We start from the raw sequence: 144,179 nt of genomic DNA on the forward strand, positions 1-144,179 counted from the left end.
TAGCAATATACATTTCTGCAGTCTATTAGCCTCTTGAAGGGACCCACTGCTAAAGGAAATGGTAAATGTAATGATTTAGCCCCATACCACATAACACTAATAAGGCAAACCAAGATGGCTCACTCTAAATGTTTTTAGGAGCACTACCTTTTTTGCTAGAACCTTTGCATTCATATTTTTTTTCTGTTTTTACATTTTTGGTGGCACCTTTTGGTATAGTTAGAAATGATATTTAATAAAACATGCATTATGGGCCTTCAACATAGTCTTACTTTATTTTTGTACAGGACATCAGAACATGAATTTCTAACCTATCAATGTCATTAAAATGAGATTGATCCCCTTTTCACAATATGAACAGTTTAGAAATCTATGGCAATCATGGCAAAAACTGTCTTGCAGAAATCTGCCATTATGTGTCCCAGTATTAAAAAAATAAAACATATTTCAGTTTATAATTTTCTCTTCCTATACATTTGGATTGCAAAACTTTATTCAAGTTGCTTTCTGCTAAAAATTGCAACAGGCTGCCATTGCCAGTTTCTCATTCTATAAATACATGATAATTATATGGGATTGCAGACAGGGACGTTAGAAGGCGGCATTGCCCATTTGATTTCTTTAAAATAGGATTAAAAAGAATACAGAAGTACAAAGCGGTGCAAATGTAGATACTTTGGATACAATCTACACGTGGTACAGAACTAGATTAACAATGATTTAACCTACAGGATAAGTGTTGCAACTATCAGATAGTAAAGTAACTTGTTTTCCTTCTTATATTAAAAACTGTGAAAGTTATTTTGGTGCATGACCATGTTGTTCTCTGAACATACAGTAACACAATATTGACTAAATAACTGTATGCGCTTAGGATGCCTGCCATAAGCAAAAGTGCAGTGTGAGAGCAACTGGGTTATACAAGAAGCCTCAGTTCCTTGGCACCATTTCCTTGCAAGTGCACATAAAAAGCTGTGTGGTTTCATGCACTTAGATACATTTGTGTTGTTATTTTACAGAAGCAGAATGGTAAGTGAAATTAGGGTCATTGTCTCTATTAACCAGATAGCAATGTAAATTAAAAAAAGGAACAGAAGAAGCCACAGCCATTCCACAAATATGCTAGATATGATTCTGGGGCACCTGGGCAATTGTGATAATTGCCTTTCTTGATAAACAGGTCAATTAAAAACACTAATTTGTCAAACAATATTATTACCAAACTCAGGAGCCCAGGAGCAGTGTCACAATTTCTCTCTAAAATGTCACCCTTAATTCTCATTTATCTTATACAGCCCATGTTCAATCCTTTTTTTATTGCTGTGATGCCCTGACCCTGGCCTGTTTTCTGACACTTTTGTTTACCAATTTAGCTTTCCAATAGTCACCACAGAAAACCTGGAACCCCCAAAGCTCTATATTTTTACCTTGGAGCCAGACAATCGGACTCATTTACACTATGCTTTATAACATAGGGTAACACTGTGTAACATGCACACATAACAATTTGCATCCGAAATTTCATTCTTCCACATGTAAATGAGCCCTAATAGGTTGTCTGTCATAACCAGACTGGAACATGAAAAAAAAAATTATGTTTTTGTACCTGCTAGGGCCTAAACAGACAAGCTCATTGGGTATTATACTTTATAGCTCTAGTCAGAGTATTCCTATGAGCACTGGTGCACAATTGTTCTTCCCACTGCTATTTGAGTTAAAACATTGCTTACAAGCCTTTAGAACTTGCCATCACACATCATACTGATCTTTTTTTAGAATAATAACCTTTCAATATTTTTCCCCTCATATTTGCTGTTGCTACCCATAATGTAATTTGTCTCTCAAATAACAATTCAGTCTTAGTATATCAACATTAGTTTTAATCATCAGCTAAACTGCAGGATTAGGGGCTACTCTATCTTCAGAAAGGGACGATGTTCCTTAAGTACCTTAAGACCCTTGAGATATTGCACAACTTCCATGTTAATATGTTAGAACATTCTGAGTGCAGTGCAATGTTACAAGGATGCAAGGTAAGAAAAAGGCTCTAACAATGTGATATGGTTTACTTTGATTTTATAATTTATACAGCATATTATGTCTAAGGATACCACATAGTGTTTTTCCCTGTTGCTACTATGAGTGGTGCTATTTTCAAATGATGTGGAATATTCCAGGATGCCTAGCAATTAGCCTATAAATATTTCTCACAGAGTCAGCCACTTCCCATGCACAGTGACCATCTGTCTAATATATTACTAGTCTGTTATCAAACAGGGTATAATAAAAATCAGCAGCACGCTTAATAAACATTTTATGGAAGTGCATTTACTTTTTGCTATACATGGTTTTCCTGTGTACGTTGTAATCTGATCTGTCCAGTCTAGCAACTAGCCTAGTTATAGCCACTGAACTCAGTACTCTATTAAATAGATTTTCAAGTTAACCTTTATTAAACAACAGGTCTCATATCTGCACACATATTTTTTTCTTATTATTCAGGCTTTGTCTTGCTTCTCCTTTCTTACTCGCCCACTCACCACACATGGTAACCACAGCACAAACCCAACTATGATCATAACTGTATGTGTTTATAATCTACCTAATGTTTCAGTCCTGAACAATGGTTTATAAATGTCATTCCTTGCAATTGTGTTTCTGATGGCCATATACACCTTACTCTGATGTGTTGTGGGAGGTTAGTCAAACCTTGGTAGCGGTGAATTCTTAGAAAATTTTTATATGTTCAAGAAAATGAAATTGCTGAACTTCTTGAAAATTCTGTTTCATTCAGACTGTTTTTTTGTGTATTTAAATGCTATATAATTATGTGATGACATTAAAAAGTTTAAAAAAAAAAATGCCTATGAAAATAGGTTGCATTCCAGCATGCTGCAGAATTGCTTTCAGATGGAATTAGGGCACAGATTCAGTTTACTCAAGTTACTTGAAGTTACTTACATCAGTATTGCAAATGCTTTGTTAGGCTTCTCTGTAAGGCCATTTTCCTACAATATGCCAGACTTTTTCCCTTTAGAGATAATCCCCTGCATAATGGACTCCTGCTAACAGAAAAATTATAACAAAGAGGAAAGGGAGGGGTTGTACACTGGACCAAACTTGAAGTTGCTTCAGTTTCCTTGTTCGCCATGTTGAAATAGCAAAAAACATAGATTTTCCATTATTAAAATAGGCACAAAGTATGGTCAGCACACAAGCCCTGTTCATTGCACTCATGTTGAACAAGGAGTCATACTGTCCCTTTAAGACTGATTGGGATCAGGAACCTTGCTGAGCCAGTGATGTATGGACAGCAATGTAGTAAAGGAGTTAAGTTGGTTGGTTTGGCATAAAGAGAAGCATGGCCTACTGTTAATTAAGTTATGTTGCATAAACAGAATAATATAAGCTTTAGTCACTGAAAACTGAACATTTAAAGGGAATTCCCATCTCGGAAAAAAACTTATAAACTTTCCCTCTGCACTAAATATTCCCTAGCTTTAGCATTTTTATGTTTAAAAAGACATGGTATATTTTATTCACTTCATTCACTATCCATTCCTACAGGTTATGGTCTGGTTGTTTACTGGAGGGTCATTTAAGGAGTCAGGTTTCCAGGGGAGTGCAATAGTATTTCTGAAGCCATTTCATTACAATGATATTGCCAGTGTAATATATAGGTATATGTGCTGGGTCATCAAGGGGTTAATGCAGTTGGCAGGAATGAGACTGCATGCCCCCTCAGAACTGACTAACTCTGAAATTGTCTCTAGGGAGTTCAGCTGCAGTCTGATGCTGTGGTTTCCTTCCTTATTCACAGGTCCTCTGTCATCAAGTTCTGCTGCAACAACGAGCCAGAACTGCATTTTGGGCAGGTCATGTGACCTGGCTTCCTGTAAGTTCTCTCCTTTTGAACTGAAAGACAAGTTTTAGTGAAAATTGCCAGTCTGAATGTGTAGTCTGTATACTGAAGCCCAGAGATAAGAGAGATGTTGCGACGGAAGCCATCTAATGCATCAGAAAAGGACCCTAACCATAAAAAGAAGGTAGGACTTATTGTGCAAATAATATCTCTGAAATCAATTGCTGAGTACATGATGAGACTGACTGAATGAGATTTTGCTGTTACAGCAGCTCACATGTATATATACTCATATTAACTTGGGACAGTTTGGTTGGCTATAGCCTCTCTTTAATATAAGGCATTGAAAACCCATGGAAATTCTATTTCAACCTTTCCTATTTCATACCTACCCTGTACTGAAGAGTATAGTATAGCTCCCATTTCCTGCACCCTTATATCCATAATATCATAAAGACTGGCTGACTGACTGAATTCATTTTTAAACCATATATTACTGAGGGGATAGTTTAGCTCTTACTGTAATTCAAACAACTAGCAGAAGTCTGCAAGGAGTTCCATGACCATATAAAACCATAACCAAGTCTGTTAGCAAACTGGGCAAAGTTTAGATCATTTGGCCATCTTGCCAAGTAAACATACATTAGTGTGCGTGCCTATATTTTCAACTGCTGAAGGTACAGATACAGACTATCATTGTGCATCTAAAATATGTAACCGGGCATTTAAATGTACTGCAATTTGTGATGTGTGCACAGAGTGTTCCTTCCTGTTATACAGATCGATGAAGCATTTGCTTTAGATAGCTACAAAACATCATCCCTATTTAATAACATTTAATACAGTTGATCATTCTACTGAAGCAATTATATTGGATTATCTGTGGAAATGGTCAACAATGTTTTCTGGTTCAGACGGTCAGTATAAATATTATATTGTCAGTGGTGTATATCTATGGTTACATAGTCTTTTCACCCTTAACTTATGAAACCTTTCATACAAGGAATGCAACAAATCCATAATTTGAGTCCTCAACAAAAGATTCAGTGAAATACCAAACTGAATCCTAATTTACATATTTAAATTGAAGAAAAGTAAAAAAAAAAAGGCCATCATCTTGAAAAGAACATTGTTGCATTCAGTTGATAAGAGCTTTAATATCAAATAGAGGTTTGATTCAATTCAGCTGAACACTTAGGATTCAGTCAAATCCAAATCCTGCAAAGTGCTACAATTCAGCTGTATCCCAAACATAATTTTATACCATAAATAATAGCAGAATGACATTAGCTCTACATGGTGCCAAAGTTTTAAACCAATTAGGAATAAACAAGTTATTGATGTGGGGAAGAACATGCATTACTCAGATACTTATTTGGTATTCATTATCTTACTCTGTGGTTTAGTCAGTTCCACCAAATTGGTCTGATATTTTGATACCAAGTGATACAACCCTTACTAGTTGATAGTGATGAATCAGAAGAGTTTGTAACAAGACACATATTAATCTCTGTGAACATTCACTTTGCTCCCAGTTATAGAGATAATCTTATATAGTCAGAAGCCCTCAAGCGTTAGAAAAGTGACATTTGCTAATATAAGCAATGCCAAAAACATCTCCTGACAGCCTGGACACAGCATGGCACCAAAAAAGATTTCTGCAAAAATAGAAGCATGTACTGTATGTATGAACAGGAGTTTACATGTTATATAAAAGCACTACTAAATACAAGACTACTGCGTATGCAAAATATGTAATATACTCAGTGGTTTCATGTAGAACATACAATTCATTCATACAATACATTCACTGTATGCTGTTCCTTTTTACCGTATATCTATTGCATGCAGAATATCTAGACCAGCTTACTGACATGTCAAATTATGTGTGATGTGTCCTTTCAAGGAATTAGCATGGTGGAAATAAAGTATAATATTTGAACAGGAAGTATTACCACAAAAGGTGGCCCACAAACTGGACATGTAGAATAACCAGGTCAGAGAAACAGAGCTGTTGTTTTGTTTGGCTGTCTTGAAGAAAAAAAATAATCTTTTTGGGCAAAAAGAATATTCTAGAAAAAAAGTTATTTTATGGCAGAAGTCCAGTTATGGCTCCCTTTTGGCAGGCTAGAGGTTATTGAACTACAAAACTGTATTTTGCAATGCACCAGACAATATGCTGCTCAACTGGATGATATCTCCCATTTACCTTGTACATAAAGTTTATTACAATTCAGGGCAGAACTCCATGGCTCTGTATACTTGTACTTAAATTTTAGGGTAAAGACACGCGGAGCTACTTAGTAGCAGCTACTTGTCACGGCTACTAAACCCCCGAAAATACCCTGCCATAGACAATACTGAGAATTGCCTCTGCTAAAACACACATAGAGGCAGTTATCAGTAAATGATCTGCATTGTCTAATTTTGTAGCCATGACAAGTAGCTGCTACTAGTAGCTCTGTGTGTCTTAGAGTTCTCCTCTGGTGTACTGTCTGTTCACTATTTCATAAATGTGCCCCTTTGTATGACACTTTTTCTAGGACACAATACCAGGAAATAAATGTAGGAACTAGGGAAGTCATGATGTGGTACAACAAAGGATGTTGCAACCATTGAAACCAGATGCAAAATAGAGAGCTGTTTTACATATTTAGTGGATAGGCACTACACTGTCATTTAAGAAGCAGTGGTGAGCACTTTGCACGTAAGCTTGTATCATTCTGAATGTGCCCTTTAACATCATCACAGGGGAAGATGCCTTGTTTTAATGAGATATGAATTGTTTATTAAGCTGCAGAATTGATTGGAGGGAGGGTTACTTGTTGTTATTGGCTGAGTGTTCCAGCAGCTGTGATAATTCTCAGTGGTATCCAACCCAGTAGGGGCAAGAGCAATTATTGCAGGAATGCCCACCTCGCATGAGATAATGGGGATACAATATTTTCTGAAAAAAGGGGTAGTTGTGAATATTTTTGTCTTTCCCAGTTCTCATTTACTTGTCTTTTTTTACAGTCAAATGGTAACTTCCTGTCAGCTAGTCAGGTGTGAATTCATTTCCTGTCAGATTTTCCTCTTGCAGACATTTACGCATTCTCCCGACAAGAACAAATGGGTTAATGTGCATATCTCAACACTGTATCTACTTTCAGAGAATGTGAGGTTTTTGCATCCTGCCCAAAGTGAGATCTTTTCTGCACGAAAAACACAAAGAAACCACATGTAAAACAATGCTGCAAACAGAACAATGTTTCCATCATGTTGTAAGAATGTGCTTCAGATAAAGGTGTTCAGCATTGATCCACTTCTTCGTTTATTGTTTATGTTTCTATTTTGGAATTGAATACAAATAAATGGAGAAATGTGCCATCAGACTCATTAATGGAACTAAAGTTATGGCATTTTTGTGGCACTCCTGTTTTCCTGGGTTGCAGGGAAGAAGTGGGGGTATTAGTTTAGAGAAACGGACTATTATGCTGGGCCTTCTGTGCATCACTGCTACACTGATGGGTATCAGCCACTGGATGCATTAATTGGGCAGATTAGCCTGTACATCTAGCCACCTCCTTAAGGTGTCAAGCCAGACTTAAGGTGGGCATGGAGAGAATGATATAACTACCATATTTGATTGGGCAAAGGGGTGCTGCAGCCCCATAAGCACAAAATACAGTGGTTAAAATAAAATTAACTTTTGTTTTGAGAGTAAAGTGCATTTATATATCCAAATCTCTATGAATTATTTATTGTGCTTTCTCTTACCACAGTCTGGCATCAGTAACTGCTTGGTTTTGTTGCCTGATGCTGCACTTCTAGTTAATACTTGCAAAGATCACCAATAAATAGCATTCTATTTCATTGATGGCATGCCAATAGCAATCTAGCACAGAAGGCAGAAAAACACTCTACCCACTACTGAATGGCATGATACAGTTACCTCATTGTTCTATGTCTTGTGTAAAGGCAAGAGGTTTGTATCCTCACACAGATTCCCTATCATGAATCTGTTTCCCTGGCCAGCGTTACTAATTATTTTTTCAGGCGTGAGCAAAAGCCGACTCTGTAATAGCACACTCTGAATTAGCAATGTGGACCCTCCTTGACCCACTCCGACAGGTGGGGTCAAGTAACAGGGTACTATGCTCAGGTCTAATGTACAGAAAATATAATGACAATAATATAATATGTAGCAATGCTATACATGGAAGAGGAATTTATCATTTTAAAATAATTACGAGAAGAGGATTTTGTCATCATAGTATAAAATAGTATTATACTGCACTTTCAGGAACTTCAAACTCATTTACTGGTGACACAAATCTATATGTTGCAAGCCTGTGTGCTATGAAATGTTCGTATGTAAATCCTAGATGAGGAAGTGATAACCATGTGGGGGCAGATTTGGTGGTGTGTAAAAACATATACTCAAACTGATATTGTTTGGTTTACTGATTACCTACGTAAACTTTTAATATAGTGACTACACAATTTCTAATCATTGTGAAGCTCTGTACTGAAATACTGCATTTGGTAGACTTTTCACTATGCTATTCAAATACAATGGATATATTTCATAGCCTGAATCCAATTGTCAATTGCATATGAAACAAAAGTTAGATTTTTAAGGTATACACAGTCATATTTACAGCACTATATATATAATACAGGTCCTAGTACTAGTGCAACCACTTGTTCATTTATTGACCCAAGGAAGTATAGTGTATACACTGGGGTGCATATTTATTATGTGGTGTAAAACAAATTCGCAGAAAAAAAACGGCAAAAAAACTGTGTAAAATAAACAAAGATTATCGCTGTCTGAACGCCAGATTTTACGCCATTATTTTACGTAAAAAAATTACGCAGATTTTATGCCGGTTTTTACACGGCAAAGCCTGGTTATGTGTGGCGAATTTTCTCGCCGTTTTTTACACAGTATAAGAAATATGCCCCTACATACATATCTGTGTGCTAGGAACAAACTTAGGGACCTGTTTGTTCTTCAAATTAAAACAAAAGACTTCATCCATAGCACCTCAGAAGACATATTATCTTTATTAATTTGTATGCAGAGGATGATAAAAAACGAAAAACAGGTGTGTAGAACACATCTCTTGAAAACTGGTAGTGCAGGTAAGGGCTCCATGATGCCTGCTCTCTTATGCATCATTGCATTTAGAATTTGGATTTGGGGGATAGTAGTTTAATGTCAATCTTTATTGCTTTTCCTGTTTGTATAGTAAAAGTTAAATATGGTTGACACACTCCCTTTTACTCTGAATTGAAACAATCAGACAGAATGAGCAATCATAAAGCAAAGTAAACTGTAAGTCAATTCTTCAGAAGTTACAAAAAATACAATTACTGCATTGTATTATAATATTATTAAACATATCTTTTTTGAGTTAAGCAGTACTGTACTGACATTTTTCAAAAGTTGTGAAAGGAATGTGATTCCTGAATTGCTTGAATTATTACTTTTTAATGAGTGTTATTAATATATAATAATCTGGTAACAGACAATGCAAAACTTTTGACAATTGCTACCCTGTGAACCCTTACTTACCTTGTGTGTTCCTCCAGCATAGCCTCCCTATGACACATTTAAGCCATAGTATACAGTATATGCAGTGCCCTGCATAGGGGTAGTTAATGTGCATGCAAACCAGTACCTGGCACTTAGAGAGGGCACAGAACATGGGCTGCATGGAGAAAGAACGCAGGGTTCACGAAGATTAAAAAAGGAAATTGGGGACAGTTGAATAAATCCATTATAAATTGTAACGTATACACAGTCTTCTTACTTACAGGTAGTAGGAAGGATAATTGATTTTTATATTAGCTAGCCCTTACTTTGTTACTCCATCCTAATCCTACATAGAGCTGTATGTGTTCTTTTGTGCTTTTTCTTAGAAACCCTGCTTTATATAGACATTGTTATATTCTATATTTGAATAAAGATGCCATCTTTTATAAAACAGTATCATTTGTGAAGAGTTGACACATTTTGTTAACTTTATATAGAATCATTTCCCTCTGCCCTTTAAAACTGCTTACTGGAGCAATCTATATATAGTTTTTTTCCAGCAGATAAGAAACGTGCTTTGCCTATTCAATGCCATATGAAATATGCTCTGCCAATTAACTCATATTTACATACTATCATTGTGGCAAGAGAGAGAGAGGGTCAGGCTTATGGCCATTCTCATAATAAAAATATTATATTTTTTGAAAAAAAATTATACTTACATATATAACAATTTCTGTATCATGCTCTGCTTTTAAAAATACACATATACTATAAATGTGTCTGCTTATTAGAATACTTTCCTGACAGTCATGAAAGTGTAGTGCAGCTACTAGGATTCCCTTTGGATTCTTCATTTTTAAATTCTACAAAGTTGCCCCTTATTGTGTAGTTCTAGTCTTCATGTGCAAGTAGGGATAACAGGCTCAAGTAACCTTTTCAACAAATTAACTGTATTTAGCCTCCTGGCGTAGAAGACATAAATCAAATATCTGATTGGTTGCTCTGGGTTATTGCACTGTTGCATCATAGCCAGGTTTAACTAAATGAGCCAATTATTGCTACAGAAATGGTGACTATAAGCATACAGGTATTTATGAGTATAGACATAGATTCTATAGACCTAATATGACAGATAGTTGATTTTCACAGTCATGATAAATGCAATTGTCTGTAGTAAACAGGTCAAGTGAATGGTCTGTTGTGCAGTATGTGAAAAAATGAACTGGGTCTGCATTCTTGTATAATCTATGCAGATTAAGGGTTAGTCTGGGTATAGTTGACTAGACTAGAAAGTAACTTGGGTAGATAGGTAATATAGCAAAACTCAAAGCATCTTAGTAGGTACATTACAAACAAACATATTAATATCAAATATAGAAACAGAATAACAGGAACTGTTTCTTTCAGTGCTTATCACAAATGAATATTTGTATATACCTGGAGCTGTGACCATTAGCCCTTCCAAAACATTAAATACATTCACCTGTGACAATGGAACAATTGTCTTTAATCATGAACACTGCACACATTGACTGGTCTTATTAATGATATTGTTACTCGCTTCCAGCTGCAGCGTTCCAGTAGCTTCAAGGATTTTGGAAAGTCGAAGCCAAGTTCACCTGTCGTGAGTGAAAAGGAATTTAATCTGGAAAATGATGTGAGTTCCTTAATTCTGCAACATTCTTGTGTATCTGCTGCATATGCCTGCACCTGGGCTGGCACAATGGTTCCGGGTGCAGACAAGGTAGGAGGCTGATGCCAGCATAGGGGCTGATCCTTGTCTTGTGTTTTTCCACAGGCCGAGTTTCAGTGCCATGTGGCATCAGCCTTACAAATGCAGGGTAACAGTACATAATATTCTAATTACTTTGGTGCTACTATTCCTATAACTCTGCAAGTGCCAGTGACCCTGGGAATGGTCAATAGAATACGGGATTAATGTTCATTTCAATGAGAGCTCACTCATGCAGCCTGCCTGTTTTTGGAACTTTTCATGTACATCCAGGTGTCATGGGGTCACCCATATTCTAGGACATATTCCAGTTCAACCAAGCAGCAGGGTGAAAGTCAGAATGAAAGATAACTAGTAGAGTAAAAAAAAATAATGATAGCAATAAAACCAAAGGCTCAAAGTCAATCTGTTCTGTTGCCATCAACAGAAACCCTGACAACCAGGTAACCTTTTAAGTTGCAAGCTAGGAATAGGCAGTACAGGGATGCTAAATAGTAAATGCCAATTAAAACGTTGATTTGAACAGGCCCCTCTATTCCATTGTACAGCATTCTGGAGTGCTCAGGGCCGAAAAACAAAACAAAACATATCACAATTATTACAAGCAAGCAAAAGTGAAACACTCACACGCCAAGTTCCGTGTCAGTCTGATTTTTCAATGTGTTGCTCAATGATTGGCACATACTGATGGACAAACTAGACAAGGTTACAAAAACAAGTGTCTGCTTGAGCTCCTCCTCTAATTAAGAAATAAAAAACTGCTATTACATTAAGGTGTGTGATGAAATGATGTATAAGATCAGGAAAGCAGCTTTATAAGTGAAAAAAACTATTCCTAAAGATGTTCTGTTTTTTAAATTTATATACCTCTCTCTTATATTTTCTATAACTGAACTGAACATTGCTCATTGCCACTGTTCTTTCTGCAGATTCCTGAAGATGAAGCTGGAGTAACGGCAGATGAGAATAAACAAAGCTCAGGCAAGCTCAGTAAGAAATGGAGAGCTGTCATTTCCCGCACAATGAACAGGAAAATGGGAAAGGAGGTTATGAAAGCAATGGCTCATGAAATAGTAAGAACAGATTAGGGCACCACTTCCTGTAATTCTTTCTTTGTTCTCTTAAAGGGAAACTGCACCTTTTATATTGGCCTCCCACTCATGAATATGATAGATATTTCTGTAATGATGAATTCCTATATAAAAAAAATTACAGTACAACTAGAGTTCATACAAAGCGGGGGGGGGGGGATACCAAGCATGAAAATGCTTCTAGGAGGTGCCAAATAAGGGCTGTGATTGGCTATTTGGAAGCCCCTATATGGCAGCCTATAGGAGATTCAGCTTGGCAGTACTCTGGGTTTATATTTAACCAAAACTTGCCTTCAAGCCAAGAATTAAAAAATAAGCACCTGCTTTGAGGTCACTGGGAGCAACATCCAAGGGGTTGGGGAGCAACACAATTCTCACAAGCAACTGGTTGGGGATCACTGTTATAAAGCCTCTTTAGAGTCCTGTTTAAAACAATGTGTTTGCTATTTGGCAGAACCCTGGAACAATCACTATGTCAGCTAAAGCTATGTGGAACTACATAAAGAAGTGCAATATTGCAGCAAAAATTTTGGATTCCCTTTAAGAGTTTTCACCTTCTTTACAAAAGACAACAGTTTATTCAGATTTTATTACAAAGATATCCCCTGAGCTGTCTAGATGAGCTAATTGGTCAAATAGGAACAATTGACCCTTTGGTGGATCCCACATGAGATTTGCTTGGACAGTGATTACTACACATACTGATGAGGTCACTAGCTGGATGGATATATGTACGTCAGAATCTGCTTGAATCCATATTTCCATCTATTTCCAAATATTGGATCAGAAATCTGCTTGCCCAGAAACACATGGACAGGTTCCAGACAGTGGTTAATTTTTCTAACCAATTAACATTTGTCTATGATAATCAGAATTTGTGCTGATTTGGGGCATGTGGGCAGATAAGTCACTTTTGGTGACTTCCTATTGACTTTCCTATTATCTGACATACATGCTCCACTAAGAATCGAGGCACATGGAACAGATTAAGTGTAGTGTTGAAGTGGTTAAGGGGGAGGCAAATCACAATGATGACACAGTTCTGTCTATCCAGGTTAGTAGCTTAACCTACCCCTGGTGTCAAGTGAGTACTGCTGGAGGAATGCTGTGTATACAGTGCACTAGTGGCACCTATGTGGTTGCACATGCCCAGAAGGTTGCAGCCATAGCTGGCCATCATGCTATACAGATAACTGTATCTCTTTTCTGGCATTTGTGCAGGGAGAACCAACAGGTCCAAGCTCTCCAATATCAACTGATGGAAGCATTGATGGAATGCATAGGAAATCATCCGATCCTGAGGAAAATCTACACTCACCCGTTAGCCGACAAACCTCTAGTGGTGAGTTCAAAGAGTGAAATATGCATCTTTTATTGTGCTGTGTTATTACAAAAAGAAACAGCACCAGCAATTATCACTATAGTGATTTCTATTCCTTGTGAACAGAACATTTTTCCATTTGGTCTGAGCAGATAGTTGGTGAAGAATCTTAAATAATATTTATATATACAACATTTTTTAACTTACATACTGTATATGTGTGTATATATATATATATATATTTATTTGAGGGTTTAGGTTTGCACTGAGAGCTTGTACAAGAGAAGCTGTGTGGAAAGAATATGGAGAAATACCTATTTAGCAAAGAAATCCACATGTTTTTTACCCAAAATGTAGAATTCCAGTGTTGTTGCAGTTGCTAGGATTGAGTTGGACTGCGGTACCTGGGGGCTCACTGGTACTTGACTCAAGGGCCCACCACTCAGCAACTGCTGCTCACCACTCCATCCCAGCCACCACAGCTCCCACTGCGCCATGCTACTTACTTAGCTGTTAAAAATTACAGATGACCATGTGTTCCACAGTGGAATGTGCTGAAGTAGAGAGGGGAGTGGTGGTGGTTGGGGGCTTCTGGCTTGCGGGCAGGTTGCAGGGCCCAACAGGGAAAGGGACCACTGGGATTTTCCCAGTATCCTGGTGGGCCAGCCCAAACCAGACTAAAGGAGTTGGGGTTTCTAAGTCTGGTAAACGTGATTTCTGGCAATTGTCATGAAAGTGCAGTCTGCAATGTGCCTATAGGTGCATGGCACTGTGGGAACCCTAGAGCTACCGCCTGGTACAGAGGTGGTGGTAGCTCCAGGGATCCCCTGTGTTAGTCGGCACAGTAAAGCTCAATCTGGAATAGGAGGCAGAAGGAAGGCAGTGGCACTAAGGGCAATTATAAGGAATTGCAAGGAATATGTTAATACAAGTGCCTTTAATGAACAGGATTTTTCCATGCATCTGACTAGGAGGAAATGTCTGGCTCACAATTTCAGTGTGCTAAGTTAAGGACTCTTTAACTGTATACCCTGGGTATTACCAAAATAAAGCAGTGAAGAAAAAAGATGAAGGATTTATTGGTTTGGTAAGATTGGTGAGGAGAGACAGAAAACTTGTTGGTTTTATTTTTTTAAGACAGCCTCTATATATAGAATACATAGCAATATTCAGCTTCTCTGGAAACCTATTATCCAAAAAGTTCAAAACTACAGGAAGGCCATCTCCAATAGAGTCTATTTTAAGCAAATGATTCTAACTTTTTAAAATGATTACTATATTCTCTGTAATAAAAGAACAGTACCTTGCACTAAATGATAACTAATCTGTATGAATCCATAATGGTGGTAAAGCGATCCTATTGGATGTATTTAACGCTATAATGTTAGTAGACATAAGATATAAAGATGAAAATTACACATAGACCCCTTAAAGGAAAAACTCCAGGTCTCAAGCATTCTGGATAATAGATCGTACACCTGTATCACTAATGCCTGTTTATAAAAATCAAATATTTTTAATTGCATTGCTTATACAAGCTCAATAATGCAGGTTTGCCTGCTCAGACTGCTTTGATACCCAAAATGCATAATTTTGTAGATGTTCCTATGGAATAAATCTGGCAGAAGTAGACCATATTACATTCTTAACAAATGTGCCTAAAAATAAATACTGTTGTGCCCTTTTAAACATTGTTAGCATTCTCCTTACAGGCAGTGAGGTGTTCAGTCCTTCATTTATGATCAACAACCGAGACAGCATTAACCTGGAAAACCTCCCTCCTCCATATAATGGGCCATTCTGTGGAAAAGCTAAAGTTCATACAGACTTCATACCAAGTCCATATGATGGGGATTCTCTCAAACTCAAAGTAAGACTATGCCAATTTTCATTAGTTGGAATGCAATGTTTGTAATTCGCCTCTCTAAACACACTGTAGTCTAAAGCCCTATGAAGTATTCATGAGCCAGGGCCATAGAACAGGACCCTTCTGTGCCATTTGGTAGGGAACAACTAAAGAAATTAAATACTGCTATCTCATGCAGAAATCAGTTTTTCTTCTATTTCATATATTTTGTTCCCTAACTTGAACCAACAGTCTGTGAAAAATTGCATTTTGTTGCAAATCCAAAGAAACTGTGGCCAGCACCCTTGGTTCCAGAAATCTCCTCAGGTGTTACTGGTGAAGGGTTTTCTGTGGACAATTAGGATTCAGTGGACAATTGCTTTTCTATATCTGTACTGCATCCTCCACTGCCAGGTTTAATTTGATGAGTGATTACCCACTGGGTGTGCAATAAATCCAAACAGCTGTGCTATAACTAGTATTTATTTACAGAAAGGAGACATCATTGATATCATTGAAAAGCCACCTGTTGGTACCTGGACAGGCATGCTAAGAAACAAGATAGGAAGTTTTAAATTCATCTATGTTGACCTTGTGCCGGAAGAAACTGAAACCCCCAAAAAGACAAAGACTAGGACTAAAGTAAGGAGCAAACGACAGAAGCCTAAGACTGTACAGGAGCTGCTGGAACGCATTAACATGCAGGTTAGATCTTACCCCAACTTTTTGCTGAGTTAATTTCCAGAGGTGTAACTTGAGGCCCAAGGGATTTAGTGTTAATTTTGGACCTGGGCATTCTAGTATACCCCAGCATAAAATGGCAGTGCAACCTGTGACCCACAGCATGTTTTTTTTTATTATGCTGGTGGTGGTGTGGGATTCACAATGCAGTTCTATGTTGAAGGCCACAGTGTTATTTTATGTTAGGTGTTGCTAGGAGTCACATTGTCATTTTATACTGGGATTTTGTGGAGTCAAAATATCATTTTTTGATGGAAGAGAAATGCTGCAATGAGGGTAAACACATTATGATTTGTATCTGAATTTTTTCCACATTGCGCTACATTCATAAATTTTCGTAATGATCGGTATTTTTGCAATTTTTCCGTCGTCATCGCGACTTTTTCGTATATTTTCCACGACTTTTTCATTGCCGTGGGGAAAAAATGGATTGGTTTTTCTGGCGTTTAATATCACGCAATACGAAAAAATCACGACACTGAAAAAGTCGCCACAAATACGAAAAATTATGAGGGCGCCGAAAAAGTCGCAAAATTTTCATTTCCAATACGATTTTTCGGATTCGTGGATTAGTAAATCTGCCCCTAACTGTTCTTGGTAAATTAGAAAACTGCTACTAGTACTACTACTTATAATAAAATATTTGAGCATTTATAAAAGACCTGCCCATTCTACAAAATCCTAACAAAATGCAGCAAAAATCAGTAATGGCTGAAGGTTAAAGATTTACATAATTTGTTAAAATTATTAGAGGCCCTAATTTCCCTGCACTTCAGGTTGCTTTCCACATTCTGTAACCCAAGCTCCCAAACCGACCTTACAGTGCTCTGGGTGTTGGTGCTTTGTATGATGAAAAACTAGAGCTACAAGTATATATTTTTTAATGTGATTAACATAACCAACAGCAGGTATTTTTTCACAAATTAAAAAAAAATCTCCTTTTAGTCCACTGTGCTTTTGTTTCTTTGCAGGAACATATTCCAACCCTCCTATTGAATGGATATGAGACAATAGAGGATTTCAAGGACCTGAGTGAAAATCACCTGATTGAGTTAAATATCACAGATCCTCAGCACAGGGTCAAGCTTCTCACAGCTGCTGAATTCCTGCTGGATTATGACAGTACGATTGTTAAAACTTTTAAGATTTCTGTTTATGTATATAATGCAATTCATTTATAACTGCAATATAATTTCGAAGGCACAGATATTTATGCCCATTAAGGACAGTAAACCTAATGGAAGTCTCTCAATTTTTCAGAAAATATTGCTAGGATAACTTATATAACAGACTTTGTTTTGTACCATTTTCAAGAGTTTATGTTCTAAGATGGTAAACCAACTGGCTTTCGTATGGGAAATAACTGAGACAGTCCATTTCCCCCCTGAATTATTCATTTCGAGGAATACTTAATGGGCTTTTGTCATTTAAACAAGAGTAAACTGGGAGGCAGTCATTAGGGCAATCACATATTTTGCCTTTGGATCCCACAGCAGAGGGCTGCTCTCTATTTCCATTCTACCCCTACCTGATGGGCATTGTGTTGGCTGAACATCCACCTGTGCTTTCAACTATGCACTTTAATACTGGGATGGTGGGATAGTAATTATAGTAATTTAGTACTGTGTATAGTACCTGTATATTACATGTGGGTGTTCACAGGGCTATGACTTTAGTTGCTTAGGGTGTGTCTATAGTTTCTGTTTCCCAACTCTCAAGATGGGGTAAGAAATAAATCTGTTACAGTATGTATTTTTCAAGAAAACCATCATGCTATACAGTATTTATGCGAAGTAGAAAATAAAGACCAGGCAATCTTGACTAATTACTAATAAGAGGGTCACTTAAAAAAAAAAAAAAAAAAAAGCAGAATACTTGAATTTGTATCTAAAAATGTATAATGTTTAGTAAAGCAGAAAGAGAACCGCTCTAATGGATAATAAATCAGGGCCTTCTACATTAAGGGTGATGGTACAAAGTATGCTTTGTTCAAGATTTAAAGTCCAGGACAACTGAATGCAACCCCCATTTCTTCGCAATTGATGCAAGTTTTTATTTTTCACAAATCTAAACATGCGAATTAGAGTTTGTATTTAGTTCAGCATTCTGTCCAAATCCAAAAAATGATGGATTCAGTGCATCCCTAATGTATCTTAATGCTGGGCGCATAGGCACTGAGGTAGTTCACATTTGGCTCAATGTCCCAAGTGATCAATGCATGTGGATAGCAAATTACAGACTACTTTGTGGAAGAATAGCCATGCAAGCACTTGCAGCTTTTGTTTGGCCACTCAGTCAATCCTTTGGGCGGAATCAGTACACGCATATGACATTTCTGTGCATACATGGAGAGCTTAACACCTTTTTCTAAAGAAGTAATATCACTCTAAACTCTACTGCTGCTTAGACAAACACACTCATAACTTGTATGATTTGTATTGACCGTGTGTTGTGCAAATGCATATTACACATTTTACTGCCTGGCATTGTAACTTATAACCTTTAGATGTTTTATGACCATATGATAATGAATGCATAAAGCATTTACATTGTCTAAAAAGAGCTATATTTAGTTCACTGTAAAAAAGCATTTTTTTTTTTTTGCTGTGTCCAAACAACTACTTATTCATTTTTTTTTTTATTGTAGCTGGCAGTGAAACTGAAGGCATGACAGACACAAGTTCTATGGAGCACAGTATTCACATTCCCCGTGACTCTGGCTGCTATGAAGGCTCAGAGAATCTAGAGAACAGCCGGGATGATAATGAGATAATCAGCATAGATGAAGACATTAAAAACCTTTGCTTGGTTGAATCCACTGAGGTGAAACATGCAGTGACTGAACAGTCTATAGCTGGAGATACAACCTGTACGGAAGGCTGACGATCTGTAGATCCTGCTCTGTTGGTACTATCATCTCTTTGGATCAAGCCAAATTGCTTGGGATGCTGTTATTCATTAACTAATAAGCGAAGAACATAAGGCTGGTGCTTTTCTGGTGATAAAACTTTCACTTTGTGTCTTGGAGAAATGCACCATTACCACCATTTACAAAGAAAGTCTAAGTTTTATAGGGCTTTCCATTATATGCCCTAGTTATCAAGGCACAACAATTTTCTGGAGCTATTGCCTTATCTGTATTACATCTGGGTTGATAAGTGGAATACTTTCATTGGATTAACAACCAATTCTCTGCCATGCTCCTGCTCTATTTTTATAAATTTATCTTGTTATTGTGCAGACTTTGGTCGCTTAGTTTTCACATACTTTTTTTGTTTAATATTTATATAACCTTAACTGCACCCACAACTGTGCAGTTTTCTTCAGGTAAAATGGGTGTCTGGTCTGTAAAGCTTACACTGGTGTGAGAAGCTGAAATATTAAGTAACTTGTTTCTATTGAGCAGCCAAAGGGAGCATCAATAGGAACTGGAGGACTCATCATTTAACCTGCAGCTAATTACAGACACTATTTAAAATAAATAAATAAAAAGATTGCATTGGGTATCAATGACAAATCTTTTCAGTGCTGCCAAACAGGAAAGCATGCACAATACACATATTTATATACACAGTTGTTCTCGAAAGTTTGTGAAACCTTTAAAATTTTCTATATGAATGTGACCTAAAACAACATCTGGTTTTCTAAAGTCCTAAAAGTATATTAAGAAAACCTAGTTAAACAAAACTTCCTTAGGATTAATTTGAAGGTGAACTCAGAGTCTGGTATTTTCAATCAATGGGATGACAATCCTAAACACACAAGTCGTTCTACCAAAGAACGGTTAAAAAAAAAAAAAGAATAAAGTGAATGTTCTGGAATGCCCAACTCAATGTCCTGACCTTAAAGAACATTTTCCTACAATGTATATCAGTTGGGCACATCTCCCCCACCCAAATGGCATTATTTGTACTTCATATATCCCATCTGTTCGCCAGCACCATCACATTTTCCTATAACAAATAGCAGCTTTCACCCAGTGGCCAAAGGCTTTTATTCAGCATAAATGTAATCAAGAATGCAGGCTCACATAGGAAGAACGGTCTTTGATACAACTTTCTGCTTTGTTTAAGCACTATAATGATTAAGCTGAACTCAAGAGAGGAGGTTAGGAGAAAAAATATGAGCAGACAGCTAGAGCTGAGTTTCTATGCAACCAGCAATGCCATCTCTGCTGGTATCAGCCTTTTCCTGCAACCAACCCCCGGCCCTAGGTGCAGTCATTGTAGAAGGCGGATGCCAGGGGTGGGGCCGATTCTGCCGGTGCAGTAGTTGTATTATTTGTTGGAAATATGGCAGCGAGCTGCAATACCATAAAAGCAGCAAGATGCTGAGAACCTTCCAGTGTACAATACCCTTAAACCTGGAGGCCCAAAGAGGCGACACAGTCAGCTTCTCTCTGCCTACATTTTGTAGGCAGGTGGAGAGAAGTGGATCCACTCTTATATGCTTCTGTGTGTTGCTGAACTGACAGGCACAGCGCTGGCCTGAGTGATGCTACACTGAGTGGAGATCAGCCCAAAAATGCATGCCTGTCAGTTTAGCAAGACAGGAGCCAATCTGCTTCTCTACGTCTGCATACAAAAGGCAGGCAGAGAGAAGTGGGCTGCACGACTAGTGTGGCCTCACTCTAAAGGAGTCCTGACATGTAAGAGATAAAGAGGTCTGTACATAGATAAATATGTGCTTTCAGAAGTTATTCCACTTGAGGTATCACTAATTTGCTATGTTTTAGTGCCACTCAAAGAATAAGCATGCACTGGCAAGGCTAATTAAGTTAAAATATGTTTCTAAATAGCAAAATTGCAGGTTGCAGTAATAGTGATTCCTGCCTTGCACACTTTTCTTCCATACTTTCAGTTCCAGTATAGAGGTCTCAACTATCATTAGCATATTAACTTTATTATTTTTAAATAAACTAGCCAAACACAGCAAGACCAGCACAACAGCAGATACTGTTTGGATAGTCCATTGTTTTGGGCCAATACAAAGCCAAAGAAGCTGCTGCCTCAGGCAGTTAAAATTGTGCTGTGTATGTCAGGCTTAACCCTACAATATGGACAGGAGTAAAAACATAATTTGTACATAAGTAATCGACTAATAAAAAACTATTTTTTGTAAAAAGTAACACCAGGTGATATTGGCACTGTATAAAGGCTAATAATTTTAGAGAACATCATTTCATATTAGCCTTTAGTAGATAGACCCCCCACATCTATTCTTTCATTCTTTGAAATAACATATTATCCTGAAAGGCCTACTGCAAATGTACATATTCGTATCATGCTGTATTGATATTCTGTAATAATAAAGCTTGAAGTTCATTTGATACACCAGATGGAAAGCTCTTTTCATTTCCCATTTTTACAAGTAAGCAACAATGCAGGGAACTGAATAAAATGACCACAGGCAAATAAATAGTTTAATTCCTTCATTATGGAAAAAAAATACCAGGTAAAGAAGTTCAAACGAAAGTGCATGTTTATACACAATACCATTAAATAAAAATACACATTTTTTGCAAGGTACAATAATTTGGTCAGTAGCATATAGGGGAAGTGTTAGACTAAACTGTATAGGATAACAGATTAAGACAAAAAAACTGACTTTTATGCAGGAAAAAAATGCTGTTCTAGCTGAATGTTTTCCAAGGGAACCAGACCCTTATTGTGTCCAGGAATGGGGTGGGCTGCAAATGAAAGCTTATGGCAGAAGAGAAAAAAACAAGAAAATAAATCCACACTTTGTGTGTTTTCCCATCTCATGAAAAGTAAAGTATCAGTGCCAAGAAAGGGTTCCTAAATAAACATAATACCAATGAAAAAGAGGGGCATTACATGGAAGGAAGTGAGCAAGGGGTGGAATATAAAAAAGCCAAGTTAGTGTTCCTAATCCAGTAAGACATTATAGATGTAGAATGTACACAAATACTAGCTACTAGTTGATTTAGTACTTAAATTCTACCCCATTACAATGGTTTTATAGTAATATAAATGAATTAATCGGACTTGCTTTTGAATGTTTGAGGGCAGAGTCTTGAACTGTGGAAACAAATCTATCTGAATGGCTGCAGCACTTGTTTGTGGTGAGAGGGGGGCACCTTAGCCACTTCCTTCCAGCACAGGATGCCTAGCTTGGCATTTGGCTTATGGCTTAAGCAGGGGACACCCTTCTGCAGAACACTGCACTTAGTGCCAACTAAACAAATACCAGGAACTTTAGTGTTGCTACAACTGACATTTTTGTTCAATGCTGCTCCAGCAAGGGTGAACAGTGTTCCCCCTCCCCCATTTAAATGTAGTTTTCATGTGATACTTTCCTTTTCATTTGGGATACACAAGCCACCATTTATTTTGCTACATTTAATGCTGTTAGAAGAAGACAGACAAGGTCACTCCTACAGTCCCTTGAACACACAGGTAGGCTTACTGGGGATAAAGCAACATTCAGCATAGCTTTGACTTTCTGTTGAGAAAAGATGAAGTCATATTCCAAACTGTATAATGACCCAAAAGGCTGATACACTGTTTTTTCTAGATTTCTTTCAACACTATACTTGTCCCTCACACATCTCCATAAGATTCCTGTACCAAACCAAAATAGGCAGGACAAATGCTGAAATAAAAGATTCACTTGAGAGAAAGGCCACACAGCAACATAAAAAATAGTTTGCATACCTTGATATAATTAAGGGCTATGGCACTTTAGGAGCATTTTATCACCTCTGCTTTTCCTGGCCAAGCCAATCCCAAGCACAATAACCAGTCTGTAGGCCCAGATAAAGATCATTAAAAGCAGCCTTCTCTGTAGCCATATTAAAAGGATAATTATTTGCTATAATACAAGTGTGTTGGTTTTAGACAAAGCAAAGACAATATTTAGTAATAGGTGGTCTGCATTAAGGCAAATGGCCTTATTCCTTGCTATAGATTACAGATGTAATGTCTTTGTGACAAAGCATTATTTCTTATACACAACTATAAGGAATATGTTGAAATCATAATACAGGTGTAACACAAGTTTGCACTGCCATTTAGAGGTTATAAAGGTATTTACCAATTGTACCTGCATACCGTAGGCTTAACGCTAAAAAGGATGGGCAAGACTAGATAAATGGATACTCTTTCATACAGATGCAGATGGAAGATTTCCAGGGTATTTGTCTAACAGAAATATTAAAGGTGTTGCAAAGTCAACATTACATTTTGCATGATAAAATAAAAATAAATTCTAAACCAGTTACACAGTCTCAGTCCCCTGCAGAGGCTCCCCCCTCCAATACTGCACCACTGACTCGCCCCAATTCAGCCCTGCTGCCCTGTACGTCATTACAACACAAAGGCACAGTACATTTTGCAGTTGTCACCTCTGTGCATACTCCTGCTCAGCAACCAATGCCTGCGAGAGGTCAAGCAGCAAAAAAACTCAGTAGGAGAGGGACTGTACTGCTGCACATAAGTGGTACAGATTGGGAGGAATGCCTCTGCATATGAAGTTTCATACAGGGGTTTTATTATCCATTAATTACAAATATCGACTGATTAAACAGTTATTGGTTGTTGGAGGAAGTGTCTCTATCTACCATTCATAGGTTTTGTCTCCCAAAACAGAGTTCATCTTCCACGTATTCATAAGTTGTATTGGTGGCCTTCACAAAAGAAAAAATACATTTCACACTGCTAGATTTGGCTGCCCGTATACAACTGTGATTGCCCCTTTTTTACAGGTCTTTTAATCACAGATCGTTCAAGGCATTGTGGTAACTGGAGTCTTTGGAGAAGGGGAATAGAGTACTGAAGCACTGATTTAGAATTAGATTTGCTTTTATTATGCAAAATTATATATTCTGGTTTACAAACTTTATTGGGAAAAAAATTATGCATCTTTGGAACAATCATTGTATCATCCTAAAGCCCTACTGTAGGCCAACCTCGACAATATATGGACACTGTATCATGATTGGCAAATCAACACATTTGCCCTGAGCCTCCAGCTTTATAAATATTTTAGTAACACTTCAAAACCAGTTGGCTGCACCTCATGCTGGTTGACCAATCAAAGCAATTTGGCCATCAACTTGTGGCCAGATCATACCATCTAATCTAGTTGTACATCTCCAGCTTTATAGATTTGCTCATATTTTAATGACTGGTCAAAATCAATAGAAGAAGCATGCTGGAATGATTACCGTCACAGTTTCAAACCTAGAATAAGCAAACACAAGTAGTGTATACTACATGCCCCACCAACCAGAAAGACATGGGAAGCTGTGGATCAGCAAAAGCTGGAGCACCAAAGAAGTCTATCACTTATACAAACTATAACAAGTATTCATTCACTGACTGCTGAGGGGGGAAGGATTTCTATAAATATTTGATCCCTCAGAGTGCTGAAAAAACACATTTTATACATCATAAGTTCTATAATGGGTCAGATCAAGGGACACATTATACATCATCAGATGCACCATGTGTAAACATTTCCAGTATAAACTGCATATCTGTAAAACCCACAACATGGCATTTTACCTTTTTTCAAATATGTTCATTAAGGCTGGGGTTGATGCCATGCATGTTTCCTCTATCGACATTTATATTTAATATATGTACAAAAGCAATCGGACCACATTGTGACAAACATCTGGAAAGTCAAAATAAATCACATGGAATGTTTACAAATTAACAGAACTTTATATAAAACTCAAGCAAAAAGGATATTTTTATAAACGTTGGCTAAACGTGTGTGAAAAGTGTTTCACTAGGGAAAATTGTAGTGACAGCTTTCCCTGATTTGTTTAGGGCATAGTTCATTTAAGACATTAAGGTAAACTACAGAATACATAGATGTAAAACAAAGTTCTTCAAACTGTGGCTACACTACAACAGAATCCCCAGTAAGACACACAATGAAGATTCCACTGCTAAAATCAAGAGAAGACAAGAATATCCTACTTGAGACTCGCCAGAAGGGGTCTAACTCCTAACATCCTCCAGATTTGGCAAACTGCTGGTCTGATATCCCTGTCCCAAAGCATAACACAGTCTGGCTGTACATCAGTTCAGCAAATACAGTTTGGAATATTAGTAGGTAAAACATACTAGTGGAGCTCATTTATCAACACTGGGCAAATTTGCCCATGGGCAGTAACCTGCAGCAACCAAACAGTAATTATGTTTTTCAGCCAGTTGCATGTAGAACAATGAATGCAACAATTTGATTGGTTGCCACAGGTTACTGCCCATGGGCAAATTTGCCCAGTGTTGATAAATACCCCTCAGTCTCTGGAACTTACAACACATAACATGGCAAAAACCATACTGAGCAGTCACACAGACACAACAAATACACATCTATGGCTCAGTCTGTTTTCACATGTTCAGATGGCTTTTTAGTATGTTAGTTTAACCTAATGGAATTGGTGGCCAAGCCATATGTTGAGGAAGGGTTTTATGTAAATGCCAATATTGATAGTCATGCAAAGCCCTTTATTCATTCAGGTTATGAGTGTGACAAGAGGGGCATCTTCTGGGAAGCATGTGACGCATTATATTTTGTCACTTAACCCCCTGGATGGAGAAAAAAACCTGAATTATAAAAAGTGCTCCATAAATATTTAACATCAACTCATGGAACTCAATACCTGAGACAAGAGAACAAAGAAATGCACCTACTATGAGGGCCAATTAGGAACTGGGATTTAGGAGAAAAAAAAATTGCTGTTTGTATCTGAATTACTAACAATGTTATGGTGTCAGTATCTGATATTTCATTATACATACAGATATCATCTAACCAGAACAGAACACAGGAACCATTAGCACAGTACCCAAACCAATGTACCACTGATTCTTAGCTTATTATCTAAATATATTACTGCTTATACCAAACTGTGTACTTTGGAGCAAAATGCCATTTTTTGGAAATGGAGGCAAACAGCAAATTAAAAGATCTGTAATGCCCGATTTGTATAAATCCCAAGTGAAAAACAGAAATTCAGTATGGCTGACATATACAATACTGATATTAAGGGGGGCTTTAAGCCAGGCTTAAAAAATAAACACTGTAGCATGGTCATTAGACCAAAACTGTGCCAATCAAAACTTCCTCCCTCAAACTATGGGGTTTGGCAGTTAAATTTAATTCACTACAACACTGAGCACCTAAAAGATGTTTTTCAAAATCTCAGTGCACTAAAGGGGATATCCTTGTCTCCACTAGGGAAACGGTCAAAAGCAAAACGGAATAAAACAAAGAATATAATCATAAAATATATTCATTAATCTGGAACACTACCACAAACCTAGTTATCACTTATACAAGGGGAATGCATTTAGAAGCTTACCACAGTAATACTTTACCAAAAACCCTATTATCATCTAAAGTAGGCAACCATAACTAGTGGCCTATCAGATATTGCTGACTTGGCTCCCTGCTTTCCCTAACAGGGAAAAACTGTCAGAGAATGCTTAAGTTCCAGCTGATAAAACAGAAGAGTATGACAAATGGCTGGAAAAGCTAAATTCTTGGGATTCCCATGAGATCACCTTTATTATTAGGTCAGAGCTGCCCAACTGGAGGGCCCATGGCTGGATGTAGCCCTCAAAAGGATTTTTATGGCCCGCAGGTCGCACTGGAGCTGCATTGTATGGCATCATTTTAATATAATCTGGCCCTCAAACACACTGTATGAGACCTAATTGGCCCACTACATGTAATAAGTTGGACAGCACTTTTTTTGGTGGTTTTGTGCTCCATGGCCTACTTATGGCTCCTCCCATTTTAATCAGACAGAAGTAACCTGCAGTGTTTTCTGGTATTGCATCATAACAGCATATAGTGCACCCTAATGAAGAAGCACATTATACTCTGCAGTCAAATAATTGTTCCAAGGAAGGATTTTTCTAAGAAATAGGTGCATAATTACACTACAAAATATTGTACATCCAAGAGGAACCCTTGATCAAGCAAATCTTTGATAGCAAGAAATTCCTGCAATTAAGACAAAAAAAAAAAATACTGTATTAAGAATAAATTATTCAAAAAGTTCTTTTAACACCATCTGAAGTTTAAAATTATTAAAACAACCAGAATAATAGAAATAATAGAAACTATAAATCCTCTAAGTGGATGCCTCCGAACACAAAATCCATTTAAACGTAATATTGCCTTTTGATTGGAATTCATATAAGCCAGCTTTTCTTTACATCTGCAGAATTGCTATATCAGACAAGGTGCTATTTTGGGGTCTGATGAATAAAATAATAAAACATACATTAAAATGAGCTTATAACATGACAGCTTAGAGATAAATTAAGGGAATAGTGTGTGTGTTTGTGTGTATGTGTGTACTGGGACTGCAGTTCTATAAAGCCAAACTGCACTAATAATGAACCAGGGCAGTCCACACTGCATTAAAAATATTGCACTAGACCTGGTGTAATTGGAAACTGCTGTGCATCGACCAGGAGCTTTGTTTTTCCAGCATGTGGCAGCTAGGCTCGGCAAGCAAAGTAAATGTGTGCATATTTTTAGGTTATCCATCACAGGACCCAGCATTCCCCCATAGGAATGGGGAAGAAACAGCCAACCTGTCCCTGTATTGCAGACACCATCTCTGATGGTCTGGCCAGCCAGAGACAGTCAGTGTTCACCACTCTCCAGAGGGACACAGAATTCAGATGCAATGTGAAGAACCAGCTCCTGTGGGAAGAAAATAGCAGACCAGTCCGGCTGACTTCTTGCTGTGACAATCTCTTCCGAGTTAGGTTATTGGCATATTCAAATAGCACCTGACATCTGTTTAAATGAGCAGTTTTCCCAGGCTGATATGATAATTTACCCTCCAAAAAGACATCACCTTCATAATTAATACGAGCAAAATACTAAAGTAAAATGGCATATAGGATCCTTCTGATGTTCTCATCTGGAATAGTAGCCTTTTTCAATGGAAAAAAAGAAAGTTTTTAATCTTCCCATTAGATCTTTGTCCCATCTGATTGTTTGGGGATCTGAACAGACATCTCCATAGCATTAGCTTGGGGACCTTTCCCTGGCGATGCTGGATTCTCCAAGGATTCACTGGACATTAGAGGGGCAGCAGAAACCTTGAATGGACAAAGCAATTGAGTTCAATGTTATTACTTTTTTTTTTATATATATATTATATAGGAAGTGTCATATCCTCAGCCCCGTTCTGTTTTATATAATTTAAAATTCTGCTTTCTCTCCCTGAAGCCAAGCCTTGCAGTGGGATTCTGCTACTTTTCTTTGTTCCAAGGCTAAGCTGTGGGTTTAGCATTATGCTGGTCTAGGGATGTTCCAAGGCTTTGATAGGCAGGAAATAATAGCCAATTGGAGATTTGCAAGCAATCAGAATAGTAGGGATTTATACAGGGGTGCACTATAGAAGAAGACAACCCTGCAACAGCTGGGGCACTGACCAGTTTTATATAAAATGTCTTCTACCTAAAGCTTAGGGAGGACTTGAAATTACTTTGTTAAAAGACCAATAACTTATACACACTGCAGGTATATTCTTTAACAATATGTCTAGGAGGACTCTTTTTTTAATTTAACTGTTTTCATAACAAATCCCTTAGGTTTACTCATTGCAGACTTTGTTCAAAAAAAAAAAATTGTAGAGGTTGTAAAAAGTAAAGTTTACTCTGCCCGGCAAGCTAACAAAAGAAACACAAAAAAACCCCCACAAAACTTACCGGATCTTGCTGTGCATTACCATTTGCCTGCTCAGTTTGTCCCAGAACCCCAGCCTGTTCCTGCAAAATGCCTCTCCTATCAAGCATACTAAAATGGGAAAGAGAAAAAAAATGTTTTTACTAATGAAGAGCAAATTTTTTTGCCAGGCATGGATTCACAGCAAATTTCCACATTTCGCCATTGGCAAATAGTTTCACAAAACTCCCGTGAAAATTTGTTGCGTGGAAATTTTTTTGGGTGCGGTCACGTCAAATAGCGTGGGCGACAAAAAAAAATAAAAATTGCGAGACAAATGCGTTTCGCAAATTTTTTGGCGAAGCGAAACAGATTTGCTCATCACTAGTTTTTACACATATCCCTATAAAGGGTTGGATATTTTATACAGTGACTTATTATAAAATCCACATGTATTGGAGAAAATAAATAAATAAGAAAAGGAGGCTTGCAGACCTCACCGGCATGGAAACAACTTCACCATTCTACAGGCAAAACAGATCAAAAGTCCAAAGGATTATTGAATATAAAAGGAAACAATAACCAACCTTGGCTGCACAGGCCCACATAACACTTCACAACAGTTCTTTACAGGATTGCCATGACTGTATGGATTTTGAACACGGTTTTTTCCAGTCCAGGATCCTTTTATCTGAAAAGAGGAAAAACCAAACACTGAGGCAGAAAAAATCATAAAAGCACTGCTAGTAAAATTATTTTAAGGGATGCCGATATAAATTAATCTAAAAATTACTGTTTTAAATTAAATTTAATGAATTAACAGGTACAAAAAAGCTTGTAACCCATAGATCCTACTGGTCAGATGTTTGAGAGCAAACATCCGATCGGTTGCTATTACTGCCAACTACGTGCCTGCACTTTACATTAGTTTTACATTCAGCTTGATATAATCTCCCCATCAGAATAATTAAAAATTCCAATAATATATAGTGCATCAAATGGGTATTCAACCAAAATGTTGCTCTAAATGACTTAAGACGGACTTCCAGGAGTACCTAGAACAATAAACAGGCATTCAAACATAATATGCTCCTCATGGGCCGTTAGGTAGGCTCCCAAGCAGGAGTGGCACTCTATTGAGGGCTGGAACTATAAATGCATAAAAATGTTTTACATGAAAAATGGCCCAGTGCCCACCTTTATTGAGTCTGTTTTCTGGGATCTTTTCAATTTAAAAAAGTACCAGTCAGAAGAAGACTGGATTTTAAAAATCATCTTTAAGTTCATTAGTTGTAGTATATGGAATAGCTGCAGCAGGTACTTCAATGGGAACACTCCAATCAAGGAAGTTTATTGAAACATAGGCATAAGCTCAGCAGGTTTTTTGTAATTAATGTTTCGATTTTTCAAGCCTATTTTGGAGTGATCCCTTTGGAGTACCTACTACATTTACGTACGGTTTAACTGCCCAATGCAGTGCACTTGAGCCCTCTGAGGTACTGGCGAGTTGCCCTTTAATTCACACTTTCTTGGAATTTAGCCCATACATTTAGTTAAGCAAGTTTATATAAAAAGGAATAAAAAAAAACAAAACAAACAAAAAACAAAACAAACACAAAAAACCCCCAACATACACATATATTATACTCACATCTTCATTGGTCGTCTGGTTAAGGGACACCAAAAATGTGTGAAAACCAGTTAATCCCACAACAGACCACAGGGTAAAGAAGCAGATAAACACTTCCAAAACAGTGGTCACTGGGTTAAGGAACCTAATCAGCTTGTACATTTATCAATGTTAAGTCTACCATTATGCAAAACAACTTTCTAGTTTTATAAAGCATTATTACGGTTATGTAATAAAAGGCACTAAGTTAGCCCAGGAGTAGTAACCCATAGCAACATCTTATTGGTTGCTATAGGTAACTGCTCCTGGGCAAATTAGGTGCCTTTTATTACATATGGGGGTCTAAATAATTATAAGTAATCAACACTGTTTTGAAGATTCACATTTCATGTGTGTATTTTGTAGGTTTTTGGTTAAAGCATTTAAGTGAAACAGAAAAATGTGATGTTTTTCCACACATGTGAAGTAATTGAACTTACTATAGGAACTTTTTCAGCTACAAAAAGAATACATATCATGGCTAAAATTAGACCATGCACCAAATTTGCAAGTGCACCCCAGTTAGATACCACCAGTGTGCTAAGAGGAACTGGCTACGTGCATACACATACACAGGTGCATCTATATATAAGCACTAGTGTCATGCAACAATGACCAGGGAAAAATATAGCAGTCCACCAGAGACATAAATGCAGCAGCCAATGGGGGAAACAATACAGCAGTTTACTGGCTGGGTCACAAGACAACTGGGTATATTTTCAGGCTTGTCTGCAGAAGTGACCTAGATGTCTTTAAAGCTTGCACAAAAGCCCACTACAATTAGCTGGGTCATCACATCAACTCCAGGGTTTTTCTTATACTTGTATTAGTTTTGCTCTCATGAGGTCCCGTCTTCTGGCCATCTATTTATATCAAACACATATCTGTAAACAAAATACCTATGGGTGTATCTGGCCCCTACTTGAAGATTGGATTCATAGACCCAGGATTATGGCCATCAATTAATGCTGCTATACACAAAATTATTGATTTGGTTATTTAAAGCACCAAGTGTTTATAGGTGTCAGCATCACTTTGAAGAGAGCCCCACTTAAAATGTTGGTCTATAACCTTGTTCACAGGTACAACAACGATGTGAAATTTATAATATGTACAATATACAGTTCATACCCTCTCGCCCTTATCTTTATTGTGCCAATTTCTTCCTGACCCACAATTCACTGACATTGTTTGCATGTCCAGATCAGATTGTTAACATGCACACAGGCATCCCCACACAGTGTACTACACAGGCCCTTTACTCAAAGCTAAAGAATGAAAGAAGGCCTTCCACTAGGTAACTTAAGTTGCCTGAAGATGCTGTAGATTGGAAGCTCTACAGCAGAAACATGCCATTAATGACATGACAGACCTAAAAAAAAAATCACATAGGCTTTACTTACCTTTTAATGTCACCATATATAGCCCCAAAAAACTTCAGACTACCACAAGTTATTGGGCAGATTTCAAGGGCTAGTTAAAAATAAATGCTTTTGATACATTTAAATGTTATATTGGTCTATTCAGCAACTGTTAATAAATATATCTAGACAGTAACAGTCCTAATTTGTATAGAAACACTTTATATGCATAAACAGCATGAATGACATACGGCCTTCTGTTTATTAAATTACCTTTACATATATTGTTTCATTTAATTGGTGATATCTAATGTGATTAATGTCACAATGCAGCAGCATTTAAACAGCAGCTACACAAAATGGTAGTTACACCCAAAACACTATTGCAAACATAAAAGGATATGTCCCTGGGCTTTCTTTCAGTGTGTTAAGGAAGCCAATGCTTAATGAGTCTGAAAAAAACCAAACAAACACAAGAAACAGAAATCATGCAGTTAGTTTAGAGCTAAAGTAAATTTAAGGTAAAGTAACAATTACAAGCCCATGTTAAATCTCAGCTTCTATATTAAGTACACATTGCATAGAGCTCTTATACGTTTATGGGAATCAAATATGCAATGTACCAAAAGCCTAAAGGTGGCCATAGGCAGTATCCTATGGGTCAGCAATATTCCCCGTTCTGACGGAAAAATCAAACCTGCCTGATTTCAGGGCAGATGTCGTTCAGGCAGCCCCATCATGTGCCTATACACAGACAGATGAGCTGCCGAATCAGTCTAAAGGACTGATAGCAGCTAGAATAGGCATGTGTATGGCCACCTCTGTACGTTTGTAAAGTCACAAACTTGGGTGGGGAGGGGGTAAACTTACAGGAGAAGGGGCCCAGTTTAGTGAGGAAAATGGTAGCGCCCAGTGGACAGGATTTATTTTTATGATTTATGTTTTGTATGCTGAATTGGTCACCCATGTGTAAAATAAACTGCCTTAAAGTGAATAAAGTGTCTGCTGTAAATCCCACACGTTTACAATATATATGCAACTCTTCTACCTGCTGTTTCACCAGACTGATATAGAGCTGCTTGGTTAGAAACAGAGGGATTATTATATTATTATTGTAGTAGTAGTAACAGTTTCACAGGTGAACATGAACAGCCATTGTAGCAGGAGCTCCATCTGCTGGAGCAAGGTAAAAAGTCAACAGCAACAAGAAACATACAAGGTATTTTTTTTATTGTGACTAACATAATTAAATGAAAAACCTCAATAAAAATGAATTGTATTTAATAGCAATGTCATTGTAAAGTCATATTCTTATAAGCAGCAGACACTACTGCCTACCTACAGCACTGCTGGGTCTATGGTCTCTATTGTTATGCCCATGTTAATAAGCTTCAATTAAAATACCCTATTAAGAAGTAAAGTTCACACTTACTATACAGTTGGTATGGGTAATTCTCCCCAGGGAGTATGATTTGCCTGCATATATGCCTAGAATGTTATCAGCGCAAGCAACCAGTCAGTGTAATGTGCCTTCATAAATAAAAAACACTGCAAAATATTGTTTAGTCTTCCCAAACAGTAACCTTTGAAATCCTTCCTCAGACATACAATGGTTCATGTTCTAGTCAGGAAGAAAAGCCATACAAAACATGGACTTGATTTCTTAAAATGTAAAACTAAAGCGATTTTTTTCCCTCATAGCCTGCAGCCTCTTGTCAGGAACTTGACTGTACAATGTTACCTGCCTGTGCTGCATTTTCTTCTAGGTATGAAAACACTCAATGACCATTTACTGGGTTTTGAGGCTGGTCACAATAAAACATATAAAACTAAAAGTATCGGTCAGTTAAAGTCCTGGGATACTGAAAAGGGAGAGAACTTACTTAAAGCAACATAGACAATGTTGAAGGCAAAGATGTAGATTGTCAGTAGGGACAAAGAGAGTATGAAGAGGTAGAAGTAACGGTAATTCCTCTTTCCAACACAGTTCCCCACCCACGGACAATGATGATCAAAGCGCTCTGTGGACAGAGAAAAGTAATATTACTAAAGCAACTGCAGCACTGTTATTTTAGTTTTACTCATTCCCATCTTAATAAAATCCGCCAAATTGCCTAAAAAAATTATAATAGCTAAAGCAAATCTGAATACATGTCCAGGCTGAATAAAAGAAGACCTGTGGACCAGGTAAAGCCTTTCAGTGTTATATTAAAGCCTAACAAGTTAGAAACTTGTTGGGCCAACCAGCCTTGACGCAAACCAGACATGTTTCTTTTCATGAGGAATGAAGTCCCTTTAAAGGCATACTATACTCTTACCTTGTCTGGCACTGGCTGTCCTTAATACAAGAGAATACAGTTTTATAGTTAGCAATCTATATAGGCAATAACTTGGAGTATGAAAATTGCCATGACTGCTATAATGTCAAACTATGCCCCTTGACCAAAGGCAACACCCCCTGTTAATCAGTAACTGAAAGCAGCACAGAGCATGTGCAGTGAAGATGGGAAGCTACTAGGGGCATCTTCAGAGTTACAGATCTCCCTGCTTAAGCAGTGATGCCCAACCAGGGGCTTGTGAGCAACATGTTGCTCACCAACCTCTTTAATGTTGCTCCCAGTGGCCTCAAAGCAGGTTTTCATTTTTGAATTTCTGACTTGAAGACAAGATTTGGAGGCATAAAGACCATGTGTACTGTAAAGCAGAGCCTCCTGTGTCTGCAAGTCATCATTGGCCTATCAAAAAACCAATCACAGCCCTTATTGGTCACCCCTAGGAAATTTTTTCAGGCTTGTGTTGCTCCCCAACATTTTTTACATTTAAAAATTGCTCAAGGGTCAAAAAGGTTGGGGACCCCTTGCATAAAGGGTACAGAATCCCAAAACATACATACATGTACAACATATCTGGCCTACTTCTTTAGTTAAGCTTCATTTCTTCTCTTGGGAAAACCAATGGCAGAAACATAAAATACAGCATTGCTTACTGCTTACAGAACAGGTTTCAAGTAGGAAAATAAAAAAAAGATGCATGCATTTAATGCAAATGTGACCAAAACCAAAAACATAATATGTATAGTTCTGGAAAAGAATCTTCAACCCTTGCACATTAATCACACATTTATCAACTTGCTTGAGGCCACCTCCCTCAATGTAGATGCACTAGGGAATAACAAGGTACTTACCCACACAGTTATCACAGATACTGCAGTGGGAGGCTCGAGGTGGGCGAAAGATTTTGCAGGTATAGCAATATTTCAACTTCACAATCTGATTGTTTATTTGAACATTTTTTATGCGGGGTGGAGGCCGCTGTCCTTGTGGCACATTTCCATTGGCTGCCTCTGTGTAAGAAAATAGAAAAAGAAACAATAAAAAACAGTAAGATTAATTAGATTGGTTTATCAAGTCTGCAATCGCCTCCTAGGAAAACAAGTTTGTTAGCGAAACAATATTTTAAGAGAAAAATGGTGTCTTGTCTTGTCTTGTAAAAGACAAAGAAGTGCTTCATACAAAACATATAGAATGTTGGAATAAAACATGATGCCCCTGGCACTGGTTACTGTGGTTTAATGTAGTATTCTGCTATTGACAATCATTTCACCAGACGCCACAGAGAAGTGATTGTACTCAGGGTCGGACTGAGGGGTGCAGGGCCCACCAGGGCTTATTGCCTCAAGGGACTCTGCACCCTACAATGGGCCCCTGCAGTGGTCTTTTTTTGTTTTAATTACTTAAAAATGACTGATTTAATTAATAATCTCATAATATATATTTCTGGCAGGTCCAGAAGAAGTCAAATGGACCCTTCTCTGTAACTAAGTGGAGCCTACTACTGGCATATTTATAATAAGCACAGCCTTAAGTCCATTCGGAATGCAGGTGTTGCATAGATGATGCACTAGTGAAATGATCTGAATGATTCAGTGTGTTCAGGGGCAGAAGTGTTGGCACCAAAATACAATACAGTGAGAGACATTAGGTTGTGGCACCATATCTACATTAAATACAGTGCGAAGTAGTCGGAACTTTAGCCCCAAATTCATTAAATATAGTGAGAAGTGAGAACGTTTAAATGCACTAAATACAATAAGAGATAATGATTTATGACACCCCACACCCCTGTATCTTCCAAAAAGCAGGTTTCAGTACTGTTTTACTATTATGTGACTGGGATCATACGGACGGTATATTGAGTAGGGAAATCAATAGCTTATTTGAAAGCAGTTCAGTATTACAACTAAAAAAAATAAATTGTTGGTTCAAGAATAAACATTTTAAATTGTAAAGCAAATTATTTTCTAGTGAAAAAACTTGGGTTCTATAAATAAGTGGCATTTAGAGATCTTTTAAAAGCACATTATAGTAATTGTAGTAGTGATACATTTGTCTTTCTACAAACTTCTCTAGTGTAGCTTATGTTCCCTGCTAAATTTAGTAGAAGCTTAGCAAGGAGCTGTACCACATTTATCGACAAATGAAGGCACCAGAGGGCACTGCTTAACTTAAGTCTATGGACTGAATTTTTATGGCTGCTTGATGAACAGAATGGCAGCTCACAATCATAAACAGACAAAATATGCAGCTAAAAATATATATTAAAAAAATTTCACAGAAATAAAGAAATATTTTGCCGTTAACAGTTCCTGTTTCTAAAACATAACACAATATCTCTGAAACAAAATGAATGGGGACTGAAAGAACTGGCAGAATCCCATGCTCTGCAGAGCTCATAGATGAATCACAGAGTGTGCCTAACGTTATCACAGCAACACAGCAAGCTTACTTTCAAAAAGTGCTTATAGCATTGTGTGAGGGGCTCTTCCAGCAATAGGCAGTCCCTGTCAAACATACTCAGCACATAAACAAACCTGACGGCTTAGGCTGTGCATTGCTGTCTAGATCTGAAAATCTGATAGAAGTCTATATTTTAAGATATGCTATGAAGCAACTCTGGAAGATCTAAATCAAAGTCCTCTGCTAACAACAGAAAGCATACTTCAAATGTACTGGGCAAAAAAAATAAACCCTCAACTGCCTCTACCCACTTTTAGCCGATACTGGGAATGGAAAGTTTTAAGAGACTGGGGTTAATTTACTTACACAGGGCAAACTTGCCCCAGCAACTTACTGCAAGCAGAGATTTGCTTTCATTATTCTACCTACAGTACACACCTAAATATTAATTAAAAAAATGAACAACCACTTTAACAAGATTAGTGCAATCAGGGCCGAAACTAGTGGTAGGCAGAAGAGGCATCTGCCTAGGGTGCAAAAATGGGGGGCGCCAGGCAGGTACCTCTTCTGCCTACACCTAGTCTATGCAGCCACACTCTTTGCCCCCCTCCCCCAGTCATTGCATGAGCAAGCTGTTTCGTTGGCTTGGCCTGCAATTTGCCCATCCCACTTCCCCCCCTCCCCCCAAAAAGAAACCCATAACCACTTGTTTGACCTCCAGGCCAAACAAACAAATCTAGGGGAAAGATATGCAGTACAGGTATTGGACCCGTTATTCAGAATTCTTAGCACCTGGGCTTTTCCGTAATTTGAGTCTCTGAACATTAAATAAACCCAGTAAGATTGCTGTGCTTCCCATAAGGATCAAATATATATTTGTTAATGATCAAGTACAAGGTATTTTTTATTATTACAGAGAAGGAAATTATATTTTTAAAATTATATTTGATTAGAATAACATCTATTGACCTTTCCATAATTCTGAGCTTTCGGGATAAAGGTTTTCTTCTAGATAACCAATCCAATACTTGTAATAGGCTTCTTCAAATGCCTTCATGCATGTATCAGATCTGACTGCAATTAAAAGGCATATTTTTTTAAATTCAGCTTTACTTGTCACAGGATACTTTATATAAATCTCTAAATGTTTGTACCGTTTTTTTTCTTTATATTTATATTCCTTCCTCTTTTACCTATTATAAAAAAAAAATCTATGGCACTGACACGGAAATACAAGTGTGCCAGCGATATATATTATACATTTCTGGGTTACATGCCAGATAACCAGAGTGTAGCAGCACTAAAAAGGGTTAAACACCTTACCGTGTTGCCAACTCAGTTAGGAACAACGTGTAAATTGTGGGTTGTGTCACTTTCCTGTTCCTCATGTTGAAATGTTGTATAAAGTATGTGAAAGCTAGTATAACTTGTTCTACCATTATAATTTAAAAATAGAAACCAACCAATGGGGATGTGTAATAAAAGGCACAAAGTTTAACAGAAGCAGTAACCCATAGCAACCAATCAGAAGGTTGAATTCACTGGTCATCTGTTTAAAAACCAATATCTTATTGGTGGTTTATAATCTTAGCAAGGCTTTATATTCTAAATCAGATTACATAAAAGTGAATATGGATTCTGCTATGTATTTGTGCACATGGCTGGGCGAAATACCGTTTAATACCGAATACCGGTGTTTTTATTTTTAAAACTATATTCATTTTTCAGATACCGCAATAACGGGGTGTCAGGGTACTCACCCGTGCGGCCCGGTCTCGCGCGCCTCCTTGCTTGCGCGTCCAGGCGCACGTACATGTCAAAGCGTGCACGTCCGCGATGCGCTGAAGGCGCTGGTTCTGCGCATGCGTGGGGGGTATTTAAAGCTATCAAACGCCTCCTCCTGTGCTATGTTGTCTGCGGCCTTGCCTGGGAAACTAAGCCTGCCTGATTTACCTTACGACTTTCTGTTGCCGATCCTTCGCTTGCCTGACTCTGATTTTCAATACTGCAGTAATTATTCTCTAATTTATTAGGAAATGGGGTTAACACCTAATCATGCATGGAAAAAAAAAATACCGTCAAATACCGTGACACCGATATAATTTTGAAAAATACCGTGATATAAATTTTTGGTCATACCGCCCAGCTCTATTTGTGCATGCATGGACACACAGGAAATACTTTATCTGCGGATCTGATCTTCTATCCTGACAGAACAAGTGGTATGTATGTATGTATGTATGTATGTATGTATGTATAACTTTATTTATAAAGCGCCACAAGGGTACGCAGCGCTGTACAGTCTTACAGAATACAAAATTACACACAGGGAGGACAAGTGATATAATAAATAAATACAATAAATATATATATATATGTATACATATATGTAAGTGCCATGTGGTATGAGACACAGTAGGAAGGAGGTCCCTGCCCCGTAGAGCTTACAATCTGAGTGGTTGGGTAACATACAGGCACAAACTGGAAGGTAAGAGTGCATCAGGTATGGGCATTTGCCCTTAAGCGCAGGACTGGGCAAAATAATGTCTTAGTGCTCCAGAAGGTAACAGCTGAGTTTTTTCTTAAAGAGAGTGGGTGAGTTTTCCCTACGGAGGGATTCAGGGATAGAGTTCCAGAGGTAAGGAGCAGCAAGATAGAAAGGTTTAAGACGAGAGAGTGCAGTGGGTGTGGATGGTGTAAAGAGACGGAGGCTCTGAGAGGAGCGGAGGAGACGACCAGGAACATGTAGGGAGACTAGTGAAGAAATGTAGTGAGGAGCAGAGGAGTGAAGGGCTTTGAATGTCAGCAGAAGGATTTTGTAAGCTATCCTTTGCTTGACAGGCAGCCATGCTAGTGAGCTTAATTGAGGCTGAGCTGGATCCCTCTTAGGAGAGAGCAGGAGGATCCTGGCAGCAGAGTTTAAGATTGATTGCAGGGGAGAGAGGTGGGAGTCTGGGAGGCCGGTTAGTAGGAGATTGCAGTAATCTAAGCGGGAAAGGATAAGGGCATAGATTAGTGTTTTAGCTGTTGCTTGTGAAAGAAAGGGGCGTATCTTGGCAATATTATGGAGGAAAAAGCAGCAGGTTTTGGCAGTGTTATTAATATGGTTAGAGAAGGAGAGGGACTGGTCAAAGATAACCCCAAGGCAGCGTGCAGAATTTACAGGGTTGATGGTCAAGCCATCAATAGTAATGGTGAAAGGAGGAGGAGGGCCAGGTTTGGGCGGGAAGACCATGAGCTCTGTTTTAGCTAGGTTAAGTTTGAGCTGGCGTCGGTTCATCCAGGAGGAGATAGCCAGGAGGCAGTTACCAATCTGGGTTTGGACATCAGCAGTTAGTGCAGGGGTGTCTAAATATATCTGGATGTCATCTGCATATAGGTGGTATTTAAGACCAAAAGAAGAAATAAGGTCTCCTAGAGAGAGTGTACAGGGAGAACAGCAGGGGACCAAGCACAGAGCCCTGAGGCACCCCCACACTAAGCGGAACCGGGGTAGAGGATTTGTTAGTAAGAGCGACAGAGAAGGAGCGGTTAGAGAGATAGGAAGAAGTGAAGTTACATTCTGAACCAACATGGTGATTCTGCCAGCTTTGTAGCTTAATGTAGCTTCTGTACACCACACACGGCAGCTAAGAAATGTGACAGTATGATGCTCTGAATCAAGCATCTCTTGGAGAAAAGTGCCATTGCTTTTCTTGGCAAGAAATAACATACACGTTTAGGAGTTAATGGCTCCTACAGCAAAATATCTTTTAGGGATTGCCCAATCTTTTTTGTACCACCCGACCCCCACCATGAAGTCTACTAAGTTCCTCGTGCCCCATTGATGTATGCTGTCTCTTGTTACATGCCTACATCCAAATATTCAATGATTTCACAATACATATATCCTTATAGTAAGGGTCCACTGTGAAGAGATGCATTTGTGGTTCTGCACAGGATGTTAAGTATGTTGCAAAATTGAAACAAGAGTGTTGAGAAAAGCACATGTTCACATGAAGAAATGCTCACACCAACGACCAACTCACCTATTTCCATTTCTATGAAAGCTGCCTCATCAGGCAATGCTCGTGGTATGACTCCAGGGTCACTGAAACTTGTGCGTAACAGAGTAGCCATGGCAAACAGAAAAAGGACTGCTGCAAAGACTGGTATTGCTGGAGAGAGGTGCACGGCCAGGTAGCGACACCTGCATAAGAAAAAACATGAGGTTCAGCAACTATGAGTAACTACAATGTGGTCTAGCCCAAAGATGGCCCCTGTGGTTGCATTCTTATATTACTACTACGGAGAGAATGTAATTAATAACACTTTACTATTCAAGCACATTAAATAGACATTACTTATAGATTACACTTATAAGCTGTCAGCTGTACACAATAGAGCATCATAATATTATTTAACTTAAGCAATAGAGACCATTTATCAAATGAAATAGAGCAGAGGTAACACTTCCACTATCATGGGAAGTTTTGTATTCTTTAAAATCTGTTGGATTATGGAGGATCTGTGAGCTTAATTTCTGAAGCAGATTGCAAGAAGTGTTCCTTGACTGAGGTATAAATTTCACTATGAATGCTATTATATATCTAACCATCCATCCAGATGCTGTCCTCGCCCCAACAGTCTGAATCCCTATTTCTGTGATCCGATATTGCCCACCACAAAGTGGGCAAACGGGGGAAAGAACTGCTTGTTTGGTGACCTTGCCAAATGAGCAGAGCTTTCAATGTATGGCCAGCTGTATAGTCCAATAGTTCAAGGGGGCAGAATGCATATAGGTAGAAAAACCATTGTTTACTTTATGAATATTAAATTTGATACCAAATACCATGCAGGTAAAAAAAACAACAAAAAAAAAACTTAAGGTAATTTTACAGATTATATAAAATAGATTTTCTTCTTTTATAAATGTAAGAGCTCTTCATACTGTATAGCAGAAGCTTTGAATAGCAATGAAACAAAAGACGGTTTCAAATAGAGCTTAAAGTGCTGAGGGAAAGCCAATGAAGGGGCCTGGCAATGTTCACATAGGCAAGGGTTTCTACACACTAGACTAAGCAATCCTCTAGGTCAGGGATCCCCAACCTTTCTTACTCGTGAGCCACAGTCAAGTGTAAAAAGACTTGAGGAGCAGCACAAGCATCATAAAAGTTCATGGAGGTGCCAAATAAGGGCTGTGATTGGCCATTAGGCAGCCTCTATGCACACTATCAGCTTACAGGGGGCTTTATTTGGTAGTAAATCTTGTTTTTATTCAACCTAAACTTGCCCCCAAGTCAGGAATTCAAAAATAACTACTTGGTTTGGGGGGCACTGAGAGCAACATCCAAGAGGTTGGGGAGCAACATGTTGCCCACGAGCCACTGGTTGGGGATCACTGCTAGGTGGTGCATGCCAAGAAGTCACTCGCACTTGACAATTGGAGGCTTCACAAAAAATACCAGCACCATCTAGTTAGCATAACTGGCTAGAAACATTCCCTGGTCTGCAATGTTGCACAACGTTGCCCCAGCCAATAACAGAACCTATTTTTAACCAGCTATAGGTAGATGCTACAAGTCTTTCCATGTGACTAAAGTCTTATCCCAATATTTAATAATAACCACTAAATATGAAGTTTATAGGGCAGATTTATCAAAATGTGAGTTTAGAGCTTAATACATAAAATATGATAAATACGCATCTAAAAATCCCGTAGGAATGAATAGTCCTTGGGAGTTTTTATGTATTAAGCTCTTTACAAACATTTTGATAGATCTGCCCCTAAGTGTTAGTCTAATGGAAGTGGGATTTGAAAGACACAAGTACAAAATGTTCCAGAATATTAGTATTATATTTATTTTTAGATCATTGCTCACAAATTTTACACTGATTAAAAGGGTAGTTTACCTTGCAAACATTTTTAGTTAAATTGATTCAAAATATGAATCTAGTTTATCTGTTTTTCCTGCCAAAATTATATTTATATTTTCCCATGAACACTCATTTAAGTGGAGTTACCGGCCCTCTAAAAACATGTTCAAATTTTAACTAAAAAATGTAAATGATTTTAGCCAATACATTTCTTAGCAGCAGCATTACCCTGTTCTGTGCATGCCCCTTGACTTCCACTAAAGCTTGTTACAAAGCAACTGTTGATTAAAGGAGAAGGAAAGGTAAAAATTAAGTAAGCTTTATCAGAAAGGTCTATGTAAATACAGCCATAAGCACTCACAGAAACGCTGCACAGACTTCCGTCAAAAGATTTGTTGGGTCTGTTTTCCTGTGTCAGAGACACGCAGCTCTCTCCTCTCTCCTGCTCCCCCTCCCTCAAGAATGCTAAGAACTCACTCCCCCCTTTAGGAATGTGGATCTGAGCCAATCAGCAGAAAGCGGACTCATAGTCTAACTAACTGAGCATGTTCACTTGGTCCCGGTGTCTGTGCAGAGTGATACATTATGGGAATCTTCTTTACAGAGCTCAGCGTTTTTTCTTCCTGTTTGGCTTCTGATCATCTGAACAGGAGAAACATGGGGAGACTTAAGGGCACCACTGAGAGAACTGAAGGTATGCCTGCAGCTTGAGATTAACTCTTTATTAGCCTTTCCTTCTCCTTTAAATTAACTTCTGGCTTCTGCTGCGGCTGCTGGGAAACACCAGAGGGAGGAAATGTAAACTTGCAACTGACATTTTAGAATGGCGAACATAAGAAATAGAAAAAACGGAAGAGAGTAATTATTTTTTGGGGTTACTATCTAAAGACAATTAAACAGGAAGGGGAACTGCCTCTTTAAAAAAAAACAAACAACTGCAAGGCTAAATTCTTATTTTGCAGTGCAAGCATTACACATTAATAACATTAAAAAAAAAAAAAAAAAACTTTTATAGACCAATAAAATAATTCTTCACTGAGAAATTCCCATCCCATACCAGACAAGCTACATTGCTTCCATATATTTGGGGTGTAGCCTTTCATACCTGAAGCAAAGGCAAGAATTCAGTCTTTATTATTCTACGGCTTAGTAGATTCAATTACAAAAAAAGAAGCAGTGAGCCGTGCATAATGATTTTTATTGGATTCTTTGCAGGTCAATCAAATATAAAGGTAAAAGTAACTGCTAATATTTCATCAAGTCTACACTTTTAAAAGCACATAGTGAAGTGACATTATATTACTCTGGTATCTGGTATATCATTTATTTGTTTCCCTTTATCTGTATTGGATCGTAATGATTTTCTGACTGGGCCAGCACAGCCATCAGAACATCATTACGATTGGCTGGCTTTAGAAACTCCTTTAAGAGGAAAGCAAAAAACAAATCACCTGACATGAGATTTGATATTAATATTGATAATTTGAAGCATGTTGGGAGTATTCCACACTTCCATACAATTCTCTCATTGCCCCTACCAGCTCTTCAATGCAGAAGGTTGTCTACCAGAACTACATTAGTCAATCATGCTGTTATCTAAAAGAGGGAAAATTAGCTTGTGGATATTACTCTGTATTTAAACATTAGAAGGGCAAACAGCTAACAACTTTTGAAATCTGACAAGCTGGAAAGCCCTATACCAGTGATCCCCAACCAATGGCTCATGAGAAACAAGTTGCTCCCCAAGTCCTTGGTTGCTGCTCCCAGTGGCCTCAATGTAGGTGCTTATTTTTGAATTCCTGGCATGAAGGCAGGTTTTGATTGCATAATAACAGGTTTACTGCCAAACAGAACCTCCTGTAGGCTGCCAGTCCACATAGGGGCTACCAAATAGCCAATCACAGCCCTATCCTGGTATGCCCAGGAACTTTTGTCATACTTATGTTGCTCTTCAACTTTTGACATTTGAATGTGGCCCACGGGTGAAGGGTTGGGAACTCTTGCCCTATACTGTATAGGGAAATACTGTATGGAGAAACAAGGTAACAATAGGGTGGGGTTGAATTTCTGTGATTAGTACATGGATGCACACAATATGACAGCCATAAGAATCTTATTGGTATGTCTTGTCCTTTACTGCCTACTCTGCCACTGCCAGTTTTACTGGTTCTGGTCACATCCCAGTGATGTAAAGTCACACCCAAGCCATTCTTTTGTAAAAGAGTTATAACAAAAGAAAAGGGGTAAAGGCAAACATTTGGAACCCTCTCTGCAAAAACACATTGCAATCAAAAAAGCAATGGCTGTGTCTCTGGCAGGTAATTTTGGTTGGATTTTGCCAATTTCCAGGTGTTGCTAAAAGAAATAAAATAATCATAGTGTCTAAACACAGAGAAGCTTAGGACTTACATAAAGCAAGGAGAATTAAATGTAGAACTTACTCAAACGCGAAGAAGAGGGAACAGGTGCCCAAGATGAGTATCAGGGTTAGGTAAAATATGCCCTTTTGTCTGGCCATCATCACTCGACCATCGCAGCAGAAAGTGTTCTTTCCAGGTAGTTTCTCCCATTTCCGCGTGACTTTTTTCCTAACCATCATGACAGACATGATTGCACTTCTTATTCAGAAATGCTGCCAGGTGCAGCCCTTTACACGTCCTACTTTCTGGTTATGCTATCCAAGTTTCTCCCACAGTATCCAAGGTGTACAGGGCATCATGTTAGAGCCAAATGCAGTCCTGTGAAAAAAGAAATACATAGTTTTAAGGGATGTATTTCAAGTGTATTGAAAGTATTTTGAATAACTTCAAAATCACTTATATTTTATACATCATTAAAAGAAAACAATGGAGGTTTGCTTGTGTGGTACGTATGAACTAATACTGGCTGTACATGCGTGTAAAAAAAATAAAGCAATCATTCAGCTGATTTCAGCATTAGTGACTCCACAACTGAACTTATGTGGGGGTCAGTTTGGACAGACCGTCCTATAATGGATTACAGTAGTGATCCCCAGCGAGTGGCTCAGGGGCAACATGTTGCTCTCAGTGCCCCCAAAACAGGTAGTTATTTTAGAATTCCTGACTTGGTGGCAAATTTTGGTTGAAGAAAAGCAAGATTTATTACCAAATAAAGCCCCCTGTAAGCTGATAGTGTGCATAGAGGCTACCATATAGCCAATCTTAGCCCTTATTTGGTACCTCCATGAACATTTATGATGCTTGTGTTGCTCCTCAAGTCTTTTTACATTTGACTGTGGGTCATGAGTAAGAAAGGTTGGGGATGCCTGGATTACTGTCAGGACTAAAAGTCTCAAAGGACATGTAACCCCACCTCAAAAAAAATGTAATTGGCAAAAAGTCTTTTTGATTTTTTTTTTTTTTTTTTTTTTTTTTAATACCTGCCACTCTGGTTGTAGCACCCCCCTAATCACTTAGATTCCCTTTTCCTACTCTACCACACTCACCCCCCTCCCTCAAGAATTTACTTTGGCTGCTGGCTACTGAGTGTGCTCAGTTCTTCTTAGCTCAGATTACTAAACACGCCCTCCAGTCTAGCAGCAAATGAAGAAATGGCATTGTTGGTTCCCATAGAAATTCTGCTCTAGTTGTCTGCTCCTATTTTTTCTTCTAACTTCCTCTCCTAAGCTCTAAGTTTAACCATTACAGTGCTCAAGCGTAGCAGAACTTTTATCAAAGTAAGTTCTGCCAGTGTAGGCCTGCATTCTTCATTGCATGAACATTATAGCTCACATATGCTATTTGCAGATGTAAACGTCACTGATGATGCATAAGAGGATATATGCAGTACAAATTAGGCCATTTGTGTGGCGGAGATGGGCCCAACTCATAAGTTTTAGAAAACGGTAGGCTTTACATGTTCTTTAACACTGGCACCTGCTTTTCACGCAAGTGCATTTTATTGTGGCAAGTGATGTTTCCAGTCTTGCGGAGAGAACGCCTATTCACTGGTAGCCATGTTCCAGAAGTACTGACAGGTCCTGCCTGTCAGTGGAAACACCACGTGTGTCATGGAAAGAAACTTGAAAGTTATAAAAGTTTCTTTCCATGTTTGCGTGGAGAAATATAATCTTTGGCAGTCATATGACTGCTTCATGTATAATACAGCAGCCAAGTTATGCAGTATGACGAGGATTCTGAACCTAAGCAACAACCTTAACGGAATACTGTTAAGGTAAAACAGGTTTTTTTTTTTTTTTTTAAACAAATCAGTTAATAGAGCTTCTTCAGCAGAATCCTGCATTGAAAGCCATTTTTCAAAAATGCTAACCGTTTTTTTCAATATTTAATTTTGAAATTTCACATGGTGCTAGCCATATTCTTCATTTCCCAGGGTGCCACAGCCATGTGACCTGGGTTCTGATAAACCTCAGGTCACACTTTACTGCTGAGCTGCAAATTGGAGTGATATCACCCCCCTCCCAGCAGCCGATAATCAGAACAATAGGAAGGTAACAAGATAGCAGCTCCCAGTATATATCAGAATAGCACTCAGTAGTAAGAGTCCCAAGTCTGGCTTGGGACTCCTCCAGTTACATGGAAGTAGGAGAAACAATGTGCCTGAAAGCAGTTCTAATGTGCATCTCCTTCTAAAAGCTCAGACTCGGCCACAATGCAAGGAGATGGCTGCCTACACACCAATATTACAACTAAAAATAAAACAAAAAAAAAATACTTATGTTCGTTCAAGAATAAAATTGTAAATGGTAGAGTGAATTATTTGCTATGTAAACAGTGTAATTTAGAAATAAAAAGTACACCATAAAAATGACAGAATTCCATTAAGAGCAAGTTTAATAAGATGTAAGGCAGGTGATTTTAGGCAGGGAGCATCTCCAGAGCAACAGTGATGCCACTGTGTATATGGTGAGCTTGGCGCTGATGGGTATACTACTGGGATCCTATGATACTTGTCCAGTCTATTGCAAAAAACAATACACAGACAACCTCATCACTTGAAGAATGTTCTAGCTAAGCTTTGTAGGCCACCTCAGATAGAGCCATTCTGGACAAATTGGCCATCAGCCTTAACCAAAAGAGCTATTGCTACTTTGGAAATTACTATTGTATAGCAATAAAAATTTAGGCGATCTAAGAATTCCATATGACAGAGATCCCTAGACAGAGATCTCATTAGCTTGTACATGTAGCATAAAAACATGTGGAAAAGGTGTATATTTCCTATAGACCTTTTATCTTCCAAATACTGAAAATGCTTTACAAAATTACAGTACTTATGGAGCAGAGTCTAAAGCAGTGATCTCCAAAATGTGGGGTCTGTACGCTTGGGAAAGTTTGGAGCAGTGCTGGGGAAAGCCTGGTTTGAAGGCCAGCTAGGCTTTGGATTGAGAAGAATGGCCATGACCTGCAAGGGATGGCCCTGACCAAAGACTGGACCATCAAGGGGCTTGAACTGAAAAAGTTTGACAACCATTGTACTAGACAGATCCTTTCTCCGTTATATCAAGAAATGTAAACTATAAAAATTGGTAGAAAAGGAAAAAGTTAAAATATCTAAAGACGAGGGGGGTAATTTACTAATGGTTGCATTTTTTTCCCCTCATTGGGATTCTTTAGTGCTAAAGGTCACCAAAAAAAAAGTGAGACTTTTTATAATATTTACTTTGAGACAAAACTGCGACTATTCTGAATCCAAAATACTCCATCTAAAACCTGTTGAGATCATGTAAAAGGCAATGGCAGATGTCCCTTCTATTTCCTGGAAGATCTTTCTTTGCTTTAAATTGTTAGAGCTTTTCGGATTTTTGACACTGGTTTCTTGCAGCAATTTGAAAAAGTTGCAGTTTTAGAGTATTCATTTTCAGAATGGAATGTGAAAAACAAAATAATGCATGTTACCTCAAGTAAAAAACCTATGTTAACATAAAAGGTGGAAGATTGAATGGTAGAAACACAGAATTTAGGGTCCTTAAAGGACCCTGTGTTTCTACCATTCAATCTGTCATGGGCAAAAAAGGGGGGATCAGTTAATTAGTTTTTGATTCTAAGCTGCTGCTGTGAGCGAAGCATGAGGCACGCAAACAACTATTTTTAAAAGGTTTTCACTGTATTTAGTGGGGAAAAATGGAAACCCTATAAATAGCTGTGTGGAGAAAGAGCTAGCTATAACACATTTTTCTTTTATTGTCCATTGTACTTTCATATGATTGCTCCTCATGCTCTCGATCTGCAGCAGGGATAGGAATCCTATGGCTCTACGCATGTTCAACTTAAGTCTTCCCTTAACAGCAAGCCTATGTCCAACTGTGTTTTTGTTCATCAATAGTGCCATTTAGCTGGAATCCTACAAGCTGTATGGAACAAGTAATATGTAAAAATCAAAAGAATAACCACTTAGCATTTAAGCGGTTTTGCTCCAAATAACATTATTAGATACCCTGGGTAAATATGAACCTGGGCATGACAACCAATCAAATGTCTACTTTTTGTTAAACCTGCAGTTGGCTGAAAAAAAAAAAGCCAATCAGATTGGTTGCTATGGGTTACTGGCCATGGTCAAATTTGCCCAGTGTTTATAAATGAATCCTATGGTGAATAAATTACCTTTTATCACATTTTTTAACCAGGTCTAGTAACCAGTAGCAAACAGTCAAATATTCATTTTGTTTATTGACAACATGATTTCAAAACAGACCATCTTCCCCAAGGTTTGAACCTTGAAAAGATCTTGCTGTGTAGACCGGTAACTAGTTATACCCTTAACTTAACATTTCCAGATACTTAAAGGAGACATTTCATATCACCTTCATATTCAGTTATATGATTCATCTTTTCTCAACCTATGGAATCTTGCAGAAAAAAAATGATCTGAATGCATTTTACCTGCTAAAATCGTTTTTTATATCAGAGCTGCAGAGAGATCTTCACTCCTCTGAAGCTAAACTGAAATGAGAGGTGGGAGTTTCTCTTCATTCTCCCACATGAAATGGTCACTGACTGACAGGCTGAACTCTGCTGTAGCAGGGAAAACCCCTCCCACCTCCCTGCCTGTGTATCTGTTACCAGTTACACATTTAGTTAGCATTAGGTACAGTATATTGCTTTTACTAAGTATAAGAAAAAGATTTAACTCTTTTATAAAGAGATTGGCACAGAGGCAAAGAATCTGGCAGAATGTGCACTGCTAGTTGGGAGGGCTGGGCGGGGCCAGGAGCAGCAGAGGAGAGCAGGACCCAAGTGTGACTGACGTGCCTGCCGAAATGACATCATCAAAATCGCCGCCCATGTCTCCACCCCCCGGCTTTCTCCTAGTGGATGCGACTCCTCTATAGAAAGAAGCCAGAGCCGGCGGCCCCAGCTACAGTCAGCCTGTTTCTGCTAGCCGGAAGCCCTGGAAACAGGAGGGGCTTCAGCAGTTTCACAACAATTGCACAGTGTTCTTGAATAATAGGTGAGAAATAAAAGTTGTTTTATTCAATTTCATAGTACTAGCTACAATTTAGAATAAAGTTAAAAACAATGGTATATGTCTCCTTTAAAACTAAACGGACAGATATTCATTATCCCAGACTAGTGATCCACACTTAAATTTAAAATATGTTTTGGTGTCTCAAGCAGTGCATACAAATCAATGTAAAAGTATAAGTATTAATATAACTTTAATAAGTACTGGAAGAATTATCCGCTTATTGTGAATTTGTTAAATTGCTAAGCCCTAAATTGCCAAACTCTTCTGGGAATGGAAAGCTTCTTAAAGCACTTCCCTTATTACCTGCAACCACAAGTCTGGCCAACTGAGAATTGCATGCATCCAAAACAGAAAGAAATAAATGCCATAGGGAATGTGTTCATGTGAAGCACTAATTAGAGAAACAATTAATAGGTAAGGCTGACACGGAGCAGTCTGGACCCTGAGCGACACAAGCTGCTTCCATTAACCCAACAGCACAATGCAATTATCTCTGCTTTTGGTAATATAACACTACATTCTGCCAGCTCCTTATTCTGATGGGAAGATCTCGGAACGGCCTACTAGAAGGACTAGAATTTAATAATGCTTCATTAATTGATTCACTCCCGCAATATATCTCCAAGTGTAGCTAAGATCAGCTACTGAAAGTTTTTGCACATATTTTCACACCTGTGCTACCCATCACCAAAATACTGGGGCGGGCATAAGATAAGGGTAGTCTGCAGCACTATGGTCAGTAAGATATACTCAAACAAAGGGGCCTATTTTAAAATGGTGTAAAAACCTCTGTAAAATATATGGAAAATTTATCAAGGTGTGTTTTATTTTACATCCGGACAGATTTTTTTCCAGTGATGCCTGGTGACGTGTGGCGTATTTTGACGCCTTTCTTTTACACTGCGTTATAAATCTACCCCCAAGTGTTTTAAACTGTGGTGGAGAATTGCTCTCATCTGTGTTCCTGAGTGGGAAAAACCTGTGAGCAGGGATGGGCACTTTGATTTCTGAGATTCTCCCTGAAAAGACTGCAATGTTAAAATGCAATGTCTTAGGGCGAAGACACACGCGCCGATTAGTTACCTCAACTTTATAAAAAGTCTGTTGCATGACTAATCACAGTGACTTTCCTACCATAGGTTAAAGTGTAAGATGCTTCAACTAATTGCCCACACGGATTCGTTGTGCAGATTAGTTGCCGCAACTTTTTAAAATGTAGCTATTACTAATTTCTGTGTGTGTTTTCGCCCTTATAATTCATACACATTACACTTATTAACACTCCTAGCCTAGTTTTATGTACAAACAAGTTATTTTTTTTTTGCAAAAGTAAAATAGCAAAGTATGACTTACAAAAGCCTGAGCCAAACTCCTGTGACCCTTTCTCTTATAAATGCATTGTACTGTGTTAGTGCATATTTTTAGGGTTGACTGACATTTGTTACATAATGTACTAAAAACCCTGTCTTTTTATGTGCATTATGTAACAAGTTTCTATAAAATTGTGTTTAAGCATTAACTTTAAATTTTCTGTGCCCTACAATTAATAGGGGGCAATGCAAAAGGGAGAAATGCAATGAAATTATTCATTTCATCACAGTTAACTCTTATTTTGTATTAGTCTTCATTTTTATTACATCCAATGTTTGCTTTCATCAGTCGAACTGCTGCAGGCTAGTGCAGTAAAGGGTTACAAAACTGCTCACATTTTGTTTGTGCATGAGTTTTACATGTGGTTTTTAAAACACTGCCAGTTTTATGGAATTTTTACAAGCTATGGTGGGGGGGCAGAGGAACTAAATGTTTCATCACAAAGTGGGCTTAAATCTTAAAAAAAAACCCAAAAAAAACAACTCTTGTTTATAGCACAGAGGAGGAATGAGAAATCCCTCCAAGCTTGCAATTATCCTGTTAAAAGACAGAACCTAAAGTAACACAGATTCATAGTTGTAAAGGGGCACTAACTTTAAAGGGGAACCACAAAGTCAACTGCAGCTACAGACGCACAATACTTTTGGTAAGTTTAGGGACATTTAAAAAAGAAAACCAAAAAAATAAAACGGTTGTGAGGGTCTAATTGTCACCATGGTGTGTGTATATATATATATATATATATATATATATATATATATATATATATATATATATATATATATATATATATATATATTATATATATATATATATTATATATATATATATATAATTAGTGTTCGGCTCTATGGGCTTGGCAGAGTGTCAAAAACATGAATAGATATCCTGTTTATTCAGTGACAAGCTTCGCTATTATGTAACGATAACATGCCAGTAAATTAAAGTTCTTAAAGCCATTTTCTATAAGTAGACAAACTGGGAAGTAATAGCCTGGGTTCTTTTGCAGTGTAAGGACAATTCCAAAGGGTTGGTCAACCAGTTAGTTAGTAGTTCTGTGGGCAGGGGACAAGATGCTCTAATACACACCCCCCCCATTCACTTTTAAGATAATCATCTGCAAACACATATGTATTAGCTGTTGCCACTTGAAAATGTAGCGGTCAACATTTTTTGAGCTACTAGCTCTGGTTATGCGGTCAAATCCCTATGGCATGTATCAAAGCTAGTTTTACTATACTGAGGAAATCTAGATATGTGTTTGTAAAACAGAGCACTGGATTAGATCGTTGTGTCTATTTTCTAACTTTTATTAAACTCATCAACTATAAATGCTGGTTGCTACTGGAAACTGCAGTGGTGCAATTTAGCACCTGTATTTGTTAATGAGCCACATCATAGGCAAAGGGTATGCAATCTACGTCTCTCCATATGTTAAAGATGAAATATGAAGGAGTACATTGGGATTGTCTCCCTAAAATGACTACAGTGTGAAAGCTTATATGGCTTACAATGTGCATAAATTATTCTCCAGTATGCACCTGAATCTGTGGCTATGAATCCCTTAATTTAAGCCTTATATACATAGGCACCAAACGATTATTCAAAATTATATCAAATAAGTGTTCCTAAAAAGCAAAAAAAATACTCTCACAATTATCTGAAATCATGCTCTTGCAATCACAAACACACTTTGCATATCTACCTACACATCCAGCTCTGCCCATTTAACAGGCTGAACCCAGAAACAGAGAAGTAACAGGCTGAGGGGCTGAAAATTACCCCTGCAGTTACCAGAGTGTTACTACAAAGGGGAGAACCAAAAGGATTATTCAGGAAGAGATTAATATAGGTGGCTTTGTAAAGTCCTGGGAACCAAATAGCTAGAGAAAGAGCCAATAGCAATAAATGGAGTCTAAGTTTGTTGGCAAATTATCTGGTCCCACTGCTACTCTGTAATATTTAAAGAAAGCATCACATCTCTCTGCAAGTTGTTTTTTGATTCCCCAAACATCAGTGACCCAGTGCCTGACTAAATATTTACAATGTATTAGTCCAGTCAGCCAGATCTTCAAACAAATGCTCCATTGATCCCCACAGCCACCAATGAATTTAGATGTAGGTGTAGGGTATTTTACTTGCCAAAAGAAAATCAAATATAAAAAATAAAAAAACCCAAAAAACAATTATATGCCCTAATTACTTTCCAGGAATTTGATCAGGTTCAAATTGAACTAAAATATACAGTGGTGTGAAAAACTATTTGCCCCCTTGATTTCTTATTCTTTTGCATGTTTGTCACACTTAAATGTTTCTGCTCATCAAAAACCGTTAACTATTAGTCAAAGATAACATAATTGAACACAAAATGCAGTTTTTTAAATGAAGGTTTACGTTATTAAGGGAGAAAAAAAACTCCAAATCTACATGGCCCTGTGTGAAAAAGTGATTGCCCCCCTTGTTAAAAAATAACTTAACTGTGGTTTATCAATTTCAATTTTCAATTTCAATATCAATTTCTGTAGTCACCCCCAGGCCTGATTACTGCCACACCTGTTTCAATCAAGAAATCACTTAAATAGGAGCTACCTGACACAGAGAAGTAGACCAAAAGCACCTCAAAAGCTAGACATCAGGCCAAGATCCAAAGAAATTCAGGAACAAATGAGAACAAAAGTAATTGAGATCTATCAGTCTGGTAAAGGTTATAAAGCTATTTCTAAAGCTTTGGGACTCCAGCGAACCACAGTGAGAGCCATTATCCACAAATGGCAAAAACATGGAACAGTGGTGAACCTTCCCAAGAGTGGCCGGCCGACCAAAATTACCCCAAGAGCACAGAGACAACTCATCCGAGAGGCCACAAAAGACCCCAGGACAACATCTAAAGAACTGCAGGCCTCACTTGCCTCAATTAAGGTCAGTGTTCAGGACTCCACCATACGATAGAGACTGGGCAAAAATGGCCTGCATGGCAGATTTCCAAGGCGCAAACCACTTTTAAGCAAAAAGAACATTAAGGCTCGTCTCAATTTTGCTAAAAAAAATCTCAATGATTGCCAAGACTTTTGGGAAAATACCTTGTGGACCGACAAGACAAAAGTTGAACTTTTTGGAAGGTGCGTGTCCCGTTACATCTGGCGTAAAAGTAACACAGCATTTCAGAAAAAGAACATCATACCAACAGTAAAATATGGTGGTGGTAGTGTGATGGTCTGGGGTTGTTTTGCTGCTTCAGGACCTGGAAGGCTTGCTGTGATAGATGGAACCATGAATTCTACTGTCTACCAAAAAATCCTGAAGGAGAATGTCCGGCCATCTGTTAGTCAACTCAAGCTGAAGCGATCTTGGGTGCTGCAGCAGGACAATGACCCAAAACACACCAGCAAATCCACCTCTGAATGGCTGAAGAAAAACAAAATGAAGACTTTGGAGTGGCCTAGTCAAAGTCCTGACCTGAATCCTATTGAGATGTTGTGGCATGATCTTAAAAAGGCGGTTCATGCTAGAAAACCTCGCTGTAAAAGACTTGTTGCAAGTTATCGCAAACGGTTGATTGCAGTTATTGCTGCTAAGGGTGGCCCAACCAGTTATTAGGTTCAGGGGGCAATTACTTTTTCACACAGGGCCATGTAGGTTTGGATTTTTTTTCTCCCTAAATAATAAAAACCCTCATTTAAAAACTGCATTTTGTGTTTACTTGTGTTATCTTTGACTAATAGTTAAATGTGTTTGATGATCAGAAACATTTTGTGTGACAAACATGCAAAAGAATAAGAAATCAGGAAGGGGGCAAATAGTTTTTCACACCACTGTATATGTACTAAAGCAAGCACTCCACTATTTTTCCAGATAAGGCCACTGAAAGTTATTTTATGAGAGTGTTTGGATGATTCCAATTACTGCTCCCCCATACTCATAAGCATAAACACATATGCAGAAAGGTAAGGACTGCTCTGTTCAATATATTGTCCAGTAGATCAGAAAGCAAAATGCAATACATCCTTTGGTATATATTCCACAAAAACAAAAAATCACTTTATTTCATATGCCAGAACTGAACAAATACTGCCACAACATCAGATTCATAGGTCAGTAAAACCATGTGCTCAGGAACACAAACGCTGCAATGACTTTTATTTGTCTCTATTCAGGATGTACTTCAGTTGTTTTCCTTATTGGACTTGAATCAAGGTTCACACGTATTTCAAGGTGAAGTGAAACATGAGACACGCGAGTTCTTGGTTTAGATAGCTTTTGCAAAATGTGCTTAGTGGCTAGTCATGTTGCTGTGGCGCCAGGTTCTCAAGCTCAATTTATAGGATCAGCATTACTACTCATATATACATGTATATGTTATCATTCATGCCATCACAACACCCTGCCCTGTAACTGCACCTGGCATTTCTGAAGTAGGGTTTTCACCCCTCAGAAACATTATTTATAGAAGAATAATAGTGGACAACCCACCCTTAAACTTCTCAGTATGTTAAGCCGTACTACTGTCAAGTGGAGAATAGGACTCAATAACTTAACATCTAAGCCCTAACGATACACAATCTCAGAGCGAGTGTTTGTGTGACATGTGTACTGTAGTAATGGGATTACATAATGTTACATTAGTGTTGAGAAAAATGTTACCCTGTTTTTAACCTGTTGTCAGTTGGCAACAATGTGCACTACACACTTGGAAGTCAAATAGGTAATGAACAAAAAAAAGTGGCCAAACATTACACACTTGCCTGCTTAGAATATTTATTACATGGCTAATGAATTTAATCTGGAACATCCAATTAAAGAAAAATGATATCACATCCCAGGACTATCCTGGGGTGGAAAGATAGTTGGGAAGTCTAAAGGTGGTCGGGCCGATTCTAGCTGCTGATATTGGTCCTTTAAACCGATCCAGCAGCTTATTGGGCCATGTGTGGGCAGGAACGACAGGCCTGCCCGACCAACATCTGGCCTGAAATCTGCCAGATCTCGATCAGGCAGGTTTAAAAATTTAGTCGGAAAGGGGGTCCACATTGGACTATACCAGTCGTTCTAATTTGACTGTTTGGCCCCAGGGCCAAATGACTTAATTATCCTGTTATCGCCCACCAGTAGGTGGGGATATGGCCACCTTGAGGCTGATGGCAGAGTAGGAGATTAGTCACTCACAATAAATCTCCTCTACTGTGGGCAACCAATCTTGCTATAAAACTTTTGGGCTACTTCAGGAAACTAAAGCCATGCATATGTTTTGCCACTGGTGATTTACATTATTGCTGGTGGGAAAGCATTTGGAGCAGATTAGTTGCCTGTGATAGAGGAGATTTATTGTTGGCGACTATTCTCCTTATGCACCGTGGCCCTAAAAAAATTAATTTGTTGGTGACACAATGGAAGTGATTTAAGATATAGACTGTAGCTATAGCTTTACATATTAAGTGGTTTGCAATAAGAAATACTGACATGTCAAGAAGACATCCCTCAAGACCATATACAAAACATTAAAGATTGTGGGACACATGGCCAATAATTCTAATCATCATTAACATGTATTTATGAAACACCAACATATTGGCACAACATACACTGATAGACTTTAAAGGAATACTGTAATGGGAATATGTTTTTTCCCCCAAAATACATCAGTTAATAGAGCTTCTCAAGTATAATCCTGCATTAAAATCCATTTTTTTTTTTTTTTTTTTTTTTAAAGTGCAGATTTTTTTTATAATTAATTTTAAATATTCACGTGGGGCTAGCCATGCTCTTCATTTCCCCCAAAAAAAATCCAAGTCCAGCTTGGGACTCCTTCAGTTACATGGGAGTATGAAAAATAATAGGTTATCAGAAAGCAGTTCTAATGTGTAGCGCTGGCTCCTTCTGAAAACTCAGACTCAGGCACAATTAGAAGAGATGATGATATGATCTCCACCCATTTTTCAGACTGTGACTGAACATTACCCATGGTAATAAAAAATTGTAGTCAATGGAAAATGCTTTGCACTAAAACAGGGTGGCAATCGACCTCCTCTAAATAAAAAAAAAAAATGGAGGGTGTCATTTCTCCCACAAACATTCGGAAAGAATATTTGTCTTGTGATGAAAATGATGCCAGTGTGTTGAGTGTATGCCTGCCAGGGAACTTCTACTGTAAACCCCAAAAGGGTAAGCACATATTCTGTGTGAACAGTAAGCTATATCCTTAGAAAAGCTAGAAAAGTTGGCATCTTCACTTTGACTAACAACCAACACACCATTTACCATTAGCCTAAGGTAAAGCCCTCAGGAAATATGTGCTACCCGTGGGCAACAAATCTCCTGCAAATACCTTTGTACTGCAGTCAATTGGAATCACAATTGGTAAAGAAGACTGCCAGTGTACTTGTGTGACAATGACTCTTCTGGTAATTTCATGGGATTCCACTGATAAATCAGGTTTTTTCCAATACATAGATATACAAAGATGTTTCTAGGAGATTTGTTGCCCATAAGTATTGCAGATGCCCTGTGGGTGACAAATTTCCCTGTGTGCCATCACCCTTAATCTGCAGAGACAGGGGGAGAGAGTGAGAAACATGAAAGCAATTCAAGCAAGGTTAGAGCTCCTGGAAAAATACATGTATGCAGGCTGACAATATTCCAAAACAGAAAGAAATACAATGATTTACATCCAGGTTAGACGTTATACAGGTCCTTCTCAAAAAATTAGCATATTGTGATAAAGTTCATTATTTTCTGTAATGTACAGATAAACATTAGACTTTCATATATTTTAGATTCATTACACACAACTGAAGTAGTTCAAGCCTTTTATTGTTTTAATATTGATGATTGTGGCATACAGCTCACGAAAACCCAAAATTCCTATCTCAAAAAATTAGCATATCATGAAAAGGTTCTCTAAACGAGCTATTAACCTAATCATCTGAATCAACTAATTAACTCTAAACACCTGCAAAAGATTCCTGAGGCTTTTAAAAACTCCCAGCCTGGTTCATTACTCAAAACCGCAATCATGGGTAAGACTGCCGACCTGACTGCTGTCCAGAAGGCCATGATTGACTCCCTCAAGCAAGAGGGTAAGACACAGAAAGAAATTTCTGAACGAATAGGCTGTTCCCAGAGTGCTGTATCAAGGCACCTCAGTGGGAAGTCTGTGGGAAGGAAAAAGTGTGGCAGAAAACGCTGCACAACGAGAAGAGGTGACCGGGCCCTGAGGAAGATTGTGGAGAAGGACCGATTCCAGACCTTGGGGGACCTGCGGAAGCAGTGGACTGAGTCTGGAGTAGAAACATCCAGAGCCACAGTGTACAGGCGTGTGCAGGAAATGGGCTACAGGTGCCGCATTCCCCAGGTCAAGCCACTTTTGAACCAGAAACAGCGGCAGAAGCGCCTGACCTGGGCTACAGAGAAGCAGCACTGGACTGTTGCTCAGTGGTCCAAATTACTTTTTTTCGGATGAAAGCAAATTTTGCATGTCATTCGGAAATCAAGGTGCCAGAGTCTGGAGGAAGACTGGGGAGAGGGAAATGCCAAAATGTGCCTGAAGTCCAGTGTCAAGTACCCACAGTCAGTGATGGTCTGGGGTGCCATGTCACCTGCTGGTGTTGGTCCACTGTGTTTTATCAAGGGCAGGGTCAATGCAGCTAGCTATCAGGAGATTTTGGAGCACTTCCATGCTTCCATCTGCTGAAAAGCTTTATGAAGATGAAGATTTCATTTTTCAGCACGACCTGGCACCTGCTCACAGTGCCAAAACCACTGGTAAATGGTTTACTGACCATGGTATTACTGTGCTCAAATGGCCTGCCAACTCTCCTGACCTGAACCCCATAGAGAATCTGTGGTATATTGTGAAGAGAAAGTTGAGAGACACAAGACCCAACACTCTGGATGAGCTTAAGGCCGCTATTGAAGCATCCTGGGCCTCCATAACACCTGAGCAGTGCCACAGGCTGATTGCCTCCATGCCACGCCGCATTGAAGCAGTCATTTCTGCAAAAGGATTCCCGACCAAGTATTGAGTGCATAACTGAACATAATTATTTGAAGGTTGATTTTTTTTCGTATTAGAAACACTTTTCTTTTATTGGTCGGATGAAATATGCTAATTTTTTGAGATGGGAATTTTGGGTTTTCATGAGCTGTATGCCACAATCATCAATATTAAAACAATAAAAGGCTTGAACTACTTCAGTTGTGTGTAATGAATCTAAAATATATGAAAGTCTAATGTTTATCAGTACATTACAGAAAATAATGAACTTTATCACAATATGCTAATTTTTTGAGAAGGACCTGTATATTATAGACAAAGGCTGAGAAAACAGAAAGAGGCACATGCATCAATAGGCGAGATGTGCCCCCCCCCCCCAAAAAAAATCAACTGTAGAATTGTGATTTGAATCATGAAATGAACCATTGCCGTAAACAGGGGAGGAATTACGGGGTATGCAAAGGGAAAAAACATCTTCTCTGTAACAGAATTGAAGCTGGCGAGCTTGCTCAGTAAGAGCAGAAGCAGCTGTTGAGAAATGCTATTTACATCTAGGATATTTTCCAAAAAGCCTAACCAAAAGTTACCACCCAAAGTTCAGAAGCCTCTAAGAGTAAACATCATTGCTTCCTACATGGTTCCCTAAAGCTACAGGCTTGCATCACTAAATATGCACAGCACATTCAGTAAAGGAGGGCATGCATGGGTTGATGCATAATGGTATACAACTGCTTGACTGCAGAATGCATTTATCAAACGACAAAATGGGTGAATCCTGGCCATATGCAAACATAGCCACCTTCCTACTGCTTTCTATGGTGGGAGGCATACAGATTCTTTGGAAAGGAGAATGTCATCAAGTTTCATCAATCCATCACCAACATAGAATGAAGTGAAGGAGAGGCTGAATGACCTTGCCAACCTAAGGTGTTTGGGGAGGAAATGCACCTGCAAGTCAAAGACTAATATGGTTTCCTTTCTATATGTGTAATTAAATGTTGAATAAAATAAATAAATAAAAACTGTACTATAGGCAGTTCAGATAGCATGTATGCAACTTTTTGAATGAGCTCATGCCAAAATGATTTTTCTCTCTAAGCACAACACAGAAACACATACATTGTATGACCAATACAACAATCCTGCAGAACACATACACACTGCATTAAAAGCAAATCCTGAAGACATACCTAACAATGTATCTGAGAAGAGATCACTTCAGCTGCTCTGCAAAAAGATGTGGAAAAATACTGCCATTTAACCTTCCACATTCCAATAATGAGCTGGTATCTGTCAAACACAATCTGATGATCAATAATGCTTTCCCTCAGCACTCTGAATAACCTTAAAACACACTTCTTTTTTACTTCACTGTACACATTACACTATCTGCAGTCTTTGGCAGCTGCTCTACAGCTATCAATCTGTATTGGTATTAATAATGGAATGTTGGTAGTCCCAGTTTAGAAACAGCTGGAAAGGCATGGTTTGCAGGATATTGTACAAGAAAGAAGAAGGTAATTTATCAGTCTGTCCTGAAAAGTCATGAGGGTCATAGCAAAAACAATGCCATTATTAGAGAAGCTGATCTATTGTTGGTGAGTATATCCCTTGTTCTGGCTTGGGTTGAACATTCATCTGTTTTATCATGGAAGAAGCTGATAGAACAAATTACCTGCCCATATGATACAACAGCTCAATGGCAGCAACTTGGGGAAGGGAGGGGTTGGTTTGCCTAAAGGGAAATCAGGATCTTTTAACCAACTACCCTGTTTATAATGTGACAGGGGGAGAAGAAAGAAGAAAAAAAAAATCAATTAGCACTTTAAAATAGCAAAAAATGAGTAAACTTATTTCCCCCCAAGGAGAAATGAACACAATTGAGAGTGAGCTGCAATACTCATTCCCTGTTGGAAGCATCCATAAAAATGTTAAAGCTATGTAACAAGCAAACCAATTAATCTACTGAGACATCAACAGGTTCTTATCTTCCTGTAAAACCATTGCTAACTCATTATCAGAAGAGATCATGTTTTTGCCCAGTTTTGTGTTATATATTTAAACTTTCTAATGACAGACAGTAAAGTTACAGTAGAGGTAGCTGCACTTCAGGAATTACACAAAAGACAGTTTTTGCATTCCTCAGGTATGTCTCTTTGAAAAAGAAAAACCTGACCCCTGAAATGGAACACTATGCTTGAAAACAAATGCAAATCTAACTTTCCAATATACATTAAATTTGAATATTTTAAAGATTTCTCTCTAAATGTAGTTGCAACTATAAGAAATATTTTGTTATTTTTTGTTCTGACTCTTAAAACAGAGTAGAGGTCAGACTTCCTCCAGGTCTGCTATTCAGCTGGCTCCTTCAAAATTGTTTTAGGAATACAGAGACTATAAAAAAATAGATAACTTCTTTCAATAACAATTACATATATCTACACAACCACTGAAAATATGTAATGTATATTGGATAGGTGCTGAGAATTCCATTTTCTTTCACTATGCAGAAGAGTTTTGTGGTAGAGATACCTATTAAAGTTCATAACTTTTAGAACAAACTAAGGATGGTGTTCAATTATTAATTTATTTACAACAATCCATTTACCAAATCATCTCTGGTCTGCCATTTTCTAACCATTAATCATGCAGTTCTTAACAAGATTGTTAGGCGCATTTGTGTTTTTGGTTAATAACCCCTTCTCAATTACATTTCAAAATGTAAATTTCAATTGTTTGTAGAGCTAAGCTGAAGCAGCAAAATGATGCATGTTGTTTAACGAGTCATCAATTATAACACATTACACCATTTAACCTTTGTAATAAGGAAATGTACTCTTACAACTGCTATTAGAAATAGGTTTAGTCTTTCAAGAGGAAAAGCCATTACAGGCAAACCAGTATTTCTCTAAATAACGGGCATGTAACCCCTCAGGCCTGAAATAAAAAGTCACATGGTGCACTGCCACAAGGTGAACACGCTAAAATAAATGAATTATAAGGCCTTCTCTTTGGCAAACTGTACTATGTAACTAACTATACTAGTCAGGCTGTGCTTCAGTAGGAAATTTTGGAGATAAATATCTTGGTGAAATAAATCTGAGAATAATTTTTTCTGGTGAGAAACAAAACAAAAAAAAGAAAAAAGTACATGACACGTTATCCAGAAACCCTTTATCTAAAAAACTCTGAATTACGGGAAGGCTCCATTTTAATCAAATAATTCAAATTTTTAAAAAATATTTCCTTTTTCTTTGTAATAATAAAACATTACAAAAGATATAATTCATCCTTATTAGTGGCAAAGCAATCCTATTGGGTTTATTTAATGTTTAAATTATTTTTAGTAGACTTAAAGGAGAAGGAAAGGCTAATAAAGAGTTAATGTCAAGCTGCAGGCATACCTTCAGTTGTCCCAATAGTGCCCTTAAGTCTCCCCATATTTCACCTGTTCAGATGATCAGAAGCCAAACAGGAAGAAAAAACGCTGAGCTGTGTAAAGAAAGTTCGCATAATGCCTCTCCTGCACCGAGACCAAGTGTACATACTCAGTTAGTAAGACTATGAGGAAGCTTCCTGCTGATTGGCTCAGACCCACATTCCTAAAGGGGGGTGAGTTCTTAGCATTCTTGAGGGAGGGGGGAGAGAGAAGAGAGATGCATGTCTCTGGCAAAGGAATTACAGACACAACAAATCTTTTGACAGAGAAGTCAGTGCAGCATTTCTGTGAGTGCTTATGGCTGTATTTAGATAAACCTTTCTGATAAACCTTACTTAGTTTTTACCTTTCTTTCTCCTTTAAAATATGGTGATCCCAATTACAGACCTCTTACCCACAAAAGCCCAGGTCCTGAGCATTCTGGATAATAGGTCTATTACCCATATAGGTATTATATAAAATTACATATCATAATAATGTAATTATTTTAATGTGATAAATAGGTGCGAAAAAAACAAAAACTTGAATGTAAAACGCTGCCATCTAAAAGCTTGCGAGTATCTACAGAAGTCAATGGAAGTTGTCCTAGGAAAAGGCAAACCATATTTTCAATTCGAGATATTCTAGTTTTCACTTACACCATAAACACAAACATAGTTCTTAACTGTGAGGCCCTTATATCAATTATTTTTGTCTATACTGCAAGGGAGCATGAGACTTCTAGGCATTTTGAATAGAAGGATAAACTAAACCACAATGCATGACAGAAAAGCTCCTGATGAATCCCATGTGACCTAAAATGCATATACAATGTACAAAAGTTGAATTCCTAAAAGGAGCGTGAAGCAAAGGGACTCCAGTGGGGGGGCAGGGGGTGTCTATGTTTGTGCAAGCTATATCCCCAACATCTTTAAGACATTGACTTAAAGTCACCAAAGCAATCCAGTGTAGTTATTTTAAAAACATAATGAAAATGTATTTTACAAAAAATACTACACTAATGTGTGCTCTACTATCTGTCCATGCGCATTGTCCTTTTTTCCCTCGTAAGTGAAATGGTATTTCCAATACTCATAAATGTAAAAAGTTCAATTATTTTTACAATGTATTTGTAAATGCATGTAGATTGTAAGCTCTTGCAGGCAGGGCCCTCTGATCCTATTGTTACTCTGTATACCCTTGCTTGCCTGTTAAACTTTTTAAGATCCCCTTTTGTTTAAATTTATTGTGAAGTGCTGTGTAATTTGCTGGCGATATATAAATAAATGATGATGAAATGTACAGAGAGTAGTATTTGTCTGTCCATTTCTATTGCCTGGTCTGCTAGTTGTGACTTTTGAAACAATATAACAGCCAGCTTTCTCTCAGCCAGAAGTCTCACAACAATTCTCACAACTGCATATTTTGTAATTAAAAGACCTGTGGATTACTTTCTACTGCTATGAACCTGGACCTGCATCCCCTATGAGCACCTGCATCCCCTATGAGCACCTGCACCAAGTGTCTGAAAGTGATATTTGCTAGAATGGTGGATATACGTAGCACTGATTATTAGCCTACTGTCCAAGGAATTAAGGACCATCTTGCTTAGAAAATAGTGCTGTTTATGGGTAAAACCTGTCAACATGAACAAATTGTCTGCAAACACTGGCAATTGCAATACCAAGCCATATTCTGGCTAAATGGCTATTTCTTATAAATGTTGATGTTATATTCTTTTTTTAGTAAATGCTTTAAAGTCAATATTTTGATGACTGAAAGATGTAATGCTGGTTTGCTAAAGCAGACTATTTTTATCTGTATTTTGTACACAAAAATATTCCTTGAAACGGCCGAACCAAATTAGGGTAAAAAAAAATTATGTTCTTGTAAAACTGTACGTTCATATGATACAGTGACACTCTGGATTACCCCCAAATCTACAATATGTTCCCATGAAGAAAATGAGACCTTAGGTTATCACAAATTGCACTAATTGCAAGACCATTACATCCAGCAACACATTACTAGAATGGAAATGAGAAATCAAGGGGAAAATAAAAACACATCAAATACAGGAGGAACTTTGGCTGCAAAATAATTAAGCCAGCCCTGGCAACATACAGTCATGCAGTAAAGTGGGAGAATTCCTACTGAGAAAGAAAAGGCAATAGACCATTTATTAAGTAGCACATTGAAGGCTGGAGCAGATGTTCTGCTGAATATCCGTTGCACACATACTGTATCATTTTACATACAATACTGAGTGTGTGTACATTACATACAGTGTATATGATAAAAAAAAACATACATGCATACACACCCACAAACTATTAATATTATATATATAAATCACACACCATCAAATTCATGTAGAAGAGATCTTAAAAGAAACAAAAAACAATGGTGTCTCTGCTGGGTCACTACACCTCACCTTTCCATTCATGGATGTCACTGTACAGCAGATCCCCCTATGGGTCCCTTTTTACTGCATAGGGATGGATACTCTGCCTGGCCCCAAGCACTCTATTGTTGTACATAAGCCAATAGAGCATCCATAGCATACGGCACATGCAGAGACCCCTCCCTGCTGTACAGCAGGACATATTCAGACACCCCTGAATCCCACCATCCATGGGGAGACATGCCCTCCTCTTTCCCTTGGCATGACGCGGGCCCTCCCACTGCACATGGGTTAAATCACATCTGTACAGAATGGAAGGGGTTCCACTCACTGTAGCTGCCGAGTGATTAGGGACCTATTACAACAAGATCAGGGGTGTCAGAAAGAGAGGATCTCTGCTACTGAAGGATGGTGTAGCGTAGGAAGGCATGCAGCACCCCACCCCAATTCCTTTGTCACATCGCGCAGAAAATCAGCTCTCCCTCATACCCCAGCACTGCAGCCCGGAACACTTCCTTACCCTGTAGCCACATAACGCCCAACACGCCCGCACTCGCGATTTTCTTATCACAGTCCGCAGCCCCGGATCGCTGCTTAAACGTCCCGCAACGCTGTTAATGTCAAGCTCCTTGGCTCCTGCCGGACGGCTAACCCCGACGTCACAAATCTCATCTCGCTAGACTGTGGCGTCACGACTACACCTATATAATCGCAGTGACGCGGCACGTAGCCGCCTTGGGGGAGTGACGGGCAGGGATTGAGTGCTTCAGTTTCATACAATTATAGGATGCTAGTAACATGCGGGGCTCTCTGGTGGGCAGGCTGCGGCGTCCTTTCACAAATTCTCCCAATCCTCTTTGCTCGTAAAAAGAAAAACAGTGCCATGCTTGCTGCCACCATAGCTAAAGCTCCCCAATACTTAGCGTCCACTCCAAGTAAAAAATTCCAATTTGTGCCTGTATGTTACCCAACCACTCAGATTGTAAGCTCTATGGGGCAGGGACCTCCTTCCTGCTGTGTCTCATACCACATGACACACACACACTATATATATGTATGTATATATAACTTTATTTATAAAGCGCCACAAGGGTATGCAGCACTGTACAGTCTTACAGAATACAAAATTACACACAGGGAGGATGAGTGATATAATAAATAAATACAATAAATACATATATATGTGTGTGTGTGTGTGTGTGTGTGTGTGTGTGTGTCTGTGTGTGTATTTATTATATCACTCATCCTCCCTGTGTGTAATTTTGTATTCTGTAAGACTGTACAGTGCTGCATACCCTTGTGGCGCTTTATAAATAAAGTTATATATACATACATACATACATACATACATACATGTGTCCCTTTGCTCACTGGAATGCATAAATGTAGCAGGAAATGGAATATACCAATTTGGCCTTTGCTGGCACTTATCCAGGAAAAATACAACTAATGGCTTCTGGAGCCTTTGCTACGATTATTTAGTCGCAAAGAATTTATTTTATTGTTTGCACTCAACTCCTACTTGTGCTGTGATAAAAGAGAAAAATCATTTTATTTCCATGTTGCCAAAAGTACAGGTATGCTGCCATCAGAGTTGCTTCTCCCAATTTGACAAAAAAGAGTTTTTGTGGAAATTAGGGCCAGGTGAATTTTTTTGTACTCTTGATGGTTTTCACTATTCAGGAACAAAACAAGGGATAACTTAGCAGATGACTGGGTGAAATTGACCAGATGCAATCTTTAATTATATGTTTACTCTGGTCCTAACTTTAGTCTGCAGGCTCCCTATCTGTTGCACAGCAGACATTTTGGGACCCTGAGAGACCGCTGGTAAAGACCAGTGCTGGCAGTGGTTTTGCTGGATTCATAGAGGAGTATGACCATACCAGCTGTTACCCATAAACAGTTATTTTGCATTCTGGTTTAGGGGCAATATTTTTCACAATTTAGGCACAAAGTATGGGCTAATTCTGGAGAATATACTGGGTGAAATGTAATTTTTTTGTTTGTGGCGACATTGGATGGTCCCAGCGTTTTTTGTGCAAACAAGGGTTAGTTATTTTTTTGAAGCGCTGCATAGGTTTTCACACCTGTGATTTGCTATATTGCCAGTGGGAATGCATTTTGGGAAGATATGTTGCCTGAGGTAGCACAGATTTAACCATGGGTGCCAAATTTCCCTGTGTGCCATTAGCCTTAACTGCAGGAGTGAAACCTCCCTTTGTGTCATTAGACTTAGGTGCAACTTATCTGTCCATGTATGGGCCTCCCGACCAATATCTGGCCTAAAATTGGCCAGATCTCGATTGGGCAGGTTTGATTTTCTGTCAGATTTGGGACTGCATTGGCTCATTGATGTGGTCCTTGGTCCAGCAGCACCCATGCCCGCTTTTGGGCCAAACAATTGAATTAGTCCAAACTAGGGCCAAACAAATGTATTAGCCCAATATATCCCACTAAACGAACAAATCCTATTCATTAAGCTCATGTTGAAAAGGGGTGTCTCTAAGCCAGTGATCCCCAACCAGTGGCTTGGGGGCAACATGTTGCTCACCAAACCCATGGATGTTGCTCTCAGTGCCCCCCAAACCAGGTAGTTATTTTTTAATGCCTGAGTTGGTGGCAAGTTTTGGTTGAAGAAAAGCAAGATTTACTACCAAATAAAGCCTCATGTGAGCTGATAGTGTGCATAGAGGCTACCTAATATCCAATCTTAGACCTTATTTGGCCTCCATGAACTTTTATGATGCTTGTGTTGCTCTCCAAGTCTTTTTACATTTTACTGTGGCTCATGAGTAAGAAAGGTTGAAGACCCCTGCTTTAAGCTATACATGGTGAAACTGCAAAAGTTGCCAATAACCTGCTCTGTGAAAGGTCCAAGAGGCATTTCTATTCTTGAATCTTCTTCTGAGAACACCGGTGATTTTGTGTTGTTGTGTTTGTAATGTTTTATATGTGCCCTCTTTTATTAACCCCTCCCATATGACTCATTTGACTTTTTCAGAGCAGCAGCCCATCTCTGAATGTCTCTTTAAAACTGTGTAAAACTCTAAACTATTAGTCTGCCATTTGATATTTTCCATTAGAAGTGGCCACAATAAAATACGTATCCCAACAAATCTCATTATTGGTATTTGTGCAGTTACATAAATATTTCAAGATTATGCCAACCCAAAGTCCAACAAATAGAGCATCAGGAACTGTCTGGTCTAGAACCAGGGCACAGTAATTTACTGGCCACTTCTTCTCCTTGGTGAGCCATAGGATGCCTCAAACTGTGGGGCTGTGGTCAAAATTATTGACTTATTCCTTGTCTGTTTCCCCTGGCTAACATCAACTTTGATCCAGCTGCAGGCAAAAGCCCAATTAAGGATCTATTTAAGCCTGCCTTCTTCAATACCCCGGTCTGGATTGCCAAGCCATCTTGTCCTGTTAAGTATCTTGAGAAACTCTTTCCTGAAGTCCTTGCTTCTGAATCCTGTAAGTCAGTTCCTGCCCTTGTTCCCTATTCTGTTTCCCCAGTTTTGACCTTGGTCTGTTACTTGGAGTATGAATGGTTGCTGCCTGCCCTGACCCTGTGTCTGTATTTGGACATGTTATATTCCCACATGCCCAGACCTTTGCCTGTAACCAAATTTGTTTTTATGCCTTCTCATTTATACAGTTCTGCTGGGCCCTTGTTATTTTCATTATTAAATCTATTGATAAAACCCAGTTCTTGTAAAGCCTCAGTATGTCTAGGACTATTTACTTAGCACATTGGCTCCCGTCTGCTAATTTAGCAGGTAATTTTGACAGTCATACAGCAAAAGCTAGCCATAGATATAGTGGGATCAACACAATAGATCTTATTCTTCTTAGATGATATGGATACATATACTGTACTTCCATATGAACCAAAGTAATTCCAAGGTAGATCAAACCACAAAACATTATGTTGTATTTTAGCTCTTGAGTATCCCTTCATTTGCTTTATTTATTATACTAAGCATCCACATGCATTATACATGTATTGCATTATTAAACTGATGCCTATAATCATTTTGGAGATCAATCACATCATATTGCTGATTTGTACATATTTTTAAGTAAGAACATTTCTGGATAATGTATTCATTAATATGTTTTATTAGGTATTTGGTTCACAGATCTTATTTAAACATTTTTCAATAAACCAGTCCATATTCACAATGAAAAACACAGTTGCAATAAGTAATTATCTTTCCCTTATATTACCTAGGGTCTAATTGGGTGTTTATATATATGAATAAACACAAAGACAAATGGAACATAACTCTTACAGAAGCAAAACACTGCAGTTAGGATTCATGCAGAAATCAATCCTATCTATAAATGCTCTGTAAGTCATGTAGGTTTAAGATATTCTGGAGAATAAGTCTTATTAACTTATTTGCATTTAAAAAGTTTACAGCCAAAATGTTTTTTGCAATTTAAAATATGATAGACACAAATAGACACTGTAGGTCTATTGCTTACATGTGTTTTATAAGCTACAACATAATGGTAGAGATAACAATACTTTACCCAGTCATATAATAATGAAATATGTAAAATACATAATGCTGATATGATATCATGGGATACAAAGTGACTCCACGTGTTTTGTCACCGTGGAGATTAATAGCTGTGGGCAGGTGACAAAAAAAGCTCAGCATTGCTCTTCATTGATTTCAATAGCAATCTCCTGGACTTGTGGAAGCCAGTGTTTCTGAGCAACCTTGGGCTCACCTGTGAATGCATCAACACATTGAACTGAATGGCAAATAATGTTTTGTCTTCCATTTATGATTCTTTTAAATGCACAGCCAACAGGGATGTCATTTACTTTATAGACAAATAATTTTATAATAGTGCCAATCAGCATAATTTGCTGACAAACATGAAATACTGTAAATAACATATCCAATTAGTCTCATTGCTAAGGTACACATTCAAACACGGCAAATTTAGTGTCCCACTTCAGTCAAGACTGATATCCTTCAATTACATATACTGTACATGAACCCAGAGTGACTTTCATTTAACAGATCCTGGAATTCTGTATTAGCTTCTAAAGGACCAGAAATCTCAGACTAAAGATGACAAAGCTGTAAATTGTCAGCCTTCTGGGAACAGGATTCATTCTATGTATCACTCTGCAATTTCAGTGATTTAAAGCCAAATGATGCAGCATAACACACAGAAAGCAAAGAATAATAGGTTGGTGGCTGCCGAAATGAGACATTAAAGACTAAGGCGTATTATTTATGCTTTCTCAGCTGACCCATTTTTTTTCTACTAAGCTCATCAGCTAGTTAGGCTGCAGCCCAGAAGACAATGCTTTTGCCATTTTATTAAAAAGATGAACAATATAGTAAACATATTGATAAAACACGTGCTATTTATGCAAGGCATGCTAAAAACGTGGTGTATATTTACTCCAGGTTTTTACAAGAAAGAATTTGTATCACTTTAAAACCCATCACTAGTCTAAAGTAAAGCCTTGCCTCCCTTAGACCCCTGTTTCTTCTCCATGTCAGATTTTTAACATCTCTCTAGTCATGACTGCTTCAGCAGGAATATGGGACTTATGGGTGCAGTAAACCATGGCTGAAGAAATTGCCTAAGTAATGGATGGGTGGGGGAGGCAATACTTAGGATTCAGAAAAAAAATTGCATGACATAATATTTTTGATTTAACTTGCAAATATACCCCTCCCTTTTTGACATGAGCTCATTTAGTTGTGGTTAAAAGGTGCATAAATGTTATCTAAACTTCCAGAAAAAAATATAAATATATTTTTACACAGACATACCTGATGGTTATCCCTGACTCATGCAAACCATTTCCTAACCACTCTTGGGACTTGATGTCACTCTGCTGCCATCCACAGTGGGTTGTGTGCAGTTTCCTTGGAAAGCAGAGGGACTTCACGGAGTGGTCAGAGAGGGGCCGGAGGGGCACGGACCACCAGTTTTGCTGTATAGTAATCCCCCTTCCCAGCCTGTCCTCTACCTTAAATTTTACTGCCTGGGGGGTTAGGGGTTCCCCTTAGCAAGCACTGTGTGCAAGAAGCTGGACAGTGTTTATGCCTCTTTTTTACAGTCCAACTAAATTATCTAATTTAAAAAAAAGGTTATATTTTACCTTTAAAGGAGAAGAAAAGGTAAAAACTAAGTAAGCTTTATCAAAAAAGGTCTATGTAAATACAGCCATAAGCACTCACAGAAAAGCTGCACTGTGTCCTCTATCAAAACAAACAGGATTTCTTGTCTATTTTTGTAAACACATTCTTAGGGTAGCTGACCTCCTCTTTTACAAAAATCCTTCAATTAGGCACTTTGGTTCTCTCCACCGTTACGAATCTTCTTGCGCATGTGCAGTTGTTGGTGGCAGGAAGTCTGCCTAAACTGCACATGTGCAAGCAGGGTCCATGTTGGAGGCAAGACCCGAAGTGTCTTCAGTTGTTAAAAAGATGTCGACGAGGTACGCTGCTGTACGCTTTTTTAGCTACGGGTTAGCGATAGGGACAGTGTTAAGGGGGCTTTTAGCGCCCAGAGGTATAGTACTCCTTTAAGATAATCTTGTGGAGATGCCCTTAGTGATCAAGATCCCCTTCAGTGGATCCTCCAGGGCAGTGCTGTCCAACTGGCGGCCCGTGGGCCGCATGCGGCCCTCGACCCCCCTCTGTGTGGCCCCCCACCTGTCTGGCTGCTTTGATGGGTTAATTTTGTGTAAGATTTAAATCGGTATCAGTACTGAGATTAACTGGCCCCCTGCATGGTTATCACCTCAGATTTAGGCTGTAATCCCTCTGTATTGTTTAAAAATGTAATCCCCTGTACTGTTCACACCTTTTAATCTCTGCATTGTTCACCCCCTTCAGTGTTCACACCTCAGGCTCAGGCTGTAGTCACCCACATTGTCAACCTCTTCACACCTCAGACATTGTATGCACTGCATGGCCTATGCTGCCTGTGTATAGGCAGCATAGGGTAGGCAGAGTATGGCACATAGGCAGCATTGGGCAAGGAGGGTATGGCACCCACAGGCAGCATAGGACAGGCAGAGTGCTGCCTGTGTGTGACATACTCTGCCTACCCTATGCTGCCTGTGGGAGGTGAACCTGGCAGGGGTTTGTTCTGGGAGTTTGTTAGCAGTTGGAAATAGCTATTAAATGGTCCCTAAGGTGTGTAATTATATGCTGGGGGTTGCTGTGCTATCCACAGGGGAGGAGGAGGCATATGGATTTAAGGGTGTCTCTTAACATGACATAATATAATTCTTTAACATATGAATGATGGTTGATATCCCTGCAGCGACCATTGTGATAAAATGGGTGTGGTTTGAAGTGGGTGCGGTTTAAAATGGGGGAGTGGCCAAAACTGGCTTCCATTAGCAGCCCTCCACCATGTATGTGAGAGAAATTCCGGCCCTTGGCACCTCAGAAGTTGGACAGCACTGCTCCAGGGAATAGATACTAGGTATCTCCTAGCAGAACTCCCTCAGATCTATCAGTCCAAGTTTGAGCCATGCACTGCTCACTGCTAACTACTATTACTATTACAAGTGCTATCCTGTAAATGTCCAATTAGCTTATTAGGGTTGCCCCTGTTCCAAAGACAGAAAGAGGTCTGGGAATTTGACGCATAGTGATCTATGTGCCTGACCACACACCTACCTGATATCCAAGGCGGATTGACGGATTTCCACTTTCTTGGGATTAAAATCTTTGCCGAGGGCAAGATGTTCCCATTTATTAAGGTTAAATATTGTTTTTGCAAGTGAGAAGAACCTAGTTGATTGCTGACATGCATACCTTTTGGAGTGATCTTGTGAGTTACCACCTATATGGGGAAATTCATTGCTCTTACACACCTTGGGTGTATTAATTATCAGGAATTTTAATGACACTCTGGCTTTTAGACTATCTAGGATTGGAATAGAAGTATGGTCATTGGAATTACTACTCTATGTGCGCTCCCTTTCTCTTTTTTTAGATTTGTACTGTATATAGATTGTGGTCAGGAGTAAAGCCTGCGTTTTTAAGGGAGCAGCAGAGATATTTATTCACTTAAAGAGTGGAGTGGCGCAGTACCAACAAGGAATCATTTTCGTTATTGATCTTAGGAAAAGAACATAGTGGTGAACTTAAAAGGTGACCAACCCCTTTAAATTATACTTATTTGTAGATATGTTTTAACAGTGCTAGTAAAATCAGTTACCCTGAGAAAAGTTTGTGAACAGATTATAGCATTGTTATAAGGAGGAAAATATACAGGAGGAGATACAGTCTGCTAGAAAGAGAAGACAGGTGGTGGTTGACTGCAGTTGTAAGGGATGCACTGAAAATATATCATTGTCTCTAAAAGTAGGTTCTTATTTAGGAGCCGATTTCCATTTTGGTATTAGTGTCATCTTTGTGTGGCATTATGATAGCACTCTAGGTTCTGCAGTTATAGTGGAAGCCCAGGTCAATTAGTACATTTGTCCCCTGGTTAGACTTTTTCCAACACTTTATCCTTCTTATCCTATGGTCTAAGGTTTTCTGGTGGGCATCCTAGTCCAAACCTGCTTTAAATACATGTGTTTAACCATCAAATCCTCTCAGGCGCATAACTTTGACATGCTAGGAAAAGAACATAAAGAGAAAGGGAAGGGAGCACACAGAGTAGTAACTCCTATCACCAGATGGAGGAAAATATACAGGAGGAGATACAGTATTAAACCTTGATCTGCCATGAATAAACTCCCTTTATTTTTTCACTGTAAATTAGTACCTAATGCATGCAGTCTCATGGCTTTCAGCAGACATTACAAAACACACAGCTTTACAGGTAAATTTCATGGAACTATGTTAAATGTATCAAAATGAATTCAACCATGACTAATTCCTTCTACTTCAAGATTCCAGATAACAGACTACAATGAAATGCATTTCTTAGTAAATATTTAGGAGTTCACAGGCCAGTGACATTCCTGAGGAATATTACAGTGATAGATGGTTTCCGCTAACCTGATCACTACTGCGATTCTGCATCTGCCAAGTGACATTAAGCAGCTGTTTCACCCAAGAGTCTTTCAATTGCCATTTATACAGGAAACATGCTTCAAAAAGCATCTGCCATAAGGCTATAAATAATTATAGAGCACACCTCATTTATTCATGCCAGAATATATTCATATTTCATTTATGAATGCATTTAGTGCACAGACATCTATGCATTGGTTCCTTGCATAGTGCATGTAAACTAGTATATAAAGTTTGGGTGTATGCTATACATACAGCTTAAAAAGCCCGTTCAAACAATGGCTTATAAACTTTGGCCAGCAAGTGTTACTAAACACCCAAATATGTTCTCATACACATGTATGCATAGAAGTTTATATAAGAACAAATACTTTTTAAAAAGATTGATGGAATGAGATTCAGAATGACTGACGGGTAGAAACTATGATCTTGTTTAGAGTCATGTACTACAGCTCTACACTAGCATTTTACAGCTCCAGGTTTTTTCTTGAAAGGAGATTTTTTTTCTGCCTTTTTTGGGGTGTGCAGTCATACAGAAGGAGGGTACACTTGAGAGGATGATGCTTTTTGTACTAAAGCCCTTTATTAATTGTGGCTAACACTACGCTTGTTTACAGTGGAATTAATCTATTCCTAGTGTATATAAAAGTATCTCCTGACTGATGTTCTATTTACCACTTTGATGCTGTCTTGTGTGTTACACTGACATAAGACCAGTTCTAGTTTTGTCTGTTTGCCAAATGCTCCACCCTTGGCCTTTGCACTAATCTTGCCTGCCTGCAATCTTTAGAGCTTCTTAACTGGATATGCCCTTAATAATCATTAACTGAATTGGAGCTGTGCCCCAGAAGTTCATTAGGGTTCAAGCTACATTTGTTTTTATTTGGATTACTGCACCCCTCCTACACCCACCCAACACCACTTTATACATTTAAAACACTTTGTATAGCACTATATACATTTTGTTTTCTTTTCTATTTTGTCTATTTCTTCCCATTCCATGCTATTTATAATGACCCTTTTTGATGTAAATATTTTTGAAAATATCTGTCCATTTCTCCACCGATGACATAGCAAAGTTGATTATATACAAAGGTAGATGGAAGAACCTGTCATTTACTGCTCCAAAGATCTCCAATTAACACTTTGACTTTTCCCCACACATTTCAATTAGTTCCATGTCCTGTGCTGTTATTGTACAAGTGTTAGATCTGTACATGATGAATGGAATAATTTTCTTATAGATGGTCAATTTCTCTTCCTAAAATAATGGAGTCAGAATTGGAGTTAGAACAAATTGCCCATCTGTGTAGGGACCTTGAGATAGTTGCTGAGAAAAGAAAATTAAAGGAGAATTAAAGACTTCATTAAAAGGTGGTTTGTTAGGCATCCCTAGTTATGAGTGACCAGCAGGTTGGAGCCTATGTGCTGAGTAACCCCAGAAACACCCTTTAATGGCTGGATAGTTACAGCAAAGGCCAAGTGAGGTGAAGCAAACAGATTTAATGGACCAATAATGGAAGTAACACAACAGATAAAAAGCAGAACAAAAATAAGACTTTAAATACAGGTCTGTGATGAGGCAAAGATAAACAGTCCATAAAGAGGCAAGTTGGTCAGGGCTGGCAGAAGACTGGCAAGGTCTGAAAGGCAGGCTGAGGTCAGTGGTAGGCAGCAGGCAAACAAGGTCGAGTAAACAGGTCAGAGGTCAAACCAGGGGATCCACAGAAGTTTGTATCAATGTATTCTACTGTACAGCGCTGAGTACATAAGTAGCACTTTATAATTAAAGATATACATACCTAAGACGGGTACCAGGTGGGGACAGGAGAACAGGAACATGGAAGGGCACAGGCAGGGAAGTCAGAAATCAGGAACAAGGGATAACAGGCTCAGGAACAACAATGATCAATCAACTGTCTGTTATAAGGAGCCAGCTTATAAAGCCCCTTAATTGCTTGACCAACAACACTTGTGATTAACAAGATGGGTGGAGACAAAAGGGAAACAGGCAAAGATGCTGGATACACATCAGGGCAACTGACCAAGCCCTGCACAAAGAGTCCCCTGTGGCTCAATAGGTTTATGCAGACACAGTTCCACATAAAATCCAAAGTTCAATTCCTTCCAGATCCTGACACTTACAAGGGCCATAGTGCTATGAGAAGAAGAATGACCCATTAGGTGAGAGATGACGACCATAGTAACATTTTACTATGTCAGCAACTTTTCCTTTCCCATTTGGACATCTGTTTTACTTTCTCTCAATCTGAGCTATTATTTTTTTTCCCCATTTTATGCTATAACAAACACCTTCACAAAAACTTCCTACTTAAAATCCCTTATTAGGGCCACACTAAGACATTCAGTAAAATGCGGCAGGCAGTATTGCATATACTCTACATGAAATTAGGTAGAATGTAGGGACACCTGCTGGCAGCTCTAAATATTGTATCTCTTCTGAACAGCCCACTGCTGCAAAACTGACAGGGAATCTACACAATTTTAAAGTTAGGACCAGTGTAAACCAAGAGAAAAAAAGTACTTTTGGTCTGTTTTAGTCAGTTTGCTAAATTAGCCTTTTTCCTGTCCCTTATTTGCACAAAAACTGCTTGACCTGAAAGCAGTCGCTTGTGCGGCTCGCCAAGCTGGAAGACCCTATATGGGTTATATGAGAAACTTTCCATAAAAGGCTGGCCGGCCACTATTGTATCACATAGGTTTTCTGGTTTATATTGTATTGTATATGTATATTGAAATAGCCATGCCCCCACCTAGGGTTGGCCTCAGGCCAATCGGACCTATTGGGCCCCATACCAGCAGGAATAAGCACATAAAGCAGTGAGAGACAGGGACTATTTGCCCACCCTGCCCTGGAACCCTGTGCCAGCTAGCAACACCTTGTGTAGGGGCCATCCCAAAATGGTCCCAATTGAACCCTGCCCTTTACAAGACCAGTCCTGACTTAACCAGCAGTTTTTTCTTCCCTGCCACAGTTACAAGTTCCAGAGTACATGCCTCCCAACTGTCCCAATTTTTGTGGGACAGTCGTGATTTTAACAGCTCAGGCCGCAGTTCCGGATTCTTACTGAAAAGTCCCTCATCTCCCTTTGATCTCCTCAACTAAATGCCAAAAAGATACAATGTTTCTTAAAGGGCAATTTCATCTTTATTTTAGCAAAACTGTAATAACACATAAAAAATGACCAAAACCCCCAGAAATGTGTTCAAACTTTAAATAACCTACCACATTTTGTAAAATGGGAGTTGTATTTAGAGGGTGCTGTTGCTAAAAAAATTGTCCTGGCCAAAAAAATGTCACCTTGATTCACTGTGCATTTCCTTTTGTCCCTCTTTACATTTTTCAAATGTTGGGGGGTATGGAGAGCATAGTAAACAACGAATTACTTAACAGCTGGCCAAACATTAGAAGCAGAGGCACCAACATATAAACACAGTTTTATTTTCCTGTTCTTTTCTAACAAAAGTAGGAGCTGCCAGCACAGGGAAACCGCATTGTGAGTGACCACCCACAGCCTGCAATACCTACCACCATAAGCAGCAGGGCACTATGAGGCAGCTTATGATTGTACAGCAGTACAGTATTGCATCCTTGCACACCACGCCCCCAGGGCGGGGCCTCCCCGCTGCCCTTACACACGTGTAGTTGTGACGCTACAGTCTCGCGAGATGAGACTTTAATCTCGGAAACAGATGCTGGGCAGGAATCGCGGAGTCGGATAGTAACAACGTTGCGGGGCATTTAAGCAGCGATCAGGCGCTGCCGGCTGCATTGAGAGAATCGGGAGTGTCTGGCGAAGAGTGGCACTGTTGTGCGGTACTGAATATTCCTCGTTTCCTGGCTGGGGCTAGAGTCCAGCATGCACTGCGCTGTGCCCACGTGGGGCTGGAAGGCACGCATGTCCGGCATTTGGCACTGATTAGTGGCTTTTAGTTAACAAATAAAGTGTTTAGTAGAAAAGACCAGAGTTAAAGAGAGGCCGCCAGCCTACCATTAAGCTGAGGGGTGATAACAGTGGGAAAAACGCTCTAAAGTGTTTTTCGTGGTTGTGTCATTCATTTGCTAGACCCATTCGCAATATCTATGTGTAAGATACACTCCAAAATGAGATATATACATATATATATATATATAAAAATAAGCCATGAAGATTGGTACGCTCAAGGGACATAAATATAGAAAAACATACTTATTTAGTTTATGTTTCGGTCCTTTGAAGGACCATTCTGAGGCAACTTTTCATGACAAAGATCCCAGGGAGGTTTGACTAAATACCCATTTGTTTTTCTGTATTTTAAAGGGTGTGCCTTTTATTTATGGATAAATGTCATTTCCTTTTGGTAGTCCCAGGGAATTCCCATTTTGCTACCTTAGCACTGTGTGTGCATGCTCGGACTGGCAATCTGTCTATTCCGGCAAATATCAGATGGCTTGCTGTCATAGATATTCATAGACCGTATTTAGTGGGCTGATGGGGGCTCTTTTGGCCTCCTGGAAATACCAAACTGTAAAGGCTTTATCAGGTTTTCCTAGACATTGGTGGTTAAATATTTTCACTGCTAAATGGTTAAAGGAATACTACATCACATGTCTTAGATAATATTGTACAACACTAGCCGGAAACAGTTTTTGTAACAGGCAATAACTTGTAATATGGATAATTACTATGATTTGGTTAACCATAGCAACCACAAGCTATATAGAGTTTTAGGGCCTAAAAGGAATATTCCCAATGCATCCAGTGATTTATAAGAATCTATTTATAAAAATATAATGAATATGGAATAATGGAAAGGTTTTATATAAAACAGTGTTGCTATAAGAATCCAGCCAACATATTGTTAGACAACAGCTTTTAGTTTTTTTTTAACCATTACTAGTGACCTAAAGCTAGTTTTTAATTCTTACAGAATCCAAACATTAGACAAAATGAGTGAAGAAGAAGACTTGTTTGTTCCTGAATATCCAATTAGTGCCAGTGAAGATGAGGTAAGAATGTTGAGATGCTTTTTATATTTGTAATTATTCATGTTTTCAGTGAGTTATGCAGGGGAGAAACAACGTTAAAGGTGGCCTCCCGGTAACATTGTCTGTGTTTAGTAAATTTTGTACAGGAAAATTACTTTTGAGGATACATGATGTGGACTAATGTGGATTGGTTGTTATTTTGATTCTTTATAAAGGGAGCAGTTTATGTGGCCTACTCAGTGTACATGATAATAGAGAAAAGTGTGCAAGGACTACATGAGTTGCCTGTTATGAGTCAAAGCCCAAAGGAAGTCCTTAGGCAGGGTAGAGAGGCTTTAAGGTCTACATGAGGTGTAAAAACAATGTGAAATGACACCTCTGTACATGCAACTTACATGGATTCGTTATCTCTACTAAGAAAGGAGTGATGTCCAACTTGTGGACCTCCTGTTGTTAGATAAGAACTCCAAACATACCTCATTAGTTGGTAGATTCCTGGATTTGTAGGTACAGCATCTGGAGGGACAAGTTCGACACCACTGGGTTTAATGCTGTTGTTATTCATGTAGTAGTCATCTAAAAATATTTCAGTGTGTAGTTCACAATATGTTGTGAGGTTGTCACTTTATTGGTTTTGGCAGATATTGGTCCATGCTCTGTTAATATTGTTTCTTTACGCCAAGCCCAGCCTCTTGGCTTTTTAATCTCCTAATGTCCTCAGATCACCAGAAATCTTGGAAGATGAGTACAGCAGCTTCAAAACCATTTGCATGCATCTCTTTATTAGTGTAAATATAATTATTATTTCTTTATTTCAGGAAGACAGTGATGTTGAGAGGAAGCACCAGAGACTGCTGGATGCTATTTCTTCTTTGGATGGAAAGAAAAGGTTAGCTTTTGTAAAAAAAATAAAAAGTGTACAATTAAATATGGGCTTCATAAACCGTAAAATTCAACTTGGTTTCTGGTTGAAAGGCTGCTTTTATCATGTTTTTTTCTTTTGACATGATGTGCAATTTTGTCTTTTAAGGAGGAAGTTGGCAGAGCGGACAGAGGCCAGTCTGCAGGTTTCTGAATTTGGCATCAGTTCAGAAGGTTGTGCTCTACAAGTTTGTCTGTAAACCTTTTCTGTTAGGAATGTTTGCTGTTAGAAAGTTCTTATTTTTAAACTTCTTGATTTATGTTTAGGTGCTGGAGACAAGATTAGCCTTTCTGATCTTATTGAGCCCATTCAGAAATCCAATTCCTTTTCAACTGTGAAGAAGCAACTGAATAATCTCAATCAAAAGAAAAGTGTGGAACTTCCCCTCAGTAAGGAGGAAACCCAGAGGGTAGGTAGAATTTATAGACTAATGGTGATGCTAGACAGTACCGTAGAAATTCATAATGCAACTTAAAGCTAAATGTATAGTGACCTTTTATTATCCATACAGCTGTTGATATACCCATCTTGCTCTTTTCGACATGCCAAGGCCACCATTGTCCCAGGCATGCTGCGAACATCCCTTATCCCCCATAGACCTTATATGGTGGTGTATTGTTGTGACATCACTTGATAGAATTATTCAATTTGTTTTAAGCTTGTTAATACTTGGTGTCATCTTTATGAGCTAAATTGTGTTTTTTGCTCTTTGCAGATACAAAGAGCAGCGGCATACCAAGAGGCATCCGAGGAAGTTGAAAAATGGGATCATATTGTGAAACAGAATCGGAAAGCTGATCAGTTAGTATTTCCACTCAATCAAGAGATTCTAAAACCTACTCCAATTGAAGAAAAGATAACTGGTTGGACGGTATGGCATTTTAATATTGTATACTTGTCATAATATGGTCCAGGTTGTTAGGGCCAAGCTAGGACCAAAGTTCATTAATTCACCTAGGTCAGTTGGGCTGGAGGATCTAGTATCAAGTGGGCAGGATTAGAAATGGTTACAGTAGATACTATAATTATGATTTTCTTCCTACCCAAAGTTCTGCCACTTCATAATGCGTTCACGCCTCTGACTTTATGCACTTTCCCAGAATAACTGAACCATAATCTTTTCAAGACAATACCTATACTGACTTGTCCTACCTAATTATTAAAGGCAAATACAGTTAAAAGTAAATGCTCGCAATGCTGACATGCATACAAAGTGACACAAAAATTACTATAAAAATTGTGCACAATACTTCTGCACATATACTGTCTCATATGCATCATGAATAAACAAGCTGATTTAAAGAATTCGGAAACCAGTGTCTGGCATGTGCAAATGGCATTGTTTGATGGATGTAATTTTGTTGTGCTTATAATATTTGGATGTTTTCATTAGATTAACTCTGATATAACCTGATATCATTCTTTAGGCACGCACACCACTGGAACAGGAGATTTTTAGCATTCTCCAGAAAAACAAGCAGCCACTAACTGATCCTCTACTTACCCCAGTGGAAGAGGCTTCTCTAAAAGCCATGAGTTTGGAGGAGGTAAGAACAGGATATCGGCAGTATACTTACTTTTTAAGCAGCCTGCTAGACAAACTTCACTGCATCTTCTTATAATCTGCCAGACAAACCTCACTACATCAGGTTCCTTTGATCTTGAGATTAAAGTTCCCCATACACAGGCTGATAGTAGCTTCCGATATTGGTCAGCTTCCGATTCGGCAGCTTATCGGCCCGTGTAGGGGCAGAAACGAGGGGCCTGCCCCACCGATATCTGGCCTAAAATTGGGCAGATATTGATCGGCCAGGTTAGAAAATTCAGTCGGATCAGTGACCGCATCGGCTCGTTGATGTGCTCCCTGAACCGACTGCCCCATTGCCGCCAATATAATTCGATCGTTTGGCCCCAGGGCCAAATGATCGAATTAGTTTTTTTTTTTTTTACCTACACACGCCCCGATATCGCCCACCCGTAGGTGGGGATATCGGGTGAAGATCCGCTCGCTTGGCAATCTCTCCAAGCAAGCGAATCTCAACGTGTAGGGGGACCTTAACATCTTCAAAAAGGGCTTCAGCTGAATGTTAAAGAATAAGTGTGAAACTGAATAGCCATTGGTTATCTCCCTGTAGAATGTAAATCTCTACCAGTCATGGCTACACTTTCATAAGTGAAACTGAGGGAATGAGACTTAAGGATTCAAAAGTGACTTTCTGTATCGTTATGCATTTTATGCCTATTTCAGAAATGCTAATACCTTTTAACAGCAGTGTGCCCCATTTTGTAGCATAATTGTCATTAAATATTACCCATGATTACACAAAAACACTTAGGGGGGAGATTTACTAATCCACGAACGGACCGAAAGTGTCCGAATGCGTTTTTTCGTTTGTTTATTTTCCGCAACTTTTTCGTCGCCGTCGTGAAAGATTGTATTGTCGCAACGAGTACGAAAGTTTCGGATTCATTCAAGCTTCGGTATCGTGACTTTCCTTGGGCCAGGTTGGAGCTACACAGTGCCATTTATTCCTATGGAAGGCTTCCAAAATCATGCAAAGTCAGAAAGGTTTTTCCGCCATTCACGATCGTTCAATTTGAAAAAGTCGCGACGGCGATGAAATAGTCGCGCAAAATACAAAAAAAATTGCGACAGTGACGAAAAAGTCGCAAAATTTTCGCTTCCAATCCGATTTTTTTCCCATTCGGATTCATGGATTAGTAAATATGCCCCTTAGTATGCCTCTAGAGATAGCAGCTGACATAGCTTCTGCTTTGCAATATAAGCTGTACTCAGCCAGCCATGCCGTGATTAGCCAATTTAAAATGTCTTCTTTTACTTAGGCCAAGCTTCGGCGGGCAGAGCTCCAGAAAGCCAGAGCACTACAGTCTTATTATGAAGCAAAAGCACGGAGAGAAAAGAAAATTAAAAGCAAAAAGTAAGTGGCTCTTGTTTTCAGTTTACTTTGTTTTACTTGTTTTGTTGCTTTTCAAACTGGAATAGTCATTTTTTTCACATTTGCACTCTTGTAGAGACTATTCTCTGCATTGCATAAAGCCTACAATATTTGGTAAAAATCTATATATTGCTTAAACAAAATGTCAAGGGGTAACTTTGCAGCACTGTGTGCCACCCCCCACCATGGATTTGTAATGAACCATGTTGCTGGGTTTCTAAGTCTCTCAGGTAGTGCTAGGTTTTTGCTTGAATCTTCAGCTCTTATTGATAATAACTCTACTGGGACAAAAAAAAGTAGCCATAGCTTATCTTTTATTATTCTGGATTCCTTGAAGCTCAGCATCTCTCACAGTAAAGCTAGTTGGCAACATTTGCATTGCCTTTGTTTCTATGCACTTTTTTGCTAAGCGAGATGTGACTGCTTTGTAGGTTCCATAAGGTGCTGAATAGAAGTAAGCAGAAAGAAACGCTGAAGGAGTTTGAGGAACTGAAAAAGACCAATCCAGAAGCTGCACTAGAGGAACTGCAAAAGCTTGAAAAAGCAAGAATGGAGGTGACTGACAAAGCTGGATAAGATATCCTCGATAACATAATTTTCTTTGGAGTTGAACTATAGATTCTGATTTCAGTATTAATGTTTCATTTCAGGAGCGCATGTCCCTAAAACATCAAAACAGTGGTAAATGGGCCAAATCAAAAGCCATTATGGCAAAATATGATGATGATGTAAGTATTCTTTGCCAGGTGGGAAGTATTTTGCTCCTATTTGCTTGTTTTGTTTTCTTAATTTGTTCTACTTATAAATTTACTAGGCCCGTAAAGCAATGCAGGAGCAGCTGCAAAAAAATAAGGAGCTGACGAGGAAAATCGAGGTTGTGTCAGAAAGTGAGGGAAGTGAAGAAGAGGAAATTATCCCTGATTTTGTTAATGATGCACAAGTAAACCTTGAGGGGCCAAACCCATGGATGACAGGAAAACTGAGCAGTGAAACAAAGGACGTTGCTCAAGATGTAGATTGCAAGATGCAGTCTGATACAGAGGAAGATAACAATATCAAGGCAACAGAGAAAGATAGTGACCCTGAAGAGGAGCTTTCAGAAGATGAAGTTTTGCTCAAAGAATTTGAGGATAAAAGATGCGAGAGAAGAGAACAAGCAAAAGAAATGTGTCTTGATAGTGAGCCTGGTGAGTCCTTCTAATGTGGTGGAGTACCAGATTATGTTTTAGTTGTAAGAGCCTGAATGTTATTGGGCTAAGCTGTATAATCATGTGACATATGGAGAGAATGCTACAAAGTGCCAATCTGTGCATGATTACATTGATTTACCTGTGGGTTCTTTTTATAAATCAGGTGGTTTGTAAATATTAAAAATCCAGAACTAGCCCTCCTCCTCTATACGCACATCCTGTCCATTAACTCTCCTACCTTCAGTGCTGCTCATAGCTGTCATTTATTTGATTACTATTAAAATGTGCAGTGATTGGGCCTGTGCTTCAGGATCCTTTTCCTTTCTATAAGATTTATTTTGGTCTCTACTAAGTATTGCAGTACTTTTTATTATTTAAAAAGAGAAATAGCACAGATTGTCATCCCCTTAATTATACTGCTTGAATTTTTTTACTTCTAAATTATCTAATTCATTGATATATGGTTCTGTATCCACTAAGTACATTCTGTGTTTATTATGGAGTGACTTTAAATGGGTCACATATCCAGTATTAATGATGATTAATTATGTCATTTTTGACTTTTAAATTTGTTAGGACTTTTTATTAAAGAATTTATGAATTACTCGCAGGACATACTAAATAATCTTGCAAAAACGTATTTATGTGTATGACAGGTCATCCTTCAGTACTGGATCAAGAAAAAGTGGAGGCAGAGGCTGATGAGACTGGGGAGGAGCAGGTTTCTGAATTTAATCAACTTTTCCAAAAACTCTTAGAGCAAAATAAAAGCCAAAAAAAAGAAAGGAAGAAGAAGTCTGGTGGTAAAACAAATGAACCGGTCACTGAAGCTGAGGAAATAGCAGTTGAGGGACCACTGCTGGTGGGGCGACTAGAAAGAAAACAAGACTTAGAAGAAGTAAGTGCCTTGGCTGGCGAAGAATGGGAAGATGAACAATCCACATCATTAATGGTATCTACTAAGGATGATCAGACAAAAAAAGTATCACAGTCAGGAAAAAAGAAAGTGGCCAAGAAATCTGAGATTATTGATTACAATAAGATTCTTCCTGTGAAAGCAACTAGAATCCATACCCCGTTACTGCCAACTACTGTGGATGATGAGGAGGTAAGTGAACAGTGCATGCTTCAGATAAGAAGCCAGGAGTGTGTACCCATATTTGCAGCATCAGTTATGCAGATATCTTTCACAAAGCATATTTAAAAATAATGTAAACATAAACCCAAGTTAAGAATAAGGTTATCCTTATCTGTTTTTGTACAGGATGAAGAACAATTAGATGATCAAAAGATGATAATCAAGGAAGCATTTGCAGGTGATGATGTAGTCAATGACTTTCTGAAAGAGAAGCGCAGTGCAGAGCAAGCAGGGAAACCAAAGGACATCAGCCTAGTGCTGCCTGGCTGGGGAGAATGGGGAGGGACTAATTTAAAGGTCAGCAAGAAGAAAAAACGAAAGTAAGTTATATTGTGGCATGTTGTAATGGTTTAGTACTATTGGAAAATTGCTATATATGCTATATATACTATATATGGCCAGAGTACATTGAGAACAAACACCCATATGTGTTAGAAGGCATTAATTGTCCAGGTGCAGCCACCCTTCACAGCTAGAAAGATGTTTGCTTTTATACAGGTAACTAGTAAATGAATGCACTTGGATAAGCTTAGTGTTTATTGCATCACATTAAAACACTTCCTTCTAGCCATGGTATTCTGTATCAGATCTGGATCTAACTGGATGAGAAATGTTAAGGTCTATATTTCTTCTCTTCAGTATATAACCTATATTTTTAGTACTACAGAGCGGACTAGTCCTTGGTCAAACAATTAGCAAAAAATGGCACTCTTGGCTTTTTTGGCTACCCCTTTGGCTTGAATTTAATCCCCTTTCCTGAAATGATCGACTAACTGACTCAGATTACACTCTTCATGATGTTTTGGAATAACTGCCTATTTCTCCCTGTTTTTTTCCAGTTAACCTTTTTAGTTTTTTAAACCTTTGTCTTTTCTCATTTCTGCGAGAAGAGAGAAAAAAAAGAAATATAGTGTAATACTGTTATTGCTTCACAATGTGCACTCTTATGTGCTTTTTAACACCAGTGATGACTTTTACTTATATCGCCCTTTTGTGCCCAGTTGTGATATCCCTTTCCGATTGCCAATCTACTTACAAGACCCCCTTCGGGTTATATGGCATCCAATTGGTTCACTTGTAGCTCACGACTCTCTGCTTTCCCACCTCTTCATTTCAGGCAGTGTTAGGAACCACTACACATAGGTAAATTTCCAACTTTAGCAACTTTAGGTTAATTTCACGACTTTTCTTCCCCTTCTGTGCACTAACTGTGGGATAAACGCCATATGTGTTAAAACTTAAATACTTTAATACAAATAAAACTTACCAATACACTCACAAACAGAGTATTGGATGCATGTGTCAGGAGTCACTGGTATGGATCAGGTGGCTGCTCCTTTTTCTTTCCCTGTTCAAGACCTGCAGTATCGTTCCTGGGTTCAGCAGTCCTGCCCTGTATAGTGCTCCTCTCTGCGTCCTCTCACTGCTGACGTGTTTCGCCACTTCCGGCTTACTCCTGAGCGATGACCTCACTACATCTTGGCTATGCTTAAATATCCCACAGTTCAAAATGTCCAAACTTTATTGTACCATTTGTTTGCACAATGTCTCTAAGTCTCAAAGACCTGTTACTCTGCCTTTAAATAGTCCACCTCTACTCCACTCATTAATCTAAATTAGTAGCACCTGTCTGAGCTTTTTTAAAGACACCTGTCCACCCCACAGTCAGTCAGACTTTAACTGCTACCATGGGCAAGACCAAAAAGCTGTCAAAATACACCAGAGACAAAATTGTGGACCTCCACAAGGCTGGAAAGGGCTACGGGGCAATTGCCAAGCAGCTTGGTGAAAATAGATAGACTGAAGAGGCTAAAGAGGACTGTCAGTCTCCCTAGGACTGGGGCTCCATGCAAGATCTCACCTTGTGGGGTATCACTGATGATAAGAAAGGTGAGGAATCAGCCCAGAACTACAAGGGAGGAGCTGGTCAATGACATAAAGAGAACAGGGACCACAGTTTCAAAGGTCACTGTCGGTAGAACACTACGCCGTCATGGTTTCAAATCATGCATTGCATGGAAGGTTCCCCTGCTCAAGTCTTCACATGTCCAGGCCCGTCTGAAGTTTGCCAATGACCATCTGGATGATCCAGAGGAGGCATGGGAGAAAGTCATGTGGTCAGATGAGACCAAAGTAGAACCTTTTGGTCTAAACTTCACTCGCCGTATTTGGAGGAAAAATAAGGATGAGTTGCATCCCAAGAACACCATCCCTATTGTGAAGCATGGGAGTGGTAACATCATGCTTAGGGGGTGCTTTTCTGCGAAGGGGACAGGAAGACTGCACTGTATTAAAGGAACAGTAACACTAAAAAATGTTTTAAAATAATTAAAATATAACGTACTGTTGCCCTGCACTGGTAAAAGTTGTGTGTTTGCTTCAGAAAGACTACTATAGTTAATAGAAATAGCTGCTGTGTAGCCACGGGGGCAGCCATTTAAATTGAAAAAAGGAGAAAAGGCACAGGTTACATAAGAAGATACCAGATAAACTGTGTAGAATACAATGGGAATCTGTTACTTATCTGTTATCTGCTTAGTAACCTGTGCCTTTTCTCCTTTTTTAAATTTAAATGGCTGCCCCCATGGCTACACAGCAGGGTATATATATAAACTGCAGTAGTGTTTATGAAGAAAACACACAACTTTTACCAGTGCAGAGCAATAGTACATAATATATTAATTATTTCTATACACTTTCATTTTTTGGTGTTACTGTTCCTTTAAGGAGAGGATGAATGGGGCCATGTATTTTGAAATTTTAACCGACAACCTCCTTCCCTCAGTCAGAGCATTGAAGATGGGTTGTGGCTGGGTCTTCCAACATGACAATTACCCACGACAACCAAGGAGTGGCTCCGTAAGAGGCTTATCAAGGTTCTGGAGTGGCCTAGGTAGTCTCCAGACCTAAATCAAATAGAAAATCTTGGAGGGAGCTGAAACTCCATATTGCTCAGCGTCAGCCCTGAAACCTGACCGATCTAGAGGAGATCTGTGTGGAGGAGTGGGCCAAAATCCCTGTTGCAGTGTGTGCAAACCTGGTCAAGAACTACAGGAAACGTTTGACCGTTGTATTTGCAAACAAAGGCTTTTTTACCAAATATTAATACTGATTTTCTCAGGTGTTCAAATACTTATGTGCAGCAGTGCAATACAAATACATTCTTTAAAAATCATACAATGTGATTTCCTGAATTTTTTTTTAAATGCTGTCTCTCACAGTGGGAATGTACCTACAATGGGAATTTCAGACCCCTCCATGATTTCTAAGTAGGAGAACTTGCAAAATCGCAGAGTGTTGAAATACTTCTGTTCCTCACTGAATGTGGCCAGATCGCACTAGGTTACTTGGAAAATGTGTGTGACCAAGTTGGACAATATGGATCTGCAGTGCATGTAGTTCTCTTCCAGACAGTGGGCCCACTGATTGCTGGATTAGGAGATCTTTTGTTTTGTGTTTTAACAAACAACTTTGGTGTATTTGCACTAAAGAGTAATTGCTACTGATTGCTTTAGGGCCACTCGTTTTTTGTGGAAGTCTCTCAGATAGTCATGCCTCACACTATACATATATTTTGGCTTGGGGACTAAACAACTGATTAGTTTATCTTTTCTGTCATTGTGTCATTTCCTGGCTTCTTTTATTGGCAAATGATAAATTGAGAATTATCTTTTCAGAGGCTATCTTACATCTGCCAGGAGATTCACTTTAGGGCTCTGGCACACGGGGAGATTAGTCGCCCGCGACAAATCTCCCTGTTCGCGGGCGACTAATCTCCCCGAGTTGCCATCAGAGAGCCGTCAGTTTCCATCCCACCTGTGAACATGTAAGTCGCCTTTGGGATGGCACACACGGCGGAGCGATTTCGATGGTACATGCTGCGCAGGCGATTTGCCGAAATCGACTGCGCAGCATGTACCATCCCACCGGCGACTTACATGTTCGCCGGTGGGATGGTAGTTCGGGGAGATTAGTCGCCCATGACAAGGGAGATTTGTCGCGGGCGACTAATCTCCCCGTGTGCCAGAGCCCTTAGGCAGAAGTATGTTTAGTAGATACAGTGGTTAAACCATTCTGCAGTAAAGTGCTTTGACTAGAGGCACCTGGGAAGAATAAGAAATGTGGCAACACTGCACTGCTTTTGTCTCTAGGCTAGTGCATTTCATTTCCTACAAGCTTTCCTTGCCATTTAGGGCTCTGGCACACGGGGAGATTAGTCGCCCGCGACAAATCTCCCTGTTCGCGGGCGACTAATCTCCCCGAGTTGCCATCAGTTGCCATTCCACCGGCGAAAATGTAAGTCGCCGGAGGGATGGCACACACGGCGGCGGCACAATTTCGACAAATCGCCGAAAATGCCTCGCGAGGCAACTTCGGCGATGTGCCAAAATCGCCTGCGCAGAGTATACCATCCCACCGGCGACTTACATGTTCGCTGGTGGGATGGTAGTTTGGGGAGATTAGTTGCCCGTGACAAGGGAGATTTCTAAAGCATTTACTGATTTATGAGCCACAGCCCAGAGTGTAGGTGAAAAGAAATGTTTATGGGCAGTGATACTGGTGAATTCTGCCTTTGTTCTGGGTTGCTCAGAAGCATCTTGGTTTTCCAGGACCCATCTGTAACCTTTTCAGGTTATGCTGTATTTGGTTTGTGCAGGGCTGAAAGTGGTAGAGCTATTCAGTGTATTTGTGTAGAACAAGTGCACATAAATTGACATATTGAGTTTGCTATGTTATTGTCTCACCACCTCCTTTCGGGGCCCCAGGCAGTAAGATGACTATTGTGCTCCATGTCGGATGAACAATAATGCATTTTGGGCTTGAAAAACGCATTTTCAAAAGTCATGAATTAGTCTGCATTACTGTCCTGACATAAAGCACTACGGCAGCTTCAGTAAATGTGCACAATTGTAGCACCAAAGATGGTAAAAATCACAGGTATGTACAACTGATTGAGGCAGCATTTTGGTCATGGTTACAAGTAAACCAGCAGTATTAGCTGGCCGCTTGACAGGCAGTTAGTGCTTCTGAAATGTTTTCCAACTCAGCTATAAACTTGCCATATTTATGGGCAGATATTGGAAGCTCAATTTTATTTAGATTCTGCACAGTTACCTGCTGTTTAAAGTGAAGAGGCTAAAAGATTCCTTTAAAATAAATAAAATGGTGCATTACAGAAACAGATACCACAGCAGTTTTATAAGCTTTATTGTAAGACTGAGGTAAACCTTACCAGTAACATGATCAAAGATGTAATATTTCTCCCACAAGTACAACTTAAAGTGGCTGCCAGGCTTTCTTAAAATTATTATTTAACAGCATTACATTTCTGAATAATTCCTTGTGGACGCTTCTGTCGTTAATGCGCTCATAAAATACTGTATATCTCCGTTCTCCTAAGAATTGGTTGCGGAAGCCTCCATTTCATTATTTGCTGTTATCAACTTTGTTGACAGTGCCTTTTCCATTCAAATGAAGCCTTCTCAGGCAAGTTATTGAGCAAAAATATATATAAAAAAGGGTGATTTCTTATCTTTAGAAGTAACTGGGATATCTTCACTGCTGAACTTATTTTATTGCAGAAATAGGTAATGTACTTTGATTATTATGGAAGGACGTTGGGGAAATGCAAAGATGCTAATAGGGTGTTTTTGATTTCAGATTCTCTTGCAAAGTGTAATCTAGTAAGGGTCCCTTGTTGCGTTAAGCTGCTCATATCTCACTGTGCTTTTAGTTTGTGTGCAGTACCTGTGATATGATTATTGCTTGCATGAAGCCATTGGGATTTGTGTGTTGTTTTGATTTGTATCTATAGGTAAATGATGTGATTTACAAAGCAAAAAAGATTTAACCATCATTGCCTTGTTCCCCTTATAATATTTGTTGAAGAGCTAATGAAATTTATTTTCATAGGTAGATTAGAGTGCAACTGAATATTGTGGCATGTTAGTAATATTGTTTTATTTGCTACATTTATTTTTTATATTCCACTCAGACTTCCAACCAGTCACCCTGATGCCATGGTTTATCTTTAAATCTAAGGGTTTCTTGGGTTTTGCTGTTTATGATAATATTGAACATTTAAATCTTTGACATCACACTTGTCCCATTGGGACCCCTGATATGTTTATCAGGGGTCTCAAATAGGGCTAAATAGGAGCATAATACTTGGTACTTGGCCTGTTCAGCTTCCTGTAATAAAGAAACAAAATAAATCTGCATGCAGACCAGAGAGAGGTTGTCTTGGGGGCTGTACAGAGTAATTTTAGGGAATTTAAAATTAAAAGGCTTACGTATCCTTTAAAATTCTTGAACGCCAATTGCAGGTGGTGGGGATATAGTCCACAGGGCAGGATGCACTTAGAATTTTGTCAACTGTGTGTTTCAATGTTAAATTTATTTTCATAGGTTTATTATCAAAGCCCCTCCAGCACCACCAAGAAAGGATCAACGTCTTCCTAATGTTATCATAAATGAGAAGAGGAATGTCATGGCAGCTGCTCATCAGGTATGTGTTCAGTATTACCTGGTACCCAATATTTCAAAATATATTTCATTATCTTTTGACATGGCCTTGATAAGGGCAGCTTTCAAAGTCTTTTGTTGGAGCCATATCATTACAAGAGCTCATAGCCTGCTTATCTTGTAAATACAATGTGTCTAGTTTAGATTATTTAGGACTGTCACCTCAATTAGTAAATAAAATCATTTAGTTCCATGTAAAGCAGTGACACTGTGACCATATTTGGCCTAAAACAGGTGATATCTGGAAGCAGAAATGTAGCCAACAGCTGGTTGCTACATGACAGCATGTACTGTCCCTTGTTTGTTCCACGCCATTTACTTGCTAAAGTTGCTCTGTTATATACTACACACAGAGAATGGAACTAGGCAGGCGTTCAGGCATGGAGCAAGTGAGGCCTACTTACAGAAATAATTCCAGAGACACTTTTGCATCTACATGTAGGGAGGTGGAGGTGTTTGTGACTCCAGCAAGTTCAGATATTCGGATGTTACATCTGTGCACACAATTATTCTCTGGATCATTATTCTTCTTTTGAACTTAAAAATAGAGTGCTGGAAATCACCACTTTAACATGTAGATAAAAAATGTGTTTTAATTGTTAGGATGATGTGATATGGGAAGACATATTTAGCAGTTTTGTACCTGTATTTTTATTTTATCAGGTCCAATGCATTTAGAGTGAGAGCCCAATGTCAAACCTCCGCACTTATTCCATTTGGTTCAAATAATACAGACAACTTGCATGTTCCATGCTAATGTGGCAGCTGAGGTCAGAAATAACAGTTGCTGCTCACATTAAGTCAAAACTTAATGTTTATGGCAATTGATTGTTTATGTAATGTAGATCTCCTTTTTTGAAAAACATGCATGAAAACCAGGAAGATGGAACGAGGGCAAATATTTTATTATTTGTAGTAGGATGTCCTCAGAGACAACTCAATGTTTTCTTCACGTTTTTCCCCTGAACCTAACTGCAGCTCCAAACATAACGTGCCATTGGCCTCAAAGCAGCCCGCATGGTTGTACTGCATAAAGGATAGTATAACTGTAGTTTCTGTCTCTTCACTGGGTTATCATTCCATTGCAAAAGATGTTATCCTTTTTAAATGTGCCAACATCACAAATATATGCTCCTTTTATTATTTTCCAGGTCAACCAGCTTCCTTTCCCCTTTAATAACCGTCAGCATTTTGAGAGCAGCATTCGAGCCCCAGTTGGCAGTACTTGGAACACACAAAAGGCTTTCCAAAAACTGACTGCTCCCCGAGTTGTCACCAAACAGGGACATATCATAGAACCAATCACACAAGATGTTTTCCAGAAGCACACCTCAACAAAAAAACCTGCCGTGGAACTGAACAGCCGGAAAAAACAAGGAAATGACTCTTTCCACAAATCAACTAGCAAAAGAAAGAAAATGTCTTCGTAATCTGTTGCACATTAGTTTGTTTCTTTTACCTACAGTGACAGTAGAACATCATTTTTTAATTATACTGTTTCCCAGTGACTTTTTTCCTTAACGACTTGACAAGGAATATCAAAGAGCATAAAGCTTGGTCAAAAAAATTTGCTGTGTCATGTTCCCAGTTTTACTGATGTAAAAATCCATCTGAAAATTAAATGTAAGTTCATGGAATATAGGACTTGCAGAGACCATAAAAAGAACATAAAGGTATTTTATCCTCAAAATTATTCTGTTTATGAGGTGCTGGTTTCCTACTCTTGTAGACATTGCCTGGCACATTCAGTTCCACGTTATATCAATATGAATATTGCTAAATTTGCCAACTCCGAACTGCTTGGCTGTCAAAGGTGAAAAAAAAGAGTGCTATGTGAAAGATGACTAAATTTGCCATGCCTGAGGATGGTGCCGATATAGAGCCATACCTCACTCTGTTTTGCCCATAAAGGATAAGTAAACCTTTAAAATAAGTGAATGTAGAATTGAAGAGAGTGCTATTCTAAGCACTTTTGAAATTTACATTCATTATTTTTTTTTTTAATTTCAAGATTCAAAGATATTAATGGAGAAGGAAAGTCTCAATCACTGAAAGATGCTGAAATGTTAGGCACACCCCCTCCCCCCCAAGTGGTGCTTACTTGATACCCTTTGCCGTTATTCCTGTTAGCAGAAAGCTGTATTGGCCTGGGGTTAATGTGACCGAGCGATCTTCCATCTTCGTGCCGATTGCACAGTTGAGTAGAAAGTTAAACTTTAACAAAAAGAGTAGTCTTTTTTTATTCTACTGCACATGCATAAGAAAGAATATTTTGATAGAATAAGAGCTTGCACACAAATAATCACAGGCACAGTGGTAGTATTAAAAAGTAAATATCTTTTATATAGTATACAGATTTAACAAAAGTCAATTTCAATCAATAGAATACAATACAGTCAATAACACATGATTCTAGAAGATAATACATACCAGAAAAGACACACAGGTAAGCGGATACACTTGCCAAAGATGAAAATTTCCCCAATGTTTCAGCACAGGAAGCCTTTCTCAAGGGGAATCCTCTAGGTAAATTGGGCTGGTATAGTTTTCTTCTAACAGGAGCACCAGCCTGGGGTATAGAAATGTGTCTGCACTATATATATGACAGGAAATTCCAGGCAACAAATTAATTTTGTTACAACAATGCCACCTGCTGGTTAGAATCCCACAGTGAGCTAGTCGAGGAGCTTGTTAGGTGAAAGGAGGAGGACTGGTCTGATGTTCTTATGGTTAGGAAAAAACATCAGAAAAAAGAAGAAAGAACTTTTCTTACAGCTTTGCAACCAGAAGAACATCAGACCAGCCTTTCTTTCCTCAACTGCATCCTGGTTGAAAATAGACACGCAGGTGGTGCTGTAGGAACAAAATCCGTTCATGTTAACAGTACACATTCACATGAATATTTTCCTTGAAAAAAAATAAAATAAATAAAATAATATTAATTGCAAAAGTGCTTAGAATAGCACTCTCATCAATTTGACATTCACTTATTTTAAAGGTATATTTATTATAGAAACCGTTTATAGACACTGATGATTATGCCTATTGCATTATATTTTATATTAATGAATTTACATACATTAATTTAAAAAAAAAAAAAAAAAAAAATATATCTATATAAATATGCTTATATCTGTGGTATACTTTTGTTTTTTTGTTTATCAAATAAAAAGATTGTAGAACCTAGTTGTAGTTTATATAATATTCCCTGCCCATGCCAAATTAGACAAAAGCTGGGGTAGGGAAACTCATTTTTCAGTGCCACCAATTAACATTAAAAAGAAACAATAGCATTAATGGGGTGGTAAATAGTGATGGGCGAATCTGTCCGGTTTCACTTCGCCGATAAATTCCCGAAACGGTGAAAAATTCTCAAAACGTGGCTATCGAGAAATGGTGAAACATGGAAATTCCCAGAAAATCCATGCCTGCCGAAAAATTTTGCTCATCACTAGTGCTAAAGGTTGTAGGGGGAAGGTTAAAAATGAACTTTGAGAAAATAAGAAAACAAAAAAGTTCCCAAGCTATACACTCCAGTAATCATAGAATCATACTGGTGTATATAAAAATCAATGGAAATGTCCATAGTCTAGTTCATATACAGTGGTGTGAAAAACTATTTGCCCCCTTCCTGATTTCTTATTCTTTTGCATGTTTGTCACACTTAAATGTTTCTGCTCATCAAAAACCGTTAACTATTAGTCAAAGATAACATAATTGAACACAAAATGCAGTTTTTAAATGAAGGTTTACGTTATTAAGGGAGAAAAAAAACTCCAAATCTACATGGCCCTGTGTGAAAAAGTTATTGCCCCCCCTAAAAAATAACTTAACTGTGGTTTATCACATCGGAGTTCAATTTCTGTAGTCACCCCCAGGCCTGATTACTGCCACACCTGTTTCAATCAAGAAATCACTTAAATAGGAGCTACCTGCATGGGCGTCCGCAGAAAATTTTCCAAGGGGGGGCAAGTAAGCTAGTATCATCCTGCAACAGACAAATATATATATATATATATATAAATATATATATATATAAATATATATATTTTTTTTGCAGGATGATACTAGGGGAGGCTAAAGATGGCCCATACACAGACTGACCTACAGCTAATGTGACACTTAGTGGATTCGCTGCTGGCGTAAAAAGTTAACCTCCCAACTACCTCTTGCCGTTCCCACTGACTCCCAGGGATACTGTACAAAAGTGCGGGGGGGGCTTTTTTGTTTTTACCCTAAAATGTTTAGTATGTTAAAGTATTTATACGCGCATTTCTGTGAGGGGATCTGCAAACATTTGTGTTTGTGATCAGGGCTAGTTCGCATTCAAATTCACTTTTATTTTTAATGGTTTTTCAGTTATTTAGCTTTTTGTTCAGCAGCTCTCCATTTGGTATTTCAGCAGCTATCTGGTTGCTAGGGTCTTATTTACCCTAGCAACCAGGTAGTGGTTTAAACAAGAGATGGGAATATGAATAGTTAAGGGGCCTACTTGGAAAAATAAGTAATACAAAATTATAATAATAATAAAATTGTAGCCTCACAGAGCAATATTTTTGGCCCCCATTTGAAATCTGTATAGAGGCAGAACAGAGGCCTGTGTATAGTACCTGGGTATAGTACCTGTGTATAGTGCCTGTGTATAGTACCTGGGTATAGTACCTGGGTATAGTACCTGTGTATAGTGCCTGTGTATAGTACCTGGGTATAGTACCTGTTTATAGTGCCTGTGTATAGTACCTGGGTATAGTACCTGTGTATAGTGCCTGTGTATAGTACCTGGGTATAGTACCTGTTTATAGTGCCTGCGTATAGTGCCTGGGTATAGTACCTGGGTATAGTACCTGTGTATAGTGCCTGTGTATAGTGCCTGGGTATAGTACCTGCGTATAGTACCTGCGTATAGTACCTGCGTATAGTACCTGCGTATAGTGCCTGCGTATAGTGCCTGGGTATAGTGCCTGCGTATAGTGCCTGGGTATAGTGCCTGCGTATAGTGCCTGGGTATAGTGCCTGGGTATAGTACCTGGGTATAGTACCTGGGTATAGTGCCTGGGTATAGTACCTGGGTATAGTACCTGTGTATAGTGCCTGTGTATAGTACCTGTGTATAGTACCTGTGTATAGTACTTGTGTATAGTGCCTGTGTATAGTACCTGTGTATAGTGCCTGTGGGATGAAATCTGCAGCAAAAGTTGAGAGTTGGTTCTCAGGTAAAGTTACAGCTGCAGATTCTTCTTTTCAGTCTTCATTTGTTTCCAGTTTGCAAAATCTCCCGAGCCCTGTGTGCATCTGTGCTCTGATTGGTCAATTTTACTGTCTGTCAAGGAAGCTGTGCTCTGATTGGAGAATCCACAAGAAGAAAGATCCAATCGGAGCACAGCAAAAACGGGCTTGAGGAGACAGTGCAGAAAGTAAGGTTTTTTTTGCTACTTTTCCAGGGGGGGGCAAGTGCCCCCTCTTGCCCCCTTCTGTGGACGCCCATGGCTACCTGACACAGAGAAGTAGACCAAAAGCACCTCAAAAGCTAGACATCATGCCAAGATCCAAAGAAATTCAGGAACAAATGAGAACAAAAGTAATTGAGATCTATCAGTCTGGTAAAGGTTATAAAGCTATTTCTAAAGCTTTGGGACTCCAGCGAACCACAGTGAGAGCCATTATCCACAAATGGCAAAAACATGGAACAGTGGTGAACCTTCCCAGGAGTGGCCGGCCGACCAAAATTACCCCAAGAGCACAGAGACAACTCATCCGAGAGGCCACAAAAGACCCCAGGACAACATCTAAAGAACTGCAGGCCTCACTTGCCTCAATTAAGGTCAGTGTTCAGGACTCCACCATACGATAGAGACTGGGCAAAAATGGCCTGCATGGCAGATTTCCAAGGCGCAAACCACTTTTAAGCAAAAAGAACATTAAGGCTCGTCTCAATTTTGCTAAAAAAAATCTCAATGATTGCCAAGACTTTTGGGAAAATACCAGAGCTGTGCTCTGATTGGAGAATCCACAAGAAGAAAGATCCAATCGGAGCACAGCAAAAACGGGCTTGAGGAGACAGTGCAGAAAGTAAGGTTTTTTTTGCTACTTTTCCAGGGGGGGGCAAGTGCCCCCTCTTGCCCCCTTCTGTGGACGCCCATGGCTACCTGACACAGAGAAGTAGACCAAAAGCACCTCAAAAGCTAGACATCATGCCAAGATCCAAAGAAATTCAGGAACAAATGAGAACAAAAGTAATTGAGATCTATCAGTCTGGTAAAGGTTATAAAGCTATTTCTAAAGCTTTGGGACTCCAGCGAACCACAGTGAGAGCCATTATCCACAAATGGCAAAAACATGGAACAGTGGTGAACCTTCCCAGGAGTGGCCGGCCGACCAAAATTACCCCAAGAGCACAGAGACAACTCATCCGAGAGGCCACAAAAGACCCCAGGACAACATCTAAAGAACTGCAGGCCTCACTTGCCTCAATTAAGGTCAGTGTTCAGGACTCCACCATACGATAGAGACTGGGCAAAAATGGCCTGCATGGCAGATTTCCAAGGCGCAAACCACTTTTAAGCAAAAAGAACATTAAGGCTCGTCTCAATTTTGCTAAAAAAAATCTCAATGATTGCCAAGACTTTTGGGAAAATACCTTGTGGACCGACAAGACAAAAGTTGAACTTTTTGGAAGGTGCGTGTCCCGTTACATCTGGCGTAAAAGTAACACAGCATTTCAGAAAAAGAACATCATACCAACAGTAAAATATGGTGGTGGTAGTGTGATGGTCTGGGGTTGTTTTGCTGCTTCAGGACCTGGAAGGCTTGCTGTGATAGATGGAACCATGAATTCTACTGTCTACCAAAAAATCCTGAAGGAGAATGTCCGGCCATCTGTTCGTCAACTCAAGCTGAAGCGATCTTGGGTGCTGCAGCAGGACAATGACCCAAAACACACCAGCAAATCCACCTCTAAATGGCTGAAGAAAAACAAAATGAAGACTTTAGAGTGGCCTAGTCAAAGTCCTGGCCTGAATCCTATTGAGATGTTGTGGCATGACCTTAAAAAGGCGGTTCATGCTAGAAAACCCTCAAATAAAGCTGAATTACACCAATTCTGCAAAGATGAGTGGGCCAAAATTCCTCCAGAGTGCTGTAAAAGACTCGTTACAAGTTATCGCAAACGCTTAATTGCAGTTATTGCTGCTAAGGGTGGCCCAACCAGTTATTAGGTTCAGGGGGCAATTACTTTTTCACACAGGGCCATGTAGGTTTGGATTTTTTTTCTCCCTAAATAATAAAAACCCTCATTTAAAAACTGCATTTTGTGTTTACTTGTGTTATCTTTGACTAATAGTTAAATGTGTTTGATGATCAGAAACATTTTGTGTGACAAACATGCAAAAGAATAAGAAATCAGGAAGGGGGCAAATAGTTTTTCACACCACTGTATGCATGTGTAACTTATGTCCAGTGTTGCCTCCTCCCTTGGTTGGTCAGGATTCTACAAACAACGTCATGGGTTTCGGTAACATTAATAACAAGAAATACAAATAATTTTTTTGCATAGAGAAGAGGCAATATCAGTAAAATATAGAAAGAATCAAAAGAGGTGGTACGAATAGAAACTGATTGGGTAAAAACGACACTAGGAATTTGATTGGCTGGAAGGGGTTTAAAACTACCTCCACGGAAATGACCAAAAATCCGCCTTGAGAAAGCTTCATGCGAAACGCGCGTCAGCGTTTTGACCTTGTGCTTGTTAGAATCTTGTGCCGAGGTATAACTGATGAGGTTGTAGGCACGAGAGAAGTTAGGGACATTTAATGTTGAAAGCACCAAGTTTTGGTTGCTAGGGACAGATAAGGCATTATTACGTGGCCAACTTTCGAATGTGGAGTATCAACTTACCTGTTAGAATCTCGTGCTGAGGTAAAACTGTTGAGGTTGTAAGCACGAGAATAGCCAGGGACACGCAATATCGAAAGCACCAACCTATGGTTGCTAGGGCGAGATAGAGCACCAAACGTTTGGCTAACCCTCTAGTGTTGAACATCAGCTCGCAAACAGGCACGCGTTGGATCTCTGCCTTACATCACCCGGGTGGTTTGAAGGTGGCGTAATAGCAATCGGCACTGCTAAGTTGTAATGCGAATTTGTATTTAACCCTAGAGATTGTAAAGTTGTGGGGAGATCGATAGTTTAATCCGTCTCCGCCAAATGAACAGGGTTTCCTCGTAATTGTTGATACGAAGTTGAACTGATTCCCTTCCCTTTATGCGAGTGTTTTTGCTTCGGGGGGATATGTTGTGAGGTGAGGAGACACGGGTGCCGTCCTTTGTAAACAGTTGTCCTGTAAAGAGGTTTTTTTGAGGGGAGAATTTTATCTCCGGTACACAGTGGACTAATAGTCAAACATGCCGTTTCTGGGGTTGTCAGTATTAGTCAAGAATTAACCCCAGCGAGGGTGAATGTGTATAATACTCTTTATAAGTAGAGACACCTAGCGCCGCTTAACAAATCAACCCCAGTTAGGGTATGTGCAGATAGTTTCTCTAGGAGCGGAGACTCCTGGCACCGATACACATGTATGAAAGTTTACACATATAAATCGGCGGATCATAGATGTGATTGTAACTGGCTGATTATAGATAGCTAGGTAACCAGGAGGGACGTTTTGTTTCCATTATAGCAAACCTCTTTGATGGGAGGAAGGGTTAAAGATCTGCCTCTAATGCAATCAACACGATCGGTGGCCAATACAATTCTTTATTTAATCCTATTTGGAAGACCTGTTTATCACTCTCAGCAAGACTCACTTCCAGCACATTTAGTAGGAGAAATTTGTACTAATTGATATTAGCTGTACCTGATTAATAATTTGAGAGATCAATTTTCATGCGCTCCCACTAGAAAGACTCTTCCCGGCAGTACGTATCAGTTGCAGCTGTCAACAGGGGATTCAGTGCATAGATCCTGACCCCTAGTGGCGAAACATATGTAAGTCCGGGTTTAGAGTAGCCTGTATAGTAGCAAAGCCGTGTCCCTCAAAAATTGTTACTTTGTCTCGGTCCCGACAATAATGAAAACCTGTTGCAGGCAGTGGAATTTGTAACTGTTTCAAGCCTAAATAGGCTCGGCAGTGTTACTATTAATCTAACAAGCACAGGGTCATTTTTGATCTTAATCCCTTCCCTTTTTCCCTGTATGTGATTTTTTAAACCAGTTTTTTTAAAAATAAGTTTAATAAAATTTAACTTTTAACCAATACATACGTGTGCCAGTTTCGCTCTCTTGTGTCTATAACACGATACATGATTCTACAAACAAATGAAATGCTCCCATAGTGTAATTCATGGCAAAGGGTTTATTAAAATACATTTATTGCACAAACATTAGTTGCAAGGCTTGCTCATCAGACTTCAGTGTCAACAAATAACATATACAGTCACCAAGTAACATTGTATACACATGAAATAAATGTTTGGGCACCCCATGCCCATGTTTTGTTATGCTTCTTCAAGAACTCATCCAAACCCCTTTTAAAGGCATTAACAGAATGTGCCATCACAAGATCACTAGGAAGGGCATTCCCCAACCTCACTGCCCTCATTGTGAAAAAACCACCTACGCTGCTGTAAATGAAAGTTCTGTTCCTCTAATCTAAGGGGTGGCCTCTGGTGCGCTGATAATTTTTATGGGGAAAAACAGAACATCCCCTATTTGTCTATGGTCCCCTCTAATGTACAGAGTAATCATGTCCCCTCGCAAGCCCCTGTTTTCCAGAGAAAACAACACCAACCTCGACAGTCTAACATCATAGTTCAAATCTTCATTGGGGACTGGATCCCCAAACTGCACTGCATAAGCAAAGTGAGGCCTTACCAGAGACCTATGAAGAGGTAAAATTATTTTTCATCCTTGAGTTAAAGACATTGCCTGGAATTAGACAACTTGTTATCTACAAAAATCCCCAGATCCTTCTCAGTTAATGATCCCCCAACACACTACAATTTAGTGTGTAACTTGCATTTAAATAATTTCTACTAAAGTTAGAAAATGTTCCATTCACCACCACTCTTTGCAATCCATACTTCAGCCAGTAGTCTATCCAAGTACAAAAAATTATGTTCTGGCAGGATCAGTTATGCATAAAACCATGCTGGCACAAACTCATAGGGGGTAATTAACAAAAGTGGGGATATATTTGTTGGATTTTCCACCTTATTCACAAACCTCTATCTCTACTTTTATGAATTTGTCTTTTAAACCAACAGTTTTCAGATTTTGTCAATTTACCGACATTTTTTTATGAATTTGCCTTTAGCTCTTAGTAAATCTGTCGGTGCCATTAAACCCAGTCCTACAGCTACATCAGCCTTGGAATAAGAATGTTACCAGCAGGAACTTGCATTTCATATGCCATTTCACTTTGGGGGTATTTCCTGAATCATTTTAATTTTGGTAATTTTAGTTTGCCCAGGAAAACTGAAGCTAAAAATTTGCCTGGGAGGCTTTACATTTCCTTAAAATAAAAATGTATACAATATATTCACTCAAAATGTGATTGCCTCATTCATTAAGCTAAAACTAGCATAACAATGCAAATGTGAGGTAAACACTTTTTAGATATAAGATATAAATTAAACTTTTTAATCTGTGTTTTCTTGTTTAGAAAATTTTAATGAGGCTTTTTGCACCTATTGTTCTAGGGTTAGACAGAAACTTGTCCCCTAACAATAGGCTCCTACCAATGGTGTGAATTGGAGACTGGGTGAAACCAAACAAAACAGAAGAGCTTAGAATTGGTCTGACAGTTACAAAATGTCAGGAAAAAATGTTGTTAAAACGTTGTATAAATGCCGTTTAAACAACAAATTCACAAAAGTGTCTGTAAACTGTCTTTCTTTCACCAAAAACAGAAAAGTGGCGGTTGGTTTGGAATTTAGGCGGATTTCTCTTCGTGAATCTGGAGAAGGTGTTTTCCACCACTTTTCCTCCAAAGAAAGGCCTTCATCTCCACTTTTGTGAATTCCCCCCATAGTATTGTGATTTGCAATGTATTCAAGTATCCTATGCCTTATTACCCACTCCAGAAATTCCTCCTGAATTCCTCCTGAGTATATTACTAGAAATGGGTCTGTTATAAAGGAAGCCTATGTTTTAAAGTTTGTGAAATAAAAAGTAACCATGCAATAACATTTGTGAATATGTTGTTTTCTAACTCACTGATTCATGCAGTAGTTATTGCTTTTAAAATTTTTTTTTACTAAACATAATATTTGGCAAGGGGGGCCTGCACTGTAAGTGCAATGGGGTGGGAGTTTGGTTTGACACCATTGTAACAGATCATGCTAATATGTATAGGGACAGAGATTTGCATGCAGTTGATTGGAAATAACATGAAATATGATTTCTCTTAACCCAAAGCAAGCACATAATTTATTCAACCCTGGAGGTTTTGATTGAATTTCAGTTTTCTTCTAATGCCCTTATGCTGGATTTATTGGCATTTTGGCTGCAGAAGATAAAATCTCGCCTACCAGTTGTGTTGTTATTAAGATGTAGCTGGGATTTGGTCATTCAAAACTAGAATTATCCGCCTTTTTCCAGGGCTTTTATTATATCAGCATGGAAATCATACAAGGATAATGAAAATGTATATTCTTCTTCATCAGATTTGCATTGTGAACGTATTTACAGAGATTGGATGTGTTTGTGGTGATTTAATAATGTGCCATTACAAGTAATGTGTTTATTGCAAACTGTTCCTTTGCTAGGTGTATGTGTTCATGCAACCAAGTACAGAGCATTTTGTCGGAGATAAACTAGTTCCTAGGAACCATTGCACATCAGTGAGGCAGGACTCAAGCAGCTCTAGGATGGAAATCAAAAACACAGTGTATAATATAATATTAGGTAAATGGCCACCATTTCTTCCAGCTTTAAGTAATCAGTATGAATATGTCGATGATTTAGAGTAGCATTAAATTATCACAAAGTCACCAAACAGCATCTTCTCTCACCAGTTGAATAGATGGCTATATGTTTAAAAATGTAATATGCTACATCTTGTCCATATACCTTTATTGTGCATTGGTGTTATGCTCTCTTTACAATGATCAGCATCAAGACCCAGCATATCTATATGTATGCAATCAGGGCATATGTGGTGTGGTTTTACCTGATAAAGGTGTACGGCCTTGTTTGGAAACAATTTCTAATAAATATTTTTTCTTAAAAGACAGTAAAGCTAAAAAAATGACACATTTACTGCTTTAGCTGCAGAAAACAGCATGACACCAATTGCTTGTCATCACCCTCCATTTAAAGTGCTGGTTTTGACTATTTCTGTGCTTTTCTAACCTGAATATGCACATGAACTGGCTGAACATTGCTCTAGCCAGCATATTAAATGTATCTCCACTGACATTAGTGCACACTGCAGGGCAATTTGTCACTTTTTTCCCCATGGATAATATGCCACTACCAAAGCACAGCAAAATGCTTCATGTACCATAAACTGAATTGAAGTGAGGTTACTGTGCAAGAGAACATTCTGTCATTCTATATAAGTGGGGAGCCTGCTTTAAGCTGGCACTACATGAAAAAGCCTCTAATTTGGGGAGATCGCTAAACGAGCAGATGTTTTCCAATATCACCACCTCAAGGTGGGCAATTATATTGATGTCCAATCAATCGGGTCACAACTACAGGAAGGCAGGCCATTGGGGTGAGGAGACCCGCTTGTTCATCATTCATCCATATATATATATATATATATATATCAATCATCCACATTCCGGTCGGAACATCTCTATACAACATAGGGTCACCTGTACCTCAAAATATATTGTGTACTTCATCAAATACCCCTGCGGCCTTTTTTATGTTGGTAAAACCATCACAACATTCCGGGATCGTATGGCGAATCATTGTTCCGCAATCCGGACTGCACTCTCTGATGATAAGGCTGACACCCCAGTTGCAGCGCATTTCCTTGCTCATAAACACTCTCTGGCTAGCATGAGATGCATGATCATTGATCATATTCCTCGTCCTGTCCGCGGTGGCAACCGTGAGAAATTGTTACTACAAAGAGAACTAAAATGGATGCATAAATTGAATACTGTGAGTCCCTACGGCCTCAATGAACTTGTTTCATATTCTGCCTTCTACTTGAAATGACCGTTTGATATTGTTACATACTATATATGTTATGCCACTATGATCTCTTTGTTATATCCTGTGACCTCATTGCAACATTTGTTGATACATAGTTGACATTTGCCTTTTTGGCCACTTTTCTCTTCTGAGATTGTTCTCTGTTTTTATCTGTTTTTTCTGACTTTTGCAGTTTTCCCTTCCCCGTGTGTCACCCACAGCCCGGTATCTAGGACTATAGGCTACTCCTATGCGTAAGACTGGTCTATATAAGACTGGTCTATATAAGAAGGCCCTTATTTGTTTAACTCCTCATTGATATTATACCAAGTTTGCTCCACTGGTTATTTAACGCCTTTCAACCATAACTAGATTCTTTTCCCCTTTGTCTCTACCTCCTTCTTGTCCCCTTGCTTTTCCTCCTTTTTCCCTTCTCTCCTGTATTTCTTCTTTTTTCTCTCGCCTATTTTTCTCCACTCACGGTGCCGATCAACTGTCCCACCACTATGAACCATCTTTCCTACAGCGATATGACAGTTCTACATACCTTATTTATTTCTACACACGGTGTAATAGTGTGCTAAGTACTGCTTATAGGACCCATAACATATGGGTCTCTTTGTGCGTATGGGTGCACCATCCGTGACAACCTGTGTAAGAATTACATATGACACTGTTTTTTATAAACACTTTATTTTTGATGCCCTATACAACACACACGGTGCAATAGTGTGCGTAATACTGTCCAATGGACCTTAACAATAGAGGTTCCTCGTGACGTATGACCGCACCATCCGTGCGTTACAACCTGGGCTTGATTCTGCCATAATATTTACCTTCTTTGAGAAATTTTCCTCCTTTGGTACCTGCGTCCAAGATACGTTGAGAATGACATGATACCTTGTAATCTCCCTACTCTGGCAAACCAGTAACCCCGCTGCCTTTTACATCATTGGTCCGCCACCTGACAGCACCTGCAAGGGAGAGTCGCGTCTATTATGTTCTTGGCGATGGCCGAGTACTACTGATCGACTTTCCACGCTAGCGAGCGCACTAATTGGTGCCATTGTTTTTGCTCTGTATGGCGCGCAGAGTCCCTCCCACGGCCATACCATCGCACCATCGTCTTTCCTTTCTCATTACCTCACTCTGTCCTTTCTACTTTGTCTCTCCTCAGTTACTATTTTCCATCTTTCTCTTTGACTACTTTTCTTCCCATCTGCCTTTTCTATTCCCCTTGTCCTAGCTTTACTACAAATAAGCGGACCGATTCCCCATATAATGCATTATTTGACAGTCATGTCAGTCATGTCAGGCAATACATGCTGCACAGGATGTTAGTCATGTTAGTTACTCATTTTCAGCAACTCCTTGATGTATATTTGCCCTACTGTCCCTCATTATTTCTTATTCCTTGGGCCAGTTCGATTTTGTACATTTATAAATTTATAAATTGGGGATGTCTTTGCGACATGTGTGAGTTGCAGTTCAGCACTAGATACATATGCGGGCTTTTTTAATACACACCCACTTTTCCTTTCCCCTGACAGTCCTTTTGTTTGTGTTCTATGCCTAATCCATATTATCTTATCATTTTTTGTTGATTCAATGTGTTTTGAGAGCGTGTTTTTCACACTGTATGCTAATGTATTCACACCTATGACGTCATTGTTTGGCGCCAAATTCGTTTTTTTTCAGTGCACCATTGTTTGTTTCACATTGTCTTTGAGAAAGGCTGTGGATGCAGCCGAAACGTTAGATGTTGATTTGAATAAACACCTCTACATTTTCTGTAAGACCTGTGAGTGCGGACTCTCTCTACAGCTACTCCATCTATTATTTTGGGACTGCACCCAGGCTCCCTTGGACCTACTTATACGTGAGTGCCTATCTTCTTGCAACATATATATATATATATATATATATATATATATATATACAGTGGCTTGCAAAAGTACTCAGCCCCCTTGAACTTTTCCACATTTTGTCCCATTACAGCCACAAACATGAATCAATTTTATTGGGATTCCACGTGAAAGACCAATACAAAGTGGTGTACACGTGAGAAGTGGAATGAAAATCATACATGATTCCAACATTTTTTACAAATAAATAACTGCAAAGTGGGGTGTGCGTAATTATTCAGCACCCTGAGTCAATACTTTGTAGAACCACCTTTTGCTGCAATTACAGCTGCCAGGCTTTTAGGGTATGTCTCTACCAGCTTTGCACATCTAGAGACTGAAATCCTTGCCCATTCTTCTTTGCAAAACAGCTCCAGCTCAGATTAGATGGACAGCGTTTGTGAACAGCAATTTTCAGATCTTGCCACAGATTCTCCATTGGATTTAGATCTGGACTTTGACTGGGCCATTCTAACACATGGATATGTTTTGTTTTAAACCATTCCATTGTTGCCCTGGCTTTATGTTTAGGGTCGTTGTCCTGCTGGAAGGTGAACCTCCGCCCCAGTCTCAAGTCTTTTGCAGACTCCAAGAGGTTTTCTTCCAAGATTGCCCTGTATTTGGCTCCATCCATCTTCCCATCAACTCTGACCAGCTTCCCTGTCCCTGCTGAAGAGAAGCACCCCCAGAGCATGATGCTGCCACCACCATATTTGACAGTGGGGATGGTGTGTTCAGAGTGATGTGCAGTGTTAGTTTTCCGCCACACATAGCGTTTTGCATTTTGGCCAGAAAGTTCCATTTTGGTCTCATCTGACCAGAGCACCTTCTTCCACATGTTTGCTGTGTCCCCCACATGGCTTGTGGCAAACTGCAAACGGGACTTCTTATGGTTTTCTGCTAACAATGGCTTTCTTCTTGCCACTCTTCCATAAAGGCCAACTTTGTGCAGTGCACGACTAATAGTTGTCCTATGGACAGATTCCCCCACCTGAGCTGTAGATCTCTGCAGCTCTTCCAGAGTCACCATGGGCCTCTTGGCTGCATTTCTGATCAGCGCTCTCCTTGTTCGGCCTGTGAGTTTAGGTGGACGGCCTTATCTTGGTAGGTTTACAGTTGTGCCATACTCCTTCCATTTCTGAATGATCGCTTGAACAGTGCTCCGTGGGATGTTCAAGGCTTTGGAAATCTTTTTGTAGCCTAAGCCTGCTTTAAATTTCTCAATAACTTTATCCCTGACCTGTCTGGTGTGTTCTTTGGACTTCATGGTGTTGTTGCTCCCAATATTCTCTTAGACAACCTCTGAGGCCGTCACAGAGCAGCTGTATTTGTACTGACATTAGATTACACACAGGTGCACTCTATTTAGTCATTAGAACTCATCAGGCAATGTCTATGGGCAACTGACTGCACTCAGACCAAAGGGGGCTGAATAATTACGCACACCCCACTTTGCACTTATTTATTTGTAAAAAATGTTTGGAATCATGTATGATTTTCCTTCCACTTCTCACGTGTACAACACTTTGTATTGGTCTTTCACGTGGAATTCCAATAAAATTGATTCATGTTTGTGGCTGTAATGTGACAAAATGTGGAAAAGTTCAAGGGGACCGAATACTTTTGCAAGCCACTGTATATATATATATATATATATAACTGCAAAGGTTATCTTGTCAGTGTAATTATGCTTTCCTTTATACAAGTAAATGCAAATACACAACTAAATAAGGTTTTCTATGTTGAATAACCTATGCCAAAGCAATATAGTGGATGTAAAGGCTCTAATAACAAAGATAATTATTTTCACATAGAAATCATATCAAAAGTACACACTAATTATATGGGGACCAATTTACCCCTATTGTACAATGTATTATAAGAAGTCACTGACATATTTTAAAATATATAAGTTCCACAAGCCAAGTGCTTTTAATGATGCCACATTCTTAAAGAAATGTCTTCATAAATAAGATTCTCTTTCCACAATAAGAAAAAAACTATCCAGTGTATGTGTGAGTTCAGTGCCTCATATGAGCCAGAGTGAAGGACTGAAGTGTTTAAAGCATTTGCATATGCGCACATACAATTATAAAATCACATTTTCAGTGTTCAGGTTTTAGTTTCCCTGTAAGGTAAGATACTTTATAAAGAATCCAGATGATTAAATGAACGTATTAAAGGTCAGATTTCTTTACTATGTAAAGTATCATGTGATTTATAATAGGAAATGTTTTGTGTGCTGTTCGTGATTTTGAAGAGAGGAAAGTATATGACTTGTTGATGACAATATTTGTATACATATCTGTAAAAAAAGACCTCATGACTGACTTGTTTTGACATTGCCACCATGATACTTGATTATGGAATTTCACAGCAAACAAACTTGTGTATATTAAAGTCATAGTAAAAGTCATCTTGGAGTTTCATGACCTGTGTCTCAGCCTGCATTCCTCTGTGACTTCTAATATCCTTATACAGTAACTATACACTTTTTTCACTGTGTATCCTGGAGCTGTATGTTTGGATGTCATAATGCTTTTCCTTTCAGAGAAAGCTAATATTAATCTTAACTGTCCCTTAATTACAAGTCTTTCCAAGAGAATAACCTTTACCTGCTCCATTTTCTACCGGATTGTAAAAATCTCCTTTTTCTTTCAGGTCAGAAGAAAAGAAACTCTGCTTTTTACTAGTAAATGCAGCTTTCTAAAACAAAGCCTTATCTGCTCTTCAGAGTGTAAATATTTTTGTGTTTGAACTTTAAAGTCTGGGGAATTTTTATGCAGAGAAAAGAGTTTGGGTCAGTTTATCCTGCCATGGCTCTGTATAAGGGAATGCAATGGTTGGCATATTTTATGGTATTCAACTATATAGGCCATAAGCAAACTTTGGGGTAGTCCTTTCTGCAACCAGTCTCTTATTTTACCACTGCTTTTTGGCTGGTGTAATGGTTTGATGATGCCATTTTGCCTGCTCAGCTGCTCTATTTCTTTACTTGTAATAAAACTGCAGAAGGTCTATGGAAAGTTTGGCAAGAGTATGCACTCACTTTTCAACATTTCCATTTGATAAACGTAAAGATGCAAAAAAGGTTTAGTGGGGCGTATTTATCAAAAGTAAAATTCGGGCAATGGCTTATGGGGAGATTAGTTGCCTGTTCTTAAATCTTGAATTTACTTTATTGCTGGTGGGAAGGCATTCTGGGGAGATTTGCTGAGATTAACTGCAGGGGCGACTAATCTCCCCATGGGCTAATGCCCATAGAGTGGCCACTGTTTAACAGAAGGAAATGTTTTGTCTCATATATTACTTCTTTGGGGTTTTTAGAGGCATATTTGTCAGTGGGTTAAAATAGAGTGAACTTTGTTTTTCAGCCTTTAGTAACTATGCCCCTTTAACTTTTTGCTAAATACTGTATGCCTAAATGCATTTTAGCCATTGAAAACCTAAACACTAGTGGCAGTCTGCATATAATTTATATTTTGGTTTATTAAAAATGTGGCCTATATTTACAACAGAGCACTTGTTCTGGATGGTTCTTGTGCATACCTGCAGCCTTTGAATGAGGTCTCTTCCTACCAATTTTGCTGCTACTCTTCACTCTTGTGGTCCTACTGGGTTGCTTGGTGTTCCTTCACTATCTCTTCATTCAAACCCTCTCATCTATGTATCTATGTATCTATCTATCTATCTGGTCCCATTGTAATTTTCTCGAAACATTCTGGATTGTATATGAAGGGCCTCACAGAATCTGACTGACAGGAGACCTGCTACTAAAACAGGGAAAAGGAAAGTTGACTTACTGTATATCTGAACTCTGTTGTTTGGTTTTTATGCAGATGCTCTCCTAGTTTTGTGGCTATCTCCTAAATATCTTTATGCTTTCAATTGGTTTGATATTGTATGATAAAGCCTATGTTCTGTTTTGCTGCAAAGAGCTAAAAGGAAAGACAGAAGGTTGGAATTCAGTGCATAGACCCTTTTTTTACAGCTAACAATGCAAATTTGTAAGAAAATAGCCAACAGTTTCCATATAGTGAAATGTCAACCTTTATTTTGGCCTTACTAAACAGAAAAGAACATGGTTAGGGTTCTGGCATCTTTATTATAGGTAAGGTATAGTTGTCATATGGTAAAAAAAAATGTTCTGAAAAAGCATTGCCTTAACCAAGTGGTCACTGAATGTTTTCATGAGAACAAAAAATGTCAACCATATACACTATAGCCATGCTTAACACCTTGTCCCAAACCAATATAATTGTGGCACATTAGTTTAGCAGAAGCGGAAAGGTCACAGGTTGTTGCAAATGTCTGAACCCTACCATCATACTCATTTTCAAACCATGCAGTTAGAACAGAGCAAAATGACTCTGGATAGGCTTATAAAAGGAATATGGATTTAGTTCTTTGTCAATGTACAAATCTAATTCTGTTCAAAGGTCTTCTGTTGGATTAAAACATTAAATGTCTATTTTTGTTTTTCTTGCCCTCTGCTTAAGCCTGAAATGGATCTTCTCATCCTGTGGGTTTTTTGCTCCATTACAAAGCAAGCTTAAAATGAACCATATGCTGTATGCAGCATGACATCAGATTATAGTAATAGTCCATTGCCTTGAGCATACTGATCAACAGACCACTCTGATTGGCTGCTACTAAATGACTGCAGCATGGAATTAAGATATTAGCTAAAGCTGGGCTGGAATCAGAGGTCACATTTAATACTTCTGTATAAAAATGGTGCAGCTGAAATAGACCTGCACAGTATAAACCCACAGCTGGTGTCAGAGCAGACACAGATCATCACAGCTTCTCGCTAACTGCATAGACTATAATGTGTCTGGCCATGCTGCTCCCACAATGGTTCGAGGAAATTAAACCTCTCGCGATGCCCATACAGCTTGCTTTATACTCTTGTTTTTTAATGGTTTTAACTACATTAATGCTAGATGTTGCCTTTTTTGTGGAAGGAGCAAATTATTCTTGAGAAATGAGACTTATTCCATAGTAGCTAAACATTGCTTGCATTTATACACAGCACGTACCTGAAAAACACACAGAGAAAACAAGAACATTGGAAAGCCTATAAGGCCAGGAGTGAATTGAGACATAATTATGTTTTTTTTCCCACAGATTACAGTACATTTTTATGCAAAGATTAACTACAGTAAGTAAACCTGGTTTGCAGATACTATATCCAAGTGGGAGCCATGAATTAAAGTAGCGTTAAAGTTGTCCTTGAAGGGGAGGTTTGATTCAGGGATATTACATGTAGTTTTGTTTTATTTCTCTGAGCATAGTCATTAGTCAAGTGTATAAAAAAAAGCTTGACTCCTGCATATATATCACCATATGTAGTAAAAGTTTGCTCAGATGCAGTAACCCCCAGCAACCAATAAGCTGGATGCTATTAAACATGTGACCAGATAATGCTTTCTGCTGAGCAGTTGCTGTTGGTAAGTAGAACAAATGTTGCACCTTTTATTACATACCTAATATCTTGATTTAAAAGGGGCCTGTCACCATTAGAAATAATTCCAAATTATTTTCTATCATGTTAGTTTAGCAAAATGAACTTTATTTACACTGTATAAATTATTTAAATTGTGTTCCCTTCAGTTTGGGAATTCATAATCACAGCAAGTAGGCAGGTGCCATTTTGTGGACAATGTGGCAAGCTTTGTATGACCCCAAAATCTTGTGTATGCGCCGGAATGGGTAACCTGATGCCCATGCCCATGCACAGGATACACAGTTATAGACTGTAAGGAGGGAGGGGGAATGAGAGGAGTGCAGGGACATCTAGGAAGTGCTGAATGGAAAGTGAGAGTAATTGACTCCCCAGCTTCTATGCGTAAAGCACAGAGGTTGGGCAGGCAATATATGATTGACAGCTCAGGTTATAAGGCGTATAGATGTTATCATTAAAAAAAGAATGTGGGTTTCATGATTAATTTGCAAAGGACATTTATTATACAGCTATTTATGTGTGGTTGGCAATTTTCTATTTAGGATTACCCAATGGTACATCTTCCTAAAATAAGAATATTTTTATGACAAAGTTTTATTTAGATGAAGCAGGGTTTTACATATGAGTTGGTGTATGCAATCTATTTTTATAGATAGATGCCTACATTGTTTGGGGGTGTAGTTTTCCTTTAAAGGAGATGACCCCAGAAGATCACCATCTTATCCCCCTATATTGTGAATTCACAATATAAAGCCTACGCTTAGCTTCTTAACAGCTAACCAGAGCATAGTGAGCATGAGCAGTGTTACTGACATTCAAAAGATGGCCTAACAAGAGCCAAGATGAAGACCTGGATTATTATTGTTACAGGGCTGCTGATCCTCTTTGCTAATACACGCATTTTAAATATATATATAAAACCACAGCATCTAGCCATCTCCATTTGTAGGTTTTACTTCTCCTTTAAACTCTCCTTACATCACTGTCTGATTCTAAGATTAATGCAGATAGAATCAACTCAAATTCTATTATATATATTGATATGAATTCATCATTTACAGCAGTGTGTAAGCAGATCATTCCATCGTACCCTCTTAGTGGTGCATATATATGAATGTGTACAGGATTTATTTGTTTTATCACCAGTACATGTACAGAGCTCTCATCAATGCATGTAATGTATTCCATTTTAATCCGGCTGTGTTATTTCTTGGGAAATGTGCAGTGACAGGTTTAGCTGCTCCCTCTTACACTGTTTATATTGAGGTCTGTAGGACTAACGGCTGCACTGACCTTATGTAGACCTGCATTAACAATGTTGGATTTCTTGTTGTGATCCTTGAAATACATCACTCTGAGCTGTACCAGAACGAAGCAGCGCTGCAATAAGGCTCTGAGAAAATTAGGCAATTTGGTTAGGCAATGAGGTAACTCAGGGGCTTAATAACTCAGTCATGCTGTTTAAAATCAAAATAAAGCTGATTGATGTTGTGTATCTGTTGTGCCAAATATTCTTCGATTTTTTTCCACCTCTATATTTATTGCATTGATATGCAACTGTGCGGTCTACTGTTGGTTATTAAGCTTTAACCCTTTCCTAGCACTAGCTTCTAGGGACTGAAAACTCTTTATCATTACTGGGTTTAAGGGATAACACATCAGAATATAATAATAGTGAGATGAACACAGATATAGCAATATTAAACTTTATATAAAAAAAATTAGGGACACAGGGCTTACAAGTGATTGAATAACAGTCTATTTATCATCTCCATAGATGCCCGAGGATTGGTAAATAAAGGCACAGTTAAGCCTGTTATCCAATTTTTCCTTTCCAAGATCTTTTATTAACACAGGCAATGCTACTTTTAGTAGGGTACATCACCTTAACATGGAGTTACTGTTTTTGTATACCAAGCTCTCGAGAGCTAACATGCTGGCAGCACTGCATCACTGGCACTTGCAGCAACAATGGCATTGGTCACCGGGGGGGCATTTTATTGTTATTCTTGGCCTCAAATCTGCCCAGGTGCTTCTGTTTTTTAGTATCCCCCAAGTTAACCTTTCACCCCTGGTAACTGGTAACTCTTGTACCAACAGTGGGCAGGGCCTGGACTGCTTGGGTAGAAAGCTGGAGGGCCCTCTGTTCTCCTTCAAAGTCTTGGAAATTCAGTTCATGTACAGCTGGAAGCCCACATTGTGTGCATCCCTGGTAAAGGCTTGAGCAGGCCCTCTCAAAGGGTTGGGGAAAATGCAACATCATGGCCACATAGAAAGAATACTAATCTACTCTCCTTTAAACTCTTAAGCTTATTCTGGGGTCCTATATCCATTTGGTACTGCAAATTTAACCCATTAATTTCAAAGAAACTCTGCACAAGAGGGTTCCCAGTCTGTATATATATATGTAATGTATAAATAAGTATATATAGTTAAAACTGCACATGGTTTAACTGACCCTGCACAAATGTATTGTCATGATTATAATACTGATCAGTATCTCTTTGGACACATCTGTCTCTCCATCGCAGCAAGTGGTTTATAGGCATTGCATTAAAGTCTAGAGCCATCACAGTTAGCACTTTCATATATTTATTTATTCACTTTCCCTTCATGTCTAGTCCTCACAGTTGGAAGCCTGCTTTCATCCAATTATATGGATGCTGAATTATGATGAGATTTTCTTTTTCTAAATTATGCAGTTTAGACTAGATGAACACTGGATGCGCATTGTGAAAATTCTGAAACATTTTAGCATGCAGCGTGGCTTCACTTGAAAGGCCTACCATCGGATAATATTAATCTTACTGAAACACACACACACACACACATATATATATATATATATACATACATATATGTGAAAAAATAAAATACAGTCATTTCTGCTAGTAGATGGCTGCATCCTGGAATGCTCTGCAAAATGCCATAAGGTGGCAATGTTACTCCTTCTATGGAAAGCTAGCAAATACACAGGCCCAGTTATAGCGCTGTTCCAGCTCATCGAAAGGTGACTGGAATATACAAACAAAACCGTGGTTATAAAACTGCCTATAATTTTGAATCCACGCTGAAATTGCAGTCTTAATTGTGCAAAACCAAAAAGGAAATTATTGCTTCCTAGAAGCTACAACCATGCCACTTTATTTAATATTTAACATTTAATTCATTTACATTACACACAATCACACACACACACACATATATATTTACATACACACATATACCCTGCTACCTTGTTATAGCATTCTAATTGTAAAGTCAATTATGATTTTCTTGCTATGGTGGAATTTCTCTTGCTTTATAGCCCCACTAGCTGTATTCTCATTCACCACCCCAAATTACAGATCCTGCTTATTAATTATTCAGTGCTACAGCATGATATATAGTGATATATAGTGATTATATTTAGATATGTGATTGATGATGCAAGTCTTTTCTTTTCTTGGTTCCACATAGGGAATCTTGTTGTATAAGGGAGGGACATGTGCAGATCATCACCATGGAGCAGAGGAGCCAGTTTCAGTTTCTGTGTTGATGGCTTGCTAACTTAAGCAAGCCAATTAGTTATACACACCAAAAAACAGTTGTAAATTCAATGAGACATGTATGCAGGTGAGCAAAGCTCCCTTGATGCATACACAAGTGCGGTTGCACACTATTTATCACAACAGAGCACACAGCTATCTATGAAGCAGAAAAAACATTTAGCATAGTTTACATAGTTTAGCATTTTCTTGGACATCAGAACCTTTGAGAGTCCCTGAACCCCGGTGCCCTGTGTCACTGATGAAGCAATCAGGGCTAGTACCTGCTACTTTTTCTTAGAGCATGCTAAAAGTCAAGGGAAAATATTCCAATCATGGTGGTTAAGTCTTTTTCTGTGGCAGTCATGTAAAAATGTATACAATATAGTTTCCATTGACAGCTGTAACTTTGATTTACGTGTGAAACAAGAGTGTTGATTGTGATGAGCGTGTAAGGCCTTGGTTAAAAAAAAAGGGTTAAGAACTAATTATCAACACTGTGTTGCGGCTTTGATTACTAGGAGGTTTTTTCCATTTACACCTATCCATAGGTTTTAAGCCTTTGTCCTGTATCAGCTGCCTACACTATATGAAGTTTGTAATCAATTTCTGTTTGTTTCTGCACTGTCACCTTTGATCAGTGCATGTGTTTTTTTTGTACAGTAATATTACGATTTCAGCTTTAAAACTGCAGGGGCTGGAAGAGTTTTCTATCTGTTACAAGTTATTTTTTTATTAACTAGCACTAACTCCCCAGTTACCTCACCTGAGATTAAAGGACAATTTGTATCTCATGTACCAGACTTGTATCACAAAATATTGTAAACCATAAGGGTCACAAGCTTGGCAATCACCCTGCAGCTTTGTTTGCGCTCCAGCTGTTTGTAGCTCATACAATATATTGTTTTTTTGGAAAGGCCCAAAGTGGGGTGCTGATGTCAGGACACGGAGGTGCAGTGTGGCAGATTTGGTGGAGAATATTTTTAGGACCAAAGAGCTACTGCATCTCCAGGCACAACTTAAAATGATAGGAATGCTTTTTTTAAGTCTACTCTTAATTCATCTTAATATAATTGAAACATGAGACATGTTAACTAGGCATGACCATTCCTTCCAATAGTAATGTGTGTAGTTGTGATACAGCCAGTGTTGTCTGAGGTCATAATTTGCAGTCACAAAAAATCTTTTTTCCTGCGATAGTTTCTCTTGAGAAAGCAGAGACTTTTGTGTGAAGACTGAAATGGGCACGCGTTAAGTGCTAATGGATAGACTAATGTGGTGATTGATGTACAGAAGTTGCCAGTCCCTTTCAGAATGCTCTTAAGCTGATTAAGAAACTTGTGATATCTTTTAGTTTTACAGACAAAACAATATACTCAGGCAATCTTGTTCTCACGTTGTCTGTATAACAAAACATGAGCTCACATCTGTACTTTGCTTGGAGTCAGCATTAAATTCTAATGCCTTTTTTTTTTTTTAAGAAGCGCAGAATGACAGAAAAACTGGAAAAGAGACAAAGAATCCACATAAAAATCACAAAGAAGCAGCAGTCAGTGCTAGACAAAATAAACATTTTAACACTTTGCTTTAAACTAAAAGATAAATTAAAGCTAAAACAGCATAACAACAGAAAATATTTATGGATTCTAATACGCCAGGTCTCTAACAGCGTAATTTCTTTGTAGCAATCATACATTCAGAAGGCAAAATAATCAGAGATCAAAACGGAGAGAAAGTCTTCACAAACATCTATTTCCTTTATTTCAATTTACACAAAGGTCTGTAGATAAGCAATCATATCAATAAACTGAGAAATTGCATAATAGGGAGCTGCAAGTGACTAGAAAATTAGATCTTCCACCCAAGCTCAATGGTTTGTTACAGTAGCCTGTCAAGCCATCAAGCAAGAATCTGGTGCTAACAACCAGTGCAGGAAATAGAATACCTGCAGCTGGAAGCATATTATGCTTACACAGAGAAAGGGCCAACACCAAAAGTGTTTGTAGTCAAAATCATTGATACCAGGCTGGGAGCTGGAATAAGGGTTTTTTGGCATCAGTAGGGTTACCACCTTTCTTACCAAATAATACTTGCCAGGGGATTAGGGCGGGGAGGTGGGTCAGTTAGTGGCAGGGTTGTGACACAAAATGGGCAGGTTGTGATACAAAAGTTGGTAGGACGATTATGTGGAAGGGCCTGTGTGAAACGAAGGCTAATGCTAAGCAAATTTGGTGAGTTGGACGGGGAGGAGAGGACAGGGTTAGGAACTGGGGGTGAAACAGCAGATGATAATAAATTTACCAGCGACAGGGTTAGGAATCGGGGGTGGAACAGCAGATAATAATACATTTACCAGCAAATACATTGCCATAAATTTATAATACCAGCCCCGGCCCTGGCTGGTATTTTACTGGGTAGGTTGGTAAAATACCGGCCAGGTGGCAACCCTAGGCATCAGCCACACACACACAAAAACCGGGACAGAGCTTTCATATTTAGTTAACTGAGGAAGTGGAAATTCTCTAAATAGTCAGAAGAGTGATTATTCTTTAGATTGGGACCCAAAAGCCTATAAGCATGACCTCTGTATGCTCCTGCCAGGATAGAATTCACTTTGAAACAATAATTAATGGGATATAAAAAATGAAGTACAAGAAACTCATAAAGTCTTGTATCAGTTATATTTTAGAAATAAAAAAAAATAAGTTGCAAAGCTAAGTTGAAAAGATAAGTTGGTGGCGCTGTGGCTCAGTGGTTAGCCCTTACAGCTCCGGGGTCCTGAGTTTGATTCCAACTTGGGCACTATTTGCAAGGGGTTTGTATACTCTTTTTCTAGCTGTATGAAAACCAACAATGCAGCATGAAAATTTTATATTAATATTTGTTTTAAAGGACTAAAAAATGACTTCCTAAAATTATTACTGCTACTTGAACTTTACTAAAAGTATATAAAGTTTACTGAATATACAAAAAAAGATTAAAAACTTTACTAAGGGGCCTAAACACATCAACAGCCTAAACACTTCACTAGCAACTCTTTCTCCTCTCGGCTTCTTTCCTTTGGCACTGAAATGTCTTTTTTAGAATATGGTGAAATTGTTGCACTCCTATTTAAAATGTTGAATGTCATTTGTAACCACTGAATGCAAGTGTTTTTTTGGAAGCTAAAAATAGTTGGTGGAAAACATTTTTCTTAGTAAATTTCTAAAACTTTCTGAAGTCTCCTTTCAATACAATATTGTTAGAACGAAAACAATATTTCTATAAGATATAATAGGTAACAGCATGCCCAGGCAGGCAAGCACACATAGGCACAGAAAACCAGTGGAGAAAAAAGATGAATTTCAGACCATCAGTAAATAGTAAAGTGAATATAGCTGGAAACATTTTAATAGAAGAACTACATTTTGTTTCTATAGGAAAGTTATCACATAGGCCTTTCAATGACAGCAGCACTAAGGAAAGTGGGAATTAACTCAGGTTTGTGCAGGTGTGTGATACATCTCCATAAGGAAACATTTTCTAATTATATATTGAACTGAGCTAATTAAAAGAGATATGGGGAATCATCTAAATCTTTCCTGTATAGCTTGGAGTATTAACTCAGTACACTGATTAAAAATATAAATGCCAAAAGAAGAGTTCTGAAGTTCTGCACTTTGCGAGAGTAAAAGCAGGGACTGCCTTGTGCTCATAAGGGTTCCAGTAGCTGCAGTTATTCTCTCCCTCGGCTGGCGTATAGCTCTTACTCACATGTCACCGGTGGCAGCAGCAGGACGTGCCATGATCTATTAGTACTGGCACAAATATCCATTGATCTGCAGATGTAATTGTCTTACTGTTTAAATGTTTGGGATTAATTAGTGACTATAGTAGATGGATAACTCTCTGTTTAGGAACAAAAAGCATTGTAATTACAAGGCTGTGAAAATAGCTTAATCGTGTACATTTTAATGCTTTTAGGTGAAAAAAATGTATTTAAAACTACAAACTGCAATTATTCTGCATTTAATGATTGTTCCTTGAAGGTATTTCATTACCCTTAACATAGGATTTCTGCTTGAAATGTGTTCCTGCACATATGTAAATATTAATTATAGAACTATGATCCACACTATCCATCTGGTTTGTCTAAATACCTATAAAAAAGAGTGGGAGCTCTTGATACAAAATCACCTCCTCCCAATGAGCACACTAGCACTGTAATTGGCTTATGGGAAAAAATAACCTTTTCCGAATGTACACTTACCTATGGGTAAGTACAATATCACTAAAAAGGTAAACAAAGGAACTGGCTTTAAAGGGAAAAAACCTATCAATTCATTCTTCAATGGGTATCAGTTGACGTTACCCTTTAGGGCTCTGGCACACGGGGGAGATTAGTCGCCCGCGATAAAACTCCCTTTTCGCGGGCGACTAATCTCCCCGAGTTGCCTACCCCTGCCATCCCACCGGCGAACATGTAAGTCGCCGGCGGGATGGCAGACGCGGCGGGGCAATTTCAGGGAATCGCCGAAAAAGACTCGCGAGTCTTTTTCGGCGATTTGCGCGAAATCGCCGGTGGGATGGCAGGGGTAGGCAACTCGGGGAGATTAGTCGCCCGCGAAAAGGGAGTTTTATCGCAGGCGACTAATCTCCCCCTTTTATTTCAGGTGGTTCAAGAACCTACTCGGAATGAGTCTATTTTGGACCTGGTAATATCTAATAATACTGAACTTATCTCTAACATTTGTGTGGGTGAGCATTTGGGGAACAGTGATCACAACATGGTCTCCTTTGAGATAATGCTACAGAGACAGCTCTATAAGGGAGTAACTAAAACGCTCAATTTTAGACGTGCAGACTTTGCCAGTTTAAGGGCATCTCTGCAATGTGTCAACTGGGAAAGGCTTTTCATGGGGTTAGACACAGAAGGAAAATGGAACATCTTTAAAACATTGCTTTGCAAGTATACACAACAGTATATTCCCCTTGTAAGCAAGGAGAGGCATCGCAAAGCAAAACCTTTATGGCTGAATAAAAGAGTTAGGGTCGAGGTTGGTAATAAAAAACGTGCTTTTAAAGCATTCAAGTTAGCTGGGACAGCGGAAACTTTCATCAGGTACAAGGAAGCAAATAAAGCATGCAAAAAAGCTATCAGGCAAGCCAAGCTAAAATAGAGATGGAAAGGGATATTGCAGCTAGGAGTAAAAAGAATCCAAAATTATTTTTTAATTATGTGAATAGTAAAAAAATGAAGCAAGAAGGGGTGGGAACTTTATTATCACGGGGGGGTACGTTGGTTGATGAGAACGGGGAAAAAGCAGAAATTTTGAACTCTTATTTTTCATCTGTCTATACATCTGAGGAGCCAGATAATGAAGGCTTCCCTTTTAATATACCCAGTGCTAGTAATTTAGCTACTGACGCGTGGGTCACTCAGGAGGAAATTCAAAAGAGACTTGAACATGTAAAGGTAAACAAAGGTCCAGGACCAGATGGGATTCATCCCAGGGTATTAAATGAGCTGAGCGCTGTGATTGCCAAGCCTCTTCACATAATTTTTCAGGATTCGTTGAGGTTTGGCATGGTGCCGAGAGACTGGCGGATTGCTAATGTGGTGCCGTTATTTAAAAAGGGATCTCGTTCTCAGCCTGAAAACTATAGGCCTGTTAGTCTGACATCAGTAGTAGGAAAGCTTCTGGAAGGGGTAATAAGGGATAGGATAGTTGAATACATTGCAGTTCACAATACTATTAGTTTGTGCCAGCATGGTTTTATGCGTAACAGATCTTGCCAGACTAATTTAGTTGCCTTTTATGAGGAGGTGAGCAGGAACCTTGATGCTGGAATGGCAGTTGATGTCATCAACTTAGATTTTGCTAAAGCGTTTGATACAGTACCGCACAGAAGGTTAATGATCAAATTGAGGAATATTGGCCTAGAACATAATATTTGTAATTGGATAGAGAACTGGCTGAAGGATAGAGTACAAAGAGTGGTGGTAAATGGAACATTTTCTAATTGGGCCAGTGTGGTTAGTGGAGTACCGCAGGGGTCAGTCCTTGGTCCTTTGCTTTTTAACTTGTTTATTAATGACCTGGAGGTGGGCATAGAGAGTACTGTTTCTATTTTTGCTGATGACACTAAATAGTGCAAAACTATAAGTTCCATGCAGGATGCTGCCGCTTTGCAGAGCGATTTGACAAAATTGGAAAACTGGGCAGCAAACTGGAAAATGAGGTTCAATGTTGACAAGTGCAAAGTTATGCACTTTGGTAGGAATAATATAAACACGAACTATCTACTGAATGGTAGTGTGTTGGGGGCATCCTTAATGGAGAAGGATCTAGGGGTTTTTGTAGATCACAAGTTGTCTAATTCCAGGCAGTGTCATTCTGTGGCTACTAAAGCAAATAAAGTGCTGTCTTGTATAAAAAAGGGCATTGACTCAAGGGATGAGGACATATTTTTGCCGCTTTATAGGTCCCTGGTAAGGCCTCACCTTGAGTATGCGGTGCAGTTTTGGGCTCCAGTCCTTAAGAAGGATATTAATGAGCTGGAGACAGTGCAGAGACGTGCAACTAAACTGGTAAAGGGGATGGAAGATTTAAGCTATGAGGTTAGACTGTCGAGGTTGGGGTTGTTTTCTCTGGAAAAGAGGCGCTTGCGAGGGGACATGATTACTCTGTACAAGTACATTAGAGGGGATTATAGGCAGTTGGGGGATGTTCTTTTTTCCCATAAAAACAATCAGCGCACCAGAGGTCACCCCTATAGATTAGAGGAACAGAGCTTCCATTTGAAGCAGCGTAGGTGGTTTTTCACGGTGAGGGCAGTGAGGCTGTGGAATGCCCTTCCTAGTGATGTGGTAATGGCAGATTCTGTTAATGCCTATAAGAGGGGCCTGGATGAGTTTTTGAACAAGCAGAATATCCAAGGCTATTGTGATACTAATATCTACAGTTAGTATTACTGGTTGTATATATATAGTTTATGTATGTGAGTGTATAGATTGGTTAGTATAGGTTGTGTGCTGGGTTTACTCGGATGGGTTGAACTTGATGGACAATGGTCTTTTTTCAACCCTATGTAACTAGGTAACTATGTAACTCCACAGTGTTTACTTCCTATTTAGGTCTGGTAACCCAGTTTGGAGTTCAAACTACAGGTCAGACTGTATTTGATTGGCCAAGAGTTCTCATATTTTAAAATAATTTTTGCACTTGAGTTTGTAGCTAAGCTTTCATGGTTGATATTATGCTGAACAGTATGGCTGTTCTTACCCATGGGAAATACAATAATATGCAGAGTAATAATGCCCCTTAGACACTGACATCAGTGTGGATTACTAACCACATACACAGTATGTATACAGTGTACATACATACATACATACACACACACACATATATATATATATATATATATATATATATATATATATATATAAAAAATAGGAAAGTCACAGGCACTCACGTTTACTTAACACAAATATGCCTGGGTGCAGTCTTCCAAACGGGAACAAAGAAAGATATTGAAGAAGCGGCTTCTTCAATATCTTTCTTTATATATATATATATATATATATATATATATATATGGCACAACACAGGACTTTATGCAAAGGCCAGAGCATGGGATAGTCAATTAAATTAATTACAATATAGATCCTAACTATGCACAGTGCAAACTAAACCCTCTAGGGCCAAAGAGGGAAACACCCATAAAATATAAATCTGCACTGATACTAAAGTTAAATTTTTTTAACTTAATTACAATCCATTAAAATAAACAAGAGTGCATAAAGCCCAACAACACTTAGCAAAAAACATGCTTTTTTGTTGTTTAAATTGCTGTGGGGTGAGTAACACTGTAACCCTGAAATGTTGTTTCTTATGCACTAATTATAAATAAGCTCAATTCATTTTGTTAAAACAAACATTTTCCTATATGCATTTGCCCCTCTATATTGAATGTGTGCTACTTTATTTCCTGTATATACCACTCCTCCGTCTGTTTTTGCACCATGGTCCATTGCCACCCTCCTTTTGCATCAGTAAGTGTGCTTTCCATTGAAAACCATTAGCTTTGTGTGTGCTGGGTTTACTTGGAAGGTTTAAACTTGATGAACTCTGGTCTTGTTTCAACCCTATGGAACTATGCCAATTTTCTCCACCCTTAATAGCAGTGGTCAATATGCCATTAGTGTTAAGTAGGCATTGTCTACTGAATTAGCAGTTCATTAGCCCATGTATGGGTCCAAAGCAGCGGTATTTCTGACATAGATTCTGACATAGATTCTGGTCAATCATGTTGGCCAACTGGGATGATTAGAATGATTGGTTCAAATGCCTCTTGAACTGACCTAATTTGGGCCACAACCTGATGTCACGTAAAATAACTGGCTTCTTTCTAAAAGCACATTGATTACGAGAAATCTGCTCTATGCATATCTACTCCAGTTATGTATACCTAAGCAGACATGTAGGTGCCAGTTGATAGACAGGGGAAAAGCAAAGAGTACTATGGCATGCAAGAGTGCATCCTTTAGTGCTAATAATCCAGCAAGCACTTCTTCCCCTGTTTGGCTGTGGTTATGTGTGATGTCGGATAAAAAAATCTGGTCCAACTTCCACTGCTTCAGTGCTTTCATGTGTAGGCACAACCGGGGTATGGGACTTTTCACCATTCACCCTATGTTACCTTGCCCTAAAGACACAATACAATGAATTGCATCATTCTATAAGGCATATTCAGTCTGCATGGCAATATTATGACCAACTTCCAAGTAAATGCCGGCACTCACGTATAGATAAGTTGCTGTTGCCTGGGTGCAGGTCCAAATAATGTTGAAGGTGCACTCATGTGTGAAGGTCAGCACTCATAGGACTTATATAAATAAATTATTTTTATTAAAAAGGAGACTAATGTTTCGGCTAATGTTTCAATAAAAAAAATTTGTTTATATAAGTCTTGTGAGTGCTGACCCTCTCTCAAGCACCTATATATATATATATATATATATATCATGAGCTTGTGAAAGGTGAAATTGTAACAATAAAAATAAATTTTATGCGGATAAGCTTTTCCCATAGAATGTACAGCAAAACCAGAGGCAGAGCAAATAACAGTATAAAGTGCCAAGTATATTGATTTCATGTCAGAGTTTGGATTTGTAGAGTTAATCACTTAAATATTTTAGTTGGCAATTTATGTAATTTTTATATGATTGATTTTTCACATGACAGAAAAACTGGATATTAATACTTACATATTTATTGTTTCCAGTGTTAATAACAGGCAGGAGGTCCATATGAACGAGGTATTGGTAAATGCATTTAAAGGCAACTCTGGTCAATATTTATTACTGATAATCATTATAATGTAATAACCATAAACCACATCGTATCAGCTAACAGATCACAAAAGAAAGAATGTCAAGTAAATTGTCTCTGCTACCCATCACTTGTATAATGAAAGTTCTCGAAAGTCTTAAAAAGCTTTTCTTTGGGCAACGAGACAAAACAAATATTACTGTAACAGCAGCGGCTCTGCATTGCCAAAATCACTTTCAGAGATGAGCAGTAAATAAAATGTAATTCAGTATCAGGAGTCCCTTTACCCTTTGATTGCTGAAATGGCGAACAACTGGAAACTCCAGAAAGGAGCTTGTATTGCACAGTCATGGTTGGTTAAAAAGTAGACAGAAGCAATGTGCAAAGCTGTTTATTTATTTCATTATAGTTATTATAATTATTTAATTGTTTCCCCTTTGTTGCTTCTCATTATCTTGGGATTTAAACTGCACTCTTTGGTTGCTGTGGTCACTAAAAACAAAAAACAAAAAAAGAATAGAAAATACTGGGGGATCCCATGTTGTTAAGTCTACAACCTTTTTACTAGTGGTGACCCCTCTTTTTTTTTTTTTTTAAATGAACTGGCTTGGGATATGGTGAATTGGTCCAGGGTAGAAGGTTAGTAAATACAGTCACAGGGGGTGCCTAGGAAATTGGGACATTTTATCCTTAAAGGGATACTGTTATGGAAAAACATATGTTTTTTCAAAACCCATCAGTTAATAGAGCTTCTCCAGCAGAATCCTGCATTGAAATCCGTTTTTCAAAGATACAAACAGATTTTTATATATTTTTTTTTCAAAGGTGTATTTTATTAACTTTTCATACAAACAAAAGACAAAATATCACATTTAACAATGCAATGAGGAAGACGCATTAGTCTTTCTTTTCCAGGTCTACCTTTAGGATTTGTTACCAATACAGAGTGGGTAGGTATAGCATTACAGAGTGTGTAACTGGTAGTAATTCCCAGATCTTGGATCCATCCCCCTACTGAACTTATGTACTCAGGGTATGGGAGAACAGGTTGGGAGGACGTTGGGGGGCTTATTATGTAACTGGGAGCAGGATTGTTCAGTTACCCTCTAGATCACACCAAGGGCCCCAGATTTTGTCAAATTTGTCAGGTGCGCCCCTAATTTCGTACGTGAGTTTATACAGAGGGGCAACCACATTCACTAAATTCTTCCAGGCTGTAATGGTGGGCAGGGTAGGGCCCATCCAATGCATAGCGACTGTTTTTTTTGCATAGAACAGTAATATTCTGTAGCGTATCCGGGAGCTGTTTTGGGGAATTATGTTGTCTAGGACTCCTAGCAAGCAGGTTTCAGGTGCAGTCACATTGGAGAAGGCTAGGTTGTTTGATAGGTATTTAGTGACTGCTGACCAGAACTTAGCGATGTGGGGGCATGACCAGATCATATGAAAGAAGTTAGCAGGGCTAGCTGCACATCTCGGGCACTGATCTGTTGGGGTACGGCCCATCTGGCGCAGCCTTAATGGTGTGATATAGAGGTGATGAAAGGTTTTATACTGTATTAATCTGTCTTTAGTTGATATGAGACAGTTATACATAGAGTCTGTTGCCTCTTCCCAGTCGTCTTGGGTGAGTGCTGGTATTTGGGAGGTCCACGATTTTTATATATTTAATTGTGAAATTTCATATGGGGCTAGCCATATTCTTCATTTCCCAGGGTGCCACAGCCATGTGACCTGTCCTAAAGTGTGAACTTCAGTCACACTTTACTGCTGAGCTGCAAGTTGGAGTGATATCACCACCCTTCCTCCCCGCCCCCAGCAGCCATTCAGCATAACAATGGGAAGGCAGCAACATAGCAGCTCCGAGGCCGCCTCCTGTTCGTGGCTCCCCCCCCTCCACGTGCATGTGCGAACAGTGAATCTGAGCTCCTGGTTGAACCGAATCCTAAAAATCACATGATTTTTGTCATGTAAACAGGGAAGTTGAAATTTTTTTTCATATATAGCAGTGATCCCTAACAGTGCCTTGTGAGCAACATGTTGATATTTGATGTTGGTCTCAAAGCAGGTGCCCATTTTTACATTTCTGGCTTGGAGGCAAGTTTTGGAAGCACAGAGACGCAGTTTTACTCGAAGCAGAGCCTCCTGCAGGCCAGTGGTCCACACGGGAAAACATGATTTTTTGTGTACTATTCCTCCAATGATTTCATTTAATGCAGAGTTACACTTTGGCATATAGGATAGTGCAGACTTAATCTGTTTTAGGTTGCCCATTGGTTTATCCATATTTTTAAACTTTTAGTCATTTTGATAGGACTTTGAAGTATCTACTACACAACTTTAAAAACAAACAAATGATGGTCTGATAATAGATTGGGAAATAAAACACGGTGGGATTAGAGATTTCAGTAAAGAGCATGATTATGACTAATGAGTAATATTTCGGCTGAGGTAGGCTTCACAGTATGGTTTGTTTATTGATAGTACTTCTGTGAGAGCACAAAGGTTAGAAGTATTTGTGAAGATGCATCCCGCTAATTATGCACAGCGGCCGTACGGAGCTCTGATGAACGATTTGTGTGTAATACAAGTTAAACAAATTTAAACACTAGTCTTGTATTATTTGACTTATATTGTGGAGATGCCACATACTTGCTATTGATTGTAACCCACAGAGTAGTGAATTTTTAAGCCTTTCATCAGGAACCTCAGTTATGGTAGATAACAATAAAGAATCTATTAGGCTGCTATCCAAGTGTATTATCATGCTGTTTAATAGCCTGACCAATATAAGAGTCTAGTGTGGTCGCTGTGGTGCTGGAAAAACCACTCTGCTATATTGTTTTAATGCATAACTCAGACCAAAGATTTGTGATTGCAGCCTGTTTCAGTGTGACCATGTCTGGACATCAGAACATACTTAGTAGTGACTATGGATACTGTGCTGTGAAAGGATCCATCTGCTTTTCACAGAATGGAATGGTGTTTGACCAAATGTAATCACAATCACACCTAAGTTGGCAGTCTGAAAGAGGCCAAAAGGATACCACACACATTTTTATAGTTATGCAATTTTTTATTTAAGCTAAAAGGCATACCCCACAACAGTTTTTTATGTGTCGCTATTTAATGGCAAGCATTGAGAGAATAAACAGTGAGCAGCCATGTGGTAGGTAAGAAGAGATAAAATAAGTGAAGCAGAGTGAAGAGCAGACAAAAGGGATAGGGAAGATGCACAATGCATACAAAGCAAGCTGAATTATATCCAAATATTCATGAGCCAAACTTACTATAGGTTGGATATTCTGAATATGAATCAATTCAAGAGGAATTCACTCAGCATATCACAATGCAAATTCTTCCCAGCTACATTTAGATGTTAATGAAACCATGTGAAACCTGGATAAGCATGTCTGTAATAGGAAAAATAACCCTCCCACAATTCTTACATTGAAAAAAAAAATCTGTATTCTTTGTATTTTGTAGGAATATTGTTGTTTAAACTATCTATGTCTGTAGAACTGCCTCTTGGTTTAAAGATCTCTCTATGTATAACTTGCATGTTTTATGCATTTTATTCCCCCACGGCTAATGAAATAATTCCCAAACTTCACACTGTCAAATTACTTATAAATGAAGGGGGTTAATAAGAGCAGGCAAAAAGATGGCATTGTCTACTATGGTGCTTTAACTCTGCAGTGTAAAACTGTATATCACATCCCACAGTTCCATAGCTGCCGGCCAAAGCCGTGTATTGTCTTCTGTATGAGAAAGCTAAACGAAACCCTCCATAAACATATTTATGTTGCAAGAATATTCACCATTAAGGATCCTGCTTACCATCTCTACTTTAGGATAAAATATGAAATAGTTGTTACTGTACAGAACGTATCTGTGCAAATATACAGAATTGGTGTGTGAGATGGATAAAGTATAAGGCTAATGCGGAGTACTTAAACAGAAATAAGAGAAAAAAAGCCAAAATGTGTCCGCCTCAGTTTATTTCTAATGGAGACATGGAAAAATACAGCTTGGCATTACCAGTGGCATAACTACCAAGGAACCAGACCCCATGGGTTTCAGGGGGCCCTGGGGCACCGGTGGGGGATCTGCTTTGTGATTGTGTGCAGGGGGCCCAGAACATTTTTCAAGGAGGGGGGCCCTGGGCCCCCAAAATTAGCCCCTGCTTGGCAGCCCAAGGTGCCGTCACTCCAAGGCAATTGCAGTAGGTAACATTTTTCAAGGAGGGGGGCCCTGGGCCCCCAAAATTAACCCCTGTTTGGCAGCCCAAGGTGCCGTCACTCCAAGGCAATTGCAGTAGGTAACTTATCCCTTGTGTTTATTGTGTTACAATTAATCAAACAACATTTCATGGGTGTGCACCTTCATCAGGTAATGATCATTGGCACTCCTGGCATGATTTCACTATTTTTCAGTTACAACTTGCAGCTATACATATGAGCAGGTTTACATATCTTCCATTTCTATTACGTTACATAAATGTGACTGCTCTTTCTGTTTAATGCAGTTATCTTACCCAAATGGCAAATGGTGCATTGGTGAATGCTTCTCCAAAGGGAGTCAAAACCCTTACAGTATTATAGCATATGTTGCCACTTGCTAGCTGGATAGTTGGAGGAATATCATCACCCTTTATGTGCCTTTATATCTACTTTTCTGTTTATACAGAAAAGTATGAAACTGTAAATTTATGAACTATTTATAACTGTTTGTCCTGATAATAACCCTACCAAAATGTATACTTCACGGAGGTGTGCTTCCGAGTATTCCATAGAATCTACAGATTGTCAATAAAATTGTAGTGCATCTACAGAGCAAAGTGTTGGAAGGGATTATTTTTTTCAATGTTAATCTTTTTACAGTGTAATTAGTATGCAATACACTACTTGAAGTACGATTCATTTGAGAGTTTAATTAAATATTTTAATGTATTAAAAGAAATGCACTGGACAAAGAGGACAGTTATTTCAGTTTGATAGTGTGTAAGTGAACCTGGTTCTAAGCTAAACAATACATCACAGGAAATATTTATCTTAACCTTTTCTGTACTGCTGAAATCTGGCCTCCACTTCCTCCTTTCTTGATACTGGGAAGGTTAATCTGTTCTGAACACTGCTGAATAAAACATGTTTAAAAGAAAATGATTGGATAATTAGAAGCATTTTTACATCTATATACAATAGCACCAACAGTTCCTTCCCTGGAGAGCCTAAAGGAGCATTAGGGAATATTTATTATTTCATATTTCCATTTAGATCATTAGAATATGCATAATATATTTCACAATGCCCACTGGATTTTGCACATCTTACTGAAATATATGTTGGCCAGATGCATTGCTGTAATCTATATCTTACCTTCATAGTTAAATCAAGAAACCTGTTATATTCATCATATTTATTTCATATTTCTGTATCTCCTTATCTCTCTTCTGCATTTTGCAACTATTTTTTTTTTCGTTTAATTTCACAATTTATATTGTTTATTTTCTTGATGGCAAATGTATCAACTGTTACACATGCAAGAACAGAATTAAAAAGAGAACACAGAGCTGTTTAGTACTTAATTAACAACACTGGATTAACATTACAACACTTGGTAAAGATATAGTTATTACTCCTTCATGAGAGCTAATGTCATGCTTTTCATAAAAATCCTGGTTGTCTGGAATGTACCCTTGGCTATAGGGCTCAGTATAGAGCATTGCTTGCTCTGTGATTAGTTGTGACTCAGTACTCAAGGACGCAGACATTTCAGAGGGAAAAAAAAAAATCTGAATATCTGCCCCCCTAACCCCCTGCCACCGGCCCAACATCCTCCATTCCTGGGGAGGACACCATCTGGCGGGGAAGGGGTAACAGGGATGCTAGGTGACTGGACACATGGGCTGAGAATTAATGGAAGAAGAGATAGATAGCTGTGTAGCAAAATCAGAAACATGGATCGACATTGTTATGGGGCTGCCGAATCTCCTCTGCATAAAATTCATCATTTCTAGCCTAATGCTCTGTTGGTTAACAATTCCTACTTTATATGGATTTACTAACCCATAGGTATAAATGTCCCATGTTCAATACTAAACTCAGTATATATATATATATGTTCCCTTGACATTTCTTTGAGATAGTGAGGTGCTGCATCTACACTGCTGATTCTTCAGGAGCTTTACATTTACTGATCAGAATTATACACTTACAAGGTTTAGAGGTTTCTGTTATTGCAAATACCAAACATTTATTATAATTTGATAAAATGTCATAACATTTTATTATACTCATATAATCACACAAGGTTTATCTGTATAAGAATATATGAGCCAGAAATACCATTATAATGAAAACAGGTTGTTTTTTAAAATTGCATCTAACCGAGCAGTATCTGTTGTACAGATACGTAAAAATATGTAAAATATATGCAGTTTAGCCTTTCTGATTTTCTTTAGTCTGGCAGTTTGGAAAACACTTTTAAGCACTTATTTGCTAATATTTTGGCTACAAGTGGTGGGATTCTAAAGGGTTCATTTTACCAGTGAGTGTCTATAGATGGAACACTTGCTGCTGTGTGATTGGTTGGTGCAGTCTGTGTTCTTCACCTTGTGCCAGATTATAAATCCAGTGTAGGTGCAGAGCACAGTGCTGACACATGCAAGGGAACCCTGTATAGGCAGGTGGTAAGAACAGGACTCTTCAGCCCCACTATGTAGCACTTAGGTCTCTGTGCAGATGCCCTCTGTGCTAAACACTCTCAGTCTTCCTGCATCACTGCCTTCATGGTAATAGTGCATATTTTTGCTCTGGTGCCTGAATTCTCTTTTGAAACAATACCCTCCAAATTCATATAGAAGCATGTAAGACTATCATCAAGACTATCTTCAAAACAGGCCTAAGCTTAATGACTGTTTGTTTGTATTGCAAAAACTACTTTTAGTCTAAGCAGCGATGTTCCTGTAAAGTATCTTACAACTCTGTTCTACCCTTCCAGTCTTCAGTTGCACATTTTACAATGAATTTCCTGTTAGAATATAGTGTTTATGTTAATGTATAGTCTTGACCAACCTGTACACACTGAACTAAAAAAAGCAGCACTATATCCCATAACCTCTAGTTTTTTTTCTTTCTATGGCTCAGGTCTAGCAATAGAAGCAATAGAAGGGGAATATTTCTAGACAGTATTGTTAGTTCTAGTTCCCAGGGTTAAACATGTGTAATCAACAAATCAGAACTCTACTAAGGAATGGTCATTGTACTCTTTGCTTTCTATTTTACTAAAACATGGAGTACGAGAAATAAATGTACATGAATTTTCAAATTATTAGATATTTCAGGCTGAATGACAATATAAGAAATGATACAAAACCATCTGTGAATCACAATCTACTTATATAAATAAAACATATATTTTTTGTTAGCTCTCTATTCATTTAGCAGTACACTGTACTTATAGTTTCTGAACTTTTCCCTAAAAGTACAATATATGAAAGAAACTCTGTAAGCATGTGCAGACTTTTGAGGAGATAACACAAATAAATACTCTGTAGCATACATGGCTTTTGTAACAGCAGGTTATGGACCATGTTTCTTTAGTGCACATAAATCCCTTTTAGCCTGTACTTGATCTCTGGGTCTTTAATACTTGAAATAAATATGAGCACTTATTGTAATGGCTGGTTTAGAGATGTTGAACTTCAATACATTTACTGCATTTCTTATTGAAATATCAACACTGTAGGTAAATGGAGATGAGTAATGTATTTTGCTCTTTGCAAATCATCAATTATTTATGCTAATTCACTGTGTCTATACAAGTAGGAATAAGGTCTGAAGATGAACAATTAGATGTCTGTGAGAAAATAATATAATATTCAACTGATCTCAAACATTTTCGGTAATATTGTCAACATAATTTTCTCAAACACCATGCTCAAAGCTTTGTTGTCATTTTGTTTAACCTCTGATAGCTTTTTATAATGCTTCCTTCTTATAGTATATGGAATGTTCAAGCCTTGATTCCGGGAACTCTCAGCAGGGTTATGTGTACATTACTGTACTTTCAGAAGATTTGCACTACTGACCATCATTTTTTAAGGCCATTTAACTTCTTGATCAACAACCGTGAAGCAGATAAAGTTTATAAACATTGACTTGCCCCATAATCAGTTTTTTTGCCAGTACTTGATCCCCATCCACACGTGTCTCATTATAATTTGCTGTTTACATGCCCAGTTTCGTGATTTTTCTAGACACGGCCCATCAAAGCTATGCTTGAAACAATGTAGAACATAATACAAACAAGAAGGGTCCATTTACAAAGTGTAAGTATGTGGGCTAATTTCCACTGTGTGTTTTACCCATAATGACACATTATTTCCCAAAAGTCCACTGTAATAGAGATCACCACCAAAGTAGCCTGTACCTCATCTGAGAACTGCGACACTTCTGGCATGAAAATGCTCACTGCGCTGTAAGCAACGGTAACATGGCAATGCTAACATGGCAACGGTAACATGGGATCAGGTTCAACTTGTAAAAGGATCACTGGAAGTATCACATCATCAAGATTTAATTTTACTCCAGGATTTAATTCCAGGGCGACCACATACACCCTGTATTTTAAGTAGGAATGCACTTAATCCACTATTTTTGGATACAGTCAACCCCAAATCCTTCGTAATAGATTACTAACTTGCATATGTAAATCAGGTCACTAAAGGGTTAAATAGAAGCGTGTGCAAAGCACTTGTGCTTAAATTTTTTTTTACATCCGTATTTATGTGACCAAAAGTCACATGATTTTAAGGATCTGGATTTGGTTCGGCCAGGCACTTGAATTCAGTCGGATCCAAATCCCGCCTAAAAAGGCAGAATCTTAGCCGAATCCCAAACTGAATTCTGGATTCGATTTGGTGCATCCCTAATTTTAAGCCCTGCTCCAAACCAGCAAAATTAAAAGAAATCACTACCAGTACCAAATCAGAATATTGAATTGATGTTTATACAGTGGAGTCTAAACACTACAGATGGGAATTGTTTTGTTAAATATAATGTTATTCTTTCATTTACTAATAGTATAAGTATTTAGCCTTCACATATGGCTGGCAGTTGCCCATATCTGGCCTTAGATAGAGGACTGGTCTTGGTTAAGCAATGGTAGAAGGATGTGTAGCCTTGTCTTGGTTAGGCATACTCTGTGGGTGGTGAGGACTTTCCTATTGGTACTCAGATGTCAGATGTTTTTCTATTGGTATACATAATGGGGAGTTGATATATGGTTCTTATAAATTTCCATCTTGGAGAAGGGTAGATGGTACCAGGAATAGGGAAGGCCTTAGTAAAGAGAGAACCTCAGTAAAGGTTAGGGAAGAGAGAAAGGCAGTAAAAGGCTAGATTGATCCCAGGTTGAAATTGCCAGAATGTTAAGGACTGTCACAAAAGACCTCAAGTGTCTAGGCTCGGCTTAAAAGAGAATCCCTCAGTCTTCACCTTGGATGACCTTGTATACTTTGCTTAAAAGTAGTTCTGCAAGCTATTGTTTCATCTTGAAGAAACTGATTATATTAAATCTTTACCACCAAATCTTTTTTAATTTGATTTTTCCATGCTTACATTTTTGAGAATCCAGTGAGCTTCTATAAAACCAATGCAAAGTGTATCTTCAACATTCAAGCTATTTTATGTGACACTGTTTAAAGGCCTCTGTGTGGTTTAAAACAACAGGGTTTTCAGTGAGACAACATATGCCTTAAACTTTTAAACAACTGAGGAAATTACGCAGAAACAAAAATTCCAAACTTAGAGGTAACTGTATAAAATTAGTACCAGATAAAATACTGTGTAGTCATACAAGCAGAACATACATCAGGTAACCTGATGTCTTGGGGTCTTTGCAGACATTTGCCTTAACATTAATGTGTCTCTCTCCAAAACCCAAAGGGTGATGCTTTGTCTTACATTGATAAATGTTTTTAACCACTAGAATTTTGTAAAAAATAATAGATAAAAGGCTGTTGCTATATAAAAATGCATTTCATAAACCATTGAATGGATATGTGCTATTATTTGTGGGGAAAAGATTTGAGTTTATTTGTTTATGTGCTTTCCAAGCTATTTTTGGTTTTCTGTTGGCTATTATGTTTCTATCCATAGCATTTTGTATTTCTTCAAAATACATATAAATACTGGTAGTTACAAACTCTTTGAGAAAACTGCAGTTTGTAATAAAGAATTGCTAGATTTTAAATGCTTAGATATCATTTTGCCATCAAGATATTTTATTTATTTAGTAGTATAGGCGGGTGTATGATGCCTTGAGGAACAGCTGTACATATAACTTTGGTTATCTTTCGAGCCCAAGCAACTCATTCTGTTCTACGTTAGGAGAGCAGTACCATATCCCTTAACAGAATTTGACATTTTCCATAGCATATATTTTTTATGACTATTAAGCTTAAGAGGCAAATTTATTCAAGGCAAAAAATTGATTTATGAGGTCTAGGAAATTGAAATAATGTTTGATTGGTAGGGTGGAATTCATATTGTTTCTTCTACTACTGATGCCTTTATCTGTATTCTCCTTAACTTGCCCTGAAATGTACAGAGATGTGTAAATGGGTAACACTATATAAAGTCCACAGCCAAATCTTTACGAGTCAGATAAAAAACATGACCCACCATGACACATGGGGGCTGATTTACTAATCCACGAATCCGAATCCCGAATGGGAAAAAATCGGATTGGAAACAAACATTTTGCGACTTTTTCGTATTTTTTGCGATATTTTTGTCACCGGCGCAACTTTTTCGTGAATTGTTGCGACTATTTCATAGCCGTTACGACTTGCGTGAATTGTCCCGACTTTTTCATAGCAATTACGACTTTCGTGAATTGTCGCAACTTTTTCGTAGCCGTTACGACTTTCGTGAATTAATGCAAATTTTTCATAGCCATTACAACTTTCGCGAATTGTCGCAACTTTTTTGTATTGAGCACTCGAAAAATTCGCGAAAAAGTCGTGACGGCGACAAAAAATTCGCAAAATACCGATCATTATGAAAAAAACGCATTAGGACGCTTTTCGGACATTCGTGGATTAGTAAATGTGCCCCATGGTGTAGTAGAGGAAGCTCGAACTGCATATTTAAGTTATTTAGAAAGCTTATAGTGTGGTAGATTTTCATTGTAGTCAGGAAGTAAAAGGGCTGTATCATTCCCAATATGGGGACAGCTAAGATCCCATAGCTGCCACTTGAAAAAAACCACTGGAGACTGAACATAATTCTTAAAGGAGTGGTTAACTTTTAGTATGTTATAGAATGCCCAGTTCTAAGCATTCCACTTGGTCTTTATGTATTTTTTTTATAGTTTTTAAGTTATGTGCCTTAAAAACCAAACAATTATTGCTCTGTGAGGCTACATTTGGTTATTATTTGTTATTGTTACTTTTTATTACTAATTCTGTTCAGTCTCTCATTTAAACCACTGCCTGGCTGCTAAGGTAATTTGAACCCTAGCAACCAACTGCTGAAATTCCAAACTGGAGAGTTGCTGAACAAAAAGAGAAATACTTGAAAAAGCACAAATAAAAAATTCTCAGCTGCAAATTGTCTCAGAATATTATTCTCAGCATCATAGTAAAATTTAACTCATAGGTGAACAAGCTCTTTAAATATACTAGATTCTAGAGTGCAAAGGAACATTATTGTTAAAACACAGTTCTAAAAGTGTTGACTAATGATGAACGAATCTGTCCCATTTTGCTTTGCCATAAAATTTGCTAAACGACAAGAAAATTTGCGAAACGTCTTTTCTTCACCTGCGTCTATTTTTTGTCGCCCGTGTCTATTTTTTGTCACCCATGTTTTTTGCCGCGACCACGCCCTTTTTTTATGCGCCCGCGCCCTCTTTTGATGTGCCCAATTTGACGTGTGACAAAAAAATTTCCGCGCAACAAATCTTTCCTCAGCGAATTTTCACAGAATGGCGAAATGCGTAAATTCACTGCAAATCCATGCCTGCCGAAAAAATTCGCTCATCACTAGTGTTGACTGCCAGATTGTAAAAGTGTCACAAATATGACAAATTCACATGTTTCTTGTAGGCGTATGAATTAGTTACAATGGCCCCAAATTTTAAAAACCGTCATTTAAAAAAAAAAAAAAAAATATATATGATTGCACTGCAGAAATGTTGTTTGTGCACCAGAGTTTTCCCTGTGCTGATTATACTATATCTTAGCCAAATGAAGTTATTGGCATGTTTTCCCAACATTTTTTATTTGGAGGAAACATTTTGGCATAAAAAATGTTAGTAAAAATGTACATCTAACTCTCAAGAATTTTGTACCAATGACACAAATATAGCCACTCACTCTTTGAACGACATTATTGCAAAAATGTTGTTAGAGGCCTTAAAAATGACTGAAAATTATTGTCTGTGAATCTGTCGGAGCAATTACATTATACAAGATTTTTCTTTACTGACACTTTTGTGATTCCCCTAAGTGATTCCTGCCTGTAATATACAAGAGTAGCTGGATGCATGATTTTAGTGCCATACAGTGACCAGTTTATCATAGCAGATTATACAGTTTATCAACACAACATATTGGTAGAACATATAAGCCTTCCTTGCCACTGGATACAGAGATAATGGTTAGCTCTTTTGTATAAGATCTCAGAAAATAATATCAGAGCAAGGCCCATGAATCACTCATCTATACAAACACAATGTGGCAATATCGGTTTTGCTTACTTTGGTGCATAAGGCCTAAAGGTGGCCATACACGCACCAATATGACTAGGTTTCCTATGATATTCGGTGCGTGTATGATGGATCAATGAGATGACCAATATTGCAAGAGTGTCGGATATCGGTTGTTTCGTCAATCGGGCGGGATCAAAGATTTTGCTGGCTCAAGCAAAATCTGCATTTAGGACTGAATCGTCAGGTGGAGGTAGAATCCCTATTGTTTCTGATCAATGGTTGCAGGAAAGATCATAATTGTAAGGTGTATGGCCACCTTAAGACAATATGCTCTGGGACAAGAAAGCCTTATTCCTAGCACCTGCTTTTGTAGCTTATGAATCAGTATATACATGAGAGATGTGCTGTTCTGACTCCTCTCCACCGTCTGCCGTTCCTTAGGACCACTGCCCCATTCATTATTAAAAAGACCAAAAATATTTATTTGGCATTTGTTTCTTGTATTAGTAAATTCAATATCTGATCTGGGTATCCTGTTAATGCAGCCAAGTGTAAATGGCTGCTACTCAAATGATGCTGATCTAGAACTCTGACTCCCAGCTATAGCTAAAAGGCTGCAGGATTTGGGGTGTTACATAGCAAATAAGCTGTGTATATTCCCAGTGAATTCAACAGAGCTTATCTGTTATCTGCTGTGTACCCTGTGCCTTCTCTCCTTTATTTCCAGCTTGAATGGCTGCCCCCACGGCTACACAGCAGCTTATTTATATAAACTATACTAGTGTTTCTGAAGCAAACACACAACTTTTACCAGAGCGGGGCAACAGTACATTATATTTGAATTACTTTAAAACACTTTTTTTTTTTAGGTGTTACTGTTCCTTTAACTACTCTCCCCAAACAAAAAAAAAAACACCCTTTGCCTATGTCCCAGACCATTATTACTACCTTTAAAGTATTAAAAGACAGCATGCCTGGTGATATGCATCCATAATCAGTGAATAGTGCACTCACTCCTGACTTTTTAATTTGATGGGACTTTCTGACTTGACCCACACTTACACAGATTAAAATATATTAGGAATAAAATTGAAGCTGTGGTTAAGGCAGGCAGGCAAAAAAAAGAAAGAAAAACAAATACTAATTTAGTTTAAACATGACACATTTCACAAAAGTGATACAAAGCTTACTCTAAATTTAATATCAGTATTGCAATGCAGTCAGGAAAATATCTTTATGCTATACTACCAGCTAGAATTTAATATAGCAAGGGACTCAGAAAAATCCCCTAAGCCAACAAAATATTAATTACACAAGGAAATTGAAATATATCAAACTTTTGGAAGTAATTAAGTGTCAGAGCGAAGTCAAGAAATTTGATATATTGAACAAAAATACAAGCCTTAAATGTAAAAAAGATTTGAAGATTATATGAGAAGCAATAGGGACTGTGAAAACAGATCTCGTTACAAACCAGAAGGGCTCCAAACATAAAGTTTCAGGTTTACCGGAAGAGCCTGACCTTTTAGGTCAACTTGTAGAAATGTATTTTTGTGTGTCTTGATGGGTATCTAAAATATGAGGCAATAAAAGTGAAAAATATCTCAGAAGAAAAGGTTAGCAGGGATGGGCTTGTACGGGGAAAGAGGGGGCTGAAGCATTATACAATATTGTGTCAACAGATATGACAGATTTATTTTATCTTGTGAAGTCTTCAGGAACCACTTGTATCATTTTTGACAAAGTAGCCTTAACTCTTTCTGTTTGACAAAAAGCCTTTGCTGAATATGTGGCTTGAATCCCATGGCTCAAAGGACCGTGAGGAGATGATCAGCATGACAGGACAGCTGGATGCTTGTATCATTTAGGCTGTCAGTTATCTTATAATATATTCCTACTATACATGTGCATTCATACTGCATGGCAGAAGCACAGCACTTGCTCCACTTCCTGAAGTACCCAGGGGGATAGAAAGACAGAATTATTTCTGTTTTCATTGAATGATCAGGAAAAAAAACCTGAATTTTGTGTATATTTTCTGACCGCACCCCTTCTTTCAATATGTATTTTGCTAAAGCAAAAATTATAGCAAGAATACATGTACAATCAAAGAGGGAAAAATAGCCCAAAACCTTAGATTTCTGTAGATAATACAATAATACAGATGTTATGCCTGGCTGTCCTTAAACCCTGCAGAGCACCTGGCTTTCAATGCTGAAAGGCAGTCCTGTCAAGTGTTATGCATTTAGTGTGACATTCACTCTTTTAAATCTGACCTTCTGGTATCATGCTGGGAGGACAGAGAAATCACACAGTTTCCAGGTTCTTGCCTGTCAGCAGTCTGATTTGTGCAACATGGTAGTTATACTCATTGATCAACATTAAACAAATTCCTATATGGACAGTAACCTGTCATTTCCATCCACAAAGCCCCTGGTGACCCATCACCCCCAGCATCCACCGAAGGATCTATACCACAAGTCTCCGATAGTGTCTGGTGAGAAAAAAAAATCTATTATATAGGCACCCAATGGCCACCCCTTAAATGCCGCCCCAGTCACAGACCCATGGGTGCCAATATATATAAATACTGCCCTGGTTACATTTTTACATTATTATAATGGATTGATTGCAAATTTGCCCAGTTTTGGTGTATATTCCTGAGCTGTCCCCTCTGGACCTTGCAGAGCAGCAAAAATGTTGTGTTTCTGATCTTCAGTATCTTGTATGGGTCAAGTACTATCACCCCCAGGGGGCTAGTGCAGGTCTCAGGTACACAGAAGGGCCTTGATGTGGCTCAAATGCTTACATATGTTGGCCTAAGTGTAATAGTAACACCTGATTTTTTATTATATTAAATACACATATTGCTGAAGATCTGAAAGCAGACTGCCATCCAAATAACATTGGTTTAAAACCATGGAGCTGGAACAGGTTGGAAGGGAGTTCAAGAGCAGGAAATAGAGAAGGATTTGAAATTAAATTTCAAAAATTTGGCACAGAAAAGAAAATTTGGAGCACTGAAGAACAAACAAACTTGGCCTACAACAGGAGTTTGGTTAGCTGCTTGTCAGTGTAGGGCAAGCTAAAATGGATGTTAAATGCAGTTCATCTGTGTTGTACCAGTAGGCTACATTTTCTTTGCTGCAAGAACAGCAAGAAGAATCCAGGGATCTGCTGTGAGAGCAGATCCTGCATTCAACACTGAAAAGGACAGATATCTAATTAAATATTACTATGGAAAAGCCACAGTTTTGTTATCAATCATGTAATAAAGTATTATGTAAAAGTATGAAATCCGTTATCTGGAAATCCATTGTCCAGAATTGTGGGAAGGCCATCTCCCATAGACTCCATTATAAGCAAATAATTCTAATTCTTAATCCTCTGTAATTAAACAGTACCTTGTACTTGATCCTAACTGAGGTATAATTAATCCTTATTGGAGGCAAAACCATCCTATTGGTTTAATTAATTTAAATGTTTTTTAGACTCAAGGTATGGAGATCCATACCTTATCTGGAAAACCCCAGGTCCAGAGCATTCTGGATAACAGGTCCCAAATATATACTTCATGTAAAATGTAAGAATAAAGGGCTTTTGCAAATTTTATATTAGTCGGTGGCATGCATTTCTGTATTGTGTGTAACTGATATAATAATAACACTGTCACTAATTGTAGCTATATTTTAAAGCAGAACTAATGAAATAAGGTTTATGTTTTATAATCCCTTCTATAGGTAAGTGCTTTTATTTATATTTGTTTACAAAAATGCAGGGATACTGCAGGTTTACTGTCATTATATATTCTGTAAATCTCCGCACTGGCATTAATGCAGCTAATAAAGTAATAAAGATTCTACAGAAAAGCAGCTCAAGTATGCCCCGGGATCAATGCAGAAGTGGCACTAAGAAAGTGTGAAATAAATTCACATTCCATTAATTAGCCATGAAGTTTGCCTCACAATTATCTTTGGAATTCTCTGTAGAATGGTAAAGAAATTATCTTGTTAAAGGAAGCTTCTGTTCAGTCATTCGACTATAGTTAACATATTGTGCTTATTTTCTGAACAAGCAATGGACAGTCCTGTTTACTGAAGCTTACAGAAACATTTCCAGGATGGCAAACTCAGTGACTGTAAATTATCATTAAGTTTGAACAAGTACATTTAATTGTGTTGAGATAAAAATGTTAGCTTCCTGTTGATTCCATGGAGAGCGTGGCTGACAAACTCACTGTTCAGATATTGTATCCTGTTGGCATTACATGCTATGCAGTTTTTTTCCGATCTATTCCCTTATGCACCTCTGGCTTGTGTATGAGACCCTGACTGTTGAAGCTCGAATAGGGAACCCTTTTAAAGTAAAATTGTTCATTGTTGCAGACTGATATTTCATATTCAGAGTATATTCAATGATCTCTAAAAACCTTTTACTCAGCAGCATAACACAATGAATCTGTATAAAAACTGGTGTGGCTCAGACCTATCCAGTGTCAGACTGGCCCACCAGGATGCCAGGAAAACTAAGGTATAAGTGGGCCCTGACCATTTGGCCTGTTTCATGGTCATTCCCTATTTCCCTGAATGGGAAAAAAAAGAGAAATAGATGGAAGAATAGATGCTAGCATGTAAATAAAAGAGACTAGGAGAATAAAGACGTTTATTGAGGAAAGGAGGAAAAGTAGTTTGAAGAGAGGGCCCAAGGTCTAAGGTTTTCTGGTGGGCCCCTGGGGTCCCAGTCCGAAACTGCACCTACCTGGCCCTTCCTTCGCCTGCCTGTGTCACTCTGCTCCCTAGGTGCTTGTGCAGGTAAGAGTGCGATGGGGAGGTGAGACATCTTACAGCTAAAGAGGAAGCAGACCACCCTGGTCCAGTCCCCCCTGTCCTCTGACCCCCCACATCCTCTCAGAGGCACTAATGTGTGCCAGACCAATCTGCAATTAAATCTTCAAAGGGGCCATCATACAGCAATCCATGCCTGGATCCTCCCCACCCCCTGCTCATGTCTCCCACCTGCCTGCTAAAGAGGAAGCATTACCCAGGACCCCTGTCCCCCAGGCCCCCCCTGCAACCACAGGGTCTGCTTCCTATAGTTACGCCACTGCTTTTACTCCTACATGATACACTATTACCCTTTTCCAGTGTCGGACTGGGACCCCAGGGGCCCACCAGAAAACCTTAGACCAAGGGCCCACTCTCCAAACTATTTTGCCTCCTTTCCTCACTCAAGAACTTTATTCTTAAAGTCTCTTTTATTTATATGCTAGCATCTATCCATATCTCTTCTTATTTCTCCTCTTTGTTCCCATTCAGAAATAGGGAATGACCATGAAGCAGGCCAATGCAATTCAATACTCAGTACTACTGTACGTCTCTCTCCTGATTTTGATCCTGCTATCGGCCACATCTAAACAAAATGTATAGACTCTTGAATTCTTGAGTTGAGTTCATTTAATATGAAAACATCCTAAGTAAGTCTCAGTAGTGAGCTACTGTCCTGATATTTCTGATACAACAATAAAGTAACTTCCTATATTTTTGGGAGCAGAATAGGGTTCTACAAATGTCTGGCCCTGCAAGAAATAATGACAGCAATAGGAAAATAGATGCAGATGCTTTTTAAATAGACTTTATAAGGATACCCAACCTTTTTTTACTTGTGAGCCACATATGTAGAAAGTGTTTGGGAGCCACACAAGCATGAAAAACAATATTTAGGGACACCATGTAAGGGCTTTGATTGGCTATTTAGTGCCCCTACAGGAGGTTCTGTTTGGAGTGAAATTGTGTCACTAGTAGGTATAAGAGCAAAACCCCATGTGCTTCCTTTCTTCTACTGTTTCAGAACACACACCAGCCACAGTGTGATAGTAATTTCAAAACCCAATGTAGAAACAAAGCAGTACTGAAAAAGAGACAAGTTCCCAAAACATGTGGTGAGCAACAAAAAAAGGTTAATTGCAGACTGAAGTACTGCTGCTTTCTGATTTGTTTCTACATTGAGAAATTTAAAAATGGGCACCTTCCTTTAGGCAACATCAAAGGGGTGGTGAGCAACATGTTGCTAATGAGCCAGTGGATGGGGATCACTGCTTTAGAATTACTACAAGATTATTAAATACTTGAAGTGTGGTAAGTGTAGTGTTGCAAGAAATGGCACAAGTAGTGGTGCACTATAAACACTAGAGCAGCAGCAAAGATCATGAATGGATAACCTCTGGGTTAATCCAGTGTAAAAGGATCAACATTCACACTCATTAAGGCATTTAACCAATTTTATTGAGTCACAGACAGGC

The 144,179-nt window shown here is 38.6% G+C and overlaps 3 protein-coding genes across 7 annotated transcripts; 2 read left to right on the forward strand and 1 right to left on the reverse strand.

The window, feature by feature from the left end:
• The first annotated feature begins 3,985 nt into the window (after positions 1-3,985).
• On the forward strand, positions 3,986-19,622 carry sash3 (SAM and SH3 domain containing 3). Its single transcript, NM_001016498.2, is given in 8 exon segments — positions 3,986-4,046; positions 10,957-11,046; positions 12,051-12,194; positions 13,434-13,554; positions 15,246-15,403; positions 15,872-16,084; positions 17,092-17,242; positions 18,768-19,622. Coding segments are annotated over 8 exon segments (1,170 nt in total). The 5' UTR covers positions 3,986-3,989; the 3' UTR covers positions 19,004-19,622.
• Positions 19,623-21,515: 1,893 nt separating this feature from the next.
• Positions 21,516-75,979, reverse strand: zdhhc9 (zinc finger DHHC-type containing 9). 2 transcript variants are annotated; one of them, NM_001102692.1, is given in 11 exon segments: positions 21,516-25,253; positions 25,588-28,224; positions 28,837-28,924; positions 29,380-29,483; positions 30,444-30,546; positions 32,226-32,274; positions 33,706-33,843; positions 35,007-35,165; positions 40,587-40,747; positions 44,856-45,152; positions 65,567-65,658. In NM_001102692.1, coding segments are annotated over 9 exon segments (1,098 nt in total). In that variant the 5' UTR covers positions 45,023-45,152; positions 65,567-65,658; the 3' UTR covers positions 21,516-25,253; positions 25,588-28,095.
• Positions 75,980-76,147: 168 nt separating this feature from the next.
• Positions 76,148-94,251, forward strand: utp14a (UTP14A, small subunit processome component). Of its 4 annotated transcripts, none has more exons than XM_031890391.1 (15): positions 76,148-76,262; positions 79,011-79,089; positions 79,887-79,957; positions 80,099-80,163; positions 80,257-80,399; positions 80,706-80,861; positions 81,418-81,537; positions 82,835-82,929; positions 83,379-83,502; positions 83,598-83,675; positions 83,762-84,134; positions 84,794-85,245; positions 85,402-85,595; positions 91,684-91,783; positions 92,952-94,251. In XM_031890391.1, exons 2-15 carry the CDS (start codon positions 79,030-79,032, stop codon positions 93,228-93,230), a joined length of 2,310 nt encoding a protein of 769 aa, XP_031746251.1. In that variant the 5' UTR covers positions 76,148-76,262; positions 79,011-79,029; the 3' UTR covers positions 93,231-94,251. The 4 variants fall into 4 exon arrangements, with proteins under 4 accessions (XP_031746251.1, NP_001008205.1, XP_012823731.1 ...); NM_001008204.1 differs by lacking the exon at positions 76,148-76,262 and adding an exon at positions 77,808-77,916 and having other exon boundaries at positions 92,952-93,490; XM_012968277.3 differs by lacking the exon at positions 76,148-76,262 and adding an exon at positions 77,908-77,992.
• Positions 94,252-144,179: the final 49,928 nt, after the last annotated feature.

Source organism: Xenopus tropicalis, chromosome 8, assembly GCF_000004195.4.
Source record: "Xenopus tropicalis strain Nigerian chromosome 8, UCB_Xtro_10.0, whole genome shotgun sequence".
In the NCBI taxonomy this organism is placed as follows: domain Eukaryota; kingdom Metazoa; phylum Chordata; class Amphibia; order Anura; family Pipidae; genus Xenopus; species Xenopus tropicalis.

Bases quoted from the DNA above. Each gene is read 5' to 3' on its own strand.
- zdhhc9 (XM_012967852.3), bottom strand. From the start codon at position 45,022: ATGTCTGTCATGATGGTTAGGAAAAAAGTCACGCGGAAATGGGAGAAA. The intron at 33,844-35,006 runs GTAAGTACCTTG...CTCTGTCCACAG, and splicing joins TATCTGTGATAACTGTGTGG to AGCGCTTTGATCATCATTGT. The intron at 29,484-30,443 runs GTGAGTATAATA...TCCTCTTTTCAG, and splicing joins ACCAGACGACCAATGAAGAT to ATAAAAGGATCCTGGACTGG.
- utp14a (XM_031890391.1), top strand. From the start codon at position 79,030: ATGAGTGAAGAAGAAGACTTGTTTGTTCCTGAATATCCAATTAGTGCC. The intron at 80,400-80,705 runs GTAGGTAGAATT...TGCTCTTTGCAG, and splicing joins GTAAGGAGGAAACCCAGAGG to ATACAAAGAGCAGCGGCATA. The intron at 83,676-83,761 runs GTAAGTATTCTT...TAAATTTACTAG, and splicing joins TGGCAAAATATGATGATGAT to GCCCGTAAAGCAATGCAGGA.